At 62.3% G+C, this 125592-nt stretch overlaps 2 protein-coding genes and 1 long non-coding RNA gene across 6 annotated transcripts; 2 read left to right on the forward strand and 1 right to left on the reverse strand.

The window, feature by feature from the left end:
• Nucleotides 1-5830: 5830 nt before the first annotated feature.
• LOC131279544 (uncharacterized) lies at nucleotides 5831-9352 on the reverse strand. Of its 2 annotated transcripts, XR_009186971.2 has the most exons (3): nucleotides 9274-9352; nucleotides 8145-8715; nucleotides 5831-6616 (listed from the first exon to the last, which is right to left on the reverse strand). It is a non-coding gene; the product is annotated as an uncharacterized lncRNA (long non-coding RNA). The 2 variants fall into 2 exon arrangements; XR_009186970.2 differs by having other exon boundaries at nucleotides 8145-9345.
• A 135-nt stretch (nucleotides 9353-9487) lies between these two features.
• On the forward strand, nucleotides 9488-13576 carry TMEM250 (transmembrane protein 250). Of its 2 annotated transcripts, XM_004478005.4 has the most exons (3): nucleotides 9488-9906; nucleotides 10215-10345; nucleotides 11572-13576. In XM_004478005.4, exon 3 carries the CDS (start codon nucleotides 11680-11682, stop codon nucleotides 12097-12099), a length of 420 nt encoding a protein of 139 aa, XP_004478062.1. In that variant the 5' UTR covers nucleotides 9488-9906; nucleotides 10215-10345; nucleotides 11572-11679; the 3' UTR covers nucleotides 12100-13576. The 2 variants fall into 2 exon arrangements, with proteins under 2 accessions (XP_004478062.1, XP_004478063.1); XM_004478006.4 differs by lacking the exon at nucleotides 10215-10345.
• An 11161-nt stretch (nucleotides 13577-24737) lies between these two features.
• NACC2 (NACC family member 2) lies at nucleotides 24738-89081 on the forward strand. Of its 2 annotated transcripts, none has more exons than XM_058302735.1 (6): nucleotides 24738-24816; nucleotides 60876-61785; nucleotides 82102-82266; nucleotides 83599-83704; nucleotides 84060-84157; nucleotides 85079-89081. In XM_058302735.1, the coding sequence occupies exons 2-6, from the start codon at nucleotides 60918-60920 to the stop codon at nucleotides 85582-85584; spliced, it is 1743 nt and encodes a 580-aa protein (XP_058158718.1). In that variant the 5' UTR covers nucleotides 24738-24816; nucleotides 60876-60917; the 3' UTR covers nucleotides 85585-89081. The 2 variants fall into 2 exon arrangements, with proteins under 2 accessions (XP_058158718.1, XP_058158717.1); XM_058302734.1 differs by lacking the exon at nucleotides 24738-24816 and adding an exon at nucleotides 59770-59849.
• Nucleotides 89082-125592: the final 36511 nt, after the last annotated feature.

Consider the following 125592-nt stretch of genomic DNA (forward strand, 5'->3'; position numbering starts at 1 on the left):
TCCAGTGTCAGTGCCTTTCTGGAGGCAGGAGCCCCGACGGGGCAGGCACATCCTTCCCAGCTCTCCTCCGCCAGCGCGGGGACCACCTGTCGGCCTCCCCAGTGGCCCCCTCCCACCTATCCATCCGTCCCTGCTCTCGGGCAAGAAGGCCGCGGAGACGTGGAAGCAACGTGCAGAGGTGTGCGGCAGGGCTGCTCCGCTCCGGGTTAAGGCCTGTCGGGTCGAAGGCCCCGCGTCCGGCAGAGCAGGAAGGGCTGGGCGCCACGGGTCCCCGGGGTGGCTGCGGCCCCCGAGCCTGCCCTGGGCGTCCCAGCGGGGATTTCGCCCCACTGCCTGCGAGAGGCGGGCGTGGGCTGGAGGGAAGCCGGTCATGCCCGTGGCTGCCCAGAGCCATCGGACACCGGCTCCCCACTGCCTGCCATGGCCGCCCACAACGTCGTCCTGCTCGGACATCGGCCCCGCAAGCGTCCAGAGGGGCCAAGACACGTGCTTGCGGGGGCAGGCAATGACCCGAAGCTGCGGCTCCCGCTCTGTGGCCTTCCGGGAAAGGCAGAGCTACGGGGGCAGGGATAAGGTCACTGTTTGCCGGAGGCCCCGGAGGGTGGGTTGGTGGGGCACAGGACGTGCTTCGGGCAGGGGGCCTTCGGGCAGAGGGCTCTTCGGCATGATCCTAATGGCGGCTCCCGGACCGGGGGGCCAGCTGCTGGCAAGACAGTCGCCCTGCCCCGGAGAGCGGGACCCGCGGGCCGTGTGCGCTGGGCCAGGGTGAGGCAGAGGAGCCAGCGGCGGGCTGGCTTCATCCTGGGTTGTAGAGCAGAAATAGAGGCCAGGGAAGCGGACTTGGCCCAGTGGTTAGGGCGTCCGCCTACCACATGGGAGGTCTGCGGTTCAAACCCCGGGCCTCCTTGACTCGTGTGGAGCTGGCCCATGCGCAGTGCTGATGCGCGCAAGGAGTGCCGCGCCACGCAGGGGTGTCCCCCGCGTAGGGAAGCCCCACACGCAAGGAAGTGCGCCCCTCAAGGAGAGCCGCCCAGTGCAAAAGAAAGTGCAGCCTGCCCAGGAATGGCACCACACACACGGAGAGCTGACACAGCAAGATGACGCAACAAAAAGAAACACAGATTCCCATGCAGCTGACAACAACAGAAGCGGACAAAGAACACACAGCAAAGGGACACAGAGAACAGACAACTGGTGGTGGGGGGGAAAGGAAGGGGAGAGAAAAAAAAAGACCCTATTTTAAAAAAAGAAAAGAAAAGAAAAGAAAATAGAGGCCAGACAATTCACCCTTGAGGTCGTTAAAAGGATGTGAAATGACACGGTGTTCCCCTCGGACCAATCGGGCATAACCGCCCCCAACGCAGTGGTGTGAAACGGTGGCCGTTCTGCTATGCTCACGGAGTCCGTGGGTCAGGAATTTGGACAGGCCCCAGCAGGGCTTGTCTGCTCCGTGATGTCTGGGGGCTTGGCTGGGAAGATTCTAGAAGGTGGGGCAATCCCAGTGGCTGGGGCTGGGCTCGTCCGGAGGCGTCTTTTGCTCATGGGGCTGACCCCTGGCCCGGGATGGCCTGGAAGCTGGACTCGGCCCAAGCGCTTGGCGGAGCTCTGTGCACGGCCCCCTGGCCTCCCCAGGCCCCCTGCAGTAGTGGCTGGTACTGAGTGTCCAGCTCCCCTCGGACCCACCCCAGAAAGCACACAGCGGTACTCGGCCTTGCGGTCTGGCCCCAAGAGACCCACCAAGGTAGAGAGGGGGACGCCACCCCCCAGGCCGGGAGGGCGCCACGGCACACTTCACAGAGCACGGGTCACTTTCCCTAGAATTCCTGCCAACAGAACCCTGTATTAGTCAGTCAAGGGTGCTGATGCAAAACAACAGAAATGGGTTGGTTGGTTTCTTTCTTTTTTTTTTTTTTTTAGAGGTTTATTTCTTTTATTTATTTTTCTCCCCTTCCCCCTGCCCCGCCCCAGTTGTCTGTTCTCTGTGTCCATTTGCTGTGTGATCTTCTGTGTCCACTTCTATTTTTGTTAGCACTACTGAGAATCTGTGTCTCTGTTCGTTGCATCATCTTGCTGCGTCAGCTCTCCGTGTGTGCAGCACCACTCCTGGGCAGGCTGGTGCTTGGGGACCCCACCCCACTCGGCCACTGCTGTCCTGGGAAACAAGTCCTCCTCCTTGCTCTGTCCTTGAGGTGAACCCCTGAATCCATTCTCCCAGGCTGGGCGACCCCCCTCCTCATGCCCCTCACCCCACCCCAGCAAGCGGAAGGCAGGTACGGGGATGCCGCGCTCCGGGCACTGGCAGGCCCTTCGTTAACGCCACTGAGGGCAGAGCAGCAGGGGCACCACGGGCCAGTGGCCGCCACAGCATCGGCCACGCAGCGGAAGCCACCCAGCGCCCAGCGAGGACAGCTGGAGATGCAGCACCTGGGCCAGCTGCGTGCCGGGACCGAGCTCAGGCGTCGACGGGCCGAGGCTCTGGCACATGCCGCAACGCGCAAGCACCTCGGAGATGGCTCGGGGTGAGAGCAGCCAGACTCGGGGGTTGGGGGGGCACAGGGTTCCCTGAGCAGAAAACACCCAGGCCGGGTCTCATCAGACGACAAAGGCGGTTTAGGGGCTACCGGGCCAGGCGTGGGGGCGGGAGTCCTGGCTTCGTGGGGGCAGCATCTCCGTTTAGGGGGCGAGAATGCCGCGGTAGTGGAGGTGGTGGTGGGAGCCCAAGGGGGTGGGAGTGTGATTAACGCCACCGAGGTGGACACTTAAAATGTCTGAACTGGGGTACTTTACTATATATGTTACCAAATAAGTTATTTTTCAGAAGCAGGGTTGGCAGACTTCCGCAAAGGGCAGTGGTGTTTCCGGCTTTGCGGAGACCTGCTGGCGCAGTCTGGGTGACGCAGTCTGCTGCCTGCTCTGAAGCTGTGGACAGACATGGACGCCCGCCCTCCGTGCCCCTGCCCACCTCAGCCCTGCAGGCCGTCCAGCAGGAGGCGCCGCCCACTGCCCGCGGCTCGGGAGGCCGGCGCGGGGGTGCCCTGTGGGGCGGAGGCCACCACTCGGGGCCCCGGTGCGAGGACACAGCCCTGCCCTCGGGCGCTCGCCAGGCTGCCGGCCACGGGAGGGTGGCGGGGCCAGCCTAGAGGGCCGTGCCCAGGGTGCGTTAGGGACGGTCAGGTCGCAACAGAGGTGCTGGGGGGAGCATAAGGGGAGCCCCCCCATGCTACTTAAATATATGCACGTGGGATCCGGGTCACAGTGAAAAATCCATCTTTCTGAGGGCCATGGCCCAGGAAGCGAGTGGGAGAGGCAGATCGTCCAGGAATTGTGCACACTTTGGGTGGTGAGCAGGGCAGAGGGTCCCCAGATTCCAGCCCCATCCCACCTCGGAAGGGACTGTGGGGCCAGGAAAGGGTGGCACACGGTCAGAGGCTGCTTCCCAGGGGGGATGTTTGAACTGGGTCTTGAAGGGTGAGTAGGAGCTTGGTAGGTGGAGGAGAGGTGAAGGGGAAAAGCAAGTTTTGACGAGGCCGGAGGGCCACAGCTGGCAGGGGCTGGGCAGGCACCCGGAGAGGAAAAGGGTCTTAGGAAAGCACAGGGTGGGGGTCACCAGCCCAGAGGCCCAGCACCCTGTCCAGTGGAGAACTTTCCACGCCCCCCTGCTGGCACCCCCTCCCTGGGCCTCCCCTCGGGACCCCTCCCCAGCCGGGAGCAGCAGCCCTTCCTCCCCTCCCACGAGACAGGGCCAAGGTGGGGGTGGAGAGCTGTGCAGGGCCCTGGCGGCCGGCTCGGTGGAGAGGTGCGTGGGGCGTGCGCTGCCCGCTGGGGTCCCCGAAGGAGCCCCTGCAGGCGAGGGTGGGTGTGTGCTGCGTGCTTGGCCCGCTCTGGCGACCGGCAGGAGAAGGCGCTGTCGACTGCGCCGGGTGGGCGCCCCGAGCTGCCCACCACCAAGAGCAGCGGGAGAGACCGCGGCTGGAGCTCCCGGCCTGCTGAGGGCCGGGGGCTCCTGGGGGCCTCAACCGGGCAGATTCTTCAACTCGGAAGTGGAATCCAATGGATCCTGCCAACGGATCTGCCCTAGGACTGTCACGTGTGTACCTGTGTTGAGACCAGCTCAGCGATAGGGCGGCTCAGAGGGAAGGTGGCTCAGAGCTTAAAGAAACAAAGGACAGAGAGAAAGACACGAAAGAGAAGATACAGATGGGACCAGGGGACTCACAGCTTCTGGAACTGAGAGCCTCGACCCCAGTTTCCGCCTCGCATTTACTGGAAACTACAGAGCAGCCGTTTGCAATCAGAGCTGCAGCAGCATCTACAACAATAGGGAACAACTGCAGCATCTACAATAGAACAGGTGTAACATTTACAATATGCAGCATCTACAATAGAACAGGTGTAACATTTACAGTAAGGAGCAGGTAAGCCAGTTTCCCACAACATTTCCCTTTTGTTTTTGCAAAGTCTACACAAATGATGTTTCACTGATTAACAAAGCTTCCTGCATGGTATTTTCACTTTTACGTTTGAACAATACTCATTAAATTTTTTTCTCAATATATTCAGTCCCAGGGTTGTTGAAACTTAAAACAAGAGATTTACATATACATTCGACAAGGTACATTTACGCATCACTTACAGTTAACCAAATCACCTAAGTACACGATATGTTTCATTTCTCACAGGCTTAAGATTCCCAACTAACAAAGCTATATAGGCAAGTACTTGACCAAAAGCAGTTTGTGTAGTGCTCTTGGCATCTTCACGGGACCTGGGGCCGCGTCCAATTCACGGGCTAAGTCAGTGTCCACCTTCTCCCTCTTATGTTTTCAAGCAGCCTGCGGAGGGCCTCCTCCTCCCATGCGGGACCTTTCCCAGTTAACACATCTCAGTGAGGGAGAAAAGATTTTTAGTATTTCAACAATATTACAGATTCTATTAATGTGACACAACATTGTACTTTATTGATTACAACATATAGTTTTGTCTTACCCAAACATTTAAGAATTTGATTGAGCAGCAGGGACCTTACAGTTTATCCCAATTGTTTGCCTTTTCCAGGGCCTTAAAACACCATGGTTGGGAAGCAGATTTGGCTCAACAGATGAGGATCCACCTACCACATGGGAGGTCCATGGAAGGTCCCAGGCCTCCTGACCCGTGTGTAGCTGGCCCATGCGCAGTGTTGATGTGTGCAAGGAGTGCCGTGCCACGCAGGGGTGCCCCCGTGTAGGGGAGCCCCACATGTAAGGAGTGCGCCCCATAAGGAGAGCTGCCCAGCATGAAAAAAGTGCAGCTCCGCCAGGAGAGGCACCACGCACACAGAGAGCTGACGCAGCAAGATGACACAACAAAAAGAGACACAGATTCCTGGTGCTGCTGGCAAGAATATAAGCAGACAGAGAAGAACACACAGCTAATGGACACAGAGAGCAGACAATTGGAGGGTGGGGAGAGGGCAGGAAGGGGAGAGAAATAAATAAAAAATATCTTTTAAATAAAACAAACAACCATTGTCTCTGATGTTTCTTAGTAGGGTCACTGCCGCAGGTTGCTTCTATGCAGCCAGATTCGTCGCCATCAGGCCAGGGCAGAAAGCCTTGAAGAGCTGCAAAAGTCCATCGCTGACCTTTTCACACAGTTTTTGCACTTTTTGTATTCATTCAGGCTTGTTTTACTTTTATAAAACACATTATCTCACTGAATGTTACCCCAATACTTTTACAACTTGCTATATGCATACTAGTTCTATCTCGCATATCTCCATATTAACCATTTTATTTTTGGACAAAATACACCTTATAACATTTCAGTTTGCATTCCCACAAACTTTTTACCTTTTTCAATATTTGCTTAACTTTTACATCTTTCAATTTATCCTTCTTTTTTATCTTTTTCCTTCCTTTTTCTCTTTCTTTTTTCCTTTTCCCTTCCTTTTTCTTTTTCCCTCCCTCTCTACCATTTTCTTTTTCTTTCCTTTTTCTATCTTTTCCTTCCTTTTTCTTTTCCCCCTTTCTTTTTTCCTTTTGCTTTTTCTTTCACACATACCAAAACAATTACAACACACACACTGACATTGAACAAACACAAAAGCAGTTCCAAATCTATTAATCTAGAATTTCTTCATTGCTTCCTTTTATAATCAACATTTCTTTTCCAGTTTTTCTCCTCTCAATTTCCTTCTTAATCTCTGTCCCCAAGTCATACTTGCTTTATGATGCCACATGTGAACAAGTTCTGTAGTTTAGATGCCTTGATGTAAAGCCTTTCTAGTCTTTGGAATGAGACCCAGCCGTGCAGTATCCAGTGTCCGTCTCTCCATCTGCATGACTGGAGGTTCTGGGTCCCACAGGAACTTTCACCGTCTCTTGGCGTTCATGGTATGGCTCCATCCGACGAGCTGGCACCCACACAGGACGTTCTCTGTCTCCTGGGGAAATACAAGCAAACCTTCGGGGACTTCGAAGGCTTTCCAAACCCCTCGGGGCTCTGCACCAATACACCCACTTTAGTTTCACTCGAGGCGATCCTTCTTCCCTTCGAGCCCTTGTTCGGAGCTGCACGTTGGGCCCCAGTTGCAGTGAGCCTTCTCTCCTTCATGCCCCACATTGGGCGCCAGTTACTGCAATCAACTCACAATAGGTTAGCTTGAACGGAAGGCGATGTAGAACTTTATGAAATAAAGGACAGAGAGAAAGACACAAGATGGGACCAGAAGACTCACAGCTTCTGGAGCTGAGAGATGACCCTTGTTTCCACCTCGTATTTATTGGAAACTTCTGAGCACCTGTTTACTATTAGAACCGCAACATCACCTACAATAATAGGGAACAACTGCAACATCTAACAACTGCAACAAAAGGGGTGACGTTTACAATAAGGACAGGTAAGTCAGTTTCCCATAACATACCTGTCCTGATGTTGGGTTGAACTGAAATATTGAAGCACATCTGCACCGAGACCCTCGCCTTCTCCCGGGGAGGCAAACCCCGCGTTTCCCAGTTGCTGTCCCCTCTCCCCTCACCCCACGCCCCTGGCAGCACCTGCAGGTAGGAGGCACCATGCCCAGGGTGCAGTACGTGGCTGGTAGGGGCTATTTGGGGCCATCAACTGCAGACAAGGTGGAGGGGGTCCCCCCGGGGGTGCCTGGAAGCAGCTCTGCAGGCAGAACCCTGGCGAGCCGAATCCCCTTGGGAGACGGGGCCAGTGGCGCCATCAGAGGGCTGCCGGCCTGGCGCCAGGGATCTCCCGCCCACGCTAATGAGGGAACAGGACGCTCTGGCTGGCATACACCTTTTTCCAAAAATAGCCTTCTTTTTTTTCTGATGAAACAAGGAATACACATTGGCCAATAATAATCATTGTGGAAATGTATAAAAAACAAGGTGGAAATCATCTCCAACCTCACAACACAAAATTAACCTCTGCAAACTTTTAAGGTTTATTTCGTTCATCCATTTCTCCCCACCCCTTCACTGTTTGCGCTTGCTGTGTCTGTAGGGAGCACCAGGAACTGAACCCGGGACCTCCAGCGTCAGCAGGAATGAGGCGCCCAATCACCTGAGCCACCCCACGCCTCCTGCTTCTTGGGTCTCCCATTGTTTTTCCTTGCTGTGTCTCTTGTGTCATCTTGTGTCAGCTTGCGGTGCCTGCCAGCAGTGGTAGGCGAGAGCTCAGTCACCTGAGCCACATCCTCCTCCCGTCTGTAAGCACTTTGGCTTATCTGCTTCCATAACTTTCTCCACAAAGCTCTTCAAGAATACCTCTGGGGAAGTGGACTTGGCCCAGTGGTTAGGGCGTCCGTCTACCACATGGGAGGTCTGCGGTTCAAACCCCGGGCCTCCTTGACCCGTGTGGAGCTGGCCATGCGCAGTGCTAATGCGCGCAAGGAGTGTCGTGCCACACAAAGGTGTCCCCCGTGTAGGGAAACCCCACACACAAGGAGTGCACCCCGTAAGGAGAGCCGCCCAGCGTGAAAGAAAGTGCAGCCTGCCCAGGTATGGCGCCGCCCACACTTCCCGTGCCGCTGACGACAACAGAAGCGGACAAAGAAACAAGGCGCAGCAAATAGACACAGAGAACAGACAACCAGGGGAGGGAAGGGAATTAAATAAATAAATAAATCTTTAAAAAAAAAAAAAAAAGAATACCTCTGCAGTGAATGTGGATCAGAGCGGAACACGGGCGTGGCATTTGCTCTCTCAGGCGAGGGCACCTCTTCACGCCGGTAGCCCAAGCCCACAAGCTCTCATGAGGCCTTCCACTCCGTGAAATTCCCAGCTCCAAGGCCTAAACTTCCTTTTGAACTTGTAACTGTGTATCTTTCCTTAAGGACAGTCCTTCAGATGAGGTGGGTGTCAGCACCCCCTCCCCACTGCCAGGCCATAGCCAGCAGCCCTGAGAGGCCGACAGCTGGCCTTTTTCTCGCTCCAAAGTAACCTTCCAGCAGCGCTCCTGCGCCTGTGAAGCCGGCACCCGCAGATTTGGGCCCTCCGCCCCCGCCTCCTCAGTGCCGGCGCAGGGCTCTCCAGGGGAGTCCCACACCTAGGCGAGGCCGAACCCGAGCTGGGAGCAGAGCTGTGGGACCACAGAAGGGGAGCCAGTGTGTGCCGTGGTGGCCCGGCCACAGGCAACACGCGTGACTGCGCTGGCCGACACGCTAAGGCAGCGGAAAGACGGGGCCACAGTACTCTCCCCAGGTGCTGACCGTCTCGGCAGGTGCTAGGTTCAAGAAGAAAACGTTTTTTGGTTAGTGTGATTTTAAAGGCCCTTAAAACACAGAAAAAAAAATGAACAGTCAAGTGACTTTTTATTTTACTGTTTCAAAATATAAGACCCCAAGGAGGGAGGCCACGGAAAGGGAGGGGTGACCCTGAAGCCACCAAGTGGACATCCTCCCGCGGATTTTCTTCAGTTACACTGCAGCTCAGGCCCGGCGGACAGAAGCCTCTGCCCGAGGTGGGCGTGGGCATGCCGCGGGGGCTGGGGTGGCCTGAGACCCCGGCTGCTGGGAGGGAGGCCAAAGGGCCCGCTCGGTCCCTTTGCGTGGGGGCCTCCCCGGGACACTTGCCGCTCGCGGGGACTCGGCGAGAACCTCCCAACCGCCGGTCCAGGGCCTCGCTCCGCTCCCGCCGGCGTCCGGGGCCTAGGGGCGCCCCTCGGCCCCCGCAGAGCCCTCGGGCCGCCCCTCTCCTCCCACCCGCTTCTTGGGGCCCTGCTCAGGCCGCGCCCTTTGCCGGGGACCCGCATGGGGCTCCCCAAACGGTCCCCACCCCGCACCCCTTCTCGGGAACCAGGACGACTACTCCCCACGCTCCTTCCGCCCATGGGGGCGCGCCTGCGCACGGCCGCCGCCTCGGGGCACTACAGCGCGTGCGCGCTGACCGGCCCGCGCAGGCCTACGATCTGCGCCTGCGCAGGACCGGAGGAGGCGCCGACGGCGTACGCGGGCGGTGATGTCACGAACGACAGGGCCGGCACGCACTCACGCACGCACGCACGGACAGGGCAGGTTCGAGTTCGGGGCCGCCCCGAGCCGGCGCCGAGAAAGGGCAGGAGAGGCGCTGCTGGCCGAGAGTGGCGTGGGAGGCCTACGGTGGCCGCGCTGGGACGCCTACGGCTCCCATGCTGGGTCAAACGCCTCCGGCGGCCGGTCCCGGGCGCCCCTTTCCCCGCGGGGTGTGCCCGGGCGGGGACGCATGAGGACCGGGGGCGCGGGCCAGACCCCGGCCGCCGCCCCGTCGGGCGCTCCCGAGCCCTCGCCCTGACCTTCCGGGCCTCGAGCGCTCGGCAGCATGCGGCCGCCCTGCTCCTGGAGCCCCGGGGCGCAGCGGAGCCCGCGGACACGGCCCCCGGCTTCAACGGCCTCCCCAGCTGGCCGGGACGTCGGCGCCGGCGCAGAGAGGACACCCGGTGAGCGGGCACCCAAGGGAGGCGGCTCCAGGGCAGGGCCGGCGGGGCGCGGGGCGGCCCCGGGGCCGAGGGCAGTGGGGGGCCGAGAGGGCCTCGCCGAAAGGCCGGTGGACGCCTGCCGGGCTCGGGACGCCCCCTGGGAGTCGACGCGGGCCGGCGCGGGGGCGTGGGGTGGAAGCTGCTCCACGCCGCTGGTCCCCCGGGGGGGACTCTGATACCCACCGTGCACCGGGTCTCCCAGGGGTAGCACCTCCTGTATTAGGGTGAAGGAGGCCGAAGCGACCGGTCGTTTGACTTTTATCTTAAAGTCATGGACGGCCGGACCAGAGTGTCCCCTGGAAAGGCCGGTCGGTGTGCGGGCTGGTTGCCACAGCCTTCCCTTTGCTGAACTGGAGGACCCATCCTCAGGCACGGATTTCCTCGTGCGACGCCTTTTCAGGTGATGTTTGCTTGTCAGTGCGAGTAGCTTGTGGAAAAAGAGTGGTCCCCGTGATGGGTGAGCCAGGGGGTGCAGCCCCCCTGCTGTGAACGCTGAGTGAGGGGACTCTGAGGAGGCAGGGGTCGAGTAGTGACACTCCAACGAAGACATTGCCGTTTCCTAACTCCAGTGCTGGCCTCAGTCTTGTGGTAAAGCCTGAGGAAGCCGCTACCGCTCAGGTAACTGCTGAGAGACCAGCATGCCTTCAGAGGAGGCCTGGGGGAGAGGGAGAGGGAGAGGACAGGTCGGGAAAGGACGGGAGGGTGGGCTGGGCCTCGCGCCCCCACCCACCCCCCGCCTGTGGCCTCAGCAGCCCTGGGCAGGGCAGCCTGCCCTCCGTGCCGGGGCCCAGACCCCGCTGTTGTCAGAGCGGCCACTCATGGATGACCAGCGTTCTTCCCTAGCCTTACACGTCTCGTGCTTTGTTGACCCTCCCAAGTCGTTCAGGCATAAAGGACATTTATCAGGTCCAAGGAGAGAACCGTTTCCTGTTTCTGGGAGTCCCTTTCTTTGCAGCCCGGGCTCCAGGGCTGCCGCTGTGTCTTGGCAGTGGCCCTGTGTGCTGGGGTGACAGCAGTAGCTGTTGGCCGCTGCCCTGGCAGCGTCTGTCCCATCGGCGCATCACTAAGGCACCCCGTGGCAAAATGTCTCTGTTCTGCAGATCCGAACCAGTGCCGATGGTGACGGGGCCTGCCAGGCCTGGCTGTGTGACCCCCGGGCCCCACGCCCTCCGCCTGGCCCCCTAGCACCCGCCTGGTGAAGCTGCTGGAATGAGCCCTTGCTTGGCCGGCCGCACTGGGCTGCCTTCTAAGAGCTCTCTTCCATAGTCGTTCCCCACCCTAGCCTGCTCCTGATGTGACTCCTGGTGGGACTCCTTTTCAGGGTATTTTCTGTCCCTGGAAACCCAGCAGCAGTGGGCACGGGACAGCCTAGCTGATGGGGGGACCCGGGAGAGCCCCTGGGCAGGACTGTGGCTTCCCCACGCCTGGGCAAGGCCCTCTCTCAGCTCTGCCAGCCAGCAGCCTCTGCTGCCCCCACCAGGACAGGACTGGGGACTGGGTTGGGGTGGAGTTGGCACCTGGGTCTTCGCAGGTTTGTGGGTCCTATGAAGTGTCCTCAGCAGCGTGTGTGGAAGGAGGAAGCCCCGGGGCCCTCGGTTGATGGCGCCCCTCCTCTCCCCCTTGCAGGCCAGTGTCCCCCCGGAGGGTCAGCCCCGGGCTCCCGGGCCTAGGCGCCTGTGCTGACCGCTGCCTGGACGCCAACGCCGCCCCCGCGAGCTAGCGCGCCGGGCCCCGATGCCGGTCATCCCCATCCCGCGGCGCGTGCGCTCCTTCCACGGCCCGCACACCACCTGCCTGCACGCAGCCTGCGGGCCGGCGCGCGCCTCCCACCTGGTGCGCACCAAGTACAACAACTTCGACGTCTACCTGAAGACGCGCTGGCTCTACGGCTTCATCCGCTTCCTGCTCTACTTCAGCTGCAGCCTCTTCACGGCGGCGCTCTGGGGCGCGCTGGCCGCCCTCTTCTGCCTGCAGTACCTGGGCGTGCGCGTGCTGCTGCGCTGCCAGCTCAAGCTCTCGGTGCTGCTGCTGCTGCTGGGCCGCCGGCGCCTGGACTTCCGCCTCCTGAACGAGCTGCTCGTCTACGGCATCCACGTCACCCTGCTGCTGGTCGGCGGCCTGGGCTGGTGCTTCCTGGTCTTCGTGGACATGTGAGGCTGCCGCCCGGCCACCCTCCCTCCGCCTGGTCCTGGCACTGGAGAGAAAAGGGCCGCGACCCGCGGCTGTAGCGGGGACGCTGGCGTGTCCCTCCACGGGTGTCTGCGTCGCCCTCCCCCCGCGGCTGACGTTTGCACTTACCCGGGTCATGCTGTCGGGGGGGCCTGTCCGCTCTGCCCTTTGAGAGCCAACATGTGCCCCTGCCGCACCCCTGCCACCCCGTCTGCAGAACCACCCTGCTGGTGACATCAGACACCCCCAGAACCGGGGGGGCCCTGAGGCGCTGGCCGTGTCTGAGCCGGCTGGAAGGGCCCCTGCGTGTCCCAGCCCCGCCTGAGGGTGAGCTGGGCCCGCGCTGCCAGCGGCCGCCTCCACCACCCAAGTCCGGGGCGGGGCCCCCGCTCGAGCAGCGCTGGGCCCCGGGCCTGGGTGTCGTCAGCCTGGCGCATCAGGGCAACGCAGACGGGCCCGGGGCCCTGGGGAACGTGAGGCTCGCTGGAGCGGATCTGCTCAAAGCTGGGTTCTGGGGCGGCAGCGCCAGTCCTTTCTGGCTTGGGCAGGGCACCGCTTGGTCTCTTGGTGGAACTCCCAGAGTTAAGCTTCTGGCCGTGGGGTCTCAGAGGGGCACACCGGAGCCTCCGGCCGTGCACCCGTCCACTGCAGGAAAACGGCTTCACGCTGTAAAAGCACCTCTCGGGGCTGGGTCAGGTGATGGTGGAGCCTAAGAGAAGGGCTCGCCCGCGCCCTTCCTCCCACCGCGGCGGCTGGGACCGCCTTTCAGTCGAAAAGACAGACGGTGCAGGTGGGGACGGGACCGCAGGGGTGGCACCCGGGGCCAGTGTTGCCCTGACCCTCACTCTTGCCCCACTCAGGGCAGGTGCTGTGGTGGCCAGTTGTGGGCAGGTAGCCCTGGGACCACACTGGACACCTGGCCGTGTGGCAGAGTGCCGTGATGCTGCTGGGACCACGGGCAGGGCCTGGACAGCGAGGGTGCCCCCCTCGCGTGCTCCTGACCCTTGCCCTTGAGCCTGGACTGGGCGAGCTGTCAGGGCAGCTGTGGGCCGCCGGAGGAGGCACCTCGGAAACCCCAAATCAGGTGGAGGAGGTGGGTGGCGCCGGGCTGTGTGGACGAGCTCTGCAGCGCCGTCCCCTCCGGTTCCGGTCAGGGTCGTTGACAGGTCGGGGGGCTTGAGACCCAAACCCCTCGCAGTGGCCGCGGAGCCTTTTGCGCTAAGCTGCGCTGTTTCCTGAAAGAACCTTTGTTCTGCGCTAGTTACTCGCATCTCCAGACCCCGGAGGCCTCCCTGGTGAGGTGAGGCGGGGCCGCTGTGCCCGGAGGATGTGCGCACGCGTGTGCGAGGAGTTGGTGTGTCGTTGGTACCCCTGAACACAAAGTGGCTCAGTGTCTTGAGTGCCTGTTAAATTCTTTATGAAATGAGCCACCTGCATTAAACTTATTTTTCTAACACGTTGATGAGTGGTTGCTTATTGCTGGATGTCAAGGTCGGCACATTTATTCCTTCTCTTTTAAGAATATAAAAAGCAATTACAAAGCAACAAAAACAAAATGCACATGCTGTTTTTCACTTATCAAAACGGGAAAGTCTTTAAAAATGGTCACTACCAGTGCTGTGATGGCTGGACAGGGCCCACCTTGACCCCGGGCCAGATGCTCCGGTGGGAGCCTGTCTGGGAGATGGCCAGAGGGAGAGCTTGTGGCCGGGCGGTCCGGCCGTGCTGCCCGTGCCAGTGGACACCTGGGAGGATCAGAAACCCCGACAGGAGGGTTGGCGGGACTGAACACTCACGAAAGGACAGTTCTGAAGGCGCTTTAGAGGTGGCGGATGCTTAGGGTACACTACTAAATGGAAATTGGGTTTGGAACTGTAAATGCTGTATGGGCTCAATTTTGGGAGTGAAATGGACCTGCATAGAGAAAATTGGGAGAAAGATAACCAAAATTGCAGTTTTCTAACCAAAAACCAGTTTGTGAAATGAGAGGCATCTTCTTCTTTGCTATCTGGTCTCGTAAATTCTTGGCTTTCATGCAGCGGAAGTCCACGCGTCTCGCCATTTTCATCTGCCAAGCTTGGCGTGCCCACGACGAGGATTTCCTTCAGCCAAATGGCCAGCACGTGTCACTTAGAGACAACGGTGGATTCGGTGGACATAGCAGCGTGGCTGCTCTTCCAGGCGTTTTCGTGAAGCTGCGTCTGAGGAGCAAGCCGCCTCACGCAGCTTTGGCGGCAGCGTTCTCAGAGCCTCACCGAGGCCTTTGCCTCTCGACGGCCGCAGAGGCGGTTCCTGGGCAGGCCAGGTGTCACTGTCCAGCCCCGGCGGCCCAGGCTCGGCTGCGGGGCAAGGACTCCAAGGGCAGCGAGGGTCTCAGTTGCCCACCCTCCGTCCAGCGCTGGCTGAGGCAGTGCTGTGCAGTGCATCGGGAGCCCAGGTCTGGGTGGGCTCGACACTGCCCAGCTGGCCGGCCTCCAGCTTTGCTGGGAGCGGGCGACATGGCCCTGCTGCAGGGGCCCCAGGCCCTGCGTGTCCTCAGGCCAGGGTGTGCCGCGGCCCTCGGCCAGGCCAGGCGCCCTGCGGTGACTGCCACGGGAGGCCGTCTGCCCCTTGCGTGCTCCTCTGGGCACTGTCCAGTACAGCAGAACTTGCTGTGTGGGTACGGTTGCCACCTGGGCTTCCAGCGCGGCTGCCGCGACTGAGCGCCTGGGCCCTGGATGAGTTTACACGTCCCCGGCTGCACGGGCCGGTGCAGGTCTACGCTGCTCTGTACGGGGGTCGTCATGACCTCCCAGCCTCCTGATGTGCAGTTGGGGAGGGGGTCCCCGGCCTTTGGGACTCTGAAGGACCTTCCCAGGGTGCTGGTGGGGTGATGAAGTGCTATCCTCTGCGCAGACTTGGCCTTTGGCCAGGAACCGTTTTCCACAACGCTGGGGGGGCTCCCTGGAGGGCAGAGGCAGGGGGCTGGCTGCTCCCGGGCGGCACCTGCCTGGAGGCTGGTTTGCAGCAGACGCGCCCTTTGCCGTTCCCAGGCACATCCGTGGTTGCAGCTAGACCAGGCGGTGCTGTCCACCCACTAAGGGCCGGTCTCCGGGGCCCTGTGGTGCCGCTGCGGGTTGGGTCCGTTTGTCCACAGCCCTGGAACACCAGCAGGGACAGCTGGGACGAGCTCCGCGCAGCTTGGGAGTCCGCTGCGGCGTGGTGGGCAAGGCCACGGCGCAGCCCCCGGGAGCCCTGGGAGTGACCCGCCTGCCCGGGCCTGAGCCCAGACCCTCAGGCCCCCCTGCTGCCTCCCAGTGGTGGGGCAGGTGGGGTGGGGGGCAGGCTGGGAGGGGAGGCGCCCCTCAGCAGTGGCAAGGGCTGCGCGGAGGGCCCCCTGCTGCTCAGGTGGGTGAGGAGGTGCTTCTCCGAGGGGCCCTGCGTGACCGGACCCAGAGGGCAGAGCCCCGGAGGTGGCTGCAGAGCAGCGAGCGGCCGAGGCCAGCGTGCAGGTCGAGGGGCCCCAAGGCGGGCTGGGAAGTGGCTGGGGGCAGCCACACAGCCCTCCGGGACCCTCGGACTTGGGAAGAGAGTCAGGCCAGCCCGAAGGGATCCTGGGCAGGAGAGAGGGCTGGGGGGGCCTGCGGGAGGGGAGGGGAGGGCAGGCGGGCGGCGTGGGAGCCGCTGCCCTGGAACGGAAGAGCCCGGAGCGCAGCTGGGCTGCGGCGCCCTCTGCTCGAGGCCGGCTGTTCCCAGCCTGCCCCTGCTCCCCGTGGGGGGGGGGCACCACAAGCTGCTCCGAAGCTGCCCCGGATCACAGAAGCCCAAGGGTCGGAGCTGGTGGTGGCCAGAGGGCCTGGGGGTGCAGGTGCCGTTGGTCCGCGGGCAGGGTGGGCAGGACGGGCGGACACCTGGGAAGGCCCCCCTGCCCAGCCTGGCGCCGTGACTCCACCTGGACGTCCTGCCTGCGGCTACACACTACCTGTGCCCGAAGGGGGATCGCGGGGCACCCCGGCAGCCGAGGCGTGTCCCCCGCCTGCTGGCAGCGGTCCCGGCAGCCCTGGCCTAGATGGGCAGGAAGGCTGCGGGCGCCCTGCGCCCCGTGTGGGAGGCCCCCGGGAGCCCCCGTGCACCAGGGAAGGAGGCTGCCCCGCGCTCCCTGACCTTGACGCGTCCCCTCCTGCCTGTGAGGAGGCGGGAGCGCAGGGCGGGCAGCGCCAGCCGCTGAGTCAGCGTTTTCCAGGAAGGGAAACTTGCTGCCATCCGCAGAGGCCGCTGGGTATTTGTTCTCCCTTTCGGGTCTGGTTTGGGGTCTTCCAGGAGAGCCCCTTCGCTTGCTCAGGGGCACGAGCCCTTGCCGAATGCGTGCCCGGGCTGCCCCGGCTTCAGCAGGGAAGCAGGTGCGCTGCAGACCTTCCAGAAAGCCTCACCGTCCGGCAGCCTCCTCCAGAGCCCCCGGGAGCCCACCCGGCTGCCCCCTCGCCAGGGGCCCCTGGCTGGCCTCATGCGTGATCCCCGCACTGCGGGGGGGAGCTGCCGGGGGCAGACTGGTGCCAGGGCCCCTTGGTGGTGTCAGCCCTCCCCTCCGATGCAGAAGAGGCCCTAGGGCCTGGGGGGACAAGTGCGGCCTCAGAGCTGTGTCCTGGCCTGCTTGTGCACCTTTTCCTGGGAAACCAGGTCCCCTAACCCATTAGCAGGGACACCAGCCCTGTCGCCCTGTCCAGGTTTCCCAGAACCCCAGGTCGGGACAGAGACCCCTCAGCCCGGGCCAGTCCCACCATGCCCACCTGCCCTCCTGACTGCAGCCTAGTGGCGGGCGCCCGGGAGGGGCTGCAGCCGGGGTGGGGCCAGACAGGCCTATGGGGCGGGGCTGACCATGGGGGGCTGCCCTCAGGGGCAGGGCCAGGCAGACCCACGGGGGCGGGGCTGACCACGGGGGCGGGGCAGGCAGACCCGGGAGCCCCTCCAGCTGCGGGCCCAGCTAGTTTGGGTGGGCTTACAGCTGCCGTGGGAGCAGGAGGGCACGATGGGTGCACGGCCGGGCAGATGGGCAGGCGGGGCTGGGGCGCTGACCCCGCGGGGCAGGAAGGGGCCGGCTCCACCCGGACCTGCGGGGCTCCAGGTGCTGGAGTCGGCGGTGCTTCCTGCTGCTTAGCCCTGGTGTCCCCGCTGCGGGCGCTGTGGGGAGCGGGGCAGAGGCGGGTAGGGGCCAGTCGGGAAGTGGGGGGCAGGTGAGGTGGGGAGGTCAGACCCCAGGGGCCCTTGAGGACCTGAGGATCGGGGGCCATTGACCGAGACGCCCCCCTCCCCCAGGACTGGGGAAGCAGGAAGCGCCCACCAGCTCGCAGCTCCGCGCGTGCAGTGGGGGCGGCTGGTGCTGCGGGGACCACGGACGCGGCTGCGAGGCTGGGGGTGCTCAGGCCCGACCCACGGGACAGGGACAGCCCGCGAGGATGCAGGCGCGGCTCGCTGAGGCCCTCCTGGGCTAGGGCGACCCACGCCCAGCCAAGCCCCCCAGTGACGGGGCACCTGGTGGAGAGCCTGGCCAGAGGGTGGGGGATTCGCAGGCAGCCCCCCGGGTGCCCCTGCCCCGAGCTCCAGGCTGCGCTGCCCCCACGAGACGGGGTGTGTGGGGGGCTCGTGGGGGCCCCTGTGGCCCTGCCAGGCCGCAGGCACCCAGGGCTCAGCCCCGTGACACCATCGGGTGCGAGTGCGGGTATGCTGTTTCCGACACACCAGGACGTCACGGTGGTGTGAATTATTTGTGTTTTCGAATTGCACGGCCGTCACCCTGTGGGGTTCCCAGCTGCCAGGATGCACCAAAGCCCCCCGAGGGGCCTCCCCCCTCGCCCTCACCAGCCACAGCCGGGGCCCCGTTGCCGGCCGCTGGCCGAGGCCCACCTTGGGGGCGCGTGCGTGGAGCGCACGTGGGTGCCCATGTGTTCCCAGCCTCAGGTCCGTGTCCTGGCCCGTCCGCCTGGCTCGTGGCCAGGGCAGGGTGGGCGCACCCTGGCCTCGGCCCCTGCTTCTAGGGGCTCACCCCGGGGGTGGCAGAAGCCCGTGGAAGGCTCTCTGCCCCCTCTGCCGTGTTTCTTGTGGGAAAACTAGGTCTGCTTTAGGATGGTGAGAAATGACGGTGGGTGAGCCCCAGGCCCTGCCACGCCCACGGCGGGAGAGCGTGTCCCCCACCGCCCCGGCTGGTGACAGCGCTGGCTCCGCGCAGGGAACAGTGGACGCGGGGCAGGCCTACGGCTGGGAGGGGAGGCGGCCGGGCAGTCTCCCACTCGGGGCGGGAGGCGTGGGGGCCCGTGGGGAGGGAGGGCCTGGGCCGGCTCCCTCCTGTGCCAGCCTGCGTCTCTCCCGCTCCCGCAAGCTCTCGGCGGGCGGTGCAGTGGATGAACTGATGCTCGCCAGGGCTGTCCTTGTGGCCTGGGAAGCAAGGTGCACCCAGGGAGCAGGGTGGGCCAAGAAAGGGCCCGCCCCGGCGCCCGCCCTGCCTGGGGAGACCACGGAGGCCCTGCCCTGGAGGCGAGGGTGGGCAAGGGGCTGCAGAGGGTCAGGGTGCAGGCCAGGGAGCCAGGCCCTGGCTTCAGGGCCACCTCTCCCCGGGCTCTGGCCCTGCCCCAGTCCTGGCCTGGGAGTCTCAGGGCGTCCTGGGTCCCACTCCCATCCGGGAAGATGGTAGCTGAGCAGAGGCTCTGAGTGGTGTCTTTTGGGGTACATCTGGGGCCAGAGCAGCCTTCAGCGACTTCAGCTGCTGAACGAGCCCCCAGCTTAACCGCGGGGTGGCAGAGAGGCGAGAGGCGGCGGGAGGGAGGGAGGGGCCTGGCTGCGCCGGCGCCGGCGGGCCGGGGGTCCCTGGTCCCCGCCCAGCCCTCTCCCCTCTCGTCAAGCCTGGCGGCAGCGTCCCTTCCCACCAGCTGCTCCGGCCTCCAGCAAAGGGCCCGGGGGCCAAGGCCAGGCCAGGCCGGGGCCACCCCCCTCGGTGGGCAGAGGTGCCAGTGGGCCCAGCACACTTCCAGGAATCTCCAGGCTCTGAAGCAAGTTTATGCCTCAACCACGGGCACGCGGGAGCAGATTAGTGGGGACTCAAGTGGGTGGGGCTTTCCGCCCTGGTTGTGGGAGGGTGAGCAAACGTGATGAACACGCGCGCGCTCTGCCTGCGCTCTGCACCGTGGGGGCCTGTGGGAGGCGCAGGGGTGGCCCAGCTGCAGCAGGGCACAGGAGGCCCCTGGAGAGGTCCCGGGGACCCCGAGGGCCCGTCGGTTGGAAGGCCAAGGACACGTGTCCCGTCTCCAGTGCCTGCACCTGCTCACCTGCTGCTGCCCTTCCCCCGGCCAGGCGTGCAGCCCCGGGAACAGCTCTGGGTGCCCCGTCAGGCTGCAGGTGGGGGGGGAAGAGGGGCAGGTGGGCACCAGGACTGCATGGCCTTCAGCAGCCACTAGGAGCTGTTTGGAGATGGCGGCCAGTGGCTGTGCGGCCAGTGGCAGGAGGTTAAGGCCAGGGCTGTGGTGACACACCCAGCCCCGAGTGGCCTCAGAGGCCCCCTGTGCACCGCTGGCCCCCTGGGGTCTGGCCGTGATGCCCACTCCGTGGGCCACATGCTCCACCCCTGACCCTCCACTCCCTGCCGTCCCGGCCCACCCCAGAGCCCACCTGCCCACTGTCAGCCCCCCGCGGCCCCTGAAGGGTCCCCAAGGGTCCCCGTCCTTGCCCCTAATAGAGCATGCTGCCCCCCCAAGCCGAGAGAGCCCTGGAACCCTGGCCTCCCCAGCCCGCTGCCCTGCAAGGCCCAGCCGGCGTGCCCTGCGCCCCTCACCCAGACGCCGAAGCCGCCGCCCTCACTCCAGCCGGGCTCCTTCGTCTGTCACCCCTCTGAGCGCAGCCCAGGCCAGGGGTCCTTCCTGCCGCCCCTCCCGGGTCTCCGTCCTGCCGTGTTTCGAGCACGTCCCCAGCCCCTCAGCGGCAGAGCTTTGGCCCTGCGTGGGAGGCCTCTCTGGCCCCGCCCGCCGCGTCCTGCTGATGGCCTCGGCTGGTGGTCTCGGGACCCCTCGTTCCTTTGGGCGCTAGAAGGGTGAAGCACCCCTCCCCCGGGTGCCTGGCGGATCCGTGCTGGGGCAGCAAAAGCTCCCGGGGGACGACCAAGCCATCCGCTCACTCAGACGTTCAGCTGGCCGAGGGCCGCCGAGGTGGGACCTGGGCTGTGACAGCTGGCTGGGGGTCAGGGACGGCGCCCCGGCGGCTTGAGTCAGCGGCCTCGGCGGCCTGGTCCTCACGCGATGCAGGGGTCCCGTGCCAGCACGGGGACAGGGGTCCCAGAAGCGGGAGCCTGTGTGCGAGGGCCCTGTGGCAGGCAGGCAGATGGCTGGGGGCCAGTAGGTGGCCTGGGTGCTGCGGAGCTGGGGGAGCAGGTGGCCTGGGTGCAGCGGGGATGGGGAACAGGTGGCCTGCGTGCTGCAGGGCTGGGGGAGCAGGTGGCCTGGGTGCTGCAGGGCTGGGGGAGCAGGTGGCCTGGGTGCTGCCGGGCTGGGGGAGCAGGTGGCCTGGGTGCAGCAGGGTGGGGGAGCAGGTGGCCTGGGTGCAGCTCCTAGCCCGTCCCCAGTGCCACCCTGGCCCAGCTCCCACAGCGCCCTAGACCCCTGCCCCAAAGTTTCCTCGAGGCTCCTGTATGTCCCCTTGAGGCCCCGGGGAGGCAATTCCTGGAGGAGAGGACGCTGAGGCAAGAGGCTGAGGCAAGAGGCCAGGGGTGAGGTGGGCAAAGCCCCTGCTGCGAACCCGGAGCCTGGCCCCCGCTGCTCCCGAGTCTGGGGCTGGCTCCTGGGACCCTGCCTGCCCCTTCCTCGGTGGGCGAGGCAGGGCGGCTCGCAGGGGCCAGGGCGGGGCCGCCCACTGTTCCAGGGCTTGCGCCCAGGGGACCCTGACAGGTCTTGCCAGCCTAAGCCCAGGGAGAGACAGGAAGCCTGACCGATCCTGGTGAAGGCCAAGGACACAAAGGGCGCCTGATTGAGGTGGGGCAGGGAGGCCTGGGGGGCAAAAGGGGAGAAAGGAGGGGGAGGAGAAGGCCCCAGGTGGGCTGCAGGGGCGGGCTGGGGCGCCCCAAGGGGTCCAGCGGGGGCTGGAAGGGAAGAGGCCCGTTCTGGAGCCAGATGGCGGGTGGGTGCAGACGGGGAAGGCGCCCAGCGCCGTTCACTTCCAAATGCTGAACTTCATGTTACAAGACTTTCACCTGTTTTAAAAGAAACCGGGGACCCCCACAGCGGCGCCCTGCCCGCCCCCCCCAGCCTCTGCCTGTCCCCCCCCCCACTCCCACCAGGGCCCTGGCACCTCGGGGTTGCCTTGCCTTGGGGGTGTCCTGTGAGGCCGCGTCCAGGAGTCAGGTTTCCTGGGGGTGGTGAGAGGTGAGGGTGAGGGGGGTCCTAGGGTGAAGGTGGGGTGGGGGTGCCCTCTCCGGAGCTAATCGCCGCACTCAGCCCTTTTGCACCCCCTGCTGACAGCTGCCTGTGTCGGGTGGTGCTGGGACCACCAAGGCTCCCGCTGCAGGAAAGCCCTCCCCCCAGGGTCCTCCCTGCTGGCAGCTTCTGAGGGGCCTGGGCCCCAGGTCAGGGGGGAGCGGACCCCAGGTCAGGGGGAATGGACCCCAGGTCGGGGGCAGCGGACCCCAGGTCAGGGGGAATGGACCCCAGGTCAGGGGGAGCAGACCCCAGGTCAGGGGGGAGCAGACCAAGTCAGGGGGAGCGGACCCCAGGTCAGGGGGAGCAGACCAAGTCAGGGGGAATGGACCCCAGGTCGGGGGTGAATGGACCCCAGGTCATGGGGGAGTGGACCCCAGGTCAGGGGGGTCTGGACCCCAAATCAGGGGGGAGTGGACCAAGTCAGGGGGGAGCAGACCCCAAGTTGGGGGGAGTGGACCCCAAGTTAGGAGGGCCTGAGCCCCAAGTCAGGGGGGAGCAAACTCCGAGTCAGGGGGGAGTGGGCCAAGTCAGGGAGGTCTGGGCCCCAAGTCAGGGGTCCCTTTTGCTCCTGGGACAGTAAATGCCGGTGGCCATCCCACCAAAGGCCTTTGGGCGTCCTCTCCTTGTGAGGAGTGGGATCGGCGCCCAGTAGGACAGGGAAGGCGCCGGGTCCGCCTGATGGCAGTGCCCACGGGCCGGAGCGGCCAGCGGCTGGCAGAGCCTCCAGGACCCCCAGGCAGAGGGGCAGCTGCCGGGGACCACTGGGCTCGCTTGGCCATGCCGTGCGGTCGTCCGTCCATCACCCACATGGCTGTGTCGAGGAGCACGTCTGGGTGCGGGCTGTCGATTGCGCCGTGGACCCCTGAGGGCCACGCACAGGCCACTCAGGGTGGGAGCCCAAGGAAGCCGGCGTGGAGAGGGCACGGGCTGGCGGGCGTGTGGCCAGGGCCACCCCGGGCGGCTTCTCGTGGCCTCCACTGAGCCGGTGACATTGGTCGCCCACGGGGCAGCAGCACCCGGCTGGGGACCAGAGCCTCCTGCTGTCCAGGGGAGGACAGGCGGGGCGGCCCGGGCCAGCTCTCTCCAGCCGCGACACCCTCCTTGACCAAGCTCCGCCCGGGGACTCCCCTTGGAGCCTGCGTCTGAAGTCAGGTGCTGGCGGTGGGGGGAGAGCCCTTCCGGGCCAGCTCGGCCTCCTCGCGCCCTCGCCTCTGTCACATGCCCGCTCCCTCGGGCCACAACCTCTGGGTCCCCATTTCCCTCAGTCACTCTGGGTTCGGGCGCAGCCAGGTCCAGCCTGCCCTCCAGTGAGGTCACCTGGCCAGGCCCCGGGCCTAGCAGGCCCTCGGAGCACCTCCCTGGGCCGCTGCGGGCCGTCCACACGTTTGCGTCTTTATCTCCCGTGATTGCCTCCTTCCCTGCAGTCGGCTGCTTTCTGGATAAAGGGGGGGAACGCCGCCGGCCCTGAAAGCTCAGCTCCAGGCCCCAGGCCCGGGCCAGCTGCCCTGAGCCGAGAAAACCCAGCGGGGCTTCTCTGGGGCGCTGGGTGCCAGGCAGCTCACCCCACGGGGCCGGGTGGCCCAGCCCCCAGACCGGTTCAACTCTGCCCCCGCCCCCAGGTGAAACTGCCTTTTCTCCCTAAGCCCCAATTCTTTTCATCAGGCAAAACAGAATAACAACAGCGCGGACCTCTCAGATTGTTGTGAAAATGAAGCGAGATAAAGCGAGTACTTAACCCAACCCCGAGGCTTTTAAAACTTGCGGGAACCCGCCGACCCGCCCAGGAAATACCCCCCACCCCCTGCCCCGGGGCTGTGGGCTTCGGAGGACGACCTGTTGTCTTTTGAAAGCTTCACAATGTTTTCCAAATTTCCGTCATTAGAGAGGAATTTTAAAGAAATGATTGGCGCCTGAGTGATGAAAACAATCAGATGTGCACATCTGGGCGGGGGCGCCCCACCTCTGGAGCCTCCCCGGGCCTGGCCAGACCGCGACGCAGGCCAGGCTGCCGAGCTCGGTTCCCAGGCTGGGAGCACGCCCCCCAGGCTCTGCCAGGCCCCGCGCCGCCCCTCGCGCCCCCACAGCCTGGCCGCTCACCTACACTGAGCAGCGGCCCCCACCGGGTCTGAGTCCTGAACCTCCAGCCAGGGTGGCTGCCGGCTCTCCTGGACAGGTAGGGGCGCCCAAGGGTTGGGTTGGGGGGCCGCCCTCGTGATCTGGCTTCACTGCAGGGGCGGCAGTGGGAAGGGGGAGGGAAGGCCCCCCTCCCTGGCCAGGGCTGGGCAGCAGCTCCTGCGGAGGGAGCTGGGACTCGTCTGGGCCTGAGCTGGCGTGCCCGGGGTCAGCCACCTCCCCCAGGGAGCATCTCCAGCCCGGGGAGTGGGACCGTGGACATCCGCAGGTTGGGGTCAAGGGTCAGCCTCTGGCCAAGGCTAGCTCGAGGCTGGGAGCAAGGGTCACCCGGCCAAGCTTGTGATCCTCGGGCCAGCTGGCTCTCACCGCTCCCTGAACCAGCTGGAGCTGCGACCCCCACGGAGCCCAGAGCAGGGTCCGGGCGCGCGGGCCGTCCTTTTCTAGCACATTCCCCACGCCCCTCGGGGAGGCCGTCGACCGCCCCGGAGCGAGGGGGGCCGTGCTCTGGGGACCGCTGCAGGGGACGAGCGCCAGGTGCGCCCAGATCACGCCGGGCCTGAAGGCAGCGCAGCAGCGCGCACGCGCTCGCGGTTCCCGGGCCGCGGCGGGAGGCGCTTTCGCGTCCCAGGCTCCAGGGCTGGCCCCTGCGTCAGCGGGACGGCGGGCCCCTCCCCGGCGGCGGCGGCGGCGCGGGTGCCGCCGCACTAGGTCCCGCATCCTTGACGCCGCAACCGTGCCAGCGCGGGTGGGGTAGGTCGCGGCGCTCCGGGGCTCTGGGCCGGGAGAGGCGGAGGGCGGCGGCTCGTGCCCCGCGCAGGGCCGGACGCCAGGAGCCGCGAGCACCCGGGCTCCCGCGCCCGCCAGGGCCCACCCGGGGGCAGGGTGCGGGGAGCGGGCGCGTCCCGGGGCGGCGTGCGCGCGCGCGCGGGCGGCGGCGGTCCCTTTAAAGGCCCCGCGGCCGGCCGCCCCGCCCCCGGCCCGCCCCCGGCCCGCCCCGCGCGGTGCGGCCGCGGGTGCTGGGCGCGGCCCGAGAAAGTCCATGTGAGCGGCGCGCGCGGACGCCGCTGCACTTCCTGCGCCGCGGGCCGCTGCCGCCGGGGCTCGGGCGCGGGGCGGCCGCCGAGGCCGCGGGGCGCAGGTACGAGCAGCTCCGCGCGCGGGCCGCGCCTCGTTGACGTCCGCGCCGCGCGGGGGGGCGCGTCCGCGCGGCCGGCGCCCGGGAGTCCCGCGGCCTGCCCGGCGCGCGGGGCCCGGCCCGCACTTCCCGCAAACTCCGCCCGCGCGCGCCGCTCCCAAGTTGGCGCGGGCCGCGGCTGCGGGGCCGCCCTGCCGCAGTGGCGCGGGATGCGGGGCGCGGGCCGCCGAGCGCCCCGGGCCGAGGGGCCGGGCGGGCCGCCGGGGGCGTCCCGGGGGTAGCGCCGCCGCCCCTGGGCGCGCGGTGGGCGGAGCGCCGGCCCGGGCGCCCTGCGCATCCCCTCGCCGGCTGTTCTCGGGCCTCTCCGCGCGGAAGGAGCGAGCCCGGCCCTCGCGGGGGGACCCCAGGGCGTGACCGGGCCGGGGCCGCGGACCCAGCGCGCGCTGCAGCGGCGCTCCCGCCCGCCGCGCGCCCTGCTGGGCCGGCCGGGCCCTTCCGTGCCCCCCGCTGCCCTCCTGGGCCAGGAACCGCGGGCGACCCCACGCGGGACCCCCGGTCGCGCACTGCCTGGCGCCCCGGTGCTGCGTCCCCCGGAGCTCAGGCCCTGGCGCCGCCGCCGCTTGTCCCGGGCCCTGGAGGAGTCCCGCCGCCCGGCGCTCCGCGTGCCAGGCCGCGCTTGCTGCGCACTTCCCCGGGGCAGGGTGGAGGCCGGGCCCTCGAGGGTCTCCTCGCGCGCCCTTGAGGCTGGTCAGAAGTTTGCTGTTGGGCCCGCGGCTGTCTCCTCCGTCCTTCTGGGTCCGGGTTGGTGAGATCGCGCTGGGCGGTCCCCTTCCCCCCCTCGGCCCCCCGACTGGCATGTTTGTCCCACGTGGATGTTGGGATCCCTCCTTTCCAACGGCAGTTCTCGGGGCGGCTAGGGCACCCCATTTGGGCGTCCCTGGCCCCACGTTCCGGGCGGGCATGACCTGTGGGGCTGGGCCAGGCGAGGCCCGGGCGCCGACCCTCCTGCCTGCAGCGGCGCCACAGCCCCGACTTCTCCTGCACGGTCACCCTCGCCCCGGGCCGCCCCCCCCCCCCCCCCTCTGCCTTACCCGCCCCTCTCCCCTCGCCCCCCCCCGCTGGGTACTCGCTTGCAGGGCGTCCTGCGGTGCCAGGCTCGGCATCGGGCTGTTTCATTCTAGTTTTGGTATTCCCCCGTGGGCACTGGCAGTTTGGCTCGCTCCCTGCCCACCCAAGGTGGGGCCCAGGGCCTCCTGCCCTGCCCCCGGCCCTCCGCGCCCACTCCTAGCAGCGCGGGCTGTTGCATTGTTGGGGAGCGCTCCTGTTGGAGTCTGAGCGGAGGAGACCAAAGCAGAGGAGTCCGAGGGCGCTGGGCCGCGTCCCTCTGGCGAGAGGGCCCGGTGCGCGGTCAGGTGGCGTGGGTCACCTGTGAGAGGGGTCACGCCCACGCGCAGGGCCTGGCCTCTCGGCTGGGCTGTCCCTGTGGCGTCTGCGCTCTGCGGCCGGGAGGAGGCCCCTGACGAGCGTGGAGAGGGCTGGGGACGGGGGCCGCGCACCCCCTGGAGCGGCCTTGGGCTGTGCAGGGGGCGTGTGGGACCCCCGCGCCGGCCCGGGGTGGGGACTTCTGGAGGACTTGAAAGGGCTTCAGCCTCTCCGAGGTGCCTGGCCAGCCCCGGTGCGGCCTGCCTCACGGCGGCGGTGCCCGCTCCAGCGTGGGCTGGGAGGCCTGGCCCCTTCGGCGGCGCTGCCTGCTGGCCCTGCGGGGCTGTGGGGCAGGCAGGCGTGGCCTCGGGCGGGTGCCCCCTGGAGGCCCCTGCGAGGCTGCAGATCCTGCTGGCTGCCAGGTCAAGGTCCTCGACCTCAGCCCGCCCCTGACCCCAGCCGCCCGGGGGGAGAGGAGTCCCTGGAGGGCTGGCACTGGGGGCGCGGGGTGGTCTGTCCCCATGAGCTCAGAATGCGGGGGTCCCGGCCCCTCGTCGGGGCACTCCAGGGCCTGCGTGGATCCTCCGGTAGCGCACACACTTGAAGGTTAGGGGCCCCAGCCTGACGCCCCCGCTGCCGGCACCCTCCGGGCACTCGGCTGCTGGACGCCCCGCGGGCTGGACGGGCCCGAGCTGGCCTGCGTCGGGGAGCCCGTGCCCGAGGAGGTCTGGGTGGGATTCTCCGGGAGGGGAGCAGAGCCCTGTGCGGGAGTCGCGGAGGCTCCCGGCCCCCGCCCCAGCCCCTCCTGCCTGGGGCCTTGCCTGGCACCTGTGGGTCCACGGGGAGCCCTTGGGGAGCGTCCTGGGCCTCGGGCTGGAGGCCGAGAGCTGGGGGTTGGCACCAGACCCTCCCCGCAGCCCCGCGTCAGGGGCGTGGGCTCCACGGCCTCCAGGCGACCCCGTGTGGGGGTCCCGGGGCGCCCCCTCCTGCCTCTCGGGCGTGGGGGGGGGCCTGTTTCTCTTTTTGCAAATCCTCGCCTCACCAGGCCTGGCTCTCGATGAGGTCATTTGCAAAATATGCTTCTCGGCCGCCCGGGCCCCCTCCTGTGTCACCTGCCGCTGCCACCCACCGCGGGCTCGCTTCCCTGGCCGCCCGTGGCCAGGGGCCAGCCCGGAGCCCGAAGCTGGCTGGGGGCAGCCACCTGGGGGTGCCTTCTCAGAGGTGGGATGGCCCCCAAGGAGGAGGGTCCCCGGGGCGAGGAGGGGGCAGGAGGACACTGACCTGGGTGGGCTTGCGTCCCAGGTCAGGGGGGTGGTTGGTGCTGAGGTCAGGTGGGCCTGGGTTCAAGGCCAATCCCAGGCTGTGTGACCTTGACCAGCAGCTCACCCTCTCTGGGCCCCGCCCGGCTGCACTAAGTAGCTGGGAGGTGCTGGCATTAGCCTGCCTCGAGGGGGTGGGGGGGCTGCTGCCACCACAGTGGCTCTCTTCTGAGCCCCTTCCCCAAGAGGCCCCGGCCCCTTGAGGGGTTGCTGCTCCCCCGCCCCGGGGAGGCGTGGAGGCCAACTTGGGGTTTTCGGGGCGAGGGGGGGTGTAGAGCTGTCTCTGGGTCTCTCTTAAGGAATCTGCCCCTCCCCCGGGCCCTGGCCAGGAGGCGGGCGCAGCGCGTGAACGGGGCGGGAGCGAGGGGCTGAGGTGCCCATATATAGTCACGGGGGCGAGCAGTGGCCGGCGCTGCGGGGCTGTCCCCCGGGCCCACCCCAGGGGGTCCTGCGGGCTCGAGGACTCCTCCCCGGGGTCTGCGGGCGGGGATGGGGGGGGTGGGACGGCCTCGGGTACAGCAGCAGGGCAGGGTCAGTGCCCAGGCAGAGTTTGTTGATTGAAAATAAAAACCTTGCAGGCTGTGGTGGCCGGGGCTGGGCGTTCCCATCTTTGGAGGTGGTGGCCTCTGCCAGACCTGCCGGGCGGCGCTGGTGCTGGGCCTTGGGGGCTGGCTGGAATGTGGTGCCTGAGGCCTGCTGGGGGGCTGGTCAGCAGCCCCTTTATTGTGACCCCCCACTGGCCCTTCCCCCATGCTACCAGGGCACCCTGCCCCCCCCCCCAGGCCGGCTGGTATTTTCTGGAAAAGCCTTCCTCCTGGATTAGGGCCCCGGAGAAGGGCAGGGCGGCCTGACGGGGGCAGCTGGGCTGGGCTGGGGAGGAAGCAGGCATCATTCTGGCACTGGGGTCCCCCTGGGCTGCCCCCCATGGCCGCAGCCCCCCTCCTCGCCCCAGCCAGTGCCACTGCCCCCAAATGCAGAAGCAAAATGCCTTCGCCGCCTTCTGCCTCCAGTTGCTGTGGGAATCGCAGCCCTAACATAGTTTTGCTCATTTAATCTCGTTTCCATTGCACTGCTAAGCGCCTTTGTTAAATTTTGTATGTTGATACATTTTGTTGTTGTCAGCAGTTTTTTCTTCCTCTCTTTTTTGGGGGGGATATAAAGCCATTAGGGTGAGAGGAGATTAAAAAGATACATTACAATTAAAATGTTAATGAAATCTGCATCATACAACTTTGGAAACCCTTCAGGCATTAATCTTGCCTCTGTCACGTCCATTGACTTTGGCTCTTCTTTTCCCATACTGACCCCTGCTGAGAGATTTGTGCTATAATTGGATTTTTTTTTAAATAAAAAAGAAAGGAAAAAAGCTTTTAAGAAAATAGAGGTTGAGTGGTCGGCCTTGGTTCTCAAACGGGGAGAAGGGGAGCACGTGCTCGAGGCCAGGCGGCCTTCAGGGTCTGCAGTGCTCGCGGCCCCCCTCCCCGAGGAGGGCTGCCCCCCTGCGCCAGCGCCGGGGCCCCCATGGGTGAGCTCAACTTCCCAGGAACGGGCCGGAGCCCGGGTTTTGTGGGATGGGGCAGCCTGCCTGGCCAGTGGGTGACGAGGGAGAAGTTCCCAGGGGCGGGCCCAAGGGTTTGTGTTCTCGGGGTTTTGCCCCCCACGCTGCCCCACGCACACCTGGAAGCCGGCCTTGGGGACCCTGGGGTTTCCAGCCTGAGGCCGGGGCTGGTGGCAGGGTCGCCCCTGTCCCTCCTGAGCTGCGGGGACCTCAGGCGAGAGGGGTGCAAGCCCGGGAGCCCCCGGCCTCCAGACAGCCTGCCTGGGAGAGCCCGGGGTGGGGGACCGCGGTCCCCGGCCACGCGTGTGCCCGGCCGCCGTGGCGCCAGGCGGGGAAGCCGGTCAGGCGGTTGGCAGCGGGGCTGCAACAGACGGCGCGCAGGGCGCTGTGTTTTTGCAACACCTTTCTATAAAGGGAAACATAATTTAAAATATGATTACTTAGTGTTGTAACAGCCGCCTCAGCTCCGCGCCGAGATCATTATCAGAAGCTGATATTAACTTGCAAAGAATATCATGCAAATTGCCCGCCAGCTCCACCAGGAGACGTTCTCCCCGAGGCCAGGGGGTCCCCCCCCCCCCCCCCGCGGGCTGCGCGCCCTGGCGGCTCCACCCCGGTGCCCGGCTGGCCACGGAGGCGCCTCGGCTGCACCTCGGTACTGGTGGTGGGTGTGCCCCCGTGGTGCCCCCTCCCTCCGGCCCGTCCCTTGACGCGGGATGCTGGGCACGGGCTTGGGGGCAGCCGGACCCGGCCCGTGGGCTCCATCCTGTGGGTGGGGCCTTGCGCCTCCCTGCCCCTCGCGAAGTGGGAGCCACATCCCTGTCCTTTCTTGAGGTCGCCTGACGCCCAGCGGCCCAGTGACCGGTGACCTGTGGTTACTGAGCTCTGGCTGTACCTGGGGTAGGCACTTAGGACCCCCGGGGGCTACGAGTCCCCGAGGATCCGCCCCAGCGGGCGTCACCCACGGCTCTGCTGCCCCTGGGAGCTCCGGGGCAGGAACGGCAGAGGCCACCTTTGGCCCTGGTCTTGTGGCACGGGCTGCCCGGACCAGCGCCGCCCTCCCCCGGGCCCTGCCGCCCGCTGAGCCGAGGCCACGCGCACCTCCGGCTGGTGTCAATGGCGTGGCGACGCGTGACAGGGCAGGTCGGGGGCCCGGCGCTCTCTGGCCGCACCCACTGAAAAGGTCCACGGGTGGGCCCTGGGGGGTGCCCACCGGCAACCGGAGCGCTCACGGGGACCCCCGGTGCCCCGGACCTCCAGCCGCGGTGCTGCCAGCTCCCTGCCGGGCCCCCATGTCGTACCTCGAGTTCCCGTGCCCGTCGTGGGTGGGCAGCGCCCGGAGGCAGTGGGGAGACCTCCAGGCCCCGGGCAGCCCTCCCTGGGACAGCTGGGAGCAGAGGACGGGCCGCGGGCCGGGTGCTGACCTGGGGCCCGTGTGGCTTATTGTCCAGCCCAGGCCGCTTGGGGAGGGGGCAGGACAGCAGCAGCCGGGGTCCGTGGCCGGTGCCTACATGACAGGCAGGGGCTTTGGGGACACCCTGGGGGGCCGGGGCCCCTGCGGTGCAGGAAGGGGCTGAGTGGGGCCTGGCGCCGGGTCGCGCCGAGCTTGGAGGCAGGGGCCCCGGTGCTGGGGCCGCGGCGGGTGCCTGCGGGGGTGGGGGGACGTGGGGAGGGCTGCGCAGGTGCGAGTCCAGTAGCAGCCACGGGGGGGGGGCGCGGGAAACGGGGCCGCCGGGGCTTACGTAAGCCCTGGGACGAGGCAGAATTTGTGTTAATTATTGTAACCCAGTTTCGCCGGCCAGCGCATGTCACAAGGCGCGTCCTGGAAACAAACCCGGTGTCCGCCCGTCAGGGCCCCGAGACGCGGGCACAGGCGGCGTCCTGGCGGCCCCGGTGGCAGGTGAGACGACAGGCACCCGGGAAGGACCTGGTGGACTCCGGGCTTTAAGTAGTTGTTTATTTGGGGAAAAAAAAAAATTTTATTTTGAAATAATTTCAGATCTCAAGGACAGTAGCAGAAATGTCACCTGCCACGTGTGGAGAGCCGCCAGCTCCCCACCCAGGTTCGCCGCCTTCGGTAATGTGCCGCCGTCGCTGCGTCTGTCTGTCTTGTCCTGTCTGTGTCCCACTGTCCCTAAACGTGGGGGACAGGTTGCACCCGCCGTGCCCTGGGAGCCTGTCGTGCGCGCACGCCCGTCTCCTGGGAACCGGGACATTTGCTCAGTAACTGCTGCGTGGAAGTCAACACCGGTGGGAGGTCACAGTCCACGCTGAGTTGCACGTCCCTGTGTCATCCCTTTGGGCCTTTTCTCCTCCGTTGTTGGGTCCCACCCAGACTCCTGGGTTGTCGTTCGTGGTCACTGTGAACTTTCCATCCCGGCCCCCCAGCCCGCCGTCCTGTGGGCCTCCACGCGTCCCCTCCTGCCTGCCTTTCAAGGAACCCTCCCTGCCCCCCGTAAGCATTGGCGCCCGTTTGGGCGCAGCGGGAGGGCGTGTTGCCTCCAACAGTGCTGGTGGGAGGGGGTGCCGGGGCCGGGGACTGCTGTCCTGCAGGGGCGCGTCCCCCACTTCTCGGCGGTCACCCACAGCAGCTTCCGTGCCGGTTTCCCCCTCGGCTCCCATCTGCCGCGGTTCATGAGCAGAAGCCACGCACGGGGAGACCCTCTGTGTCCACTCCCCCCCCCCCACCCCGGCTGCCTGGCCCGACCTCACCCCTGACCTCTGACCCTTGGACCCCCACCCCTGGCACCTGTGCCTGGGGTCGCTAAACCTGGGGTCGCTAAACCTCCTGTGGGCCCTGCGTCCCCCCTCCCCCGCTGCACCCTTGCTGGTGGGCGGAGGGACACGTGGCCTCCCCTCTAGCCCAATCCCTCGCCTGGCTCCCCCGGGGGTCGGTGCCGGTCCCCCCGCCAGGGTGGTCAGCGGGAGACCCGTTGGGAACGGCTGCAAAAGGGATGTGTTTTTTTTTTCAGGAGGTACCCGGGTTTGAACCTGGGGCCTCGTGATGGGAAGCCGGCGCCCAGCCATGGAGCTGCGCCCCGTCCCCTGCAGAAGGAGCTCCCGCCCGTGTCGAGGTGGCCTGGCCTGTCCGCAAAGGGCAGCTTCTCCCAACGCGAAACTGCTCTTAGGGTGTCGGCAGCCGCTCGGGCGCCCTCTGGCCTGCTGCCTTCAGTCTGGTGCTGTGCCCGGGGGAGGGCAGTCGGGGTGGGGGCGCTTCTAGCGTTCCTTTATTTTTTATTTTTTTAGATTTTATTTCTTTCTCCCCACCCCTTTGTTTTTCCCTTGCAATGTCTGTTCGTCTTCCTTGTTTCTTTCGCCGAACGTGGGACCTGTGATGTGGGAGGGAGGTACCTGATGGCTAGAGCCAACTCCACTCCCTGCTTTTTTATTGTGTGTCTCATTATGTTTTTCCTCCCTGCGACTTGTTGCATCACCTTGTCCTCGTCTTATGGAGGTGCCACGATCTGAACCAGCTACCTCCCGTGTGGTAGGCGGGAGCCCAGACACCTGAGCCACGTCCGCTTCCCTGGTGCATCCTTTAGAGCCCTGTCGGCTCCTCCCTTCCCGCCCGCCACCCACGCTGGCTAGTGGACATGCCCGTGGCCAGGCTGGCACCCCTGGCCTCGTCAGCTCCTCACATGGGAAGATGGTGCGTGCCCCTCCCCACGCCTCCCCAGGAGCCGCACCCAGCTCCGCGGCTCGTGGCAGCCATGCCTGGCGCCCCTCGGGCTGCAGCCGCTTCACCCCGTCCCTGCCGCCTCACCCACGTGGCTTGTGTCTGTCTCGTCCCGCGCGGCCTCACTCGGTTAATTACATCTGCAAAGGCAGGAGTCTGGGGGTGCACCCATCACCCAGTGCAGGGGTGGAGCCGAGGTGCCCTTTCTCTGACCGCCGCCTGCCCACCCCCTGCTCTTTGAAGGGACAGCGGTGCTGTCCTCTAGGTGGCGAGGTGCCCCGGTCCCCCCGCCCTGGAGAGGCGCCCCTCATCCAGCTGCCCCCCCGCTGCCCCGGCTGGTATCCAGCCTCTCGGTGAGGGTTTGGGGCGCCCGTCCTGGAGCGAGGGGGCAGCAGGCTCCCCCCAGCGCAGCGTCTGATGGCGCAGCAGTGGCCAGTCATCCACGGTGGCCAGACGGCGAGGTGGCACCAGCTCCCGCGGGAAGGGGGAGGCGGAAGGGAGCAAACGACGGGGCCTGGGGACTCTAGGCTGACCGTCGTGGCAGCGAGGCTGCTCCGCGCCGCGGGTGGGGTGGGTGTGCCGGGGGCCCTGGCGCTGCTGAGGGGCACTGGGCATGGCGGCTGGGGTCTGGGCGGGGCTTCTTGGTGGCGTGACCACAGGTGGGACTGCCGGGGAGGGGCCCCCTTAGCCCTGCAGGCTGGGGTGGGTAGTTCTGGGACCCTGTGGTCCCAGCTACAGGCAGACGAAGCGCAGAGATGGGACCCCCCGGCCGGCATGACTCGAGACTGGCAGTGACCGTGGCCCTGTCCTGCGGTTCCCTCCGGCCCCCCACGGCCCGTGGTCCTTGTGGTTGGCTCTGCTGGTTGGGTCTGGGGTGCAGGGTGGGGAGGTCCGTGGTGGGAAGCAGCCCAGGTGGTCTTCGGGGTGGGGGGAAGGGAGCTGACTGCTGTCCTGTGGTTCCGGTGGGGTCTGTGGTGACACCTGCCACCCTGGGTCCTCTCAGCCTGGGCGCACCTGCCCCGCGGGGGGTGGGGCGGTGCAGCGAGCTCAGCCCCTGCTCGGCGCCCCTGCCCGTGCTCGCCGCCTGCAGGCTGGAGGGGCCCGGGGTGGCCGCCTCGCCCCTCCCGCCCGCCTCCTCCTCTGGGAAGGAAACCTGGAGTCCATCCGCGTGGAGCTGGAGTGGGCCCGTGCTGCCTCCTCGTGCCTGCCTGTCCTCCATCGCCACCCGTTCCTGGGGTCCCCTGGGCACACCCTGGAGGTGGAGGGTCCTCGCTCTGCTGGAGCCCACGCATGAGACCTCCAGGCCAGATGCTCTCCTCGGGGGTACAGAAAAGGCAGCAGCTCGACGGCTCCTTCACTTTCTCGTAAAAGTCAGCGTCCCGCCCGCGTGCCCACCAGGCCCCGCCTCTGCGTGTCTTCCGGCCCCCGTCGGTGAGGACCTGGGTCGCCTCCTGGGACACGGCGCTGCCCCTCGCCCTGCCCGGCGTGGGGTCCCTGGACCGGGGCGGACGTGCGGATCCCTGATCCCAGGCTCCGTGCCCTGGAGAGGCGCGGGCTTTCCTTCAAAGCCGGGGCTGAAGTCAGGTGAGCGCGTTACCTCGTGCCCTCGCGGGAGCCTCGGGGAGTCAGGGCTGCCTGCTGCACCCGGGTCACCGCCTTCCCGCAGGGTCCGGGGGCGGCCGGGGCCTCCGCGCTGTGCACGTCCTGTCAGTGGCCCTGGGGGCCTCCTCCCCACCCGTGGCGCGGCCTCTCCTGGGCCTGGCCCCTGAGCCTTGCTGCCGCCCGGGGCTGAGCCTGGCTCCCTCGGAGCGGAGCTGTGACATCCGCTGCATCTTCTGTCCCCTTGCGATGAAGGGGCTGCATGTCAACGCCCTCCAGATCTGGGTTTTAGGCTGGATGAGTGCGTTTGAGTGAGTTCCTTTTCCACTCGGACCCTCGGTTTCCTCGTCTGTAAAGCTAGGATCTCCTTATCTTTCCTAAGCATGGGAGGAGCCTGGCAAGCCATTAAAACAAGAGTGCTGGGTTACATAGGGGTCCCCCATGATTCCTCAGGGAAGCTGGATTCAAAGATTTCGGGGGTTCTGGGACTCCTTGCTTGGAGGTGGGGATGGCTTGAGGCTGAGGGGAGTGGGGGGTTCTGGGGACCCAGGGCTGCACCCACTGCAGGGCACCTGGCCACACACTGCCGGCGGGTAGGTGCCTTGTCCACCCGTCTCCACCCACTGCCTTTTTTTTTTTAAGATTTGTTTTCTTTCTCCTCCCCCCTCTCATCGTTTTGCACTCGCTGTGTCTGTTCCTTCTTTCTTGTTTCTTTAGGAGGCACCAGGAACCGAACCCAGGACCTCCAATTTGAGAGGGAGGAGCCTAATCACTTGAGCCCCTCCTTTCCCTGCTTAGTTGTCTCTCACCTGCTCTCCTGCCCAGAGTCTCTGGTTGCATCAGCTCGCCGGCTTCAGGCGGCCCCGGGAACCTCAGCAGGGACCGCCCGTGTGGTCGGCGGGCGCTCAGACACTTGAGCCACGCCTGCTTCCTCCCACTGACGTTTTAATAACTTGGATATGGATTATTTGTACAATTCCAAACACTTTGTAATGAAAAAACCGTATTGTTGATGTGCCGCTGTCCACCTGGCTCCACCGGTGAAAGCACACCTTTGTGCACAAAGCGACGCTCATTGGTTAGTCCGTTCTTTGGCTGCGTTTGCTTACCTGTCGCACCCTGTGGGTACTTTAGGCGCTCGGCGTGCCGCTGTGGGAGAGCGCGCCCCTCCGCAGTGGGGTTGGGTCTAGTTTTACGAGACAAGCATCCCTGCGAGTGGCCCCGGGTACTTTGCACCTGGGTGCCTCCGACGAGTTCCAGGATCTCACGGGGACGTGGCCACGCTGCGCGGGGGGCTCGTTTCCCCTTGGGCTTCTGTGGCTCGTGCTGTGGCTTGGAGGTGGCGCCTGGTTGTTGCTGCAGGTGCTTCTCCCTGGCGGGGGTCTGTGTCCGTGTCGTGGGTGGGCCCCTGGGGCTGTTGGGAGTGTGCTGGGTGGTGGCGGGCCCCGCAGGGGGGAGGCTGGGGCGGCCGCGGGAGAACCGCCGTGCGGCACCCGCTGCAGCCGTGCCGTCCCCGTTGGCGCAGGCGCACGGAGCGCCCCGCACGGCCCAGCCTGCCCCGCACGGCTGCTGGTTGCAAGCCTCGCTCCTCGCGCCTCTCCGCTCTCCGCGGCAGTCCTTGGCGTTCTCCCTTTCGTTGGGACCCTGTCTGGGTGACACCCATTATGGTGGGTGCAGCCCGCGCCCTGCCTGGGGCTTTGAAGGTGGCTTCTCTTCCTTCCGTTTGACACTTTGTTTTTTCACCTTGTGCGTTGTTTTCGACGGCTCAAGGCTGCCAGTGCAAAACGCTCAGAAACGGGGACTTAGGTAAAAGCTTCTGGTGCCGAGGCTGTGAAAATGCCCAAATCCAGGCTCCGTCGGAGGCGCCATCACGAGGCAGCAGCGCCCCACGGCCGCGCGCGAGGCAGGGTGGCCCGCCTGGTCTCTGCCGCCCCTCCAGGCCGCCTCCTCCCTGGGCGCGCAGCTCGTCTCCGCCTTGAGCGGCTCCGCGGGGAGCCCGTTCTCTGGCGGGGTCCCCTCTGTTTCGCTTTCAGTTCTCAGTTACGGGACACCCAGCAAGAGGGCGAGTCCAGCCCGAGACCCTAAAGAGCTAATCAGGTGATATAATCAAAAGTCCCTTGACTGAATTTCGTGCAGAGGTCCCACCCGCAGGAATGGCTCACTCGTAGGTCTGAGGACCCGATCGCATGGGATGCAGAAACAACCTCAAACTGTCTCACACGGGTAGGGCTGACCAAGTTTACTTTTTCAGAAGTTAAAAACGTGAGTCATGCATCGAAGATGGTTTTCATGCTGACGGGACAGGGGAGCTGGTCCGCAGGGCTCTTGAGGGACGCGGTGTTGACAGTCGCTGAAGAAGGAGAGCCGCACGCTGCCCAGTGAGCTACCTAAGTGCCCGCTCTGCCCGGGCGAGGGAACCCTGCCCTCGGGGTTCTCCTCTCTACGGGACAGAGTCGTTTACGTCCCTTTGTTTGGAATCTCGGGGTCGACTGGAACCTCCCAGAGGCTGTGGCTTAGTCGTCGTTGAAGAGTCCCTCAGAGAACTGCTCATCCTGGGTGGGCCGGTGAGAGTGGACGGTTTTCCTTGAAGACGTTTAAAGCACACAGCATCTTCCTAACTTATTTTTAAGTTCTTAACTGTCGTTTTGGGTTTTTTAGATTTATTTTTGTTTATTTCTCCCCCCCACCCCCTTGATTTTGTTCGATGTCTGCTCTCTGTGTCTGTTGTCAGCGTGTCGTCTTTTTAGGAGGCACCAGGAACTGAACCTGGGTTCTCCTGTGTGATAGGCGGGCGCCCAACTGCTGGAGCCACAGCTCCTTCCCTTAACTGATGTTCTTTAACCCTTTTCCCTTTGTGATTGTAAATAATCTCCGTATCTGTATGTTAGAAAAGCAGGTCTTGTGCTTTGTGTGATTTGCTTGCCTGAGGCAGGGAGGGGAGCTAGCTCCCCACTTTGGGTGTGGGTCCTGGGCTCCCCCTGCACAACCTGTCTGTGGGGGGGCTTCGTCGGCAGGTGAGTGCCGCGGGCTTTCCTGGGAGGGCTTTGCCGCCCGTCTCCTGAACGGCGGGCTTGTCCCACCCGACTGCAAGGGGCCTTATTTGCAGTTGGGATGCGCCAGGTTTAAGTCTTGGATGTGAAGTGTGTCTGCCAAGATGGGGGCGAGAAGGAGGCAGTGGGGGCAGCTGGGGGGGGCGTGGGGCGGAGCAGGTACTTGCTTCTGAATTCCGAGGTCTCGGGAGGTCAGGAAGGATTCCTTGGGTTTGGAGACGGGCTCTCCCGAGTTGAGGGCTAGAGATGGGCCCGGAAGAAAGAGCATTTGACCCTCCCGTCCACTGCTTCTCACGGGGTGGGCCAGGCCGCGGGCCCGGGACGGCGCCGCTGGAGGGCGCGGGGTCACTGGTGGGGGTCAGCGCAGCAGCCCCGAGGGCCCGCCCCGCTCCAGCTGCGGCGCGGCTCCCCTGTCTGCGGACCTCGTTTCCTACCCCGCAGGGCCACCCTGGGGACAGGAAGTGCTGGGCCATTGGCCACCCCCGGCCCCGTGGGGGGTCGCCGCGTGAGAAGGGCCTTCCCGGGGCCCTGGCGGAGGTGCTGAGAGGTGGGGACCACCAAGCCCCAATTGCCTGAAAAATTCTGGTGTCCAGGGGCCTCTGGGCCCCGATAGTGACGGGTGAAGAAGCATCTTTACTTCTGAAGTGCGGAGCCTGGCTTGGGCCGGCAGAGTCGGCCTCACTGTCGGAGCACCTCGGGCAGTGGAAACCGTCCTGAGCGCGGCGCAGGGTGCTGGGGCCTCGGTCTTGCGAATCCAGGCCCGGGTGGAATATTTTAAAGAAAGCCGCAAAGCCAGGACCATGATCAGAAGGAATCTTAGCCCTTCAGAACGGAGGAACTTCAAACAAAAAATAATTTTTCAGTAGTCAAGGTCATGACAAAGTCCGCAGCCAGCCCACAGCTGACGGGGCGGGCTCGCTTGCAGGGTGCTGGTGCGCTACAGGGCGTCTTCCAGCCTCGTGCTCGGGCAGGCCAGAGGCGCCGAGGCCGGGTCCCTGTCACAGGGAAAACCGACCCTCAGAAAGCTCTCGGGAAATTCCTCCCGTGAGTAAACCTGTCAAAATGGAGCACGTTCTGCCGGGACATAAACACTGTTTTTTACGTCTCGTTGTTTATAGGTGTTTTAAACAAGGGGAGTGAGAAGGCCGCTTTCTGCAAAACCTCCGTTTTCCGTTCCCACTGACGTTTCTGTTGTTCCCTGTCCTCAGTCACATTCTGGAATAACCAGACATTTCACTTGAAAACAAAACAACTCTTTCTCTGCTGGCTGAACAGACTCACACCGCGGATGTACCTGATCCCAAGTCACGTTCTCTGCCAAGGCAGCTCCCAGCGCAGCCCCCTCGGTGCCTCCTTACCTGCTGGAGCTAACTGCGCTTCAGAGCAGCCGTGGAGCAGGGGGACTGGGTGGCGCACGGCAGCCCACGGAGGACCCGTGACGGGACCCCTGCCACGCGCTTGCGGACACGTGCCTTTTTACATTTATGTTTTTATCCCCCCACGTTGTTTGCACTCGCTCTGTGTTCTGTATCTCTTTGTTGTGTGCTCATCTTTTTTTCAGGAGTCCCCGGGGACCGAACCTGGGTCCTCCCGTGTGGAAGGGAGGCGCCTAATCGCTTGAGCCACCTCTCTTCCCTGCTTGTTGTGTCCCCTCGCTGCACCAGCTGTCGCATCAGCTCTCGGTCTTGCTTGCCGCCTTTAGGAGCTCCCGGAACCTCCCGTGTGGTAGGTAGGTAGGTCACGGGCTGCTTTAGCCACACCTGCTTCCCACGCATGCCTTTCATAGCCCATTAAAGCAACCAGAACGAATCCCCTCGTCGGTGTGACCCCGAGGCACCGCAGTCTACGGCAGACAAAACTCAGGAGCTGAAGTGAACGTTTTAAAGCTCATGTGGCGGCCATTTGAGTCCTGGACTTGCACGTTCTCGACATGATGGAGCATTGCGCGTCTGTCGGTTCGTTATCCTGTTAGGCTAGGCTGTCACAAGGAGCGTGGAAGTTCTCTTTCTAAAACCGGCACCCCAGAGCAACGCCATTTATGTTTGAGAAAGTTTTTATTTGGAGATATTGTAGACTCACGTGCAGTTTTAAGAAAGTACAGAGCAGACGGGCGCGCGCAGTGGTTCGTCCATGCGATGGGTGCTGTTAGACAGGTGTGAGCAGTGGTCCGTCCATGCGACGGGTGCTGTTAGACAGGCGTGAGCAGTGGTTCTTCCGTGCGATGGGTGCTGTTAAACAGGTGTGAGCAGTAGTTCATCCATGCGATGGGTGCTGTTAGACAGGTGCGAGCAGTGGTTCGTGCATGCGATGGGTGCTGTTTGACCTGAGGAGAGCTGCGCCCTTCAGGGGTGACCTGTATGTCCCTGAACTGTCCCAGCAAAGCTGTGGCTGAAGGAAAGGAGGACTGGGCTAGGCGGGTGCCTCGCAGGGGTCCCTTAGCTGCCCTTGGGCGCCAGCCGCCTCCCGCCCCGCCCGGTGCCCGCCGAGCTGGTCTCCCCTTCAGCAGCGCCCAGGGTTCCTCGCTCCCTGGGCGGTGCCGCCGCTTTCCATGTTCGCCGCCCTCGGGGTGCAGTGGCGCTGTCCTGTTGGGGCGTCAGTTGCAGGTCCAGCCCCTGTTGTCTAGTGATGTCGGGCATCTCTGCGCGTGCTGAGTGGCCACCCGTAGGTCCTCATGAGATGCCGCTTCCTGCCTTTGCTAATTTTAATTGGCTTTTTCTTCAACTCTTGAGAATTAAAAAAATGTATGTATAGATTTTAAGAATTAAGATACATATAAAATCTAGATGTTCTCTGGATATAGGGTTTGCAGACTGTAGTTTGTCTTTTCATCTCATTGTGGAATCTCTTGCATTTTATTTTGGTTTAGCTCATTTCATCAGGTTTTCCTTTTACAGATTGTGCTTTTGGTGTCGAGTCCAAGAACTCTTTGCCTAGCTCTAGATCCTAAAGATCTTTTTTCCTGTGTTTTTGCCTCGTTTTATATTTCACTTTGGAGTCCATGAATCATTTTTGAGTTCGGTTTTTTTGGCTTAATTTTTCATTCGCGCGGTTGTAGGTTTACAGAGCGATCATGCAGAAATAGAAATCACAGTTCTCTGTCCCACCCCCACAATGCAGCTTTCTCTGGTAATGTTTTGCATTGGCGCGGTAACTTTGTTACAACTGTTGCAGCCTTTTTATTACAGTGCTATCTGCCCCGGTCCACAGCGTGCTTTAGAGTTCATTCCTCTGTGTTGTGCGGTTCTTCGGGCTTTTTAAAAAAATTCTGGTAGAATAATCATTGTCACCACGTTCAGGTTTACAGCTCAGTGGTTGAGTTAGTTTTCGTGTGAGGTGCGAGGGTCCTGCGTGGAATTGCAGTTGTCCTTGTAGGTGCCGGGGCGGTGTACTCGTGGGTCTGTCTTGACAACTTGAAGTCAGCTAGACGCCTTCCTCCCACCCCATTCTTTTTCACAGTTGTTTGAGGTATTCTAGTCCCTTTGCCTTCTCTTAACTTTTACAATAGTCTGGTTTTATCAACAAAATGTCTTGCTGGGACTTTGATAGGAATTGCATTAAACCTCTAAGTCAATTGGGAAGAATTGAAGGTATTTGCTGTGTGGAATCTTCCAGCGCATGGCACGCCGCTTAGGGGCTGTCTTTCCCTCCGTTCACTTAGATCTTCCCGGTTTTTATCAGCAACATTTTGTAGCTTACAGCGTACAGATCCTGTACATGTTCAATGAGATTTCACCCAGGCTCTTTCCTCCCTCCTCTTCCTTTCCTTCTTCCTTTCTCTAAGTAATTGTAAATGGTACAGTGTTTTTAATTTTGTTAATTATTAGTTTATAAACATGCTCTTGGTATATTGATGGTTTTTTTAAAAAAGATTTCTCTCCCCTTCCCCCCCATTGTCTGCTCTCTGTGTCCATTTGCTGCATGTTCTGCATCTGCTTGCATTATCAGGCAGCCCTGGGAAACTGTTGCATCATCTTTCTGCATCCGCTCTCTGTGTGGGCTGCGCTTTTTTCACACAGGGCGGCTTTCCTTGCAGGGCGCACTCCTTGCACATGGGGCACCCATAGGCCGGGGACACCGCTGCGTGGCACGGCACCCTTTGTGTGCATCAGCACTGCGCTTGGGTCAGCTCACCACAGGGGTCAGGAGGTCCTGGGGGTCGAACCCTGGGCCCTCCACATGGTGGGTGGACGCTCTATCAGTTGAGCCACGTCCGCTTCCCTGAGCTCACTTTTCAGTCCTGGGAGGTTTTTGCAAATTCCTTGGGGTTTTCTGTGTGGATGGTCAGTGTCGCTGCTCGGGGAACAGCAGTGTCCTGCGCCTTTCCCCCGTGCCTTACTTCACGCAGATTCCCCTCTATTACTGTTTCTCTGCAAGTTTTTACCTTGAATGGATGTCAGCTTTTTCACTGTTTTTACTGCGCCTCTGGGCACATGTGGTTTTCTAGCTTCTTTACATATGTATGGTACCTTACATTGATTCTCACCCCCGCCCCTTTCAAATCTTGAACTAGCCTTGTATCTCTGGCCTAAATCTCATTCTTTTTCTATATTGCTGAATTCTATTTGCCATTGTTTAGTTGAGGATTTTTACGTCTGTGTTAGCCTGTGCTGTCTTGTCTAGTTTGGCTGTCAGGGTAACATGAAGGCAGTGTTTTTCTATTTCCCGTTAGAGATTGTAGTTGGTGTTCTTTAGACATTTTATGCAGTTTTCCAGTGACACCGTCTGGATTTAGAGATTTCTTTTTTGGCAGTGTGAAGGTTACCAGTTCAGTTTTCCTAGTTACAAGGTTAGTCAGTTACCTCTTTCATTTGAGTGAGTCTTGGTAGTGTCTGTTTTTTGAGGAATTGGTCCATTTCATGTGAGGTGCCGTGTTGGTGTAGGTTTGTTTCTAGGGTTCCCTGACTTTGTCTTTGATGTCCCAGGATCTGTGGTGATATATCCCTATTTCCTTCCTAATAATGGTAATTTCTGTCTTCTTTTTTTCTCTTTTCTTCTTTGACAGTCTCGCAAGAGATTTACCAGTTTTATTCATCTGTTCAAAGAACCAGTTCTTTTTATTTTTTCTGTTTTCAGTATCACTGATTTCTGTTCTTCTCTATTACTTCCTTCTGCTTACTTTGTGTTCATTTTACTCTCTTTCTAGGTTCTTGCAGTGGGAACTTGATTTTTTTCCCCTCCCTCCCCCCACCTGCTGCTTTTGCTGTCTGTGTCCATTTGCTCTGTGGTCTTCTGTATCTATTTCTCTTTTTGTCTTCTCATCTGTCTGCTCTAGATTCATCAGGATTCGATCCTGGGGACCTCTGATGTGGAGAGGAGTTTCCTGTCAGTTGCGCCACCTCAGTTCCTGGTCTCTGCTGTGCTTCACCTTCAGTCTCCCCTTCGTCTCTCTTTTGCATCATCCTCTTGCTGCGTGACTCACGTGCGCGGGCACTCGGCTTGCTGCGCAGGAATTTAGCTCGCCACGTGGGCACTGGCTCGCTGCGTGGCGCTGGCTCACCACGTGGGCTCTCGGCTCGCCGCGGGCACTTGTGCGGGCTCTGGCTCGCCTTGTGGGCACTGGCTTTCTCTTCCTTTTCCCCAGGAGGCCCCAGGGATGGAGCCCGGGTCCTCCCGTGTGGGAGGTGGAGGCCTTATCACTTGAGCCACATCCGCTTCTATTTGATAGGAGACTTTCCCTCTTTTCTAATACGTTGCACTGTAGTGTTGTGTATTTTCCTGTAAGTATTGCTTAGGCTGTATCCCACAAAATTGGATATGTTGTGTTTTCCTTTTCATTCAATTAAATGTGTTTTAAAATTTGCCTTCACTTCTTTAACTCTTGGGTGACTTAGAAGTATGTTGTTTATTTCCGCGTGTTTGGAGATGCCCTGAACGTTTTTGTTTGATACGTTTTCTAGTTTGAGTCTGGTCAGAGAAGGTGGCCTGTGACTTCGAGTCATTTGAATTTGTGGATGCCCGTACTGTACCCCAGGAGTCCACACCTTGACATGACGTGTCCAGGCACCTGAAAAGAAGGTACTTCCGTTCTTGGTGGTGGAGTGTTCTGTGAATGCCCAGTTTTGCTCATTTTCTAGCTAGTTCTGTTGTTGAGAGGAATGTTGAAGTCTCCAGTTACTGTGGGTTTCTCTTTCTGCTCTCAGTTCTTGTATGGGCCTCGCATATTTTGCAGATTGATTTCTTTGCGCATAACACAATGAGGATTGCTCTGTCATCTTGTTGGACTTAACCTTTTTTGTTTATTGTAAATATCCCTTTCTGTTTCTGTTAATTGCTCTGAAATCTACTTTATCTGATTTAATTACTTTAGCAATCCCTGATTTCTTTTGATTAATGTTTTGCATGATACCCCTTTTTAAAAATTATTTATGGTTTTTATTTTTATTTTTATTTTTTTAATATATTTTTTTAAATTTCTCTCCCCTTCCCCCCTGCCCCAGGTGTCTGTTCTCTGTGTCTATTTGTTGTGTGTTGTTCTTTGTCTGCTTCTTTTGTTGTCAGTGGCACGGGAATCTGTGTTTCTTTTTGTGCCATCTTGTGTCAGCTCTCCGTGTGTGCGGCGCCATTCCTGGGCAGTTCTGCACTTTCTTTCGCACTGGGCGGCTCTCCTTACAGGGCGCACTCCTTGTGCATGGGGCTCCCCTACGCGGGGGACACCCCTGCGTGGCACGGCACTCCTTGCGCGCATCAGCACTGCGCATGGGCCAGCTCCACACGGGTCAAGGAGGCCCAGGGTTTGAACCGTGGACCTCCCATGTGGTAGGCGGTGTCTCTTCCATTATATTTGAAGTGAGTTTCTTGTGGACAATATATATTTGGGTTGTGTTTTTTAATCTATGCTGCCAAGCTCTATTTTTAATTGGTATATTTAGATCCTTTTCACTTAATGTAGTCATGTTAGGGCTTAAGTCTGCCATTTTAATATTTGTTTTGTGTTGTCTGCTTTTTTGTTTACACCTCTGCCCTCCTGGGTTCTTGTGAATTACTTGAACATTTTTCATAAATTCATTTTGATTTATAGTGGTCTTTTTCTTTTAAGTAGTTTCATTGAGATATACTTTTATACCACCAAAGTGTACAGTGGCTTTTAGTTTTAATCACAGAGTTGTGCTACAGTGTTCTTTAACTTTTAAAAATAGTTTTATTGAGACAATTTACAAACCATGCAATTAACCCATTTAAAGTGTACGATATAATGGTTTTTAGCATATGCAGAATTGGGCAGCCATCACCACAATAAATTTTAGAACATTTCATTGCCATCAGAAGAAATCCGATCTTGTGGGAAATGTTCGGTCTTTCAACATTCAGCTGTGCGTATTTTGTGATTCCCTTTATCAGGTGGAGAGGGTTCCCCTCTGTTCCTTGTTTGCTGAGTGTTTTGATCATAAGGGGATGTTCAGTTTGGTCAAGATCTGTTGATTTGCCTGAATCTACGGAGGTGACCGCATGACCTTGTCATTGATTCTGACCGATACGGCCCTTCGTGTTGACGAGCCGCCCCGAGTGTCTGGGTGACGTCCCCTTGGTCATCTCTTGCTGGATTCAGTTTCCTGTTTTGTTCTGGGTGTTTGTGACTGTTCATAGGAGATGTTTTCTGTAGTTTTCGTGCTTGATGTCTTTGTCTGGTTTTGATGTCAGGCATGAGTTGGGAAATGTTCCTCCCCTTCTATTTTTTGGAAAGTCCGTGAAGAATTGCTATTAATTATCCTCTCGTTGTGTGATGGGGTTAAGCCATCTGGGTCTGGGCTTGCTTTTTTTATCTCTTCCTTTTTGAGGTTCCAGGGCCAGGGATTGAACCCGGGACCTCATAAGTGGGAGGCTGGTGCTCAACCTCTGACCACATTAGCTCCCCTGAGTTGGTTTTTTTGTTTGTTTGTTTTTAGGAGACACCAGGAACCAAACCCCACATCTCCCATATGGGAAGCAGGCGCTCAACCACTCGCGCCATATCCGCTCCCCTGGGCTTTTCTTGGTGGGTATTTCTTTTATTCCTAGCTCATTTTCTTGCTGTATGTCTGTTTAGTTTTCTATATTGTCTTGAGTGACTTGAGATAGGTGGTGTCTTTCTAGGAATTTGTTGCATCTAAATTATCCTAATTCGTTGGCATATACAGTTTTCCATAGTCTAACCTTGGAACCTGTTTAGCCTGCTAGGTTGCGAAACGCAGTATACCAGAAACGGGCTCACTTTAAGCAATGAGAATTTATTAGCGCACAGTTTGAGGCTGACAAAAATGTCCAAGTCAAGGCATCGTCGGGCGACTCTTCCCCAAAGACCCCTCGTGTGGCCAGGCACGTGGCACATCTGCTGGTCTCTCCGGAGCTTCTCTGGTTTTGTTGTCTTCAGCTTCTGGCTTCCTCTGGCTCTCTCTGCTCCTGTGGCTTTTTTCCCCCCTCTGTCTTCCTGTTCTCCCATTTATAAAGGACTCCAGTAAGAGGATCAAGACCAGCCCTGGGTCCCACTCCACTGCAGTGACCTAATAAAAGGTCCCACCCACAGGAGTAGATCAGCTTTAAGACATAACTTTCTGGGGTCCATAAACGTCTCAAACTACACAGTTTTCTTTGATAAGGTCCGGCACTGAACCTTTTCTTTTGGTGAGGTCGGTGGTAATCGCCCCTTTTCATTCCTGATTTTTAGTAATTGAGCCTTCTCTTTCTCTTGGTCTGGCTACCTAAAGGTTTGTCAACTTTGTAGATCTTTTCAAAGAACCATAATTTTGTTTCACTGGTTTTTCTTTAGTTTTTCTATACTCTCTTTCTTTGATTTCCTCCTCCTCCTTTTTTTTTTTAGGTACTGGGTGGCAGGGATTGTACCTGGGACCTGGCATGTGGGAGCCAGTGCTCAGCCACCGAGCCACATAGGCTCCCCTGAGTTGGTTTTTTCATTTGTTTTGCTTGCTTTCCGTTTGTGTTTTTTCAGGAGGCTCCAGGAATAAACCTGGGACCTCCTGGTGGGAGTCGGGAGCTCACCTGGGCCACATCGCTCCCCGTTGACTTTCTGCTCTAGGATTCTTACCTTCTTCTTGCTTTGGGTTTAATTTACTTTTCTTTTTTTTCAGTATCTTAAGGTAGAGTTTGGGTTATTGGTTTAAGGTCATTTTTAACATAGGCATTTACTGTAAATTTCTCCTTAAGCATTGCTTTAGCTTTATCCCATAAAGTCATGTCTTTATTTTCGTTCATCTCAATGTATTTTCTAATTTCCCTTGTGATTTTTTTGGACCCATTGGTTACTTTGGAGTGTATTGTTTTATTTCCAAATATTTGTGAATTTTGTAAATTTCCTTGTATTGATTTTTTTCTTTTTAAGGTACCAGGGCAGCAGGGAGTGAGCCTGGGACCCCGAGTGTGGGATGGTGGCACTCAACCACTGAGTTGCATCGGCTCCTCTGAGTTGGGTTTTTTTTTTTTAAGATTTATTTATTCCCCACCGCCTGCTGCCACGTTGTCTGCCCTCTGTCCATTCGCTGTGCGTTCTTCTGTGTCTGCTTGTGTTCTCTTTAGGTGGCTGCAGGAACCGGTTCTGGAGTTGGGGAGAAGACCGCAATCTCTTGCCCCATCTCGGCTCCCTAGTCTGCTACATCTCTCGTTGTCTTTCCTCTTTGTGGCTTTTTCTTGCATCAGCTCTTTGCTTAGGCCGGCGCGCTGCGCAGACCCCTTGTATTCATCAGGAGGCCCTGGGCATCGAACCCTGGACCTCCCATATGGTAAATGGGAGCCCAATCGCTTGAACCCATCCACTTCCTAAGTTGGTTTTTTTTTCGTTTGTTTGGTGGTTTTGTTTTTAGGAGGCCCCAGGAACCTGGGACCTCCAATGTAGGAAGCAGGAGCTCAACCGCTTGAGCCACATCCGCTCCCTGTGTGTTGGATTTTTTTTTTAAGATTCATTTTTTATTTCTCTCCCCTACTCCCCTACCCACATTGTCTGCACTCCGTGTCCATTCACTGTGTGTTCTGTGTCCACTTGCATTCTTGGTGGCACTGGGAATCTGTCTCTGTTGCGTTGTCTTGCTGCGTTAGCTCTTCGTGTGTGCAGCACCACTCCTGGGCGGGCTGTGCTTTTTTCGCACGGGGTGGCTCAGTGTGGGGTGCACTCCTTGCGCATGGGGCTCCCCTATGCGGGGGACACCCCTGCATGCCATAACACTCCTTGTGCACAGCAGCACTGCGCATGGGCCAGCTCACCACATGGTCAAGGAGCCCCTGGTTTTGAATCCTGGACCTCCCACATGGTAGGCAGACACTCTATCAGGTGAGCTACATCCGCTTCCCTGTGTGGTGATTTTTAAATTTCTTTTCATTGTGGTCAGAGAACGTTCTTCGACTTTAGCCGTTTCACATTTATTGAGGCTTGTCTTACGGCCAGCAAATGGTCTGTCCTGGACAATGTTCCATGTGTACTTGGGAAGAATATGTATCTGCTGCTGTAGAGTATATATATGTATTTTTTACTTTTCCAATTAGTTTTTATTATTAGTTAAGCCATGGTTCAGGATTCCAGAGGTGGGGGTCCCAGGTCCCCCCTTCACCACCCTGGGAGAAGGATGAAGGGAAAAAGTGGGGGGGGCAGTTCCGATCTTCCCAAGAAAGGTCCCCTTTGTCGTGCGATCGCCCCAGGCTGACACCCAGGATATGGGGCAGAGGGACTCAGGTGCTGGTACCATTCGCACACAGAGCCAGCACCTCCTGGAGCAGTCGTTGCCTTCTCGCGGCGGGGGGGTCCAGGTGGTTGTGCAGCGGTTTCTGGTCTGGTTCTGCCTGGGGAAGCGGCTGTCCTTGGGGCAGTTGGGTAGTTGAGTTTGGTCTCGATGTCTTCGGCCGTGGTGCCGACCCCTAAAGGTGGCCCTAAAGTTGCTCAAAGCTCGGTGTGACCCTCGGCCTGGACGGCTGTCTTGGACCGGAAGCAGACGCTGTGGAGCTTTGCGGGCGTCTGCTGGGGCTGTGGGCTTCGTGCCGCTCGAGTCTTCTGGACCCTTTAGACCTTGTGATCTGCCCCGTTCTTGGAGCCATTCTTGGAGCCCCCAACTGCTTGTTCTAGTGTCCTCTGTTTCCCTTCCGTTCTGTCGGTTTTGCTTTATGTACTTTGAAGCTGTTGTTAGGTGCCTTTATGTTTATAATTGTTATGGCTTGACCCTTCTAGCCTTATAAAATACCCCTCTTTGTACTAATTTAAGTTCCAGTACGATAGAGACGCACTTTTTCTAACATAGTTGCATTCTTTCTGAGCTATTATTGTTTATCTGTGTGAGTATATACATATGTACTTGCTACAAGTCCGGCAATACATTGTTATAATTGCTATTTTACATTATTTTATGTCTTCTAAAGAAACTGAGAGAATATGGGAGAGCAGGTATGTATTTATAGGACTTGTTGTGTTAACCTTCTCGTTTACTACTTCTGGTGCCCTTTATTTGTTCTTGTGGGTTTGAAATATCTGGTATCATTTCCTTAGTCCAGTAACAGCTTTGCTCCTACCCACCTCCATGTACTGTTATTTCCAAATATATTACAAATATTTATAGTTTGTGCCATTGCTTTTTTCCTATCAATTTTATTGTGATAACATACATATGACATAAAACCCAAGATTTTAACCGTTTTCAAGCATACAATTCAGTGTCTTTAAGTGTATTCATAATATTATGCATCCATTACCAGCTTTTTCATCGTCCATTACCAGCTTTTTCATCGCCCAAACAGAAGCTTTGTATCCATTAAGCAACACCTCCCCATTCCCCTCCCCTAGCCAGGGTAACCGCTTCTACTTCCCCGGGTCTGAGAAGTTGCCTCTTCTAGATCTTTCATAATAGTGAACACACACAATGTTTGTCCTTTTGTTTCTGGCTTATTATTTCTCTCAACATAATTTCAAGGTTCATCCAAGGTATAGCACTGTTCAGAACTTCATTCTCTTTTATGGCCAATTAATATTTTATTACTCCATTGCTTTTAAGACAAAACAGAAGAATTACGCATTTATGCTCTCTTTTGTAATTGCGTAACTCCGTTTACGGCGCTCTTTGTTTTTCTTGTGGATTTGAACTCCTCCCTTCTCTGCCTCTCGGGGCTCCCTCTTGTAGCTTTTTCAGCCGCCACGATAGCGCTTGCTTGATCTGTACGTACCTGACAGTCTGCTCGCGGCTTCATGGCGCCACGTCCAGTGCTGCAGCCTCAGCTCCCCTTGTGTTCCTCTACCTTTCCCCTTTGGCCATACGTTGTTTTAAGTATTTCCTCTAAATACGTGGTGATGCTGCCGCATCCCCTATCGAACATAATTAGGAAAACTGGAGTAAAAGGAAATGATGTTGCCTTTACCTTACTTTTGCTCACGTGTACTTCCTGATGCTCTGAGGTTCTTTGTATTGTTTCCTCTGTTTCCCGAGCTTCCTTTCCCGGGATAAGTCTGCTGGGGACAGAGTTCCATTGTTTTCATCTGAGAATGCCTAAGGTTCCCCTTCCTTCCTGAAGGATATTTTCATGGCATATAGAATTCTGAGTTGACAGTTCTTTTCTTTCAGCACCTGAAAAACGTGCCACTTGCCACCGGCCTCCATGGTTTTGGAGGAGGAAGCAGCGGCCGCCGGCCTGTCACTCTGCTGCTTGGCTGGCATTTCTCTCCAGCTCCTTTCCAGCTGCATCTTCATCTGGGGGTCCAGGTGTTTCACAGCCTGCAGGCTAAAAGACAGCCTAGATGCTGACACCAAGGTGACAGAGCTGTGAGAATTAGAGCAGTGCACGCCCTAACCGTGCACCATGATTACTTCTGATCTCCAAGTTCGTTAGAATTACTCAATCTCTTTGGACATATAGTCTTTTTTTTTTTTGTCATCTTAGACGTAATGCGAAAGTAACGTTAGCATTTTTGTTAAAACAGTCTCAGAGTTTAGGAATTTCAGATCAGTGTCCTGATGCAGGACCCATCTAGATTTTGATAATTGGGTGCAGGTTTGATTTACACTCCATCATGATAAAAATCAGGGAAAAGACAGGGTTTCTAGTCCCAAACTATTGAAATGGATTGATTTGGCCAGAGTCCTCTATATTGCAGGGTGGATTTTTATGTAAACGTGTTCCTGACTAGTAGTTTCCGGAAAGCTCGTTTCCCGTCTTAGAGTTGGGTTTCTTCAGCCTTGGAGACGAGTGAAAGAGGTTCCTGTGATAGCTTGTTGCTTCTGTAACCAGCGAGGGCACGGCTCTGAGGGTGTCGCGGTCGGTGTCGTGCGCACCTTAGAGGGAGCCTAAGGCTGCACTCCCCCGAGGCGACTGCTGGGCCGTCGGCCAGTGGGCAGCGCCAGCTCCGCTGCTCGAGCCGCTGCCCGGGAGCCCGTGTGGAAGACGCCTCGCCTGCCGCGTCTCGGTGGCGTCCTCCTTTCCAGCAGACGCAGACTGGAGCTTTAATTGGTTTGCGCCGCAGGTCGACAGGCCAGCAGGGGGCACTGAGGGGTGGGCGGGCGAGGTCCCTGGCGTCCACGCCCGGGGGTCAGCCTGACCACCGTGAAGCAGGCCCCGGGACTGCTGCCCCCTGGGGAGCGGGGGGCCGCGTGGCCAGCACAGCCCCGTGGCCCTGGTCGCCGCTCCTCCCTGGCCCGCGCCCCGGAGAGGGACGGGCCCCAAACCACACGGTACGCGGGGCGCAGGTGGACGAGCGACTCGGCCAAGGGCCAGAGGCAGGCGTCTCGGGGAAGGGGAAGCGTGAAAACCAAGAGCAGCGTGTGAGGTCCCGGTGCTTTCAGGGCTCGGGTTCACCTGGGGAGACCTGCCCGGGCGGGAGGCGGGTGCCCGGCCGAGCGGATCGAATTGCTCGGGCCGCTGAGTGTGCGCTCCTGAGCGGCTCCCAGCAGCGCCCCACACAGAGCGGCTGAGCGTCCAGGGCGGCTGGAGCGGGGGGCCCAGGCGGGCGAGGCTGGCGGCTGACAGGGCGGTTGTTTTTCTGTTTAGGGGAGCAGGTGTAGCTCAGTGGCTGAGCACCTGCTTCCCAGGTATGAGGTTCTGATTCAATCCCCAGAACCTCCTTTAAAAAAAAATCCATTCCTTGGTTTTCTACTGGAGAAAAATTTCACGTCTAACTCGGCAAAAATGAACACGTTCCGGTGAGGCTTGGGCGCCAGTTAATAGTAAACGGAATGCAATGAATGTCTCCTGATGATGGAGGAGATTGTTGCTATGTGGGGAGGAGTGGGATGAGGGGGGTGGGGGGTATATGGGGACCTCATATATTTTTTAATGTAACATTAAAAAAATTAAGACAAAATTTAAAAAAGAAAAAGTAAACGGGGGTGTCCAGGGCCCCTCCTGGGAATTAAATAATCCTCGGGCCCCCGTGAGACGCTGAAGCGCCGCAGCCAGCCCTGTGCCCTGGGTTTTCTCTGACTCTGGAACCCAGCCTGTGCCTCTGGGCGCTCGCGCTGCAGCCCACCTGCTCTCGGTGGCGTCCTCTCAGCCTGGTCGGCCTCTCCGTCGTTTTTCTGAGCGTCCGTGCTCAGGCCTCGCCCACCCCCAGGCGGCCGGCGAGGGTATCCATCCGCGGGCTGCCTGGAACGGCGCGCCCCTCTTGTGCCTCCCCAGCGGGGGGCCCGGCTCCCCTTGGCTTGGACGTCACCTTCTGCCCCTCCACGGTGAGGGGAGAGCCTCTGCGGGAAGCGCCGTAGACAGTGGGTGCCTAATAGATGCGGGGCGTCAGGGCAGGATGTGCTTGGGGACCGGGAGCCGGGGCCGCAGGAGCCCTCGCCTCCCGGGTTCTGGGGTTTGGTGCCCGCGGGCCGGGGGGCTCCAGGGAGGGGGTGGAGGGGGCTGGGGGAGCTGTGCGGCCCTCCTGGCCCTCGTCCCCGCCCCGTGGCCCCCCTGGCTGAGCGGTGACCTCAGAGGCCCTTCCCTCAGGAGCTGCTCCGCCCCGCCGCACCCGGGACTCAGGGAAGGTCGAGGACCAGGTGAGGGACAGCGGGACCCCCGGGTCCCCGATGGGGCGGGGTCGAGCTGGGGTGACCCTGGGCGGCCGGCCTCTTCCGCTTCCCGGGGCCCCTCTTCCTCGGGGTCTCTTGTCCCTTTCTGGCTCTTTCTGGCTTTGGGGCTCCCCCAGCCCAGCACCGTAATTTGATGGCGTCCAGGTAAGGCCCACGCACAGGTGTGGGTGCCCGGGGTCAGCGCGACCTGTGGGCTCTCACCTGAGGGCAGGTCAGGGGTCTCTGCCTGCCCCTGGGGGGGGGTGAGGGGCCCCTCCATGCCGCCGCTGGTGGGCCGGCCTTCCCAGGCCCAAGGGTGGGCTGCGCCTCGGGGTCTTCCTCTCTCTCACCAGTCGTTTCCTTTCGCGCCCGGCCTCGGCACGACTCCACTGAGCAGGCCTGCCTCCCCGCTCCACCTTTTCCATCCTTTACACAGCAGGGTTCTCGCTGTGTTGCAAGAGAGCTTTGGGGAAATCTGGGTTTTGTGGTTAAGATTCTTACACTGGAGCATGAGGAAAATTATGTGTAGCTTTTATTTGGCCCCGAGGATCCTTACTGCATTATCCGTATTTCCTTTAATTTGTGGGATTTCTAGTAAATGGGCTTAAAAATAGGTCTGGGCGCGGCGCCAGGAAGGCAGGAGGGCGGCGGGCTGCAGCCGCGTCCTTGCCCCAGCACGGGGGGCGTCGCCCCCGTGCCGCCCCAGCCTGCGCCCCTCGGCCCCAGGGAGGGGGCTGAGGGCTGCGCCACCCCCCGTGCCGCGACCCCCACACTGGAGGCTGGATCCAGGGGCCACCCTGGTGGGGTCTGAGGGGCTGGGACTCGGCGCCGTGTCCGGGGGAGCTGGAGGAGGGGGGCTTGCGCAGCGGGACTCTGAGCCAACGGAGATTCCCCGGACCTTGGGGACCCCTCCCAGAACCACCTGCCGGGGGCTTCTCCCCTGGGTGTCGGGGAGTGTCCGCCCCCACTAGCGCCAGTCCTGGGGTCTCTGGAGAGAGGCTGGCTGAGCGAGCAGGAAGAGCCCACGCCGTGGAGAAGGTTCTGGAACCCAGGCTGGACCCCGCTCGGGAGCCTGCCTCTCCTTTCCAGCTGCCCCGCCTCCCCGGGCCTTACGCACAGCCTGGGCGCTCACCCGGGCCAGGGTGGCGTCTCGACCCCCGGCCTGCCTTGCAGCCCCTCGCCCAGCCCCTCGCAGCCCCTCTAACCCACCTCGCTTGCTTGCTTGCTGTTCTCTGGCTGGCGCTGGGCCCGGGACCTGCAGGTGCCATGTTTGGGTGATGCGGGGTGGGGGGTGACGGACCTGAGCCCGTCATGGGGCCGCGGCCGCCAGAGCAGGCCCCCGGCCCCTCTTTCCACAGCCCCCCGCGCTCCATCTGCTCTCCCCCAGACCGGAGGCTGGGACCCGGGGAAGGGGCGGCTGCCGTCTCGGGGACCTCTGCCCGGGGTGCTGCCGGCTTCTGCTCAGCTGGGCCGGGCAGCCTCCCTGCTGGCTTTACTCTGCTTTTCCAGTTACAGAAAAGCCGAGCGGTCACTAGTTGTGTCCCGCGCGCCCGGCAGGGGCCCCTGCGTGGCTGTGTTGCGTGGCCTTTTCTTGGGGAGCCAGTGCGGATGATCCCCGACAACTGAGCTGTGGCCCAGCCTTCCTGGGCTCCTTGGCCCCGCACATCCCCAGCTGTTTTGTTCCAGAGACGGGGAAGTCGGGGATCCCCGGCAGAGTGACTTGTGGCTCGTCAAGGGGAGGCCCTGGGCCGGGGTCGTGGGCCCCAGTGGGCTCCGGGCGTGCATCCCGTGGGGTGCCGTCTTGGGCAGGGGGCTACCCGCCTTTGCCGGGGTGCCTTCCTCCCCCGAGGGCAGGGGAGGGGACGTGGCTCCCAGGGGCCCTGGGGACTCCCGGCCTCTCGGCTGGGGGCTCGGCTGGGGGGCAGCGCAGACCCTGCTGCCGCCCCAGGGGCCTTGTCCTGGGGGCCTTGTCCTGGGGGGGGGGGTCCTGGCGCGCACCCCTCCCCCACACGGGTCCCCGCACTGCGGGGCTGATTCCGTGTTTCTGTAGCGGAGAGTGTTGTGATTTACATTTGATTTTTAAGCACAATTAGAGATGCAGGGGAGCTTTGTGCCTTACCTCGCCTCCGACTATTTATGGCATGATATGCAAATGAGCCCCACGATGAATATTAACGATGGGGCTTGCGGCGAGGGCTCCTGTCTTTGGTGCCCCGAGTCGGGGGTCCACCCCCACCCCAGGGGGTGGCAGCTGGGGCCTTGGGCTGCTCTGGGACCTCCGAGGTTCCAACAGTGTTGTCCGGCGCAGGAGGCATGTGAACTCGGGGCGGAGGGGGACTGCAAAGCGGCGTGACAGCCTTCCCCGGGGCACTGGAGCCGCAGGCGCCCGGTCCCCATCGCCCGCCTGTCCCCTGGGGTGCGCCCAGCGCCGCAAAGCCGAGGGGTGGCCGGGGGGGACCCTGCTTGAGCCGACGATCGGGGAGGAGGCCCGTGGAGCTGGCGCTGGCTTTTTAAGTTATTAAACTAGGCCCGCGGGAGACACTCTTCAAGCTCGCGTTATTTAAATTACAAATACGGGCGGAGGGACCGCGGCTCTGTTCAGACTGCTGCTGGCGCCTTGGGCAGCTGCCGGAGCCGGCGGTGGCCCGTGGGAGGGTCGCCCATGGAGGGTGCGCCTGGCGGGTCTGGTGGCCTTGGTGGTTGTTGGACGCCTGCCCTGCCCATCGCCGCCCTGCCTGAAGTCAGAATATTTCAACAGTGGAAGACCAGAAACGGGGCGCGTCGGTGGCAGCAGGTGCGCCGCAGGTGGGCGGGGCGTGGCGGCAGCACCTGGCTGTTCCGCCCGAGACTTCAGGCGCAGGCGCGGGACCCACCGTCACTGGCGGGTGCCCTCCGGGCCGCTGTTCAGTGGCCCCCTGCCTGCCAATGGGCCTGCTGGGGTGCCGGGACCCCCGGGACGCCTGTGTGGACCACGGCCCCGTCTCCAAGCCCCCCCCTTGGGCAGCTGGGGGGTCATCCTGAGCTGGGTCTCCATTTACAGACCCTGGCTTGCTGCCCTTCTCCACTGAGAAAGCAAAGCTCCCAGGCAGGCTGGGGTGATGGTGCAGCGACACCAGTTAGCGCGGGTGCATCTGGTGCGGGGCTGGGCTGGGCTGGGGCCTCGAGGTCATCTGCGGGGGCCACAGGCCACGGGACGCCCACCTCGGGGCCCGAGCCCCTTGCCAGCGTCCTAGCATCTCAGCCGGGTCCAGAGCCCAGGGCGCTGTCCCACTCTGCCTCGGTGGCTGTTGGGACAGCCACGCTGACCTGGCCCTGGAGCCACAGGAGCACAGGTGTGGCCTTTCCCAGGTGACCTCGTGCCGCAGGGCCAGCCCTCGCCTGTGGTGCCAGGTGCCCGGGCCTCGATGGACAGGCCGGGTGCTGTCCCCGTTCCGAGGCAGGAGGCCACGGGGGCTAAGGCAGCACCTACAGGGAGAAGAGACGGGGCTGTTCGGGCCGGGACTGGCTGCCGGGACCCTTCCTGGAGCCCCTGTCCTGGAAGGCTGCTGCCTGCCCTGGTCTTGGAGTGGCCCCAGACCCCCTGCCCCCCGGTGTGTCGCAGCTTTGCTGTACCAGGTGCACAAGGTTTGGCGCAGACCCGGCGGCCAGGCCCTGGGAGGGTTGACTGTCCTGGCTTCGCCGCCCTCAGCTGCCCCCCCACCCGGCGCCGGCAGCGCTGAAAGCCGGCGTGAAAGCTGCTGGGCGCGGGCAGGGGGCCGCGAGCAGGGGGCCGCGAGCGCCCACGTGTTGTGCTGACTCACGGGGGTCTTGCCTGCCTCGCGGCCCGTGCACGGCCACGGCACGGCTGATGGTGCGGCCGCCCCTCCCGGGGGGCGGTGGTCCCGGCCCCCCTCCTCTCCATGGGGCTGGGGGCGGCCAGGGACCCCGCTCCTTTTCGTCATAGGTTATTTCTGGCGCACCCCCCTCCTTGCCCTGGCGAATGCTTCGTGGCTGTGCGTTTGCGACGCCCCGCGCCTCTCGTTAACGTCGGTAAAATGAAATCCTGCAAAATAATTTCATTTAGCTCGCCGCCTTCTCCCTTGCTGCCAGCGATCCTGCAGAATTAAGGGGCGCGTTCCTCTAGCAGCTGTGGCAGCGCCCTCGGACGCGCTTTAAGGCCAGGGGTGCGCGTGGGAGGGCGGGGGCTGCCCTCCCCACCCCGCCACGGGGACTCCGTGGGCTCCGGCGTGGACTGCCCGGCCCCCGCCTGCACCGCGTCCGGCTCCAGTGACATCCGCGGGGCCGGGGCCGCGACCTCCCCCCCCTTGCCTTCTGGCTCTTTCTCGCGTCCAGCCGCTGGGGTGGGGGCCTCCGTCGCAGCCCCCCGGAGCCGGGCTCTGCAGGAGGAGCGGGGGTTCCCACTTCTTCCTCTGGAGGCCCGAGCGGGAGCCCCCGCCCTCTCTTTTGGGTCTCAGGGTGGTGGGAGGCACCCTGAGGCTGGCTCAGCCCCACAGCAGACCCTCATCAAGAGTCATCAGGGTGTTCCCACAGTGGGTTCCATTCTAAAGGGTGTTAGGAGTGGGGGGTTCCACGGTGCAGTGGCTTTGGGGACGGGGGGTGAACAGTGAGCGCTCGGCTCTCACTGCCCGACCCTTTGGAGCCTTTGGGGGACAGGTGGACAGTGATTCTCGCTGTGGGGGGGAAGTGAGGGGCTCGGGCGGCCTCGCCTTAGGGGGGGACCGAGGCACAACGGGGACCACCCGCGCCGCTAAGTGGGGGGTCGGGGTGCTGGTGCGTGCGGAACGGGCCGGGTCCTCCGTCCCCTCTGGCCGCTGCTCGCCGCCTGCGTGTGTAAGCCAAGCCTTTATTTTTTTCCTCCTGAAGTTCAGCTTTGTTCTCTCTCCAACCAAGGCTTCTAAGAAAGCAACTCAAAACCAGCGCGGGGCGGGCGGGCAGGGGCGGTGCGCGGCCTCCCAGGTGGCCTGAGGACAAGGCCTGGGTCCCCGGGACCCCAGGCGGCCTCACCTGCTGGGAGTAATGGCCCCTTCTCTGCCAGCCGCTCCCGCCCATGTGGGCGCAGTCCAGGGCGCCTCGGCCTGCGGCGCCACCAACGCCGCGTCGTCCCACCGCAGCCCCCCGAGGGGCCCGCCGGACGAGGGGTCCCCCGCCTGGCTCCCCCGGCTCTAGCTGGCCCCGCCGAGCCTACCTGGGGCGATGTGGCTCTCGGGGTGGGGGGTCCAGTGTTGGTTGTGGGGCATCTGTGTAGGAATCTGTTTGAGGATTCTTCCCTCTTGTGCCGTCGCTGGAGGGACCCGGCCCCGCCATCCCAGAGCTTGTGGCGGTACCTGGTGGGCTCCCTGGAGGAAGTGGCACCGAAGCTGAGACCGGAAGGAAGGAAGAGGGTTTGTTGTGGGGGAGCCCTGTGAGGGCAACGGTGCGCCTGTGTAGGAGGGAATCGAGGCCCTCAGTCAGCGGCCAGGAACCTGGGGCCTGGGCCCGTGGGCTCCCTCGACCAGCACCCGCCTCTGCCCCCCGCTGGCTCCTGCTGCCCTCGGCCTCCGGGCCTGCCCTTCCGGTGCCAGGGCTGCTCCACATCCCCAGGGGTTCGGGTTTCTCCCAGGCCCAGGGGCGCGGCCAGCACATCCCAGCAACCCGTGCCTCGTGGGGTCCCCACAGGGGTGGCGGGCTCCTGGTGTGCGGGCTGTGGCCGGCCAGGGGTGCCTGGGGCAGGGGGCGGTGGTCGTGGGGTGGCTGGTGGATGAGCCGCGTTGGCCTGAGGGCAGACAGGGGTGCATTGGAGCTGGGGGGCCCGTTCCAAGGCTGCCAGGAGCAGTACCCGGCCCACGCCCACCGCTCCACCCACTTCTGGCCTGGTACCGGGCGCCAGGCTTGACCCTGGCGTGGAGCCCTACCCCCAACCAGGGAGCGGTGGGCGCGTGGCTGGGGCAGCGACCTGGGGTCCCCTCCCCGAGGCCCCTCCCCAGCCGCCAACTGTGCGTGAGGGTCGCAGGCGCCCCTCATGGTCCGTCGCCAGGAACCGCCACCAGCCCAGGTCAGGGGCGAGGCACGGCGGTGCCCCCTTCCCGCTGCCCGCAGCGGCATTCTGCCTGGCGTTCCGTGGCACGTGGACAGGAGGTGGCTTTATCCCGTCCCCACTCGCAGGGAGACGCTTGGGCCACACCTTCCCTGGGCAGGTCTGCCGCCAGCGCCCCCGGCTCCCACCCCAGGGCTGGACAGGCAGGCGCCCCCAGCCAGGGAGCCCCCCTCGCCATCTCTGCGTCTCGGCCCCACCTTCCTGGGTCCCACAGAAGGTGGCCGTGGGGAAACTGAGGCCCAGGGGTGGGCGTTGGCCGAGGGTCCAGCCGGGAGGCTGCTCGAGGAGCCTGTCCTCTGGGGGGGGGATGGAGGGCGGGCGCCTTCGCTGGCCACCTCGGTGGGGGGGTCACTCGGGGTCCTCCGGCGCTCGACCACGACCCGGTCGCCTTGGCTGCCCTCACGGCTGGGCATGGCAGGGGTCTGGGGCCTGGGGGGCGCCTGGAGGCCCAGGACAGGGAGGGGTGTTGGGGCAGGCACACCAGCCCAGCTGCTCTGGGACCAGCTCAAATGACACCCCCACCCCAGGTCCCTGAAGAAAAGGAGACCAGGAGGGCCCCCTCGGGGCGCAGCCCCTCACCCTTGCCTGTTTTCCTTCTCTCTCACCCCCCCCATGCCCCTCCTCCTGGTGTCCACCCCCTCCTCGCCCGGTCCAAGTCCCTGCCCCCTTCTGGCGCACCCCTCTCTCCTTGGTGCTCCCCCTGCCCTCCTTTCCTGGCTGCCCCCCCTTTGTGCTCCCCTCTTTCCCTCTCCTGGTGGCCCCCTGTTCGCTCTCCCCTCCTTAGTGCCCCCTGGTCCTCCTCTCCTGGGGCCCCCCTTGGGGCCCCCCCTTGGGGCTCCCTCCCTCCTGTCCTGGGACCCCCTCCTCTTTTGGCCCCCCCTTATGGTGGGGGCTTCTGCCCCTGCCCCTGCCCCCGCCCCTGCCCCCTGGAGGAGTTGAGCGCGGTGCTGCAGCCTGTTTGGAATAGTTGACATGCTTTGACACCCGGGCGTCCTGCGCGGGCCGCAGCTTCCTGGTAATTCATATGCAAAGCCGCACTATAAATTTCCAGGCTGCCCCCCGCCGCCGAGTGCTCCCCGCGCAGCGCGCGTTTCTGCCATCTTTGTTTGCATTGCAGTGAGTCATCAAAAGTCTGTCTTGTACCAACACCCGGGGCCGCGCATTCTTTTGGCAGCGAGCTCCGGTGTTGGGGAGCCGGGCCGGGAGCTGGCAGCCGCCGGCGCCCGAATCAAAGGCGCCTATTCACGCCGCCCGCGCCCGCCGCATCCGGCGCCTTCATTTGGATGCCGAGCGCCGCGCGGGCGCAGCCGAGCCGGGCCGAGCGCGCCCTCCCGCCGGGGCTCCCGCCGCGTCCCCGGGCCGGCGGGACGGCGCCCGCGCCCGCCAGGCCCAAGGTAGGTGCCTGCCCGCTGCAACTTCCGCGGCGGCCCCGGCCCGGCGCCCACCTGCCCGCCCCCCGCGGGACAGCGCGGCCCTTTGTGCGGGCCTGTGCGAGTTGGGCCGGCGCCCCCCCTGCCGTCCCTGCACCCTCCCCGGGGCTGATCCTCTGATCCTTGGCCGGGTCGGTGCCCCCCTTCCTGCGGGCCCCCCCCCCCCCGGCTGCGTCCCCATCCCTGGGCCCCTAGGGTCCCCCGGCTGCAGGCGGCCGCCGGGGACGGGCCGTGTGTGCAGCGGGAGGGGGGGCAGCCTGTTTGCGACAGCCTCCCAACTCTGGGCCGCGGCGGGCGGGGCTACTCAGGGACTAGCGCGCTGGGAACCAGGGGTGGGAGCGGGGTCCCCGCCGCCTCCGCAGGCAGGTGGGAAGGGGCGGCGCTGTCCTCCGGTTTCCCCGGCCCCCGCTGGGCACCGCCGGCTTGAGAGGAAAGCGGAAAAACAAACCAGAAGCCAGAGCCGGGGCGGGGGCCGCAGCCCAGCCTCCTCGCTGTGGGGTGCTGCCTTTGGGGCGCAGCGTCCAGGGGCCCGGGGCGCGCAGCTAACTTTTTTTCCGGGGAGAAGAGCGGCTGCCCCCGCCGGCCGGCTGGCCGGCCCCCCCCACCACGCGCTGCCCGGTGAACTGGCGCCCTCTGTCCTCAGCGCAGTTTGTGCTCCACCACTCTATTGGGGGCTGGGGGCTCACGCCCCCCCCCCCCCATGGCGCTGGGCCTTGCTGAAGGGACAGAGCCCCCGGCCTCCTTCCAGCGGCTTCTCCGGCCTCGTTCGCCCTACCTTCTCCCCACACCACCGTCCCTAGTGGAACAGGCCGGGCCTCTGGACCCCTGGCCCTTCTGGATGGTTCCGACTGCAGGGGTTCGGGAGGTGGGCAGAGGACAGGGGCGCACGGGATGCACAGGGGCCGTCCCTCTTCGCCTCTCCGAGGGTTCGGGTCGGGTGGCCCCTGGCGGTGGGAACCTGATGGCCGTGTCCCCGCCTTCTTCCCGCAGATGACCCCGCGCTGAGAGGCTGAGCCCGCGAGCGCCCGCGCCATGTCGCAGCTGCTGCACATCGAGATCCCCAACTTTGGGAACACAGTGCTGGGCTGCCTGAACGAGCAGCGCCTGCTGGGCCTCTACTGCGATGTGTCCATCGTGGTCAAGGGCCAGGCCTTCAAGGCCCACCGGGCCGTCCTGGCCGCCAGCAGCCTCTACTTCCGCGACCTGTTCAGCGGCAACAGCAAGAACGCCTTCGAGCTGCCCGGCTCCGTGCCGCCCGCCTGCTTCCAGCAGATCCTGTCCTTCTGCTACACGGGCAAGCTGACCATGGCGGCCAGCGAGCAGCTCGTGGTCATGTACACGGCCGGCTTCCTGCAGATCCAGCGCATCGTGGAGCGCGGCACTGACCTCATGTTCAAGGTGAGCTCGCCCCACTGCGACTCGCAGACCGCCGCGGCCGAGGACGCCGGCTCGGAGCCGCACAGCCCCTGCCACCAGCTGCAGCCCGCCGGCCCCTACGGCGCGTCCCCCGCCGTGCCCATCCCCCTGCTGACCCGCGTGAAGCATGAAGCTGTGGAGCTGCCGCTGGCCGCCGGCCCGGGCCTGCTGCCCAAGCGCCCGCTGGAGGCGGGCCCCCGGGACGGCCTGGCCGCGGCGGCGGGGGCGTCCGGTGTGGCCCCCCTCAAGCTGCCCCGCGTCTCCTACTACGGGGCGCCGGGTCTGGCCGGCCTCCTCCCCGGCCTGCAGCCGGCGCCGTACGCCCAGGGGGAGCGGACCAGCCCGGGCGCCAGCAGCCTGCCGGCCACCGACAGCCCCACATCCTACCACAACGAGGAGGACGAGGAGGACGACGAGGCGTACGACACCATGGCCGAGGAGCAGTACGGCCAGATGTACATCAAGGCCAGCGGCGGCTATGCAGGTAACGCTGGGCTGGGGTCGGGCGGCACGGGGCGGCGGAGGGCAGCGGTCCCAGTGGATACTGCGTCTTTCCTCCCACTGGACGAGGAGGAAACAGAGGGCCTCAGTGGCCCAGGCGCCTGTACCTGGCAGGCCCGGCCTGGCACCCGGCTGGCCGCTGCCCTCGGCTGCCGCGTGGCGAAGCCTCCTTCCCAGTGCGGACCCCCTGGGTGGTGGTTTCGGCAAGGCCGTGAGTGCCCCTGCCCGTCCCACTCGCGTCAACACCCCAGACACTGCCCCGGGTTGGGAGGGGCCGTCCCGCTGGGGGCAGGAGCCCGGCTGCCCTGGTCTGCGCTCCTGGCATTGGCGAGTGGGTCACGGCCCCACCATCGGCTCGGATTTCCCAGGTGGCAGGTCCTGGGCTGAGCCCAGGCGCCCCGAAGACTGTGCCCCGGGGCTTCCTCTGGGCAGGGGTAGGTGGGGGGGCACGGCCGGAGCCAGGGCCCAGGGAACCCCCGCCCCTGCAGCGTCCAGCGCTCGGGCCGGGCGGCTTCTGGCTTTCGAATTCCAACGTCCAGCGAAGTGCCGCTCACGTCGTAGAGGGATTTGGGCTCGTTTTCCTGCCGTGTTTAGTTCTGAAGTTCATGGGGTTTTTCGTGCGGTGGGCGCGCGCCGCCTCACACGAGGGGGCCCACGAGTGGCCCTCCTCCCCCGACGGCGTGCCAGGGCCTCGGGTTCTGCCTAGCCCCTCGCCCAGCGTGGCCCCCGAGGGGAAGCCCTGGCTGTGCCGTGGCCGGGGGTGGGGTCCCCGCAGGGCCCTGGTGGGAAGCACCAGACCCATCTCCAACCCCCTCCCCCACCCGTGGCTCCCTCCAGAGCAGGAAGACCTGGTGGGAAACGACGCCTGACCCGAGGGCGGCCGGCCCACCGCCCCCCCCCCCCCCCGAGTTCCCTATTGGGGGACAGAGCAGAGTGGGACAGCGCCGTGGACAGGCCCTGGGAAGTGTGGGGGCGGGGCGGGCCTGTGTCCCTGCCTCCCCCCCCCCCCCCCCGCGGTGGTGGGGGCAGGCGGTGAGGGGCTGGCTCGACCCCAGCCGGTCCATGACACAGTCCAGCTCCAGAGGCCCAGGCTGGGACTGCATGTCTTGCTTTTTCTGTTCCGTGAGCCTATAACTGGGACAGGGAGAGGGCGTGTGTCGTTCTTGGTTAAAATCTAGGTTAGCGGTGGTGCCGTCGTGGATCACCAGGCGAGCTGGGAAGAGGGTGGGAGGGGTGGGAGACGGGCGGGCAGCACAGGTTCCGAGGGGCCGGGCGGCTGCCCCCTTGCCCAGGCCCCCGGGAGCATCCTGGGGGACTGTCCTGTGTCGTCAGGCCACATGGTAGCCTTGGCCTCGGTTTCCCCAGCTGTCGAGTGAGAGCTTGGCCCCAGGAGCCTTTGAGGGTCTTTTGTGGAGTACCCCCTGTGTGCCAACAGCCCGGACCCCTGCCCAGCGGCTGCAGGACCCCCCAGGGGCGCTGCTGGAGTGTTTGAAACCGAGGAATTCAGCACCACGGGAAGGACATGTCCGCCCGGCGCGCTCTCTCCGTCTCCCTGCCCCCATCTCCGCCCATTAGGAGATGCCCCAGCACCTGTCAGAGCCCGACGGGGGCTTCCGAGCTGGAGCACGGGGCTCGAGAGCGCATGGGGGTCTGTGACAGGGTGAGACCAGAGCCCCCCGGGTCATGGGGGACCCCCCGGGGCGGGGGCTGCCAGGCTGCCCGTGGGTTCTCCGGCCACGGTGGGGGCGGGGGCACCAGGAAGTGAAAGCCGCTGGGTTCCCCTTCAGCGGGTGGCGAAACCCTCGGGAGGAAGCGCGCACGTGCCGCGGCGGGCGCCGGACGCCGAGCTGGGGATGGCACAACTTTTGCTCCCACCCTTGCCGGCGCCCCTGGCTGACAGCAGGAGCCTCTTGCCACGAGGCGGGACCTGCAGACCCTCGGGTGCGGCCACTGCCCGAGGAGTGGTGGTCTCGTCCCAGTCGGGGACACACCCGGGGGCGGGGCAGAGAGCCCTGAGCCCCGGGTCCAGGACCTGCCCCCGCCTGCCACCCTCGGCAGGAGTCCAGCGCGGCCCCTGGCAGGTGCAGGCCACCTGCGTCCCCGGCACCGCCGGCAGGTGCTCCCTGGAGGCGTGGAGACGACACTGCAGCCAGGCCCTCGGGGTTGGCCCCTTCTCCGGCGGGGCGCCTGGGCTACCGGGGGTCTCCGGCCGGTCTCCTGCCGGCCGCCCTGCCTCTGCCCGCCGTTCCTGCAGCACCTGCGCAGGGCAGAGCGAAATCGGGCTTCTCGCCCCTGGGCACCGTGGCACAGCCTCGAGGCTGTGGGCGGCTGGCTGGCTGGCGTGCGGGGTCTCCTGCCAGGATGGGAAGAGTGGCCACACAGGGCGTGAGCGCCCCCTGACCACACGGGGGACCCCGGGTGATGGAGGGCTCAGGCAGCCCTGGTGGGACCCAGGCCTGTCCAGCGTGGCCCACAGGGGACACTAAGAGGGGCCACCACTGCCCAGGGCCACAGACCCACAGGGCAGCCGGCCCCACCCAGCCCTCCTGCCCGGGCAGCGAAGGGAAACGGCCACCTGCAGGGCACCCCATGTGCTGCCCCCCCTCCCCCAGCCTGGGCCGGTCGGCGCCCACAGGGCCCAGCCCACCCCTGTGGGTCCCACAAGTGGACAACGAGCTTTTGTCCCTGCCCGGAAGAGCCACGCTGGGCCGGGCACCCAGGAGGCCCCCCTGCTGGACGTGGCCCGGGTGTGGGCGCTCCTTCCCGCCACGGAGCGTCCTCCATGGTGCGGGCGCCCACGACGGGCTTTGGGGGAGCTTCAGCCCTGTCGCCCCCTCTGCCCTGAGCCCCCACGTCACACCCCTGGCTAAGCGAGTGGGCGTGGCTTTGCCCGCACCCTGGGCTCGTGCGGGTTTGACTTCTGCGGCATCCTGGTCTTCTCGTCGCGGTCACTAACATTGCGTGCGTTCTGCTAGCCCCAGCCTCGGCGGTCCTCGCTCTGCACTTTGCTCTTAAAATTTTAGCCCTTGCGGTGGGGGCGGGCAGGAGCCCGTAGTTGGCCTTTGATGGGCTCGGGTTCAGCGTCCACGTGTCGAAGGACCGGAGCTCACACCCTTCGTGCCGCGTGGCCTTAAATCGTTCACCTCTTCTTTTAAGCGGGGCCACGGGTGTCCCGTGTATGGAAACGTCCTTTGTGAGAGCTGCGGGCTGCAGATGTGTTCTCTCGCTCTGCCTTGCCTTTTATTTCTTAGTAATCCCTTTCAAAGACAAAGTTTTTAGTTTTGATGAAGTGCGATTTATTAGTGCTTCTGTAGCTGGTGCTTTTGTTTTGCCTCCCCAGAGGTCACCGCAGCTACACGGCTTGCACGTATTTGAGGAAGTTGGTAATTTTCACAATTAGGGTTTGGTCAGTGGTTCGTTGCAAATTAGTTTTTGGATAGGGTGTGAGGTGAGAGCTTCGTATTTATTTCCCTTACGGAAAATGTCCAGTGGTCTCGGCCCCTTGGACAGCGTGATTCAACCATGTGCGTGTCCCTCCTCCACTTTATTCTGCCCCGTCGGAACCTGTGCCCGCACCAAAATCGGGCAGCGCCAGCCCTGCAGCTTTGTTGTCCTTCACCAGAATTGTTTGGGCTCCTCTAGCCCGTGGTCGATTTCTCCCCTCAAGTTTGCTGAAACATTGACGGTATTCAACCCATAGACCAGTCTGGAACGATGACATTTCATGATATCAAATCTTCCAATCCGTGAACACAGTCTGTCTGTCACTTTGTCACATTTTCTTTCATTTCTGTCAGCGATGATTTCCAGTTTTCAATACACTGGTGTGACACCGATCTTTATTTTCCCCAGCCGCTTTATAGAGATGTAATTCAGAGCCCACACCAGTCACCTGTTTGACGTGCACCTTTAAGTGTGTCCCCAGTGTTGGGGACATCACGGTCAGTTTTAGAACATTTTCGTCATCCTGAAAGGAAGTGGACCCTTTGGCACTCGGCCTGCACGCCTCTCTAACCCTTGGAAAGTCTGTTTTCAGCCTCGTAAGGATTTGCCTGTCCTGGACTCGGGTCAGATGAAGCCGTCACGGTACATGGCTTTCGTGATTGGCTTCTTTCCCCAGTGTCGTGTTTTCGAGGTTCGTCCGTGTTGGAGCACTGTCCAAACGTCTTTCCTGTCTATGGCCGGCGGTACTCCCTCGTCTACCACGCTGTGCATTCACTTACCACGTCACGGCTGTTTGAGTTGTTTCCGTCTTTTGACTATTGTGATTAATGCTACCGTGGACTTCAGGGTACATGTTTCTAGTTTTCTCTTGACTACAGACCTAGGAATGGAGTTGCTTGTGGACGTATTTCCTGTTTGGTGCTATTGTGGGCTACATTTATAATTTCACTTCCCAATTGCTATTAATATATAGAAATGAAGGTAATTTTTGTACACTGACCTTGTATCCTACAACTTTGCTACAATTACTCATTTTAGAAGCTTCCTGCGAACTCCTTAGCGTGTCCTACATGCACAATCATGTTTTTGGTGCATAAAGACAGTTTATGCCATTTCTTTCCTGTGTGCATTTTCTTTTTCTTGCTTTATTGCACTTCCTCGGATCTCCAGTACAAGACTGAGGGGGAAGAGTGGTGAGACAGACCGGCCTCTTTGCTTTGTGCTCCATCTGTGGAGGGAAGCACCCAGGCTCTCGTCGTAGGTATCATGTTAGCTATAGATGATCTCTCATCTAGTATATAGCGATCGTAAAATAGGACACGTTTTTTACTTTCCATTTCTCCCCTGTTGAGGTTGAGTTTCTATCACTAGTTTTCTGAGAATTTTTATCATGAACGAAGTTCACATTTGATCCAGTCCTTTTTCTGCATTTTACAAAGATGCTAATGTGGGTTTTTTTCTCTTTATCTTGTTAATAGTATAGTGTATTATAATTAATTTTCAAATATTAAGCCAATTTTATATTCCTAGGATAAGCCCCACTTGGTGATGATGTTTTATAGTTTTTTGTATATATCGCTGGATTCAGTTTGCTAATATTTTAAGCAATTTTGCATCACTATTCATGGAAGAGATCGACCTATAGTTTTCTAATGTCTTTATCTGGTTTGGGTATCAGTGTAATGTTAGCCTTAACCTCCCTTCTCCTATTTTCCTGAAGAGCCTGTGAAAGTTTATTCTTTTTTTTTTCTTAAGGATTTGATAGAATTCATTTACCGTTGAAGCCAGGGAGGCCAGCATCGGTGGGGTTTTTTGGCGGGAGCGGGGGTGGGGTGTGAATTACAAATTCTCTTACTTTAGTTATAGTACTAATCCTGTTTTCTGTTTCATCTTGTTCCAGACATGGCAATTTGTGTCTTTGAAGTATTTAGTTCCTTTTTGTGGTGTTAAAGTACATTTCTTATAGACATATCAGCATATGATTGCGTTTCTCCTGTGCCTTTGGAGTGTTTAGACCATATATATATATATATGTGCGTGTGTGTGATCTTTAAATTTTTTTTTTTTTAGGGTAAATTGGGGATAAACCCAGGACCTCAAACATGGGGAGTGTAGACGCTCAACCACTCAGCTACATCTGCTCCCCAATGAGATACTTTTTTTCATTTGTTTATTTTGTTTTTAGGCTGTACTGGGGATCGAACCTGGGACCTTGTACGTGGGAAGCAGTGCTCAACCACTTGAGCTAAATCCGCTCCTAAACACCATTTGTATTTAATATAATTTTTAATGGAGTTATGTTGAAAGCTACCATTTTGCTATTTGTTTTCTCTTTGTCCCATCTGTCCTTGTTTCCGTTTTTCCTCTTCCTGCATTTTTTGATTATTTTCTAGTATTCTTTTTTAACTCCACCATTGACTTATATCCACTTTGCTTCAGTCTTTTTTTTTTTTTAAGATTTATTTATTTATTTCCCTTCTCCCCGCCACCCCGGTTGTCTGTTCTCTGTGTCTATTTGCTGCGTCTTCTTTGTCCGCTTCTGTTGTTGTCAGCGGCACGGGAATCTGTTTCTTTTCGTTGCGTCATCTTGTTGTGTCATTTCTCCATGTGTGCAGCGCCATTCCTGGGCAGGCTGCACTTTCTTTCGCGCTGGGCGGCTCTCCTTACGGGGTGCACTCCTTGCGTGTGGGGCTCCCCTACGCGGGGGACACCCCTGCATGGCAGGGCACTCCTTGTGCGCATCAGCACTGCGCATGGGCCAGCTGCACATGGGTCAAGGAGGCCTGGGATTTGAACCGCGGGCCTCCCATGTGGTAGACGGACGCCCTCACCACTGGGCCAAGTCTGCTTCAGTCTTTTAAGGGTTGCTCTCGGTTTATAAACACACCTGTAACTTAGCTCTGTCTGCCTTTCCAATGATGGTCTACCCTTCATATTTAACATAGGTTCTCAAAAGTGTTTTTTCATTTCCCTCTCCAATCTTTTGTCCTATTGTCATAAATCTTCATGTGCTATAAACCTTAGAATATGCTCTTAATTTTACTTTAGTTATCTTTCATCTTCTGTCACTTTAAATTTCCATAAAATAGAATTTACTATTTTGGGTGTATATTTCTCTACATTTAAACAATGCAAACAGTCATGTAATCATCTCCACAATCAGGATAAAGAATTTCATCACCCAAAAAACTCTTTCATGCTCCCTCTTCCCCCTACCGCCCCAACTTATGGCAACCACTAATGTGTTTTCTGTTCCTATAATGTTGCTTTTTCCAGCGTGTCATAAATGGAATCATGCAGTATGTAGTGTTTTGAGTTTGAATGCGTTACGGATTCATTCATTATGTTGCGTGGATTAGTATTTCACTTTCAGTAATACATTTTCCATTGTGTGGACATATCACAGTTTGCTTATCCATTCACCAGGGACATTTGGGTTGTTTCCAATTTTATAAATTGCAATTATGAACAAAACTGCTACAAACATTCACATACAGGTTTTTGTATGCATGGAAGTTTCTATCTCCATTAATTAAACCAGGAATTGTTTTGCAGGGTTGGATGATAAGTGTGTGTTTAACTTTGAGATTGCCCAAACAGTTGGTCAGAGTTGCATCATTTTCATTGCTGCCAACAATACAGGAGAGTTCCGGTAGCCCCACGTCCTCACGGGCTCTTGGTATTAACTTTATTTTTTAATATAAAGCCACTCTGTTAGATGTGTAGTGGTATTTCATTGTGGCTTTCATTTGGATTTTCCTGTCTACTGATGTTGAAAATCGTGCTTGTGTCTTTCCCATCTGCACATCCGCTTAGGTGAAGTGTCTTGAATCTTTTGCCTAATAGTTGAGTATTTAGAGTATTGAGTATATATTCAAGTTCAGATCTTTTGCAAACATTTTCTCCCACTTTGTAGCTTGTCCTTTATTCTCTTAGCAGTGTTTTCACAGAGCAGGAGTTTTTACTTTCTAAGCACTTACTCCTCCCCCTTCGTGGTTTGTGCTGCTGTCTGCTCTCTGTGTCTTGGTTGTGTGCTTGTCTTCTCTTTTAGGAGCACCTGGAACAGAACCCAGGACCTCCCGTGCAGGAGGGGGCGCTCAGTGGCTTGAGCCACCTCTGCTTCCAGTTTTTAGTTTCGATAGCTGCATTATCTGTTATTTCCCCCCTTTTTTTTGTTTTGTTTTCCTTATTAGAAAAGTTGTGGATTTACAGAATGTTATTTTCTTTATAGATTGTGCTTTTGCTGTTGTGTCTAAGTCTTTGCCTAAACCAAGATTGTAAAAATTTTCTCCTGTTTCTTCTAGACGTTTCATGCTTCAGGTCTGTCACCTGTTTATAGTTAATTTTTGTGTAAGGTGTGAAGCATGAGACGAGGCTGATGCATCCCCCCATGTGGATGTCCAAATCCATTACTTTTTTTTTTAAGGAGTTACTGGGGATTGAACCCGGGACCTTGTGCATGGGAAGCAGGTGCTCAACCACCGAGCTACAACTGCACCCCTAGTTACTTTTGAAGACATTAAAAAATGAAAAAAGTATTTTGTATTTACTCACATTAACCTTGTCCATCTCTTCATACTTAGTATAGATTGGAGTTTCCATTTGATAACATTTTCATTCCACCTGAAGAATTTCCTTAAAGATTTCTTGTAGGTCTGGTCTGTTGGTAATGAGTTCTGAAAAATTCTGAAAATGTCTTTGTCTTACTTTCCCTGTAAGAGTCTGCCTTATTGAAGTGTAATTTTTGTACAGTAAAATTCATCAATTTTAATTGTACAATTTGATGTCACCTTCGTTTTTTGAAGGGTATTTTTGCTGGATATAGAATTCCAGGTGACAGTTAACGCAAAGAATGTCATTCCCCTGCCTTCTGGCTGCATCATTTCTCACAAGAAACCACAGGCATTCTTGTCTGTTACTTCTTTGTCTGTGTTGTCTTTTCTTCTCAGGCTGCTCCTAAGATCTTGTTTTCTTTTTTTTCCTGATTTTTGGCAATTTGGTTATGATGTGCCTTTGTGTTTTGCCCCTGAGGTCACCAAGGTGCGGTTTACTTATTTTTTTTAGCATATTTTATCTCCATGCTTTAGATGGAGTCGTGTCTATCGCTGTTTCTTCACTTTCACTCATCTTCTCTTGTGAAGTTGTATCTGGTTCTTTTTTAGTTTTTACTTAACGTTTCTCCCCTTATGGAGTTTGGTTTCCTTTAACGTGCTGACCATATTTACAATAGCTGCCTTGTCTGCTCATGCCGTCATCTTTTCAGTTCTTCGTCGGTTTCTGTGGACTGATTTTTCTTTCCTTATGGATCACCTTTCTTGGGTCTCATCATATGTCTGTTAATTTCTTATTGAATGTTGGACATTGTGGATGTCACATTGTTGAGCATCTGCAAGTTATTGGCTTTTAATTTTCTTAATGTAATGTAATTTTTTTAGTGAGATTTATTGACTTTCCTTTTTATTAATAACATGGCTTTCCTTTTTATTAATAACAGGATTTTAAGGAAATCTTTCCTTACCCAAGATCATGAAATGATATTGTTAAAAAAACAAGTTGATTTTAAAAAGCTTTGCTTTAAAATTTACCTTGAAATAATTTTAATAATTTTAAACTTACAGATTTGCATAATAGCCTAAAGAACTTAGTATGCCCTTCACTCAAACTCACTAATTAAGAATGCACCATATTTGCCTTATTGTTCTTTTTCTCTATATGTATAGATTTATTTTTTGAACCATTTGAGAGTGCATTGAAGAAATCACAGCCCTTTTCCCTAAATACTGAGCATTTCCTACAAACAAGGGCCCGTCCTGACATAAACCGATTAGAGTGTTCAGCTCAGGAAAGTTGGTCTGGATTTAGAGCCGTTACGTAACCTGCAGCCCTTGGTTACCTCTCTCCAGCTGCCCCAGTGTTGTTCTTTGTAGGAATTTTTTCCTGATCCAGTACTCGCTCCAGATCACATGTTGCATTTTGCCCTTGTTCTCTTTAGTCTGGAAAGGCTTCTCAGCCTTGCTCTTTCGTGACACTGACCTTTTCAAGAACACCGATTGGTCAGGTGTCCGCTCACGATTGAATTCTGGCTGTGCGTGGGGTAGCACGACCCCGGAAGCGGCGCGCCGTGTCCCGCAGCGCCTGGGCTCGGAGGCGCGTGAGGCCAGCTTGGCTCACCGTTGGTGGTGCTGATTGCATCCTTTGGTTGAGGCTGTCAGGTGCGGTTACTATTTTCCGCTCTGTAATTAATAAGTAACTTGTGAGACGATACTTTGAAACCGTGCAGGTCCCCTGTGCACCCTCAGCCTTGATGATTCCTGCCTGAGTGATGATGGCAAGAAGCGTGCTTTCCCTTCCACGACTCCGTTTACCTTCACGGGTTGCCGGCGTGCTGTGAGGGCGAGCTTCGGATAGCCACGTTTATTAAACTCCTTCACTTATTCATGATCGTGCCGAGTATCACACAGGAAAATGTTCCAGGCTCCTCCAGCGCTTTCTGTGCCCCGGGTCTGGACCCCCTTGTTTTCCCTCTCCGTGGGGAATGGTGTTTACGACCAGATCGGCTGCCCTTGGTGCGCGTTCCTGGTGCCTCCGGGGTGGCCTTGATTGTGCACCCTTTTGGCAATTCTACCTGGGCATTTATCAGTTTTAAAAATCATGTGCTCCTCCGCGTAGCTCAGCAATGCCACATGCCAGGGTCTTGCGAGCCTCCCTCTCTCCTGTCCTTTCTCCTTCCAGAAGTGGAGGTTCTGGCCGGCTCGTGTTGTTTTAAAGGCTTATATCGTTCACGTTACATTTGGATCTGGAGTCCATCTGGAGTTGATTTTTGCATGTGGTTTGATATGTAAGGCTCAGGACTCATGTGTTGTGCTTTTGTTTGCGTCGGGGAACTCTGCAAATAACCCGCAGCTTTGAGGTGAGACCCTCTTTCCCTACTTCACCAGCATGTCCCCTTTGTTGCAAATTATCAAGTGTCTCTAAAATGTATCAATTTATTTCTGAACTCCCCTTTATTTATCCATTTTTGGTTTTTTAGGTGTTTTTTTTTTTTTTAGGAGGTATCAAAGATTGAACCTGGGATCTCCTGCGTATGAAGCATGTGCTTGGCCCTGAGCTACACCTGCCCCGCTGTGGTAGACTTTACACTGTCGCGGCCTTGGCCGTTTTCCTCTTTCCTGCATTTTCGTGTGGCCACAGAGCCCTGCGGGCATTGGCGATTGCGTTGAACCTGTTGATGAAGCTTCCGGGGCCTGCCCTGCGCATCCTCGGCCCTTCAGTCCAGTAACTTGGTGCCCTCCTTCTATTCACGTCTTTTTCACATTTTCTTGGGAATGTTTTGTAGTTTCCTCCGCACATCTTTTGTTAGAGTTAGTCCTGGAAGTTTATTTTTCATCTTAATCTACATAGTACTCTTCTTTTTCTTCGAGATTTTTGAAAAGGATGTGAATTCACGTGCAATGAACCGTGTTCAAGTGTATAATTCAGTGTCATTTGGTGCATTCTCAGGTGTGCAGGCATCGCCTGTCCAAAACCCTCTTCACCCCCGAATGACAATGCCCTGGTGGGGGCGACTCCTCGGTCCCTCCTCCCCCGCCCCAGCCGCCGCTCGGGGCTCTCCCCGTGGATGTGAGGGGCCGCCAGACTGTTTCCCACAGCGGCCGCGCCTCTTTACCCCCACCTCGTCCTCGGGTGCTCCCCAGCACTTGTCTTTTCCATGCTTTGTTTTACAGCCGTCCTAGTTGGTGTGACATGGTGTCTGCTTTTGATTTGCATTTTCCTAACGGTGTTGACGATCGTTTCATGTGTATGTAGTATTTCTTTAAAATTCTTTTTTTTATTGTTGCTAGTGTTTAGAAATAGATTTGATTTGCTAAAAAAAAAAAGACTTTGCTGGCCTTGCCGTCACCCATCAATTCTAGCCATTGATCCGGAGGGGTCCGTGGGTTTTCTTGGGTCTCGGTCATGTCACGCGATAACGACCATTTTCTTTCTGTCTTAAACTTCATTTCTTTTCTTGCCTCACTGTCATGGCCAGGACTTTCTGTGCATCTTTAGCTCAGCAAAGCTTTCACTATTTCTCTGTAAGTAGCCTCGATGATACTAGTCCAGGGTTTTTTGTGTGTGTGAGATTAAGGAAATTTCACTGTCTTCCTAGCTTGAGTCTGTTTGTTTTTCATAAATAATTATTAAATCTTACCAAAAATGTTTACTTGACATATTGAAATGGAAGTAATCATACGGTTTCAAAACCTGCTCTGTTCTGTCAATGTGATAGATTTCAGTAGGACATCAACCTTGTGTCCTGGAATAAATCAGCCTGGTCGTGAAGCAGTGCCCTTTGTGCACACCTGGGTTCAGTGTGCTAATTGTGTTTACCCCCCTTTTTGGGTGGGTCTCTCCTCCTGGTGTGAATGGCTTGGGGGGGGTGGCTAATGCCTTAGGGGCAAGTTGCTCCGTCTAGAGGAACTGCCTGTCTCTCTCCCTCTTCCCTTCCCAAGGAGGAGACCCCCCCAGAGGCGCTGCAGAGGGTGCTCTCTGCCCCCACCCATTAGTGGCTCTGGCCTCCAGACCTGAAAGCTAGGAAACCTGTTGGCTGCTCCACTTCCGGCGGGGTGCAGGGAGCCGGGGGCGTTGAGTCCCTGAGCCAGTGGCCCCTGGCGGAGCACGTGCTTTTCTTGTTTCCCAAAAATTTCTATAGGATTTTGGATCCTCTGTACATGAGCGAGATTGCCCAATTTTCCTTGAAGGTGATACCTCAAGTCGATGCCCTGAAAGTGTTTTGGTATGAGGGGCATCTGGGCTCATTAGATGGGAATTTCTTCCCTTTTATTTTTAATTATCGGGAAGAGTTTGCGGAAGACTGTTCTTTCATATTAAATGTCTGGAAGAATTCTCAGGCAAAACCATCTGGGTCTGGAGTTCTTTGTAGGAAGGTATTTAGGTTGCTTTTCTTAAATGGAGAAGTTCAGGTTTCTTATCTGTTGTCAGTTTTAGTATGTTACCTTTCTCTGGAATTTTGTTTGCTTCATCTCATTTTAAGATTGATGGTACAAAGTTGTGCTGATGCCCTTTTACAGTCCTTTGTGACTCGGGCCAGATCTGCCCCTCTGGTGTTTGCCCAGCCCGTGGACTAAGAAGGGCGCGTCCGTAACGGTGGTTTCTAGAATCGCAAAAACAAAGTTGGCGTGACACAGACTTTCATGTAAACCACAATGCCTGAAATGTTTTGGCCCTTTACAATAAAAGTTTGTCGGCCCCTGTTCTACCAGACCTTTTGCATAGCGTTATTTTATTTCTGATTTCTTTGGGTTTCATTCTTTGTTTCTTTTCCTAGGATTTGGGCTTGATCTTTTGAACATCGTTTCCCACCTGCACCGCTGCCTTTTTGTTGTCTACTCTCAGGACTGTACATTTTCTGATTGCACAGCTTAACCTTTCACACATTTTGATAGTCATAATTTTATCCCTTGTGTCTGTTTTTTTTTCCTTGACCCTTGCTGTATGTACTGCTTAATTTCTAAGCATTACTGGATTTGCTGGTTATATTTTTGTGAGGATTTCTAACTTAAAGTCCCTATTGTTAGAGAATATACTGAGAACACGTCATTGTTGTGAGATTTGTTGTGACTTACTTAGTTCTCTGCCCCTGCACGTTCATGTGCCCTGGGAAAACCTGGCATTGTGTGGCCTAGGTAACTGCACAATAGCTAAGTCGAATATTACACGTGCTTTCATCTTGGCTTTACAGCTTCTCCTGTCGTGCTTCTCGCTGGTGGATTTGCCCATTTCTTTTTAGTTCTGCCAGCTCATTGGGAGGCTCTGATTGGCTTTAAACCTGTTTTTTCTTCCCGTCTTATCGCTTCTTTTATCATTATAAAACAACCTTCATCACAAGTAATAGTTCTTGCTTTAGAGTCTCCTTGGTCTAATAGTAACTCACCTACCCCAGCTTTCTTCTGCTTAATATTTACATGGTTTATCTTTTGCCATCTTTTTCCTTTGTCTTTGTTTAAGGTTGTCTCTTGAGTTTTGCTTTTTTAATACAGTCTTATAAACTTTAGTTTTTAACTGGAATATTTAGTCTGTTTACATTTGATGTAGTGACGTGTAATGAGTGCTACCTTTGGGTTTCCTTTACAATCTTCCTAATTTTCCATTTGTCCCATTTGATCTGTTTGTGTTCTCCCCTTTTTTGGACTAAGGGAAACTACTGTTTCCCTTTATAAGCTCACTGTGTGTTTTTATACAGTTGTTGAAAGGATTAGATTTGAGGTGCCAACGTTCACTTTGACTTAAAATTTTTCCCTAAATTAGAACATGTACCTCACTCCACGTAGTCCAGAGAGAGCCTTATCGCCTGGACTTGGGTTTCCTCCTCCTCCTCCTCTTCCTCCTCCGCGGATGGCTTGCTGTTGTGCTTTAGTTCTAAGTACATTTTAAGCTCCACTAGACATCATTTTTGCTTATTTGTTTAATAGTTGTGTTTCTTTTAGTCTGCACATTGCCTTTCGCAAAGCTCTTGTTTTCCTGCCATCTTCACACCCCTCCCTTCTATGTCTATTTTATCATGTGGTTCTGTTTTCTGGTATTCCTGAGGATGTTCTCTTGACTGCTGGACATTGTCTTGAGGCCCTGTACGCGCTCTGCGGGGCTCCTGGAGCAGGGCCCCTCGGCGTTCAGCGGCGCAGGGGTGCAGGTTACCCGTCGTCTCAGGACAAGGCCCGGAGCACTCCTTGGTCGAGTCCAGGTTTGGGGGTCTCCGCTTGCCCTGACGCCTGGCCGTGGCTGTCCCTGGCTCTCACCTGTAGTCCAGGGCGTCCCCGGGGCTGCTTCTCCTCAGCCGGCCCTGAACCCCACTTTTGTCTCCCAGAAAGTGAGACACCGAATCCTAGACTTCATTTTTTTATTTTTTTAATATTTTTTTAGGAGGTTCTGGGGATTGAACCCGGGGACTCATACATGGGAAGCAGGCGCCCAACCACCGAGCTGCATCCACTCCCCGACTTAATTTTTTTTCTTTTTTGGGGTTTGAACCGCGGACCTCCCGTGTGGTAGGTGGACGCCCTATCCGTTGGGCCAAGTCCGCCGCCCCTTCCGACTTTATTTCTTTATTCTCGTGGCGTCCCTTGCTCTGACCCCTGCACACGGGTCGCAGGTACCTCAGGAAAGTTGTGCCACCTCCCCCGAGGTGAGGGTCCCCCTTGGCCCGCACTTCCCTCCCTCACGGCCTGGGCACCTCTGGTCCCTTTTTTTCCCGAACTGTAGCTTTTGTGGTTGGTCTGGACCGGGAGGTGGGATGGCAGCTGTTCCCTCCTTCACAATCACAAGCGGAAGTGTGTTTTCTAAACTTGAAGTGGATTCACTTTGGAAGAGTCAGCGCCAGCACATGACTTGAAAGAGGATGAAAAGGCCGCGTTCTCCCGGGCGGGTCCCTCGGCCACCCTCTTTCTCTCCTGGAGGCTGTCAGAGCTGGCGTCACGCCCCGGGTGCTTCGTCCGTGCGCCACGCGTGTGGGAACGTGTGTTCTCCCTTAAAAGGCGGCGCTGACGCAGCTCCGCGTGCACCTTGCTTTGTGTCAGTTTAGAGGCACCTTGCGTCTCGTCCCCAGCACAGACGGCCTCGGCTCAGTCTTCTGCGGTGCTCCCTGCTGTGTCTTGGGGTCCCCGTGGGATGCAGTACGTCAGATCGATCAGAGCCGCGGCTGGCGGTGGAACGTAGACCCCAGAGAGCGGACGCAGGCCTCGGCGCCCGCGCGTGTGTCCACCGCAGCCCCACGGCAGCTGGAAGCAGAAACTACCCGAGCTCGGCGCCTGATGGCGGGGGGCTGTAAAGGGGGGTTGCTCGGGCCCTCGGGTCCGCAGGGGCACAGCCCCGGGGGCTCAAGGCCGCACGCCGTCCCTCTAGTACAGCTGCAGGCTCGGGGACCCCGACCACAAATTCAGGGGTCCCGTCACCCCCCCCCCATCTGTAATTCACTGGACCGACACACGGAAGTGGTGGAGCGCAAACCCCAGAAGGGACGCAAGGACAGATGAGAAAGGGGGCCAGGGGGGTCTCGGGCTAGGCTCCGGCCTCCTCCCGTGTGGAGTCAGAACCCGACACCCTCCGGGCACAGGTCTTCTCAGTCGGGGTGCCCTTTGGGACTCGGAAGACCCCCAGTTTCTGGGGGTCTCCCGACACAGGCAGGGTTGCTGAATCCGGGTCCACCTGGTTGAACTCATTCTGTGACGCCCCCCAGGGGTGGGGGAGGTGGGCGCCTCGGAGCCCCAGCCGCACTCACCTGCTGGGGCTGGCTCCGCCCATCTCATTTGCATATGAAGTCAGGTGTGGTCCCAGGCTTGCCCCCATGGCAAGTCTCAGAGATTCCGGTGCTCTGCCCGGGGCGGGGGCAAAGCCAGGTTTCCCGGCACCCCTGCAGTGACGTGTCCGCAGCCCGGAAGCCCCGCGGCTCCGTCAGCCCTGCACCACGTGTGACCGCCCCGTCGGCCCTAGTGAAAGAAGCCCGCGGAGGGGTGACGAGCAAGTGGGTTAGAGCGCCCAGGGCAGTGGGAACGGTGCCTTCCTGCCCGGTGGGTGCAGAGCTTCTGTTAGGGGTGACGAAAAATTTTGTCGTTGTGTTGTGAGTGTAATTAATGCCCTTGAACACCAAAACATGGTGAAATGCCAAAGCTGGGGCGTCTGGGGGAGGGGGCCAGTCGGGGCTTCTGGAGTCTTGCAGGGTCTGGTGGCAGACCTGAGCGAGAGAACTGAAAGAGCAGGAGAGACAGAGCCTGGTGGTCTGGGCGGACCTCAGTTCCAGGGAGGGACGTGCCCGGTCTGTTTGGGCAGGAAGTCCCGGGAGGCGGCCTGTGTCCCGAGCACTGGCCGGTGGACCCTGGGTCCGGGCGTCCTGCGCTCTCGGCGTGCGTTTGGTGTGGCCGCTCTGGGATGCTGTGGGGATGGGGCTTCGCGGGCCCATGTCCTGTAGCGGCATCTGTGACCCCTCGGCTGGGAGACCCGGGGCCTGGCACCTCCCTCCTGGGGGTCGGAGCAGCCGTGGGTGGCGAGGTCCCCCTGTGATGCCCCCGTTTCCGTCCGTATCTCGAGGTTCCTGTCCTCTTGGTTTCTCTCCAGGCTCGTTTGGGACCCTCCGCTCCCCTTTTCACGGGTGTCGGGTGTTTCTTTTCCCCTTTGCACACCCACCGGAGCAGCCGCGGCGTGGCGTGGTTACGCGGCATCTTTTTGGCACGTACAGGAAGGGCGAGTCCACTTTCCATCCCGCGCCGGGGGCTTGGGTGTCTGGGGTGGCGTGGAGCGAGGGGTGCCCCGGCTGCCGGTGGCAATGGGCTCCTGTTACTTGGGCACTTCCTGGGTGCTGGGTCTGCAGCACATGGCAGGGGTCGATCAGTGCTGCACGTGGGGGTCTGAGGACAGCCCCCTGGTCGCCCGTGGGACCCCGCGCAGCTGCGGCAGCACCTGGAGAGGAAGGGGCGCCTGCAGCTGGCAGGCCTGGCCCCGGCGTCGGTGAGGGACACCCGGGCTGCCCCGTGGCTCCGTCCCGGATTCCTGGGCTCTGCCCTCCCCCACGGCCGGAGCTGCTGCGCTGAGCCCGCAGAGGCCGTGCCTGCGTGCTGGGGTCCCCCGAGGAGCTCTGCTTCCCAAGGCCTGAGGGCCCTGCATCTACGCCCCAGGGCTGGTCGGCTGGCGCCTGCTCTACTTGTTAACACTCTTACGAGTTCAGTGTCATGCAGATTTTCACATGTGGGGTTCAGAGCGGGGCAGTTTCGTCATCCCCAGAACCTTCGTCCTGCTGCCCCTTATGGTCACAGCCTCCTCTGGCCCTAGTCCATCCCGGGCTGTCCTCCGTTCCTGTGGTTGTGTCTTGGAGCGGGTCCCATCAGCGGAATCTTCCAGCGTGTCGCCACTCCACGCCAGCCTCCTCCGCTTGGCACATTGAGCTTGAGATTCGCCCAAGTTGTGCCTCTTCTTTTTACCTCCGAGTCGTCCACCTGCATACGGATTTATCCATCCACCCGTTGTGAGACCTTCCGGTTGTTTCCGCGTGGGGCAGGTAAGGCTCGAGTGGCTGCCGACACCCGGTTGGGTCTCCGGCTGACTCTGCCCCTGTGCCTTCCAGCGGCGCCCGGTGCCCGCGTCCCGGGCTCTGCCCCCGCCAGTGCGCGGAGGCGCCCGTGCTTTCAGCTGCAGCCTCTTAGTAAGCGTGAGGTGTGACCTCTGGCTTGAATGTGCATTTCTCGCGTGGCGGAGGCGTGGGGCGTCCTCCTGTGCTTCTGCTAAGATGCCTGTCTGTCCGAATCTTTGGCCTACTTTTTAAACGGGAAGTTGTGCGTTTACGGACCAATCTGCATAAAATACAGACCGCCGGTCTGCCTGCCGCCTTTTCCACCGACGATTGTCCTAGTAGCCAGAGTCTTGCGTGGTTTATGGCCGATGGCGTGCTGACTCGTGCAGTTCTGAGAATTGGTGTGCCCCAGGGACAAGGCCTTCCCGCCCTCTCCGTGGTCGGCTCTTTTTCTCCCTGTCCGCAGCTGGTCTTGTCCCCTGCTCTGAGCAGGGTCTCCGGCAGAACAGAAGTTTGTGCTGCTGATGAGGTGTGGTTTATCGATTGTGTCTTCTGTTATGTCCAAGCTTTTAGTCTAACCCAAGGTCGCAAAGATTTCCTTCTCTGCCTTCTTCCGAAAGTTTTGGTTTCCTGTTTAGCATCTAGGTCTGTGGTCCATTTGGGGTTAAGTTTTGTGCCAAGTTTGAGGCCCTGCTCGACGGCGGGGGCGGGGGGGCGTGGCGGCGTGGCTCGCCCCGCCTGGCTCAGTGTCCCCGCGGCACCTCTCCGTGGTTGCGCGCCTCCACTTTTCAGGACCTGGTCACCCCCTCGTCGGCTGACAGCTCTGGGCTCCTCCACCTTCGGGGCCGGTGTGGCGGGGCTCCCGCGCGGCAGCCCGTCCCTTGGTGCTTTGTTCGCCCTGCGTGCCCACATGCACTACCATTCCAGATCCTTCTGCCGTGACCTTCAGGACTGATTCACCTTCCGGCGTTGACTCATCTCGCAGTAAAACAACTAATTGCTCTTTAGAGTGCTTGTTTCCAGAACTCACAGTGCCGTGACAGGTGGGGGAGAGCAGGACCAAGCGCCAGCCTGGCCGGAGGTCACACCTGACCCCAGTGGCCACCCTGGATGGCCAGGGACACGGGCCCCCGTGCCGCTCCTCGCTGCGGCGAGGCTCCGGGGTTTCCCAGCGCCTGCCTGTGGCCCTTTCCTCCTCTCCAGGGCTGCCCACTGGGCTTGGGCGCCAGGTGGGCCCTGGGCGTCGGCTCCTGCGGCCGCACTGGGGGGTGGGCGCCGCAGGGAGATGCCCGAGCACCTCTCCAGATGAGCTACAACTTGGGTGGGGTATTTTTAGCTGGCGGCAGTATCCAGCACATGGCAAGGCAGAAATAGAAGCCGCTTCTTTCGTTGTTCTGGATCGACAGTCCCTGGTTGTTGGGGAGCGGGCCGGGGGGGCCGGCGTGTGGGGCGCAAACAACTTCTGCTGTTGAGAAAAACACCTCCCGTGGCTGCGGGTGCAGGCGCGGACTTATCCCCGTTGGTGAGCGTGTAAATGCCACGGCGTGCGCCTCCTCGTTGGCGTAATCACGGGCTGGCGGGGCGGTAATTATGTTTCAAAATATCACCCAGATTGTTTTTCCTGTGTTCCCGAAGCCCCCGGGTAATTCCAGGTTTTAAGGACTCCTGCTCTCTCACCCATCTGTCCCCCTCCACCTCGCCCCCCCGAATGCGCCTGATGGGAAAACGCCGCCCCGGTCCCCCCCGCGGGCAGGCGGGGCCCTCGGCTCCGGCGTCTGTGAACTTGGGAAAGTTACTCCTTCTCTCCCTGTGCCCGGCAGGCCTGGGAAGGGGACCCCAGCTCCGCCGCTGGCAAATGGCAGGTGTGGGCCTGCGTGTCCCTGGGGTAGGGCGGGCACTGCAGGGGGGTGTCCGCCCCTGTGCCCGCCCCCGTCAGTACCTGACAGTGGTCTGGGGATGCGTGGGGCACTGGCCCTCCAGGAGCGAGGGTCCCCGACCCCTCCCGCCAGAGCTTGGTCCAGAGAGAGACCTGGGACGAGTTCGTGCCGACGCGGCTCCGGCTTCCAGAAGCCCTGGGGTGGGGGTCAGCTGGGGTCCCCTGTGCTGGGAAGGGCCTGCAGCGGGAGGGACCCGGAGCCCACCGCACAGGCAGGTCCTCAGCCGGACCTCCAGGTGTCCTGGCGCCACCCCCCAGGCCCGTGAACAGGAACCGCTGTCCAGGTAGGCAAGCCCTGGCCAGAGCCGCCGCCAGGCGCAGGTCGCGGCCAGGTGGACGGGGCCTCGCCGCACAGCCAGGTGTGCCCCCCCAGAGGCCCCTGCTGGCCACAGCTGGCCGAGCAGGGTGGCCACAGGTCAGCAGCCTGCTGGCGTGGCTCGCCAGGTTTTGGTGTGAAGAGTGCTGGACTGGTGGGGTGGCCCGTACGGTGTGTGTGAGGGAGGAGCTGGTTTGGGGCTGGTGCGGGGGCAGCCGTGGGTGACCCCTGGGGCCTGAGGAGCCGGGGTGGGGGCCGTGTCTATGCTCTGGGCCCGCCCTCCACAGGCGTCCATCTGTGCCCCCCACTGGGCCTCTGTGTGCCTCGAGACACCCCGTGGGAGCTGCGGGGTGCCTGGGCAAGTCTGCCCTGTGGGTCATGGGGTGGTGGGGTACATGGGGGTGCAGGGGGCTGGCTTGGGCTGGCCCCGCCCCCTGCCATGCAGCTCGGACAGCACCCTCTAGTTAACCCCGCCCATCCTGACTGCACCCTGCCCCTGCCCCGCCCCCGACGCCCACCTCACGGGGACCCCATTCTGCTCCCACAGTGCAAGAGAAGCCGGAGCCGGTGCCGCTGGAGAGCCGCTCGTGCGTCCTCATCCGCCGCGACCTTGTGGCGCTGCCCGCCAGCCTCATCAGCCAGATCGGGTACCGCTGCCACCCCAAGCTCTACTCCGAGGGGGACCCGGGCGAGAAGCTGGAGCTGGTGGCAGGTGAGCCCCCGCCCCCAGCCTAGCCCGTGTGCGCACGGCCCCTCCTGTCGGGCTTCTTCTCTGGAGCTGAGAACAATTTCCTCATCACCAGGCAGTCAGAAAAAGAGGCGTCTTCCCTTTCCTCTAATTTCCTCCGGGAAGAATGTGTCATTAGGAGGAGTTATTCAATTGAATTAATTTAGCATTTTAATTGATTCCCCTGGGCTGGCTGAGCTGGTGATTGGCAGTTCTGCAGGCACAGCCGAGCTTCGATTTGGGGCACAGATGAGCCGTGGTGGGTGCGGCATCCTGGCTCCCCCAGGCTCCCCACTGCTACACTGCCCGGTGTTTGGAGGCTGCGTGTGGCAGTCCCGGGCAGCGCAGACGTTTCCAGGCGAGGAAACGCTCTGGGGTACCCAGAAGCCCATCAGGGCCAGGTGCCTTTGTCGGGAATCCGAGCCTTTCCTGGGTCAGGATCGCTGGGCCCCGCAGCTTCCTTGGAGGTTTGAGGCTTTCGTCGCGCCGTCCAGTAACCTCTTCCCCCGGGTCACTAGGCGACCCCCGAGCCCCAGCCGGACAGCACCCGTGGGCACCCTTCCTCCACGAGCCCTGCATGTCCACCCCTGCAGCCGCGCCGCGTGCCGGCCCCGTCCCCCAAAGCAGCAGGGCCCGTGGTGGCCTGGCCATCCTGGCAGGGCAGGGGCACTAAGGGATTGGCTCCAGGGGTCCCGGCGGGTGGCCTCGGGGTCATGAGGCTGGGTTCTCCTTTCCTGTGAGGTCCACTGCTGGTGGACGCCAGCCCCCTCTACACAGCACTTCCCGTCCCGTCTGTAGCTGGCGTCTGGCCACGGGGAGCGGGCCGTGTCGGCTGGGTGCTAGCCAGGGCCAGGGAGATTCCCGGGAGACCCGCGCTGGGTGGGCCCAGGCGAGGCCTCAGAGAGCCCCTCGGCTGCCCACTGCCCTCCACAGCGGCCTGCCTCCCGTGCCAGCGCACGGCTGGGTGGGCTTCCCCAGCACCCCACGCGCCCTGCGCTAGGTCCCATTCTGTGGGGTTTGAGGGGCACGGTGGGGGCACGTGGGGGGGCTGAGCCTTGGGACAGGGACGGCCGGGCAGCTGCGGGGGCTGGAATTCCGGATGGGTTGGAGAAGGGGCCGAGCTCCCAGGGCCGGAGAAGCCGGTTCTGGTTTAAAGGACGTGGAGTGGACGGTGAGTCCGTGGGTTCCAGAGCAGGTCCAGGAACGGGGCGGACTGGAGCGTTTGGGGGAGAGTGGATGAGCTGGGGAGCCAGCGAGGGCGCGGGCCCGGCCCCCTGCTCGCCTGCTTGGCCTCAGCCATCTGCTCGGCGCCCACAGCCTCGGGCGTCTACATCACGCGGGGCCAGCTGATGAACTGCCACCTGTGCGCAGGCGTGAAGCACAAGGTCCTGCTGCGCAGGCTCCTCGCCACCTTCTTCGACAGGTAGGTGCCTGGGGGGCGCGGGGCTCCCCTTCAGCCCTGCCACCTGCAGGGCGGAGGCCGGGGGTTCCGGCAGGGGCGCGGTGCCTGGGCTGGGGGTTCCTGGCAACACCGCGGGGCCTCCCCGAGGCGGGCTCCGGGGGAAGGGTGGGCGCTCCCGGCCCTTCCGGAAGGGCCGCGGACTCCCGCTCCCACCCTCCGCTCGGGCCACTCCCACGCCTTCTGCTGCCGGGGCGAGCACGGGCGAGCACGGAGGCGACTTGCCCAGGCCGCGAGTGGCCGTGGGGCGGCCAGGCGAGCTCCTGCGGGGAGGCCCAGCCCCCTAGCATGGCCTCAGTGGCCCCCGTCCATCCGGCAGGAACACGCTGGCCAACAGCTGTGGCACCGGCATCCGCTCGTCCACCAGCGACCCCACCCGCAAGCCCCTGGACAGCCGGGTCCTGAACGCTGTGAAACGTGAGCCCCAGGGCCCAGCTGGGGTGCGGTCGAGGGGTGCACGGCCCCGGGTGGGGCGGAGCGCAGGGGGTCCCGGGCGGGTGTGGTCGAGGGGCGTGGGCCAGAGGTGGGGCGGGGCGCAGGGGGTCCCGGGCGGGTGTGGTCGAGGGGCGTGGGCCCCAGGCCACCCAGAGCTCCTCGCCCGGCCTGGTGCTCAGGGCTGGCAGGGGCGGGAAGTGAGCAGCTCCCGAGAGCCAGGTCTCAAGGTGTTAACGTGTTGGTGCGTTGCCAAGCGTGATGAATTCAGCTGCAGAACTATTTTAATATGTGAAATAGATCTAATTTTCCTTTTTGAACAAAACCCCTTATTTACATTCTGAGGCTATTTTGAGCGTTTGCCATCTGCTCGGCCGTCTCCTGCCTCCGCGCCCGGGCGCGTGGGGGCGGCGCGCGGTCCGGCTCTGCAGCAGACCCCCGGCCCGGCCCTGCACCCCGGGGCAGGGCGAGGCGCCTGGGCCGGGCTGGCCCACCGCTGGTCCTGGTAGCCTCCGCAGCGAGAGACAGGCTCTTTTTCTTGTTTCTTTAAAAAAATAGCTTGAGGGCTCTTTTTTTTGGAGCGAAGAGGGGAGCCTAGAGCAAAGAGGGGAGCCGGGTGGCGGGTAATTACAGTCCCAAAGCGCCGGGGGCCGGGGGTGGCTCCGGCGGGTGCTGGAAAGGGGGGGTGCGCTGCTGCGGGCAGAGCCGGTCTGAGTGGCGGGGGCTCCGGGGCAGGGGCGAGGATTTGATTGATGGTGGTGGGAGGCTGTGGGCCCCTGGCCCGGGGATCCCCCCAGGCACCCCGACCGCACCCTTGCGCGTTCAGGCCTTGGTTGCTCCCAAGGGCGCGTGGAGGCATGCGGGGGCCGCGCCCTGACCCCGGCTGTCTCCGCGCTGTCCCCGCAGTGTACTGTCAGAGCTTCGCCCCCAGCTTCAAGGAGAGCGAGATGAACGTGATCGCGGCCGACATGTGCACCAACGCCCGCCGCGTCCGCAAGCGCTGGCTGCCCAAGATCAAGTCCATGCTGCCCGAGGGCGTGGAGATGTACCGCTCGGTCATGGGCGCCGTGGCCGCCGGCGCGCCCCTCGACCCCGAGTTCCAGCCCACCGCCGCACAGGGCTTCGAGCAGCGCCTGTTCGCCGAGCGCCGCGGCGACCCCGCCGCCCTGGCTGCCCTGCGGACTGACGCGGCCGGCGGCGACCTGAGCGCGCCCGCCGCCGACCCCGCCTTCGGGGCTGCCGAGGAGGCCGACGCGGCCGGCTCGGTCATCCAGGAGGTGGCCGCGCCCGAGCCGCCGCCCGCCGCCGGCCAGAGCCCCGCGCCGCCCTTCGAGCAGGGCAGCGCCGGCTCCAGCCGGCCCGCGACGCCGGCATCCCGGCGGCAGGACGGCGCCTACGCGGGGACTTTGTAAGGGGCGCGCGGGCGCCGAGGCGGCGTGCGCCACCGCTGCTTGCATGTGATACTAACCCGATGTGACCCGCCACTCACCTCCTGAACTGCTACTGTTGCCTGAAAAAAATGTGATTTTTATTCTGCTTGTATTTAAAACCTATGAAGGAAACCATTGCATTCGTTACACTGTAACCGGGGGGCCCTGGTGGCCGGAGGCAGGACGGCCCCCCCCCCCAATATTCCCAGGTTAGTCTCAGCTGTAGCTGCCCCTCCCCCACGGGGTGGGGGGAGGCCCCCGGGCCGGCCCTGCTCCCGCCCGCTTCTTGGTCATCCTGCCCAGAAGGTGCGGGCCACGCGGGGCTCTTGCCTTGCTGCGGGACCCCCAGTGGCCCCCGGGGCGGGGGCGGGCTGGGGGGCCGGACCCGGGGGTCTGCATGTATATTGACGTGGGGCAGGGGGCAGGGCCTCTGGCTGTGCCTGCCCCCCACGCCCGTCCCCACCGCCGACACCCCTCGGCTCTGCGGCCCACCATCCGCCCAAGCCCACCGGCCCCCCGGGGCTGTGCTGCTTTGGTTTGGGTTGTAACCGACGTCCATTTCCTATCTTCCCCGGAAACTTACCAAGCCAAAAGAGCCAAGATGCACGTGGGCCAGTGGGTGGTAGCAGGGGTGCTGACCCCCAACCCCCTCTCCTGGGGGCGGAGGGGCCTGGGAAGGCTGGGCAGGTGGGGCGAGGCTGGGGGTCCTGGCTGGGGGGAGCCACCAGGTCGTGGCTCTCTGAGGTGGCGGTGCTAGCTCTGAAATTAATTTTAGCCCCGCTCTTCCGTCCTGGGGCCGCCCCTCCTGGGGGCCCCCACACCTCCCCCAGGCCTGGCCAGTGATGACCCCCTCCCATACCAAGGCCCTTGGGGCTCAGTCTCCCACCACGCCCGTGGTGGAGCCACGCGCCCCCCCCCCCCCCGTCTGCCCCTCCCCTCGCTCCCTGCCCACCTTCCCCAGGGGAGGGCCGGGCTCAGCATGGGGTCTCCCAGCGCTCCCCTGATGACCAAAACCCTGAGGCCCTCCGTTAGCCGGAGGCCCCCCGGGTGGGGGCTGCTCCGTGACCCCTTCATCCCGCCGTGCCCTGCCCCCGGCCCTGGGAGGGGTCAGGGCCGTCGGGGGCCACCGCGGGCCCCCAGCTCCCGCTCCCCTGCCCCGGCCCCAGGTGGGTCCGGGGACCAAGTCTTCCTGGAGCTGAGGGAGGCTCAGGGCTGGGCCATGGGCACGGGGCGGTGGGCGAGGTTGAGCCGTGCCCCCCCCCCCCGGGGTTTTCCTACATCTCCCCCCACCCCCCCAAATTTGCACTTTAATTTGACCATCACCGGGGACCTTCCGGAGACCGACCCGCCACCCTGGCCGTCCACAGGGCTCTCTCCCCTCCGCTCCCAAGGGGACGCGGCCCCCCGCTCCCCACGGCCGGGGCGGGCAGCGGTGCTGCCGGGTGGCTGAACAGAGGACGCCCGGCCGCCGCTCAGGCTCGCACAACGTCCCGCGGCCGTCGCCCCCGTCCCCGACTGTAATCGCCGTCTGTTTAGTTCTGGGTAAGGGAAGGCAAGAGTTATAGGTAACACTTTAAAAAATAATACTACTAAATGTGAACGGGTTCCGCGCCCTGGGCGGGCCGGGCCGAGCGATTTGCACTAGCGCCCGCGCCGGCGGGCCGTGAGCGTTGGCAGACGTGCGTGGCTGATGATTGTATCTGGAGGGGCGGGTGCCCCCTCCGCACCCTGAATGTACTGCGGGCGGCGGGCGGCGGCGGCAGGGGCCTGGGCTCCGAGGAACCTTCCAGAGTGCCTTAGCATCTTTTGATCATTTTTTCCCAAGGAAACCCAATTTCGCACCCCGGACCCTCCCCGCTCCTTTGTTTACAAGACGACTAATTCCAGAATGGGGGCTCTTCTGTCCCGCGGGGGACCCTGTAGGCCGAGGCGAGACGCTCAGTATTTATGCCACGTCTGCACCTTTATTCCTAAGCTTGACGATTAGCAATATGCATCCACTATATAGAGTATTCTAAAGCTACACTATAGCGGCGCCGTTGCCAGGAGGGGGCGAGGCCCGGGCGCGTGGAGCCCGGAGGCGGATACTGTGAGCTGGCACCTCGGTACTTGAACCCCGTCTTGTTCTCTGCACTGTCCGGACTCGGCCGAGTCCTCCGTGGTTGTCTGGCTTTGCGTTGGATGTTACTCTCTTATTTTGCCCTGAACGTGGAGAGAGAGGCTGGGGGAGTGGGGGGAGCGTCCTGGGGGGGGCCCGGCCACCTGCGGGGGATCGAGGGGAGCTCGTCTGAGTTCGCCACGAAAGCTGCTTCCTCGGGGATGTGTGGGCAGCAGGCGGGTGGCCGTGCCGGGCACTGGGCAGGGCGGCTGGCGGAGCCTGTCCCCTCTGCGGGATCGGCCGTCCCTCACCCGCCGTGAGACAGAGCCGCGTCGCCGGAACCTTCTCGCCGTGCCCTGTGGTCCGCCCCTCTCCGGCTCTGCCCGGGGGACCCCTCTAGACAGGCTCTTTTCTGGGGGAATCTCTGTCTGCCGTGGACACGGGCCCACTTGACCGAGAGCTCGGGGCGAGCCCGTGTCCGCCTGCGCGGGCGGCGCGTCCTCCGCGCAGGGTGGCGGCCTGGTGCCGTCTGGGCCGGAACTGCGGTTGGAGAGCGCCGCTGCTGTGCCAGCCTGGGTAGCGAGGGCGTGGTGCTGGTGGTTCAGAAACAGCCAAGGTTTGTGTTTGTTTTGTTTTGAAAAAAGACAGGGAAAATGATGCAAAATGGAAAGCATTAACGGAATTGGCCAACCCACTCTGATCGTCGCTCCATTGTTAGCGTTTTGCACACGATCGTGATTTCTATGTCGAGAGAAGCCAAAACTTGCAATACTATTTTTAGCAGACAAAAAAAAATTGAGTATAAATGTAAAAGTATTTTTGACTTGAACATTTGGGTGGCATTTGATGCAAATAGAATATTAATCCTTCAGACAGAACGTTTTGGAAGAAAGACTTACCGAAGAGATGGTGGTTTGGGGTCTGTTTAGGGGTTAAAGTTGTACTGGAACTCATGACTGTTAACAAAGAAATACCTGAGCTAGAGGAGCTGTCCCTGCGCTGCCAGGAAGGGGCCGCAGTGCCGCGAAGTTTCAGCCACAAACGGTGATAAAGATGGTAGCTTTTGTTGTTTTTTGTTTTTGTTTTTTTTTTTTTTTTGTAAGAACGAGGAGCCTGCGGTGGCTTCCCTGTCCTCACTCCCTTTCTGTTTCATGTGCTGTTACTCGGTAGAGTCAAGACTGTTACTTTGTAGCCATGGCTGACATTGTATCAATAACTAAACAACAGAGACATCCCCCAGACCAGGGAACCCCGCGCTCCACTCTGCGCTGAGCCGTCCACGCGGTGGAATCCATCACCAACAAAAGAGGATGTGGTCGCTAACTGTAAAGCGCTTTGTAAAATTCACATTTACAAAATAATAAAGTCAGTTCAAACCGAAGTGCCTGGACCTTGCTTGGCGGGTGGGCTGGGGTGAGGCTGTGAGTCCCCTCCCAGAGTCCCGGTGACCTTGGTCTCTCTGGGCCAGCTCTACCCCCTCGTGGACGAGGCGCCCCTGCAGCAGGCCCCACATCTGTCCCTGGGTGCCCCTTGGTGTCCCACGGCCCTGGGTTTCTGAGCCCTGTCGAGCTGGGCCCCACCTGGCCCCCTGCCCAGTCACCTGCCGCCGCTGGCCCCCTCCTCCCAGCCGTAGTTGGACGCTGCTCTCACCGGCCTGTGCCTCAGCCTCCCCAAGTGGACGCAGATGCGGAGGGCAGGGGTCTGCAGGCTCCTTCACGGGCTCCTGGACGAGGCTTGGGGCACAGGTGGCGTGGGGCTGCATCCAGTTTCGCGTGGGCAGATCTGGTTTCCAAATGGGTCTTCCGGGGCTGGGAGCCCCTGAGCTGACCGAGTGCGTGGTTTGGGTGCCCTGGGGCCATGTGTCGGGCCCACCCTGCCCAGTGAGGGGCTCAGGCCGTCCTGGGGGTTAGGGGCCGCGGCTGCCCCGCCCCTCTGGGCCCTGGCTTAGTGCCCACGTGCTCGGCGTGGCAGCACACCTCCTAGATTGCCCACCCCAGCCACCACCGAACCCCGTGCTGCGTCCCACCGCCATCCCCACCCTTCCCGGAACCTTCCCAAAGGAAGGTTTACCCCTAAGCCACCGCTCCCAGTCTCTGCGCCACACGCCCCGGGCCAGCTCACCCCCCACACCTGCTCCATCTCGCCCACGTGGGTGGGTGGTCCCGGCTCATCAGCTCTGCTTAGCACCTGCAGAGGGCAGAGCTGGGTGGGGGGCAGCCACCCACCCTCTGGACCCCCGGAAGGCGGCGAAGCAGCAGCTGCCTTGCACCCCCAGCCCGGGCAGGTCCCCATCGCCTCAGCTGCTGGGGCAATGGGGGGGGGGTGCTGAGGTCTCCCAGACAAAGTGGCTTAAATAGAAGTGCGTCGCATGGCTCGTGGGGCCAGAAGGCTGGAACCCGGGGCTGACTGCCACTGTGCCCCCCCCCCCCGGGGTGCTCGAGGTCCCCCATCCTCCAGCTTCTGGGGGCCTCAGCGTCCCGCCCGTCCCTGGCTCTTCCGAGGACAACAGTCACCATGGACCAGTGCCCGCTGTGACCCAGGGGGCCCGTGGTGACACGTGGAGGGCCCAGTTTCCAGGCCACTGCCCAGGCGCTTGCCGTGTTTTCTGGGGCCACCATTTAATGCATAGCGGGGTGCTGGGGGGACGGTCTGAGGCCAGACCCAGGGCAGCCGCACAGGCCCCTGCCCAGGTGCTGGTGGTCCAGGAAGGGTGACCGGCCGCCAGCCATCCGTCCTGCCTTACAGCCCTTACAGCCCGACAGACAGCCGCGGAGCCGCGGGAACCTCTGCTGCAGCCTCCTTGTCCCCCCCGTGCCACGACAGTGGGACCCTGGGTCAGACCCAGACCCTTTTGAGATCAGGACAAGGTGGGGGGGGTGCTGCAGATGCCGCAGGTGCCCGGGAGAGGTGCGTGGGGGCCTGGCACCCTCTGGTTCCAGATGAGGCCTTGTGGGGGCAGCGCCAGGAGGAGGGGCCCTGCGAAGAGGGCGGAGGGTTGAGGCCTCCTGCAGCCCCCGAGACTGACAGGCACCCCCCATTCCATAGGGGAGACCGAGGCCCCAAGGGAGGGGTGCTGCCGGTGTCCCCTGCTCCTGACCTGTGCCCCCCTGCCACCCCGAGGTCCCAGCCACACAGCTCCTGTCACCTCTCGGCCAGCCAGAACCCAGCACAGGAGGGGCCCGGGCAGCTTGCCCACAGGGCTGGGCCGCTGGTGACACTGCTCGGGGTGGGGGCAGCTGCCCTGACTTCCCGGCCCCCTGGGGTGCCCGTGGCCAGCAGCGGCCGCTAGACCTGGGAGGGGCATGGTCAAAGTCGGGTGGAAACACCTGCCAGGGCTGGAGGGGAGGACAGCCTGTGTGGGGGCTTCCTGGCCCCTCCCCCGAGGGAGGCGTGCGGGGCTGGCCTGGGTGAGGGGGCTCCCGCAGGGGGCTAGGGAGACAGGAGGACATGCAGTGGACACGTGCCCTGGCCAGGCCTTCGCCTCTCCGGCTGGGGGACCGAGTAGAGCAGTGGTCCTGGGAAACCATGCCCAGCCTCGGGAGGCGGGCGGCTCTGGGCCTCAGTTTCCCCTTCTGTGGAAGGACGGGGCTTCCCCAGGAGTGGTGGCCTATCCTGTCCTGCCAGGTGAGGGCAGAGCCAGCCCCGGAGGGCCAGCCATGGACGTGGCCTGGCCCTGGCCCTCCCTGGGGGTGGGCAAGTACCAGAACGGGGCTCTGTCCAGCAGTGGCACAGGGGCCCCACAAGGCGGCTGGGGGCCAGGAGGCACGGGAAGGGCCCCCGCCTGGAAGCCGGGCCTGGGGGGCTCCAGCTGGGAGGCGCAAGGCCCCTGGCCGGCCCTCACCCGGCAGCGAGGAGGGCGGAGGTCAGAGGGTCCCTCGGGAAGCGGCCGTGGCTGAGGGACGGCACCCCAAGAAGCAGGGCCCTGGGCAGGGCGGGGCCTCCTGACAGCCCATGAGGCCCTGGACGGGGGTCTCGGCCTCCACGGGCGCCCCAGGCCAGCTGCTCAGTGTCCAGCGGGTGGCATTACAGGGCCGTGGGGACCGGGCGAGTCTGGGTTTGAGGCCAGGCCTGCCCAATCTGGACCTCGGCTCCCCCCCACCCCCGAGACCCTGAGGCCCCCCACCTCTGAAAGGTGACATGGCCACGTGGCTGGGAGCTCTTTGGCCGTGGTAACACCAGCTGGGGGGAGCAGGGACTGGCGGGCCTGGGGCCCGAGGGGGGCCGGGCACGGGGAAGGATCGCCCCCTATTAGCCCCCAGCCCCACAGTGTCCCCATCAGCCCGGATGGCACCCTGGGGGCTCCAGGGAGCCCCTATTTTTCAGGCGGGGAAACTGAGGCTCAAGGGAGTTCGGGAAGTCGTCGGGTCACAGCTGGAAGGTGGCAGAGCCAGGGTTTGAGCCGGGTGAGCCCTGGTCTGGGAGGAGCGTGGGTCCCGGGCGCCCCCAGCTTGCACGCAGTGAGGGGGCAGCCGCCAGGAGCCTCGCCTCCAGGTGCGCGGTGTCCTCTGCAGGGAGAGCGCTGCGCCGCCCACGCCACCGGGAGGGGCGTTCTGCGCTCGAGGAATGCCGGCAGGCGGGGTCACCTGTCCTCAGGTGAGGGCGCGCACCTGGGCATGCAGCTCCAGCCTGAGCCCTCCTCGGGGGTCCGTCTGGGTGCGGGGGGCAGAGGCCGCAGGGGGTTTGGACAAAGCCGCTCCAAGCCCAAGGGCAGAGGCCGCCCTGGCCGGACCTCCCTGTCCACATCTGCAACGCGGGGGGCAGGAACACCCCCGTTCCTGACAGGCTCCTCCAGGTGGGCACGTGGGCACCCCAAGGCGCAGAAGGGCCGCCCCCAGGTGCCCTGTGAACATCTGTGGGGCTCCCCGAGTCCACTCGGAGAGGAGGGGGCTAAACGGGGCAGCCTCGGCCAGGGAACCCCAAACCCAGAGGGACCCCCTGACCGGCCCGGGCCGGGTGGCCTTGACGGCCCTTAGAGAGCAGGACCCTGAGCCCAGGGCTGGCTGGGCCCAGCGGGTGCCAGCGCGGCGGCCACAGGTGCCCAGGGTGGGACACCTGCTGCCAGGAAGCGCTGCGGTGCCACGGCTGGACGGCGGACGCCCCGGCGCCTCCCCCTGGGTCTCGGGCCGCAGCTCGCCACACCCCGGTGGTGGCCAGGCCTCCGGGCCCTGGCCAAGCAGCCTGGGCTTGCAGCCCCGGCGGGGGTCGTTCCCCACGGCAGCCCCAGGATGCGGGGGCTGCCCTTTCTGGGGGCTTCCGTGGCTTGGGCCCTGCCCAGGCGGCAGGGGTCCCAGGATGGGAGGGAGAAGAGCCGGCGCGCCCGGCCCTCTCCCGAAGGGGCCCACCTGCGCGACGCCCGGCCCTCCGTCCTCTCCCGCTGTGCCCGGCCGAGTGCCCCTCCCTCCAGAGCAGGGCGGCGCCCCACGCTGGGCACCGGAACCCGTCGGGTCGCGTCTCGGTGTCCCCACACGTGCAGTGAGGGGGCGGCATGGCCAGACCGTGCGTCTCACCCCTCACCGCGCCCTCCCTGCTAAAGCGCAGTTCCCAGGTGCGGCGGGCCAGGGCCCTGGGGCTCTGCATTCTGCCGACATCCCGAGGCCACACTTGGGCATCGCTGGAGGGCGGCTCTGGAAGGCCCGGCCCGAGAGCAGGGCAGCGCCTGGCGAGGGGCACGCAGGGAACGGTGTGGGCGCGGGGGGGAGGATTCGGGAGTGCCGGGTGTCGCCGGCGTCCCCACGCCACGTGACGGGCGTCCATGCCACCGTTTTTTATTGCTAAGTGATAAATGTCCAATGCAGAATATTTAGAAAATGGCAAAAAGCCAAAAGAAACAAAGCTTTAGGTATAATCCAAAGTCCGAAGCTTCTCTCACTCTCCGCGTGGGGTAGGTCCTCCCTGACTTTTTTCCCTACTTGTCACGGCTTTCTTATTTTGTTATTTTGTAACAAAAATGGAATATTAAAGCACAGAATTCCATGACGTGAGTGATCATAATTCCACGATGTGAGTGTAATGTCGTTCACAGGTTCAACGACAGCGAGCACCGGCGCGCCTGCTCTTTGGCGCACAGCGAGCCCCTCGCCGGTGGAGGGTGATGACGGGTGACCCTGCTGGGGGGGCGGGGGCCGCTCATCCGGAGCCGTCCAGCTGTTCCCCGCCCGCGTCCAACGCCCCCTGACCCAGGCCTGGCGGGGGTGGGGCGCAGCCGCGAGCAGCAGCGCCGGCCTCTGCCCTCGCGGTGCCATGGGGGCTTGCGGGGCGAGAGCTGCCACATGCCTGTGTGCACGAGTGTGGTGCGGGGCGGTGAGCGTGCTCACAAACCCAACAGGGGAGCGGATGCGCCTCAGGCCGCGCCTCCCGTGAGGGAGGTCCCGGGCTCAGTTCCCGGTGCCTCCTGGGGAAGCAAACAACGAGCAGACAGACGGGAGAACCATCTGGCCGGGGGGGGGGGGGGGGGGGGAATAAACATAATAATAACAAAGTAAACCTTTATTTATGTAGCACAAGTGGTTGAGTGCCTGCCTCCCACATGAGGTCACGGGTTCCATCTCTGGTGCCTCCTAAAAACAAAACAAATGGAAAAGCCAGCTCTCATCAGGGACCTGACATAGCTCAGTGGTTGAGCACCTGCTTCCCATGTATGAGGTCCTGGGTTTGATTCCTACCTGCTAAAAAAAAAAATATATATATATATATATATATATATCTGTGTGTATCATGGGAAAGTGAAAGGTGGTGTGGAGAAACATAAGGCAGGGTCACCAGAGCGTGGGGAGGGGGACGCGGCTTCGAGCCCTCTCGGGGCTTTGGGCAGCGCTGAAGCGGGGCGGGAGGAGCTCTGCCGTCTGCCACCAGCCCCCGCAGTTCCAGGGCCCGGGGGGCTGGCGGTGGGGCCCGAGGCGAGCCCCGGCGGGGGGCGTGGAGGAGGAGGACCCTGGGCCCCGCCTGAGCCCGAGCCCCCGTGAGCCCCCCGGGACGGCCGAGAACCCGACCGGGCCCTGTCCGGCTGCGAGCCCCGGGGACCTGGCCGCTGAGGCCACGGTGCTTTCCGGGACCCACGGCTCCTGGCCCAGGATTCGCCTGCACGGGAGGCCCCCCTGGGGAGCGGTTTGCCGCACATGGAGCCCAGCGCCCGCTCGCAGTGGGGGGCCTGCAGGGCACCCCTCCCGCGGGGGCCGCACGGCGGGCGAGGGGACGTCCGCGGGGCACGTGGGCGAAGGCTCGGCTGTGCTTCCTCCTCCACGCACACGGGGCCGCAGGGTTCCCTGGGGCCCAGCAAAGCCCACCCAGTGCCTGGCCAGGGGGTCCTGCCCGGGCGGGGCGAGCGCTCAGTGCCCCCCACGCCCCCTCAGGCCCCCGCGGGGCGTCAGGAAAGCTGGAGCCACAACCTCCGCCCACGGGACGAGCCCCGTGCACAGCAGCGTCCTGGGCTGTGGCCTGGTCACTCTGAACCTCTGTCTCCTCCGTAGATGGGGCCGGCGGCCGAGGGAGCGCGATGGCGTGAGGTGAGCGGCAGGTAGCGGGGCCCCCCTCCCGCGCTCCCTGCCGTGCTGTGGAGCGCCGACCCCACACCGCCCTCGGCCAGCGTCCCCTCCGTGGAGGCAGCACCTGGCCACTCCGAGGGGTGCAGGCCCTGGTGGCCGAGGCTGGCCTGTCTCCGGCCTCCACCCTGTCCTGCAGCGGTGACTGCGGCTCCCTGGCCGGCTCAGTGGGGGTGACGCCAGGCCCCTGGGCATCCAGCCAGGGGCAGGGCGAGGCGGTGCCCCTCCGCCCAGCCCGGCCTGAGCGCACTGGACTGCTGAGCACGGTGCACGGAGGCTGCTGGGGAGCCTGACAGCTGGGGGGGACCCCAGCTGCACCCGAGCCTGTGTGCCTGCGGAACAGGGACGGCGGTTTGTGCCCGCAGGGACGGCGTGGCGATTGGAAGAGCACGTCCGTTTAGTGCCGTGAGCACCTCCTCCTGCGCTGACCCCGGCGGCCGCCCGGGCGGGGCCCCAGCACCCTCCACTTCCGGGTGTTCACTCGCCACCACGAGGACGCAGCGTCCACCAGGCGCGCCCGGTGCGGGGAGGACACAGCAGGTGCTCAGGAAACGCGCCCCAGACCTCCACGACCGCGGGGGCGCCGGGGCCCCTCACGGCCACGCCAGCCCGGGCACCCTGCCCGCACAGGCCCCGTTGCCTCCCGCCCGGGCAGCCCGCAGCGGGCAGGGCGCGTCGGCTGGACGGCGCTCCGCGGAGAGCGCCCGCGCGAGGGCCCCATCGCCTCCCTCGTCCTCCGTGTCCTCGCGGGCCGTGGAGAGAGGTCACTTCCCATTCTCCAGATGGGAAACCGAGGCCCGTGGAACGCGTCACGGCTGGCGACGGGTGAGGCGGAGCAGCCGCTGGGGACAGGGCGGCGGGGCCCAGCGCGGCCGCAGAGCGCGGGGGCGGGGCCGGGCGGCTGCACGTCCGCGGCTGTCCACGGCGGGCCGTTCAGGGCAGCCGAGGTGGGCGCAGCCAGGCGCCCGTCCGCAGGCGAAGGAGGGGCGGCGCGAGGGACAGGTGGACACCGAATGGTCCTCAGCCGTGAGCAGGAATAAAGTGGGAGACGCGACGCCTCGGACGAGCCCTGAAGGCATCAGGTCAGTGGAACAATAACAATAAAATTCCATTTCCATGAAAGGTCCAGGACTGGCGAGCCATAGAGGGAAGGCAGCATGGTGGATGCCGGGGGCAGGGAGGGGGGCGGCCCCGGGGCGCGGGCCCTTGGGGGTGATGGAATGTTCCAGAACTAGATAGAGGTGGTGAGGGTGGCACAGCTTCGTGGATGTACTAAAGGCCCTGAACTGTCCACTGCAAAATGGTTACAATGGTAACTTTTATATTAGGTGTGTAGTAGTCAGCCCAAGGGGGGCTGATGCAAAATACCAGAAATCGGTTGGTTTTTGTAAAGGGTGTTTATTTGGGGTGGGAGCTTACAGGTATCAGGCCATAAAGCATAAGTTCCTTCCCTCACCAAAGTCTCTTTGGAGCAAGATGGCTGCCGACGGCTGCGAGGGCTCAGGCTTCCTGGGTTCCTCTGGGCTCAGCTCCTCTGTTTTCTCCACAAGGGCAGCTGTAGACTACGAGGTGAACGGCTCTGTCTCTCTCCCTGGGGCTCCAGCTTCAGCATCAAACTCCAACATTAAAAGCCCCCAACTCTGTCCCTTGCCATGTCTTTTATCTGTGAGTCCCCACCCACCAACGGGCAGGAACCCAATGCCCTAGTGATATGGCCCGATCAAAGCCCTAATCATAACTTAGTCACGGGAAGTGGACTTGGCCCAGGGGTTAGGGCGTCCGTCTACCACATGGGAGGTCCATGGTTCAAACCCCGGGCCTCCTGACCCACGTGGAGCTGGCCCATGTGCAGTGCTGATGTGCGCAAGGAGTGCCCTGCCACGCAGGGGTGTCCCCCGCGTAGGGGAGCCCCACGCGCAAGGAGTGCACCCTGTAAGGAGAGCCTCCCCATGCAAGAAAAGCACAGCCTGCCCAGGAGTGGCACTGCACACACGGAGAGCTGATGCGGCAAGATGATGCGACAAAAAGAGACACAGATTCCCAGTGCCACTAACAAGAATACAGAGGGACAGACACAGAAGAACACACAGCGAATGGACGCCGAGAACAGACAACTGCGGGGGCGGGCAGGGAAGGGGAGAGAAATAAAAAATAAATCTTTAAAAAAAAAACAACAAAAATCAAAACCTCAGTACGCTCAGGTACAGACCAGATCACAAACATAATACAGTGTCTATGTTTGGAATTCATATCTATGTCAAACTGCTACGTGTGTATTTTATGACAATAAACAAAATGGAAGAAAGATCACCCGTCTCCCCGCTGGCGGTGGCGGGCGCGGCCAGTGCCCTCGCGAGCGCTGGTTTCGGGGCTCCGGGCTCCCGGCGGCCAGCGGCACGAGCAGGCGGGTCGCTCCGTGGGTGTGGACCCCGCTCCCCGCCGCAGAGGGACTGGCTCGGGGTCTGCGGTGAGCTTTGCCCCCCGACAGGCTTTGGGGTGCCCCACATCAGGGCCCCGAGGGCGGCTGATGGGACTCGCGCCGTCCTCACCCAGATGGGGTGGCGGCGAGGGCAGGGCGGCGTGAGCCGGTCTCTGCGCCCTGTCGCCCGCCGCAGGCCGGCACGAGGTGGCCACGGGCGGGAAGGGGCCTCGGCTCCCGGGGCAGGACGTCCGGCCGGGACCTCCTGCCGCCAGGGTGACCTGGCTGGGAGGGGCTCGCAGGCAACTTCTGGAAGCTGGGGCCGCGGAGCCGGGACCCCCGCGCCTCCCCGCCCCACCCAGACGGTCCCTCCAGGCAGCGGGAGGGCGGCACGGCCCCGCTCCTGGCAGCCCCCTGACGGGGTTAGGGCTCCTGTGCCCGCACAGCCTCCCGAGCCGCCCGAGCCACGCGGCTGCTCCTAGGGGAAGCTGTCGCGCTGTGGCCGGGCGCGGCCCGCGTGGGGCTAGGGCAGGGGGAGCAAGCCGGGCCCGTGGGCACCGGCGCCTGAGTCCAGGGAAGGGCTCCAGGGTCAGGGGTCAGAGGAGGAGGCGGCAGGGGGCTGTTGGCGCATGCGGTCAGGGAAGGCTTCCTGGTGGTGGTGACCCAAAGCCGGCTGTACGAGGAGGTGTCCAGGAAGGGGGAGGTGATGGCAAGCCGGGCAGACCCCCCCTTCACGGAGTCCAGAAGCGGCCCCAGCGGGCAGAGCAGAGCAGGCGCCTCGGTCGGGGAGGCCCCTGGGCCTGCGGGCGGCGAGTCCTGAGGCCGCCAACGCTGCACCAGAGAACGGGGCACCTTCTCCTGCTGCACTCCAGGGAGGCCAAGGCTGCGGGCCCCAACCAGGGCTCCCCGGAGAGAGGCGGCCGGTCCGACCTGGGCTGGGGGGGCACGGGGCCAGCCTCAACCCCCAGGGGCCCCCACCCACGTTTCCGCCCAGGTACCTGCAGGTCGAGGCTGTCCCAGGCGACGTGCTGGCCGCGTTCGTCCTGGAGAGCGGAGCAGACGGTGAGCGCAGGAGCCCCGGAGACGATGGCTTCCGAATGCACGTTCAGTTCTGATGTAGGGAAGCAGATTTGGCTGAACTGATAGAGCGTCCGCCTACCACAGGGGAGGTCTAGGTTCAAACCCGGGCCTCCTTGACCCGTGTGCAGCTGGCTCATGCGCAGTGCTGATGCGCGCAAGGAGTGCCCTGCCACGCAGGGGTGTCCCCGCGTAGGGGAGCCCCACACGCAAGGAGTGCGCCCCGTAAGGAGAGCCGCCCTGCGTGAAAAAAGCACAGCCTGCCCAGGAATGGTGCAGCCCACATGGAGAGCTGACACAGCAAGATGACGCAACAAAAAGAGACACAGATTCCCGGTGCCGCCAAGAATGCAAGCAGACACAGAAGAACACACAGCGAGTGGGCACAGAAAGCAGACAAGGGGGGGAAGGAGAGAGAGAAAAAAAGTGTAGAGTAGTGAGACAGTCCGCGTATGGAAACTCAAGTTCCACCGCCTCTTGTCGACGTTGGGGCACCGCAGTAGCAGGGCGACCACCGAGCGCACCGTTAGCGCCGGCCCTGCGGGCTCGAGGGGGGTGGCCACGGGTGCTCACTGGACTCCCGGCGGGTCCACCCTGCGGCTTCCAGGCCCTGCCTCGAGGTGCCCGCCGCGCCCGCGCCTGGTGCCACGTGGGCAGCCGGGGGCCAGCAGACCACCCCCAGGGTCCTCGTGCAGCAGCTCTTGTCACCTCCACTTTGCTCGAAAGGCCATGGAGGCGCGGAGGGGAAGGGCCACTAGTGGCCTCAGGGCCGGGCGATGGACTCAGGCCGGGGGGGGCACAGAAGCCCACTGGGGGCGCTTCCCTGGTCCCGGGGCCTCAGGGACGTCCTCGCGGGTGGCTCTCCCGGCGGGCGCTGCTGGGGTCCCTTCCGGGAGAAGAGCTGTGCTGAGCAGGGCGGAGGGGGTGGCCTCCCCGTCCCAGGCAGCGCTGCCCCCCACGGCGCCCCTGTTGCCACCCAGTGCGAGGAACGAGCAAGGAGCCCCTCGCCCCCCTGGCCGGCCCCGCCACCCCCCAGTCGCCCTCAAACCTGGGCTGGGAGGCGCTAAGTGCGCGGGGGACCCTTCTGGCCGCAGCCCAGCTGGTCACTTGTCCATCCCGTAAAGGAGGGCCGGGTCTGCAGGCTGAAACGCGAGCCCGCAGTGGCGAGGGCCCGGCGCGGCCGCCGCGCTTCCTGTAACCGGCTTCTCCGTATTGATCATCGATGCCTCGGCCCAATGGCTGGGGGGGGGGCGGCCGCTCCGAGTCCGCACGGAGCCTGGGCTACCCGGCGCCGCGGCCGGACCCCCAGGGCGGGGTGCAGTGTGGGCCGTGGGGCCCACCTGCAGCCAGGCGAGTGCGCCCGGTGTCTGCCCCCTCTGCTAGGGTGGCCCGAGTTATCAAATGGAAATGCAGAACGCCCAGTTAGATTTGAATTTCACAGGAGCAACCATTTAACCTTCACAGGAGCAACCATTTAACCTAAGTGTGTCCCCTGTAATATCTGGGGCATACTTACCCTAAGACAATCCCTTAAAGATCTGACATTCCCGTTTAGCTGGACGGTCTGTGTTGTATCGGCCGCTCTCCTGCCTTGCCCCAGGAGCCCCCAGCTCCGCTCGCCTCTGCAGCCGCTCTCCGCCCCGTGGGCCTCTCGGCCTTCGCCCTGACCTGCCGCAGGGCCTCTGTCGGTCCCCGTCCCTGTCCAGAACCCCTTCCTCTTCGCTCCCCAAGGGCTGTCAGGGGGGCAGAGCTGGCCTGAGAAGCGTGGCTCCTGGTGACAGCAGGAAGCAGGGTCACGGGGGCACGAGAGCGGCCAGGACAGTGGTGGGGGCTGGCCGTAGGGCTCAAGTGGACAGGACGGCCTCAGCCCCCACCCCCGTGCCCGCCAAGGGACAGGGCAGGGCAGGCGGTAACGGCAAGGAAGCCCGCGGGCGCTGGGTCCCCTCCAGCGAGGTGGCCACAGCGGCAGGTCCCCAACACAGAGGCCACCCCAAAACCAGGGGCCCAGGAGGGGGCAGGGGTTCAACAGGCAGCTTCTCTGTCCAGCAGGGCAGTGGGGGGGCGGGGGAAGAGGGAATGGGGCGCCTGCCCACCCCGGGTGTGGCGCCGCGCTGGCCCTGGCACCGCCTCTGCGGAGCCCCGTTCACCCTCGAAAAGACTCCTCCGCGCCGCTGAGCTCCTCAATCCAAGCGCCGGTCCCTGAACCGACAGCAGCCGCCCTTCCCACGCGCGGTCTGTGCGCAGGCACCGGTGCCCCGAGAACCCCCAGCCCCTCCTCAGCCGCGCAGGCGAGGGGCTGGGCCTCCCGGAGGCTGGGGGCAGGTGGGGGGCGCTGGGACGGGAGCCTGGGGCCCCCCGCCCGCCGTCACGCCCTTCTCTCCCCCCACGGCGCCCTCCCCTCTCTGCCCCCTCCACCACGAGGCCCCCACCCCAGCACCCGCCCAGCCCAGCCCCTCCGGCCGGGTCGTCCCCCACTGCCCGTGGCAGGAAGCTGGGCTCCGAGCCAAGGCCGGTGCCCCCAGAGACCCCGCGGGCCTGGGGCTGGTCACACCGACGTGATGTAGCCGCTCGACGCAGGGCCAGGGGTGGGGGCCGGGCGGTGGTGCCCACCGGGCAGCCTGCTGGGGGGAGGCGGGGTCCGGGGCGCTGACCCCAGACTCCAGGGAGGGATTTCCCCGATGGACAGAGGGGGACAGGGGGGCAAGAGCCCGACCCGGAGGGCCTCCCCGAGGCTCCCCCGGCCCAGCACGGCCGCCCCGGGGGCCCCACCGGCCGCCCCTGCTGCCCGGGCCTGCTCCGCGCCGCCGTGGGCGCTGCTCACTTGAGCTGTGTGTACGCGGGAGCTGGCGGCGGCGAAGCTGGCGGCGGCAGTCGGCAAACATCCCTGGCCGTGCCTGCCAAGACCGGCGACAGCTTGCCTGGCAGGCGGCTCCCACCAGCTGCTGGCCTGGCGGCGGCTCCCAGCTCCAGTGCCCGAGCCCCCCAGCCCTGGTGTCTAAGCCCCCCAGCCCCCATGCCCCCCAGCCCTGGTGCCTGAGCCCCCCAGCCTCAGTGCCCCAGCCCCCCAGGCCCCAGCCCCAGTGCTCAAGTCCCCCAGCTCCCAGTCTTGGTTGTCTGAGGCCCCCAGGCCCGGTGCCCCAGCCCCCCAGCCCCCAACCCTGGTGCCCGAGCCCCCCAGCTTCAGTGCCCGAGCCCCCATAGCCCCGGTGCCCAAGCCCCCCAGCCCTGGTGCCCGAGCCCCTCCCCACTGCCTGCTGGCTCTGCATTCGCCAGTTGCCTGGCGCTGACCCCGCGGCAGACCCCTTGCTGAGTCCCCACCCTAACTCTCCCGCTCGGCCTTTAGGATGAGGCCGCATGATTTAAATGAATCCTCGCGCCGTCCCACGGCCTCACGATTAGCGTGCGCTCACTCCCCCCGCCGCCAGCGCGACTCGCTGTCCCTGGGCTGTATCACCAGCCTCAGGAGGGCCGCGCGGAGCCCCGGAGCTGTCGCGGGTGGGTGGGCCGGCGGGCGCGGGCTCAGAGGCGGCCCCTGCCTCACGCTCTTGGGGGCCGCCCCCGCCAGGCGGGAGCTCAGCACCCAGCCCCAGCAGGCCAGGCTCGCAGGCCCAGGAGGGGGCGCGGGGTTTCAGGCCGGCCACGCCCCACACCCCCCCATACAGGCACGTCCGCACACGCGCGTGCCCCTCCCCATGGGAACACACGTGCTCTCACACCCTCACGTGCATACACGTGCGTACATGATGTCACACGCAGGCGCTCACACCCATTCACCGTGCACACGCTGATGCAGACGCACACTTCCACACCGATTTGCACAGATGCACGCAGATGTCTACACATACGCATTCAGGCCCAGGCACACTCGTGCACACACGCAGATGTACACAGAGGCACACACTCATGAACACACACACAGGGGGCCGGCGGCTCCTGCCACACGTGACATATTAGCGCTCAAAGAACTCTCTCTCTCCAGGGCTGGTGGGAAAGAGCCACAGCCGAGAGCCGTGCCTCAGTTTCTCCACTAGCAGAAGGCGCGGGTGTTCCTGCCCCCTCCGCTGCCCCATACAGATGGAGGGTGGCTCTTGCTGGGCTCCATGGCGCTCCAGTGGGCAGCCGGCACGCGGGCACCGGCACTGCCCTTGACTGACCCTGTGCAGCCCCGCGCCCTCCACCTGGCCTGGGGCCTAGAGCCTGGGCGCTGGGCACGGGGTCACCTCAGGTCGGGCCTCGCCAGCTCCAGGGGCTGCAAGGGTCCCCAGCTGGAGGAGGAGCATCTGCCGGGCTGGCAGGGTCCCCGAGGGCAGGAAGAGCAGCCCCCTGCCCAGCCCGTCCTGTCTTCCACGGAAAGCCCCAGGCCCTGGGCTGCCCATCTCCAGGTTGGGGCCGCGTGAGCACTGGGCAGAGGATTCATTGCTTTTCCTCTGAACCTCTAAAAAACTAGGGCAGAGAAGTGGATGTGGCTCAACTGATAGAGCGTCTGCCTGCCACATGGGAGGTCCAGGGTTCAAACCCAGGGCCTCCTGACCCATGTGGAGCTGGCCCATGCGCAGTGCTGATGCGCGCAAGGAGTGCCATGCCACGCAGGGATGTCCCCCCTGTAGGGGAGCCCCACGCACAAGGAGCACACCTCACATTGAGTTGCCTCGCACATAAAAGAAAGTGTAGCCTGCCCAGGAGTGGCGCCACACACACGGAGAGCTGATGCAGCAAGATGACGCAACAAAAAAGAGACACAGAGCATATGTCCAGGGTGCATGGTAATGTTTGGATATACTCAGAGTGGAAACAATTAAAAACAACAGCTGGGGGGGTACTGGGTTCCTGGCTGGGGGTGCTCTGTCGTGGTCCCTAGGGGAACAGCGGCAATCCCCCAGGTGCAACAGTAAGGACCAGGAAGGAATGAGGGTCCAACAGTGAGCCCCTGATACTAATGACTATGCTTGTGAGCCTATACGCCTGAAATAAGAACAAGGCCTAGAGCAGGACTGTGCCTGGGAGTTTCCTCCTGACAGCCTCCGTGTTACTCAAATGTGGCCAGTCTCGAAGCCAAACTCAGCATATAGATGCAGTGCATTCCCCCCAGCGTGGGACATGACACCCGGAGATGAACCTCCCTGGCACTGAGGGATCACTACCAAGTACCAGCTGATGATGCAACTAGAAAATGACCTTGAATTAAAGGTTCAACGCGGACCAGCAGAATATCCCTGTCTACATATAATAACAGGAGTTTAAAATGCTGTTTGACCTAATGTAAGGGGGAAATGGAAAGGAGAAATGAGTTTATATGGCTACAAGTCTCTAAAAAAGAGTCTGGAGGTTGTCAGAAGGATTGCCCTTATGCACATCTGAGCAGAGTCTCAGAGACAGATAAAGTAGATACAACCCCAGGTATTGGTTCTTTTGAGGGCTAAAGAGACCCACAGGTTCTATGGTCATGGCAGATGGGGTTCACTGCCTTGTCAGTTGGCCCTTCTTTGGAGCTGGTGTTTCTGCGTGATGGAACTGGACTCAGATGAGATCTCTTTTCACAAGACTTTCATGCTACTTTACTGGAATTGTAGTTGATGCTGGGGTTTAAGATATATCTAGGGGATCTGAATCTCTGGACTGACAATATGATAGCCAGGCCCTGAGCCTCAACAGATTTCAACTCCTACACTCTGATTTATTGGACTTACCCCACTCAGCTAACATGGAGTTGAAGAATGCCAACCACCACACCATGGAGCCTAGAGTGCCTACAACTGAAAGCAGGAGGATTGCATCCAGTATCCATGTGGAATCTAAGTCCCCTCTCGACATAGATGTGCAATGGACACAACCAATCCAAGGTCCACAGAGAAAATGTGGCATTGGTGTGGGAAAAGTGGCCATGGTGACTGCTGGGTGCGGGGAATGGGAGAAAGAAATGAGATGTGGAGGCGTTTTTGGGACTTAGAGTTGTCCTGGGTGGTGCTTCACGGACAATTAAGGGACACTGTAGATCCCCCCAGGGCCCAGTGGATGGAACATGGGAGAGTATGGGCTATGATGTGGACCATTGACCATGAGGTGCAGCGATGCCCAGAGATGTACTTACCAAATGCAATGGATGTGTCATGATGATGGGAGAGAGTGTTGCTGTGGGGGGAGTGGTGGGGTGGGGGCGGTGGGGTCGAATGGGACCTCATATTTTTTGAATGTAATATTATTAAAAAATGAATTAAAAAAAAAAAAAAGACACAGCTTCCTGGTGCCGCTGAGAATGCGGACACAGAACACACAGCGAATGGACACAAGAGCGCAGACAACGGGGGGGGGGGGGTGGTAAGGGGAGAGAAATAAATAAAATAAATCTTAAATAAATAAAAATAAAAAACTAGGGCATAAGATGTGTAAAGGAAGTTTCCGCGAAGCAGGAGCAACATGGAGTAACGAGTGAACAGAACTCCAGTCCCTTTTAGCCTGCTCACAAGAACTGACTCTTTTAATTTTTAAATTTTTATTTAATAGTCTTTTTTTTAAAGATATATAGATCACAAAAAATTTTACATTAAAAAATATAAGAGGTTCCCATATACACCCCCCTCCTCCCACATCAACAACCTCTTTCATCATCGTGGCACATTCATTGCATTTGGTGAATACATTTTTTTTTTTAAAGATTTATTTATTTATTTATTTCTCTCCCCTTCCCCCCCTCAGTTGTCTGTTCTCTGTGTATATTTGTTGTGTGTTCTTTTTTGTCTGCTTCTGTTGTTGTCAGCGGCATGGGAATCTGTGTTTTCTTTTTGTTGCGTCATCTTGCTGCGTCAGCTCTCCGTGTATGCGGCACCATTCCTGGGCAGGCCGAACTTTCTTTCACGCTGGGTGGCTCTCCTTATGGGTCGCACTCCTTGCGCGTGGGGCTCCCCTACGCGGGGACACCCCTGTGTTGCACAGCACTCCTTGCGTGCATCAGCACTGCGTGTTGGCCAGCTGCACATGGGTCAAGGAGGCCTGGGGTTTGAATCATGGACCTCCCATGTGGTAGCCAGATGGCCTAACCACTGGGCCAAGTCCACTTCCTGTGGTGAATACATTTTGGAGCACTGCTGCACCGCATGGATTATAGTTTACATTGCAGTTTACACTCTCCCCCAGTCCATTCAGTGGGTTATGGCAGGATATACAATGTCCAGCATCTGTCCCTGCAATATCATTCAGGACAACTCCAAGTCTCGAAAATACCCCCACCATCACATCTCTTTTTCCCTCTCCCTGCCCTCAGCAACTCCTGTGGCCACTGTTTCCACATCAATGATACAATTTCTTGCACTGCTAGAGTCACAATATTTCTATAATAGAATACCAGTAAGTCCACTCTAACCCATATTATATTCCTCCATCCTGTGGATCCTGGGATAGTTATGTCCACTTCACCTCTAAATCAAGAGGGAGCTTGGATCTCACCTGGTTGATGGATGTGATTCTCCTGCTTGCAGTTGTAGGCACTCTTGGTTTCCTGGTGTGGTGGTTGACCATTTTCACCTCCCTGTTAGCTAACTTGGGTAAGTCCAACAAACTGGAGAGCAAGAGTTGCACCTCTGCTGAGGCTCAGGGCCCAGCTGGCACATGGCCAGTCCAGAGATTCAAGTCTCCAGAGTATATGCCAACCCCAGCGTCAACCACACTTGACAGAAGAGGCAAGTGTGGAAAGGTCACATCTGAGTCCAACTCCATCACACAAATTACACAAATTACACAGTAGGGCCCACTGACAAGGCACTGAACTCCAGAGCCATCTATGATGGCTGTAGAACCTATGTGTCTCCACAGCCCTCAGGAGCACCAGTACCTGGGGTTGTATCTGCTTTGGCTGTCTCTGGGATCTTGCTGAGACATGTGTGAGTGCAATCCCTCTGATGACCTCCTGACTATTTTTTGAAGACTCTTAGCTATATAAACTCATTTGTCTTTACCATTTTCCCCTTTTATTCAAGGTCTTTTTCTAGTTGCATCACCAGCTAGTGATTGGTAGTAATCCCTTGGCGCCAGAGAGGCCCATCCCCGGGAGTCATGTCCCACTCTGGGGGGTAGGTAATGCATTTACATGCTGAGTTTGGCCTAGAGAATAGCCACATTTGAGCAACATGGGGGCTCTCAGGAGGTAACTCTTAGGCACCCTGCAGCTCCAGGCCTAGTACATATTTCAGGCCTAGTTCGTATTTCAGGCACATAGGCTTATAAGCACAGTCATTAGTATCAAAGGGCTCATCATTGGATCACCCTTCTTCACTGGTCTTTGCCCTTGCACTTGGGGGATTTTTGCTGAGAACTGACTCTAACATAACGTTATCAGCCACGTCTTCTCTCAGGGCAGCTCACGGCACATTGGAAGGTGAGCGGTCACTGTCGGAGTTTATGATCCAACCAGCACCCAGAGGCCACGAGGGAGAGGCCATTGGTGAAGGCTGGGCCGGGGGGCCTGGGTGGCACTTCTGCGGGCAGGGGCTTCATGGCAGAGACTGGGGCCCAGGGGTTACCCAGCCTGGGGGCACTGAGCCAGGAGGGCTGGAGGGGAGAAGGGGAGATGGGGGTGGTGAGGTGGTGCTGGGGTCTTTGCTGGGCCAACCACGCTGGAGCTGGAGCTGCATAGCGGAGGGTCCAATGTGGTGTGGTCAGGGCTCCGTGTGGGTGGGGTCAGAGGTCATAGATGAGGATGTCTTCCTCAGTCAGAGACGAGCACTGGAGAGAGTTCTGGAAGCTGGCACTCGATGCACTTGAGGGCAGAGGCCCATTGCCAGCCCCTGTGGTGCCTGCTCCATGGCCCAGCTCGGGCTGAGAATACCCCCAGCTGACCCCCCCAACAGCCTGCGGGCAGTGCCTTAGGCACCCTGCTTTGCAGGGGTGGACGCAGATGTCCAGGGGGCACTAAGGGCTCGAGGCCATGTGGGGCCCAGTCCGTGAGACCTAAAGCCAGTGCTGCACCTGCCCCGGCCTCAGTCCCCACCTGATGCTCTGGCTTTTCCCGCCCTGCCCCGCGGCTGCCCCCGAGCGGCTCTAACCACAGACCCCCCGCTGTCTGCAGCCCCCGCCAGCCTCCAAGCCTTGTCATCCTGGTGGCACCCTCATTCCCACGCAGGCTCCAGCTCAGGTGGGCTGGGGGCCAGGAGAGGGGCTCGGTAAGCACCGGAGCTTTAAAGGGGAGTCGGGGCAGTGCGGCGCCTCAGCTACGGAGCCCTCTTGGGGCGTCTCAGACCACGGGCGTCGCCGTGCGCTGGGAGTCAGGACAGACCCCCGAGACCAGGTCCAGCTCAGTGCCAGGCCCGGCTCAGGGCGGAGGCGGCAGCTCACCGTCTGCCGTGGCCCAGGCTTTCAGACAAGATCCCCGGGCCTGGCAAGAGGGGCCCCCCAAGCTTCTCGCGTGGTTCTCAGTCTTGTTCCCACCTTTCCCAGGTCCAGACATCAACCAACATGAGACGGTGATGGCGGTGCGTGACGTGCCCGGTCAGGCAGCTGGGGGCGGGGACGCCCCAGGGTAGGGGCAGCCTCAGACCAGGCTGAGGAGCAGGTCGCAGGCCCAGGGTACTTCCTCGGGGTAGCACAGGCCGGGGGTCTGGGCCGGCCAGGCTGCTCAGGTGCTGCCAATGAGGCGACAGTGTGTGTCCTTTCCTGGCAACCCTGGGAGGCAGGTGGGGTGCTGGCTGCCTCCAAGAGGACCCCAGCCCGGACCTGCATGGCTCTGCAGCAGGGGCCACCCCAGGGGCACACAGTCCAGTCATTCTACCCCTAGATTAAGGCCATGTGCTCCCTAGCCACTCCCCTCCCCCAGCTGCCTGTCACAGATGTGGCCAAACTCCAAATGTCCTGTGTGTTGGGGTGGTAGGGACAGCTACCTGGAGGAGGTGGGGCTGGAACAAGGAGGAAGGAAAATATTCACCCATCCATTTGTCCAATGGTCCATCCATCCACCCTCTCATCCATCCATCCATCCACCCATCCATCTATCCATACATCCACCCATCTACCCACCCACCCGTCATCCATCTGTCCATCCGTCCATCCATCTATCCATCTGTCCATCCATCCATCCATCCACCCACCCACCCATCCATCCACCTACCCATCCATCCGTCTGTCCACCCACCCACCCATCCATCCGCCCATCCACTCACCCACCCATCCATCTGTCCATGCACTCACCCACCCATCCATCCGTCCATCTGTCCACCCATCCATCCATCCACCCACCCATCTATCCGTCCACCCGTCCATCCATCCATCCATCCATCTACCCACTCATCCATCCATCCATCCACTCACCCACCCATCCATCCGTCCATCTGTCCACCCATCCATCCATCCACCCACCCACCCATCCATCCATCCGTCCACCCATCCACCCACCCACCCACCCATCCACCATCCACCCACCCATCCACCCATCCATCCATCCTCCGTCCACTCATTCAATAGTGATACCTCTCCAGGTCCCACTGTTTGACAGGCCAGGTCACCAGTGCAGGCAGTGGCACTGTGCTCATGAGGTGTCCAGTCCAGAGAGACCAGGCAGCCCCCAAACAAGCAAATAAGAAGACGACGGCAGCCGGCGCAGCCCCGGAGGCTGCGGCGGTGGCCGAGGCGTGGAGGAGGCCTGCAGCTTTGCTCCCATCAGTTCTGGTTCAAGTCGCATCTCTAGAGGTTGACCTCTGGCATGTTACTTTTCATTGTTTGGGCCTGTTTCCTCACCTGAAAATGGGGTGAAGAAAACCCACCTGTCAGAGCTTGCAAAGGTTTATTTTGGCAACTGCGTGTAAAGCACTCAGCCTGCGCTTGGCTCTCGGGTGGTCAGTGGCCTCAGGTGTGGTCAGAGCCCCCTCTGAGGGTTCTCCCTCCACGGCACTGTTTACCTGGTCGGGTTGGAGAGGCACAGGTTACAGGGGAGGGGGTTTCATTCACCTTTCCTCCTTGAAATGCTAAACCAAACCCGTTAAGCCATTTTTGTAGGCAGTTGTAAACATCGCCTCCCGGGCTTGGCATTCTTCCTGCGAACCCACAGGCCACTGAGGGTCTGGTTGGGGCTGCCCCCACGGGGGTCCCGGCTGCTCCCGCCCCTGGCCCTCCCTCCCTGCCCGTCTCCTCCAGCCCCTGCTGCTTCCCGGCCGCAGCCAGGCCCCCTGGCGGGGGCGCGTGAGCCTGGAGGCCCCGGTCGCACAGGCTGGGGGCTCTTGGCCATGCCCGCCCGTCGCTGGCACTTGCAGGCTGCAGGCCAACGCGTGGCACCTCCCGCCAGGGATGGGACCCTCGTCTCCCGCTTCGGCCCCGGCTTCTTGAGGCGGCGACCGGGACCCCCCGCCGGCACGCCCGCGCGCAGCCCGGGGCCCAGCATGGAGGGCCCGGGGCCCAGCATGGAGGGCCTGCCTTGGCTCCTGCCGCCCCCTCCTCCCTCTGACGGCCGAGGAGGAGCTGAGGGTGGGGAGGGGGCTCGGGGGCACGGGCCCCACGTCTCGCCACAGGGCCTCCACCAACGAGACTGGATGGATCTGCGCGGAGCCGGCTGAGTCTCGTACCTCTAACTTTAAATTAAAAGCCGCGTGCTGTTCAGGGGCTCCCGGCAGGCGCAGCTCCATAAAGAGGGGATCACGGCACAAGCCATTACGCTCTTGGTGCGCGGTGCTTACGGCTCTAAATGGCCCCGCGCGCGCAGCCTGCTTATGGGCAGGGAAGGAGAACTGGTTCGTTTGGGGTAACAAATGATCCTTGATTTGATTTTAAATGCAGCGACAGCCAAGTTTATTTCTTATTTAATCACTTCCCTGCGCTTTTGAGGACACGACGATATTATACCCCACCCAGCGGCGCCCGCTCCGGAATCGGCGGGAAGAGGCGCGGATGTGTTATGTTCATAGGGCAGCGCGGGCGGGGGGAGCGCAGCCCATAACCGGAATGGGCGTTCTGTCACTTACACAGTCGCTCACACCATTATTCCTTCCTGCTTCCAATTCTTCAGTAATAAAAATATAGGCAATGTGATTCTCCTTGCATTACAGATAAACCATCTTGATTCTTTATTAAATATTTTTATTAATCTGAAGTGCTGCAAAGCGTCTGAGCGGATAAATCAGGCTCGGGGCAGTCGTCTTCCCTCCGCCGGCTCTCCATAAAGCGGCGTCCCTCACGGGCGCGGGGCCGGGGGAGCGGGCTCCGTATTCATTACCGCCTCCCTTACGGCCCTCCTCGCGGCCCTGCTACCCGGCAGGATGGCGCTAGCGGGGGGTTTGCTCTCAGCCGGCACGGGCCGTCGCGCCGCCACCCCCTGCTTTCTGCCCCATTTGGTCGGGGGTCCCCGCCTGGGCGGGGCGCACTCGCGCCAGCTGGAAACGGGGCCACATGCAGGGGGCACGTGGGGACCGGCCCAAGCCAGGGGCCCGGGGCCGAGGGCCAGCCGGGGGGCGCCCTGGTCTTGATCGGGGAGGGCGGGGTAGGGCCCATCATGGGGTGGGGGGGTCGGTGCCGCTCCAACCTGCTTCGGCTCTGAGATGACGCCACGAGCCTGGGGACCCCTGGGCCCCCTCCTGCTGGCCAGCGGGGTCTCGACCTGCCCGGAGGCCCTGGGGATTGGCTCTGGGATGGGGGTGCAGGCCCCAACCTCTCCTGGCTCATGGGGGTGAGGCTTGGGGGCCGCATCAGCCTGGTGGGGGAGACGGCCGGGGTCCAGGGCAGTGGGCTGGGCCGGGGGCTGGGGGGGCTGGGGACCTCAGGAGGCAGCGGTGGGTGTGGCTCGACCCCGTGGATGGAAGAGACCCCCGCCTCCGCCCTTCACGGCCTGGTGGGTCAGCCCCTGCGCGGCCGAGACCCCCATTCCCGGCCCAGCCCAGCCCCTCCTGTCCGGCCACCCGTGTCTCTCGTCCTGCCACGGCCTGTGGGTAGGGGGGCCTGGGGCTCTTGTCCTCCCCTCCTGACTCCCCTGGGCGGCCCCCGCGCGGCAGGGGTCAGCTGCCGACCCCACCAGCCATGGGGCTGGCCGCGCTCCCTTCCACCTCCCCCTGCAGGGTGGCCTGGAGGGGGCTGGGGGTCCCTGCGGTCCCGGCGGGGGTGGGCTGGGTGAGCCTTGGGGAGGTTGGGGTGCCCCGGCAGGACACCCCAGGAGCTGCGTCAGCCCAGGAGGCGCAGGCAGGAGGGCTTCATGGAGGTCTCTCGGGGGGCCCCTTGTCCAGGGCCCAGGAGCGTGGGGCTGTGGGCATGAGGGGCTGGGTCAGTGGGAGGGGGACGGAACGACACTGCATACCACCCAGGGTGGTGCCCCCGTGGACCACAGGGGAGCCGGCCTGCAGGCCCTCGCAGGCCCCTGTGCCGGGAGGAGCCGCTACAGCACCCCCTACCCCAGGGATGGCCAATGCCCCGCACCCCAGGCTGACATTCTGCACACTGCAAAGTGTGGGTGCCTCCCAGTTCTCTGAAGAGGAGCCTGAGGGTCAGGGAGGTTACCCAGGTGGAAAGGGGTAGAGCCAATATCGAACCCCAGTCCACCCTGGTGCACCCTGAGGAAGGTGGGGTGACCCGGAGTGGAGGCCCCCCTCACCCCCGCATCGGGGCAGGTGGGACGCTCCTGTTTTGCTTTCATGCATGCTCCCCAGGTGCTGGGGCCGCCCCGGGCCTGAGCACACAGAGCAGGAAGGCGGCAGCCCCCTGGGGAGCGCCAGGGAGGCGTGCGCCCACCACCCCTCCACAGGGGCACCCAGGCCTCCACGGGGCGGGTGGGCGGCCTGGGCCAGCGGGCCAAGCGGGCTGGCAGAGAGTGTCCCTTGGAATTCTGATCCCCCCAAAGTCCTGGTCCTGCTGGAGAAAGGGCCGGGGTGTGCGAGGGAAGCCACCCAATTTCCGGGACCCCCCAGGGCAGTCTGACACCCCTCGGTGCCTCAGTTTCCCCATCTCTTCCGGGGGCCTGCACCCCCTCTGAGCCGGCACAGCCTGGCGGCGGATGCCCCCCCACGGGGACGGAGACCCCCGCCCGCTCTGGGCCGCCAGCAGCCTGCCTGAGCGGGGCGGGCCCGCGGGGCCCCTCAGCACCGCACGTCTCTTCCGTCCCTCCACTTGGGGGGAGCCCCATCAAGGTCCGGGCTGCGGGGGACCCGCGGGGTGCGCTCCCTCCTGAGGCTCCTTCTGGCGCCTTCCGGCCTCCGGGCCCTGGGCCTTCCGGCCTATGGCGGGCGGCTCTGCTCCCTGCCCCACGTCACACTTCGCCCCGGGGGTCTCCGTGCCCCTCCTTCTCCCGCCAGGGCCCTGGCGATGGGGTGAGGCCCACCCGAAGTCCAGGAGGACGGAACCTGCGGCTCCTGCTCGGACCCCACCTTCAAAGGTGCTTCCCGGTCAGGCAGTCACGGGTCGGGGGCCTGCGCTGTCTCCAGCCCCCGCCTCACCGCAGCCCTGGGACACCCCCACCCTGGCCCTGCCCATCCCAGAGGCCTCGCAAGGGCGAGGGGCCCGGGGCCCGTCCGGCCTGGGCGGCTCGGTGGCCGTGACCAGGCGGGGACCCCCAGCTGCCGTGGCTCCCACTCATCACTGGGGACGAAGCGCCCTAAGAGGGGTTCGGGAGGGGTGCGCTGTGGGCGTGGGCATGGGGTCTCCGCAGCAGCCCCCCGGCTGCCCCTGGCTGGCCGCTGCCCGTCTCGGGGGCGCCGGCTGCAGTGTGGAGCCTGCCCGGTCCCCCTCTCCAGGCTTGAGCTGTAGGGGGGACTGAACTCAGACCCCGTAGCAGTGTGACATGGTTACAAATCCCAGAAAGAGGGACTGGGTTGTGTTTGTGATCTGGCCTGTCACTGGGTGTCACTGAGCTATGATGAGGGCTTTGACTGGGCCACGCCACGGGGAGGGACTCACAGATAAAAGGCCTGGCAGAGGACAGAGTGGAGGCTTTTTGCTATTGGAGGGTTTTTGTTTTGTTGTTTTTTAATATTTCTCTCCCCCTCCTCCCAGTTGTCTGCTCTCTGTGTCCATTTGCTGTGTGTTCTTCTGTGTTCTTCTGCGTCCACTTGTATTCTTGTCAGCAGTACCGGGAATCTGTGTCTCTGTTGCGTCATTTTGCTGTGTCAGCTCTCTGGGTGTGAGATGCCACTCCTGGGCAGGCTGAACTTTCTTTCATACAGGGCGGCTCTCCTTACAGGGCGCACTCCTTGTGCGTGGGGCTCCCCTATGCGGGGGACACCCCTGGGTGGCATGGCACTCCTTGCTCGCATCAGCACTGCACGTGGGCCAGCTCCACACGGGTCAGGAGGCCCGGGGTTTGAACCATGGACCTCCCACGTGGTAGGCGGGCGCTCTATCTGTTGAGCCAAGTCTGCTTCGCTGATGTTGGAGTTTTGATGTTGATGTTTGATGCTGAATACTTAAGCTGGAGCCCCGGGAAGTAAGCTCACAGAGGAAAGAGAAGCCAGCCCCAGGAAGAGAGGAACGCTGAGCCCAGGAAGAAGCAAGACCCTGGAAGGAGGAACCCAGGAAGCCTGAACCCTGGCAGAGGTCGGCAGCCATCTTGATCCAACACGTGGAAATAGACTTTGGTGAGGGAAGTAACTTATGCTTTATGGCCTGGTATCTGTAAGCTCCTACCCCAAATAATGCCCTTTATAAAAACCAGCCAGTTTCTGGTATTTTGCATCCGCACCCCTTTGGTGACTAATACACACCCTCTGTCCTCGGCGGTCCATGCCCCGGGATCTGGTTTCCAACAATTAAAGGTGCCGTGCCAATGCGGTGAGCCAGGCAGGTCTCTGGTGGGAGGCGTGGGGGCTAGTGCCCCCCGAGAAGGGAAGATCCCACCCCACAAGCCAGAGCCCCTCTGCTGCTGCCCTTCTCCCTCGGGGCCCCGCAGGCCCCACTTTACCCGGCACTGCCCCGCACCAGGCCGCCCATTGCTCCCGAGACAAGCCAGGAGGCCGCGGGCGCTGGATCCCCTCCAGCTGCTCTCCTGCCTGCTGCATTGCTGCCCCTGCAGGCCGAGCCCCTCAGCCCCTCCCGCTGCAGCCTGCCCCTCTGCCCCCCCTCACCCACAGGCGGGGGGCGAGGCCCTGGCTGGCCAGCCCGGCGCCCCCTAGCCCGGCCTGCCGTGGGGTCCACTCTGGGCACCCGTCCTGGCAGGCACCCGCAGCCTCAGCCCCCGCTGTGCCAGGGCCGAGATGCGAGGCCGCGGAGGGGAGGACGCCTGCCCCCGACGGACGCGCCGCCCCCTCACAGGCCCCACCCCAGTATGGAGGGTGCCCCGCCCACTCCCCACTGTCCCCTCCTAGCAGCCGCATTCCAAGCCTGGAGCCTGCGGGTACCAGGTTGCGGCTGCCCCCGTCTTCTCAGGGCTACCCCCAGCGTGGGAAGCCGAGGGTGGGCTGGGCGGGAGGAGCCCTTTGCCCAGGATGCAGCACGGCAGGGTGGGGGCACGGGCTCCCGGTCCAGGGCTCCTGCTCGGCAGCCCCCTCCTCCGGGTGACCCCGAGGCCCCCCAGGCCGCCAGCAGGGAGCCCAAGCCGGCCTGAGAACCGTGCGCACCGGCCGAGGCGCGTGCGCTGGGGGAGGTGGGTGTCAGCGTCCACACTGCTCCTGGCCAAGACACCGCCGGCCCCTGCTGGGCACACAGGCGACGGAGTCCATAACCCGGGGCCAAGGGCCCCATCAACCCATCCCCCAGGGCAGGCTCGCCGGGGTCCCAGCAGCCCCTGCCGGGCGGGGATGGAGTGCAAGGAGAGTTTGGGGTACGCTGGTAGCCCCTGGCCCCCCACAAGGGTGGGGTGAGAATTGGGTGGAATGGGGTTGGGGGTCCTTGGGTGTCATCCCCCAGGAGCCAGGGTGGCAAGTCCTGTGCCGAGGCAGCCCTGGAGGATGCGCCTGCGCCCTGGTGAGGCGCACTGTGTCCCGCCCGCGTCGACAGCAGCCCTGGTTCCCGTGACCTCCCGGCATGTTTGTGAAAAGCTCCAGACACCGGGAAGTGGACATGGCTCAATGGGTAGGGCGTCTGTCTACCACGCGGGAGGTCCGCGGTTCAAACCCAGGGCCTCCTTGACCCGTGTGGAGCTGGCCCATGCGCAGTGCTGATGCGTGCAAGGAGTGCCCTGCCACGCAGGGGTGTGCCCCACATAGGGGAGCCCCACGTGCAAGGAGTGCACCTGTAAGGAGAGCTGCCCAGTGTGAAAGAAAGCGCAGCCTGCCCAGGAATGGCGCCGCACACATAGAGAGCTGACACAGCAAGACGATGCAACAAAAAGAGACACAGATTCTGGGTGCCGCTGACAAGAATACAAGTGGTCACAGAAGAACACACAGCGAATGGACACAGAGAGCAGACAACTGCGGAGGGGAGAGAAATTAAAAAAAAAAAAGCTGCAGACACTGGGGGCTCCGCGGGGGCCCAGGGGGCCTGTCTGGGCTGAGAGCCCCCGAGAGTGAGGGATGGGGGCCACGGCCAAGGGCCTGAGCCTCTTGAAGGACCAAATGAAGTATCATCAGGGGAGCCCAAAGCCCGAGGCCCACGCGAGAGGGCCACGGGGGCGAAGGGGCGAGCGCCCGTGCAGGACCCCGCCCCACGCGCGCAGCCGCCCCCGTCAGCGTGGGCTGCGCAGGGGGCTCCTTCCAGAGGGCGGTGTGGAGGGGCGGCGGCTTACAGTGGAGACACCTGAAGCGTACCTGAGCCAGGTAGTCGGGTCGACACTGGCTAGTGGGGGGAGGTGGGACGGGCGCGCCCCTCCATGGCCCGCCTCCCTGAGCCCGGACCCCAGCCTCACCAGGAGGAAACACCCCCAGACGCGTGCCCGGGGCGGCTGCTCGTCCCCAGGCGGCCCAGCTCAGGGCCCCGGGGCACCCACACCTGCCCAGTGGGGCCTGCCGAGGTGGGCGCCCACGTGCGGCCCGGGGCCTGGGCGCAAAGAGATGTCGGGCAAAACCAGGGAAAGCCGCGCCACGTCCCGACCCGCGTCGACCGCGCGCTCCAGCTCCGGGCGCAGGCCGTCCCGCAGCTGCTCTCTGCCGGACCGGGTCAGTGCAGCCTCCGGCAAGCGCTTTCGCCCCGCATCGCGGGCCTGCTGGGCGGCGGGGCGGCGGGTGGGGTGCCCCTGCCCCTCCTGGGAACACAGGCACGGAAGTTCCGGGCTCCTCGACACCCGGGGGTCTCTCGACGGTGCAGGCGGGGGCTGCGGGGGCTGGGGGGCGGGAGGGCAGGGCCAGCCCTGGCCTCAGGGCTGGATGTGGAGGGGCCCCTCGGCTGCTTGGGCGCGACGGTGGGCACACCCAGTTGATGGTCCCGTGCCTCGGTTTCCCCACCTGAAGACAGGCGAGGAATGGCCTTTGTCATTTCTGAGGGAGGGTCTGCACGGGAGCCGCGGCCTGGGTCCTTCCCCGCTGCCCCGCAGCGGTCACTTCGAGGGCGGCTCTGGAGCAGGATGGCGCCAAGCTGCAGGCGGGCGAGGGGTGCTGGGCGCACAGAGGCCCTGGGGACCTCCGTGGGGTCGCGGGTTCCCCCGGGCTTCTGGCCTGGGCAGCTGGTGGGTGCCCTGCCCGCCCCCCCCAGGGGCACCTGCAGGACCTCCCTGTGGAGAAGGGGGGCCGGGCGTGGGCCCGGGGGCCGGGGGCCGTGGGGGGAGGCCAGCGGCCGGGGAGAGGCCCCCGGGGAGGGGCGTCCTGGAGCAGGCACGGGCGACCACACCCCGCCCGGCCTCGTGCCGGCAGTTTTGTTTGAAAATCACCAGAAGCCATTAACGCGCGTCATGAAATATTCATCAAGAAAGTCGCTTCACCGCCTCGTGTTCCCAGAAATGGTGCCGCGGCTTCCTGCACGGGGCGCCGGGGCCGCCACAGCGCGCCCCCGCCGAGCCCTCCCCGCAGCCCGGGCTGGGAAGCGGAGCCCGCGGCCGCCCTCCGTGGCCCCGGGCGCGGGCCGGGGAGGAGGGGCCTGCGCGCTCCCCGCGCCCCACGGGGTTCCCCAGTGGCGGGGAGGGGGCTGGGGGCCGTCCCTCCTTGCCTGCCCGTTGTCCCACTGAGGCAGGTTTCCCAGAGGCCTTCGGGGCCGGGGGTCCCAGATTCAAGGCCTGGTCCTGTCTTCGGCGGCTGTGTGACTTGGGGAAAGTTAACTGGCGCCTCTGGGGTGTGGGTGACGTGGACAGTGCTGCACCGGGTGGGCTGGGTGAGGGGCTGCGCACCTCGTCCTCCAGGGGTGGCTGGACGGCCACGGCGCACAGAGCTGTGGGCGGCCTGGGGACCCGGCTCCCAGCCGCCACCCAGCTGGGGCGACCTTGGGGTCCCCTCCGCCTCCCCAGCCTCGTTCGCACCCGTGGGCCCAGCCACCTGTCCTTAGAGGGTGGGCAAGGCAGGGGGCTCCCTGGGCTGCCCCCCAATCTTCCAGGTTCCCCAGTTAGGGGGGGAGAGCGTGTGCAGGGGCCAAGGGCCCGTCTGGAGGCAGGGGTGCCTGGGGGGCCGCCCCGAGGGCCTCGAGCCAGCTGCCTCCCTGCCCACGACCCCCTCGGGGGGCAGGGGAGCCCGCGGTGGGGCCAGGGCCCCAGGGGTTCCGGAATCGGGGGTCGCGGTGGGGAGGGGCGTCTCCGCTTTCCCGGCCTCTGGCCCGCCGCCGCCTTGGGTCACTCCAGCCCCGGCCTCCCCTCACCCCGTGTCCAGATCTCTCGAGGGACCCCGGTCACTGTCCTCGGGGTCACCTCCTCTGGCAGGACCTCGTCGTCCCTGAACTAAGTCCACCTGCAAGGACCCCCCTTCCCAGGCAGGCAGCACTCGGGCGCGGAGCTGGGGCGGCAGCGCGTCTTTTTTGGGGGGCCTGGGTCGGCCCGCAGCAGCAGGAGGCAGGGGAAGCCTCGGGGGCTCCGGGCAGCAGCTGTGGCCCCCCCACCCAAGCCCGCGCCCCAGCCTCCAGGATGCCTGCCGAGGCCCGGGGAGCTCGCCTGGGGGCCGCAGGGCTGGGAGGGGATCCTGCGGCCACGGCCCCCCGCGCAGGGTCCGGGCTCCGGTGGCCAGGGGGGTGGGGGTGAGTGCCGGGAAGTCCTGCCCCCTGTGGGGCAGCCGCGGCGGTGAGAGCAGCTGCCTCTGCCTCTCCCGGGGTGCTCTGCTCGCCCCGTAGACAGGGAGGGGAGGCCGGGGTTCGGAGCCACCCGCCCGGCCCCACCTCGCGCTCCCACCGCCATCCTGCCTGCTTCCGAGCTGCTTCCTGCTGCGGAAACCCAAAACGGGGCCGAAGAGCGTCGCGGCTGGGAAGATGAGGGCGGGGGCGCGTTGGTGGGGGCGGGGCAGGCTGGGAGGCGCCCCACGAGGAACGGCGGGGAGGAGGGGGCGGCCGGCGGGAGAGGGGCTTTCAGCACCGTGGAGAGGGGCAGCCGCGCGCTGGGCAGAAGCTTCCGGAGCCGAGCTCCAGGGCGGGCCTGGAGGGGGCTTCCCGGGCCACCTGCTCGCCCGTGGCTGGCGGGTCGGCATCCGCGGGCTCCCCTGCCCGTGCCGGCGAGGGCCTCCCCGCCCCTGACCTCTGCAGGCGCAGGAAGGGTCAGGTCATCTGGGGGGACCCCGGGGGACCCCGGCTTGAGTCCCCTGGCACGGGTGTTTTTGCTAAGGTGGTGTCACCCAGCAAAGTGGGAGCATTTTGGGGGCACGTGCTGCGGCGCACAGCTCCCTGGACCGGGGGTGCCCCCCAAGGGGCCTGGCACCCGCCCAGAGGCCACCGGGCCGCTTCGGGAGCGCAGGAGCACGGGGCCTTCCAGGAGCCGAGCCTCGTCCAGGGCCAGAGCCCTGGATGGGAAAGCGCCCTCGTCCTGGCCCCCGTCCTCCCTGGGGGTACTGGTGCTCGGTCGCGCCGTCCGCTGAGCGGCGTCCCTTCCCACCGCGGCTGCGCCTTTCAGGGAGGAGGCGGGAGCAGGCCGGCCGGGCCACGCCGCAGCGCCCGAGCCCGACGAAAGGCACGCCGTCCCCAGTGCTGCTCGACAGCGCGCACGGGGGCCCTGGGGGCCCTCGGGGCCCTGGGGGGGCTGTTGGCAGAGTCCGAGCATCGCTCCGGAAGGGTGAGGTGGCCGCACGGACAGCAAGTCCCGAGTCGCTGATGGGCCTTTCGCGGAAGGCGTTCTGCTCGCACCGACGGCTTCCGGGTGGGCCTGTGCGGGCTTCCCCGACGCCGTCTCGCTGGCACCGCTCACTCTCACGTTCGAGCAAAGCCAGAGCCTGGGCTGGGGCCCCGCCTGCCGCGGCACCGGGTCAGGGGCTGGGGCACCCAAGGACCCTCCAGGCAGGGCAGAAGCAGCCCCGGGGGGCGTATGATCAGAGCTGGGGTGCCGAGGGGGGGAGCACGGGAGGGGCCCCACAGCCCGCCCGGCAGAGGAGCGGCCAGGGTGGGCTTCACGCAGAGAGGCTGGGGCTGAGGTCAAGTCTCGGGGGTGAGGTGGGGGGTCGGGACCACCCCAGGAGGGTTTGGGGGAGAGAGGGCGGGGAGCTCAGCACGGCGGGTGGGCAACGCCCGGGAGGCCGGGTGAGGAGTGCAGCCCACCCTGAGCAGCCGCACCCCAGCCCGGGCAGGCACGTTCCAGCCCAGGTGCACCCCACCCTGAGATGCTCCCCACCCGAGGTGCGCCCCACCCCAGGCAGGTGCACCCCACTGTGAGATTCGCCCCACCCTGAGGTGCACCGCACCCCAAGATGCAACCCTTCCTGAGGAGGCCCACCCCAGCCCCAGGAGGTGCAGCCCAGTTCAAGATGCACCCACACTGAGATGCACCCACGCCGAGGAGGCGCACCCCAGCCTGACATACGTCCCGTCCCCAGGAGGCACACCCCGTCCTGAGCAGATGGCCGCCATGGGCCCCGGGGGTGCGGGCGAGCCCTCTGGGGACACGCTGGGGGCAGCGGGCCAAGCGGCGGGATTCCGGCAGGTCTCAGGGGCCCTGTCCCCTGCAGCCGGCCGGGCCGAGACGAGCCCCCCGTGAGCGCCTTCCCACACGAACAATGATGGAGGAGCCGCGCGAGCGAGCCCCACTTAAGGGTGTGCTGAGTGAACTGCCACGGTCGGCCGGACACGCGGAGCGGCCTTAAGTGCCCTGAGTGGGAGCGCCGCGCCGGGAAGCTGCTCCCGGGGGAACCTGCGCCGGGAAGGCGGCCGGGAGCCCCGCTCCCCTCCAGCCCCCGCCGCCGCCATCCCTGCGGCCCCTGCAGAGAAGCTCTGGACGCCAGGCCCCGCGGGTCTGCCAGGTCAGAGCCCAGCTCGGATAGACAATGGGGTCAGGGCTCAGAGAGGGTTAGGAGCTCGTCCACGGCTGCACAGCTCTGGACTCGCCACTTCACCTCTGTCACAGGTGGTGCCACATTGAGACTTGCTGCAGAAACGCAGGGCTGACGGGGGGACAAGCTCCTGAACTATGAAGTGCCGTGGGGCAGGAAGCTGCGGTGACTCCCCTGGCCGCCCGGGACACTCGTTCCGCGGACGTCCCCGGGGAAGGAAGGTCTTGCCCCGCTGCGTCCAGTTCCCGGCTCCCTGTCTGCCTGGCTGACCAGAACTGTCACCGCAATTTCATTATTTTCGGGGCTGGAAAATTACTATTCATGACAGCAGTTAAAAATGAAATAATAAGTCTGTCCTTTTAAAAAGCAAATTGCAATGCCGGAATATTCATGAGCTGTGACTTCATGGAAAATGGCAGCGGCGAGAGATTATCATTCAGTTAAATCAGGAGCGGAGGAACTTAGGGAAATGCACTTGCCACTCCGAGGAAGCGGGTGATTAATATTTTCCTGTTTGCCTGGCCCCCGAATGGGCGCATTTGTAATGTAATAATTAATTAACCTTGCCTGTCACTCACTTCGCGGGCTCCCGAGGCCTGGGCTCTGCCGGGGTGGGGACCCGGGCAGGTCCCCCCGGCTCCCATTCCCAGCCCTGCAGGCCACGGGCCCTCGGCCGCCCCTGACCTCCCCTCGTGAGCCGAGGGCTGTGGCCGAGCAGGGAGGCTTCCCTGGGTGGGAGCAGGGCTGGGCGAGCGCTGGGCAGGCCCCGGGTCGGGGGGCAAGCAGGGCAGGGCTGGCGAGGCTGCGGGGGGCCACAGAGCCAATGCACACTGCCCAGCAATGCCCATCACGTCCCCGGGGGTGGCTGCTGGGCGGGGGTGACTGCGGGGGGTGTCAGACGCCACGTGAGGGGGCCTGGGCGTGCAGGGGATGGGGCTGCCACCAACGACCAGAGCCCCCAGCTGCTGGTTTTGCGGGAACAGGGTAAGTAACCAGATGCTGGGACCCCTCCCTCTGGCTGTAGTGGGGTTGGCCAGAGCTGCTTTTCAAACTGGGTTCCCTGGCGCACCCACCAGGCCACGGGGGCCGTTTCCTCCTGCTACAATGCCTCCTCCTTTCCTCAGCCTGCTCCCTGAGCTCTTAGCCACTCCTCAAGGCCCTGCCTCCAGTGCCCCTCGGGGGGTGCCGGCTGAGCCTCCTGTGCAGTCGTAGCTGGGTGCCATGCTGCCCAGCACACCCCCCCGCACCCCCTGTAGGGAGGCCGGTCCTTGTTGGTGGGTGGAAGGTGCGATGGCAGGGCCCCCCTCCCGCTCCTGCGCCCTGCTTCTCGCCCCCACCCCATCCATGTCCCTCCCCAGCAGAATGGCAGCTCGCCCTCGCCCTCTAGTGGCCGCCGCAAGCACTGCGGGCAGACGTCAGTGTCCCTGGAGGGAAAGTGTCCCCCGGCCTGGGGCTGGGGAGGGCTGCCCCCTCCCGCCTCGCTGCGCCCCGGCGGCCCCCAGCCCCAGCCAGACACGGAGCCCACTTTTCCTGGAGACCACCTCAGCCTCCCCAGGCTCCTATGCTAATTCCACATCCAGGACTCGGGCGGGGGTCCGGGCTACGTCTGCCCTGGGAGCTGAGCCGAGGCTGGGGGAAAGCCACCGTGCCCGCAGCGTGGGCTCCTCCAGGGACTCCTGGTGCCAGGCAGGTGCTGGGCCGGGCCGGGGAGTCGGGGCTGGGGGCTGGGCTGGGCCGGGCTGGGGGCTGGGGGCTGGGGCACTGGGCTGGGGCTGGGGGCACTGGGCTGGGGGCTGGGCTGGGGGCACCTGGGCTGGCGGCATGTGGGCTGGGGCTGGGCTGGGGCTGGGCTGGGCCATCGGCCCTGCAGGTAGAACCAGGGCTGGCTCTGTCTGACCGCGGGGCGCCCAGCTGCCTTCTTCCGGGGTCAGGTCCAGGACTCCCTGCTCTGCCCGAGGCCACCAGGCTCAGAGCAGGGGAGGGGGGCAAGCTGGGGCGGGGGGCAGGTGAGCTGGACGGGTAGGCGGGTGAGCCAGGGGTGTGGGCAGGCGGGGGCAGGCGGGCGAGCAGGGGGGGCGGTGGGTGAGTGGGGGGAGCCGGCTCTTCCTCCTGGAGCCCGCAGTGACCCCGAGGCCTCCGGAGGGCCGGGTGTGAGCGCCAGTGCCCGCGAGCCCCTGCCCGGCCCTGCGCAGCCCCCACCTCAGGCCTTTTCCGGAGCTGACCTGCTGCCTGCCAGGGCCTGCCCCTCACCGTGAGGCCCCAGCGCCAGGGGGGAGTCCCCTCCTGCCCCCTGTCTTCGGCCAAAAGGCCCCGTTCGCTGCTGCAGCCCCCGCAGCCCCCTCTGAGCTCGCCCGGGAGGCCCCAGCCACCAGGACCGGAACTGGCCGGGGCAGGCAGGGGTGGGCGCCCAGGCCCCTGGGGGAGGCGCTGAGGGTGGGAGCGCCGGGACGCGGCTGGGGATGCGGGGTGGGGCTCAGCCTGAGCCCCTCCCTGCGTGTGAGCCGGCGGCCTGCAGCCCCTCGCCCCGATCCTTTCCTACTTCAGCTGGTCGGGGCTGCTTTGGTTGCTGAACTGGGGCCCTGGAGCCCGCCCCCCGGGGCCTCAGGGCCACTCCTGCGCCCCCACCCCCCAGGCCCAAGGCGCCAGGCCCCCAGCCCAGCAGGGGGCTGAGTAAAGGGGGAGGCCGGGTGGAGCAGAGAGGGAGCTGGGGAGCAGGTGCAGGCGTGTGTCAGGAGCGTGGGGGGCAGAGGAAGAAGCCGGGTCGAGCGCAGGCCCCACGACGGAGCTCGGAAACGAGGGGTCCCCCCTGGAGAACCCCAAGGAGTGACCTTGCCCTTGCCCTTGGCCATCTGCAGCTGAGGCCGAGCCCGAAGCAGGACGTGCCGGGAGGGCTCTGGGTGGGCGTCTTTGGGGCCACACTGGAGCCGAGGCCTCCGGGCAGGAGGAAACTGAGGCTCAGGAAGGGCCGCCGTGGGGTGACCCGCGTCCCCACAAGCCACGCTGGAGGCCTGACCCCCAGGACCTGTGAGGGGGCCTCGTCTGGAGCAAGGGTCTTTGCAGGTGGGAGCAAGGTGAGGCCGGACTGGACGGTGACTGGTGTCCCCGCAGACACGGCAAAGGCCCCGCGACGGTGACGCCGGGGGCAGATGCGGCCACGAGCCGAGGGACCCCGGCACCCACAAGCGGGGAGACGCCTCCCCCAGGGTCCCGCTGCCTTCAGACCTCCGGGTCTGGAGGGGAGGGAGTACAGGCCTGTAGTTTTAGGGCCCCCCATCCCCCGTTTGTTCCAGTGGTCCCAGGACGCTGTTCAGACTCCACACCCGCAGGGTCCCTCCTCGAGCCAGGGGAGAGCGCCTCGTCCCTCTCTCGAGAGTCCACGGCTCGCTGCCATTCTCAGAGTGGGAGCGGCCACGAGGAAACCCCCCGAGGACCGGGTGGAGGAGAGTGGGGGGGACCCCCACACCGCCCCAGCAGCCACTTCAGTTCATGTAATGCCCACACATTTTCTTTTTTTTTTTTTAAGATTTGTTTCTTTCTCTCCCCTTCCCCCACCCCCAGTTGTCTGTTCTGTGTCTATTTGCTGCGTCCTCTTTGTCCGCTTCTGTTGTCAGCGGCACGGGAATCTGTGTTTCTTTTTGTTGCGTCATCTTGCTGTGTCAGCTCTCCGTGTGTGCGGTGCCATTCCTGGGCAGGCTGCATTTTCTTTCGCGCTGGGCGGCTCTCCTTACGGGGCGCCCTCCTTGTGCGTGGGGCTCCCCTACATGGGGGACACCCCTGCGTGGCACGGCACTCCTTGACCGCATCAGCACTGCGCATGGGCCAGCTGCACACGGGTCAAGGAGGCCCGGGGTTTGAACCGTGGACCTCCCATGTGGTAGACGGACGCCCTAACCACTGGGCCAAGTCCGCTTCCCTCGCGCACATTTTCATCCCCACGTCGGAGCCCCCCCAGCAGCGTCCTGCCGCAGCCCCGGCAGCCCCTCCTGTCTCATGAGTTGGCACATTCTGGACTTGTGAAAACATGAATAGAGTCCTCTACTCTGTCCTCGCGTATCTGGTTTCTTTTGCTCGCATGATGTTGTCGGGCTGCGGTCTTGCTGCGGCATGCGCCGGCACGTCCCTGCTCTTCCGCCTGGGGGTCCCCGTGCCGCTGGCCTCGCTTTCCCTCCCTCGTCTGCAGATGGACGCGAGGTGGCTTCCGCCTCTGGGCTGTTGGGAGTAATGCCGCTGGGAACACGGGCGTCCAGGCGTCTGTCCGTCCCTGCTTTTGAGGGCATATACGTGGGGGTGGGGTTGCCAGTCTCAGGGGGTTTCTGGGTTCGAGTCCTGAGGACCCGCCAGGCTCTCTCCAGCAGCCGGTGCACCCCCTGATGTGCCGCCAGCGGCGCAGAGGCCCCGAGGAACTATTTGCCTTCGAGCCCCCGAGGGCTCTTCTAGCCACAGGGTCAGCCCGGGGTCAGAGAGGAAGGGGCAGGGAGGCACAGCCAGGCAGCCTTCCTGGAGGCGGTGGCCCCGCACTGTCAGGGATGGGCAGGTTGCAGAGGCCGAGCGGAGAGGAGCCGGTCAGTCCGGCCCTGCACAGAGGAAGGCCCTTCAGGGAGTCTCCCGGGGCAGCGGCACTGCGCGGCGCACTCAGGGGAGGCCAGGCCGGCT

This window comes from Dasypus novemcinctus, chromosome 8 (assembly GCF_030445035.2).
Source record: "Dasypus novemcinctus isolate mDasNov1 chromosome 8, mDasNov1.1.hap2, whole genome shotgun sequence".
Taxonomy (NCBI): domain Eukaryota; kingdom Metazoa; phylum Chordata; class Mammalia; order Cingulata; family Dasypodidae; genus Dasypus; species Dasypus novemcinctus.

What these genes read in the sequence shown, in the direction of transcription:
- TMEM250 (XM_004478005.4), top strand. Translation starts at nt 11,680, where the DNA reads ATGCCGGTCATCCCCATCCCGCGGCGCGTGCGCTCCTTCCACGGCCCG.
- NACC2 (XM_058302735.1), top strand. Translation starts at nt 60,918, where the DNA reads ATGTCGCAGCTGCTGCACATCGAGATCCCCAACTTTGGGAACACAGTG. An exon ending in CTCGCCACCTTCTTCGACAG is followed by an intron (nt 83,705 to 84,059) that starts GTAGGTGCCTGG and finishes TCCATCCGGCAG; the next exon opens with GAACACGCTGGCCAACAGCT. An exon ending in GGTCCTGAACGCTGTGAAAC is followed by an intron (nt 84,158 to 85,078) that starts GTGAGCCCCAGG and finishes CTGTCCCCGCAG; the next exon opens with TGTACTGTCAGAGCTTCGCC.